The 139,932-nt window shown below is 42.7% G+C and overlaps 12 protein-coding genes across 22 annotated transcripts in view; 4 read left to right on the top strand and 8 right to left on the bottom strand.

Annotated features, from left to right (window-relative positions):
- The window catches only part of si:ch73-22o12.1 (nectin-2), a 70,316-nt gene extending 52,083 nt beyond the window's left edge, over positions 1–18,233 (bottom strand). The window contains exons 1-2 of one of the 2 annotated variants that reach the window (XM_068569846.1): positions 18,076–18,233; positions 17,820–17,947 (exon numbers count right to left, since the gene is read on the bottom strand). In XM_068569846.1, coding sequence (XP_068425947.1) covers positions 17,820–17,904 — 85 coding nt within the window. In that variant the 5' untranslated portion in view covers positions 17,905–17,947; positions 18,076–18,233. Of the gene's footprint in view, positions 1–17,819 lie in introns of both variants that reach the window. The other variant, XM_068569847.1, reaches the window with a different exon arrangement.
- Positions 18,234–20,900: 2,667 nt separating this feature from the next.
- g6fl (g6f-like) lies at positions 20,901–31,233 on the top strand. The gene is made up of 11 exons (XM_068569742.1): positions 20,901–20,973; positions 21,764–22,087; positions 22,661–22,924; positions 23,233–23,268; positions 23,584–23,919; positions 26,385–26,663; positions 29,254–29,379; positions 29,587–29,660; positions 29,917–29,943; positions 30,315–30,361; positions 30,833–31,233. The coding sequence occupies exons 1-11, from the start codon at positions 20,901–20,903 to the stop codon at positions 30,837–30,839; spliced, it is 1,593 nt and encodes a 530-aa protein (XP_068425843.1). The 3' UTR covers positions 30,840–31,233.
- Positions 31,234–31,317: 84 nt separating this feature from the next.
- abhd16a (abhydrolase domain containing 16A, phospholipase) lies at positions 31,318–39,074 on the top strand. 2 transcript variants are annotated; one of them, XM_068569392.1, is made up of 20 exons: positions 31,318–31,434; positions 31,978–32,037; positions 32,124–32,190; positions 33,451–33,537; positions 33,774–33,859; positions 34,000–34,073; positions 34,282–34,389; positions 34,606–34,720; positions 34,801–34,902; positions 34,999–35,062; positions 35,189–35,238; positions 35,533–35,656; positions 35,790–35,894; positions 35,974–36,037; positions 36,213–36,269; positions 36,893–36,955; positions 37,040–37,116; positions 37,529–37,627; positions 37,750–37,796; positions 38,386–39,074. In XM_068569392.1, the coding sequence occupies exons 1-20, from the start codon at positions 31,333–31,335 to the stop codon at positions 38,467–38,469; spliced, it is 1,635 nt and encodes a 544-aa protein (XP_068425493.1). In that variant the 5' UTR covers positions 31,318–31,332; the 3' UTR covers positions 38,470–39,074. The 2 variants fall into 2 exon arrangements, with proteins under 2 accessions (XP_068425493.1, XP_068425494.1); XM_068569393.1 differs by having other exon boundaries at positions 31,325–31,434; positions 31,981–32,037.
- Positions 39,075–39,091: 17 nt separating this feature from the next.
- On the bottom strand, positions 39,092–50,520 carry vars1 (valyl-tRNA synthetase 1). The gene is made up of 29 exons (XM_068569391.1): positions 50,337–50,520; positions 48,927–49,279; positions 48,693–48,836; positions 48,380–48,584; positions 48,180–48,295; positions 47,986–48,061; positions 47,224–47,324; positions 46,998–47,125; positions 46,663–46,827; positions 46,484–46,565; positions 46,268–46,387; positions 45,523–45,631; positions 45,244–45,423; positions 44,945–45,069; positions 44,698–44,801; positions 44,416–44,574; positions 43,959–44,049; positions 43,711–43,816; positions 43,486–43,556; positions 43,143–43,268; positions 42,935–43,039; positions 42,358–42,505; positions 42,023–42,150; positions 41,604–41,759; positions 41,247–41,471; positions 40,935–41,046; positions 40,080–40,255; positions 39,368–39,517; positions 39,092–39,274 (listed from the first exon to the last, which is right to left on the bottom strand). Exons 1-29 carry the CDS (start codon positions 50,500–50,502, stop codon positions 39,206–39,208), a joined length of 3,996 nt encoding a protein of 1,331 aa, XP_068425492.1. The 5' UTR covers positions 50,503–50,520; the 3' UTR covers positions 39,092–39,205.
- An 853-nt stretch (positions 50,521–51,373) lies between these two features.
- si:ch73-54f23.2 (uncharacterized protein LOC107988037 homolog) lies at positions 51,374–55,218 on the bottom strand. Its single transcript, XM_068569741.1, has 3 exons — positions 54,946–55,218; positions 52,980–54,014; positions 51,374–52,240 (listed from the first exon to the last, which is right to left on the bottom strand). Exons 1-3 carry the CDS (start codon positions 55,216–55,218, stop codon positions 51,725–51,727), a joined length of 1,824 nt encoding a protein of 607 aa, XP_068425842.1. The 3' UTR covers positions 51,374–51,724.
- A 1,266-nt stretch (positions 55,219–56,484) lies between these two features.
- On the bottom strand, positions 56,485–59,630 carry ino80e (INO80 complex subunit E). Of its 2 annotated transcripts, XM_068570145.1 has the most exons (8): positions 59,568–59,630; positions 59,265–59,347; positions 59,100–59,170; positions 58,969–59,021; positions 58,746–58,827; positions 58,324–58,441; positions 57,896–57,994; positions 56,485–57,399 (listed from the first exon to the last, which is right to left on the bottom strand). In XM_068570145.1, exons 1-8 carry the CDS (start codon positions 59,593–59,595, stop codon positions 57,193–57,195), a joined length of 741 nt encoding a protein of 246 aa, XP_068426246.1. In that variant the 5' UTR covers positions 59,596–59,630; the 3' UTR covers positions 56,485–57,192. The 2 variants fall into 2 exon arrangements, with proteins under 2 accessions (XP_068426246.1, XP_068426247.1); XM_068570146.1 differs by lacking the exon at positions 57,896–57,994.
- A 3,368-nt stretch (positions 59,631–62,998) lies between these two features.
- si:ch73-54f23.4 (E3 ubiquitin-protein ligase TRIM39) lies at positions 62,999–63,541 on the top strand. Its single transcript, XM_068569739.1, has one exon. It carries the CDS (start codon positions 62,999–63,001, stop codon positions 63,539–63,541), a length of 543 nt encoding a protein of 180 aa, XP_068425840.1.
- Positions 63,542–64,807: 1,266 nt separating this feature from the next.
- On the bottom strand, positions 64,808–77,791 carry si:dkeyp-77h1.4 (uncharacterized). Of its 3 annotated transcripts, XM_068569985.1 has the most exons (12): positions 77,554–77,791; positions 72,652–72,717; positions 72,323–72,343; positions 71,922–72,197; positions 70,340–70,460; positions 70,014–70,189; positions 69,611–69,753; positions 69,211–69,358; positions 68,789–68,970; positions 68,587–68,679; positions 68,438–68,498; positions 67,729–67,858 (listed from the first exon to the last, which is right to left on the bottom strand). In XM_068569985.1, the coding sequence occupies exons 2-11, from the start codon at positions 72,695–72,697 to the stop codon at positions 68,466–68,468; spliced, it is 1,239 nt and encodes a 412-aa protein (XP_068426086.1). In that variant the 5' UTR covers positions 72,698–72,717; positions 77,554–77,791; the 3' UTR covers positions 67,729–67,858; positions 68,438–68,465. The 3 variants fall into 3 exon arrangements, with proteins under 3 accessions (XP_068426084.1, XP_068426085.1, XP_068426086.1); XM_068569983.1 differs by lacking the exon at positions 68,438–68,498 and having other exon boundaries at positions 64,808–67,858; positions 77,554–77,787; XM_068569984.1 differs by lacking the exons at positions 68,438–68,498; positions 71,922–72,197; positions 72,323–72,343; positions 72,652–72,717; positions 77,554–77,791 and adding exons at positions 70,932–71,046; positions 71,123–71,822 and having other exon boundaries at positions 64,808–67,858.
- A 743-nt stretch (positions 77,792–78,534) lies between these two features.
- mdc1 (mediator of DNA damage checkpoint 1) lies at positions 78,535–89,637 on the bottom strand. Of its 2 annotated transcripts, none has more exons than XM_068569849.1 (11): positions 89,248–89,637; positions 88,540–89,142; positions 88,375–88,453; positions 86,959–88,214; positions 86,082–86,147; positions 82,301–85,968; positions 81,661–81,798; positions 80,677–80,859; positions 80,425–80,550; positions 79,728–79,838; positions 78,535–79,606 (listed from the first exon to the last, which is right to left on the bottom strand). In XM_068569849.1, the coding sequence occupies exons 1-11, from the start codon at positions 89,381–89,383 to the stop codon at positions 79,403–79,405; spliced, it is 6,570 nt and encodes a 2,189-aa protein (XP_068425950.1). In that variant the 5' UTR covers positions 89,384–89,637; the 3' UTR covers positions 78,535–79,402. The 2 variants fall into 2 exon arrangements, with proteins under 2 accessions (XP_068425950.1, XP_068425951.1); XM_068569850.1 differs by having other exon boundaries at positions 86,082–86,144.
- Positions 89,638–91,308: 1,671 nt separating this feature from the next.
- Positions 91,309–95,868, bottom strand: tubb5 (tubulin, beta 5). The gene is made up of 5 exons (XM_068569851.1): positions 95,728–95,868; positions 93,038–93,146; positions 92,726–92,836; positions 92,381–92,625; positions 91,309–92,262 (listed from the first exon to the last, which is right to left on the bottom strand). Exons 1-5 carry the CDS (start codon positions 95,782–95,784, stop codon positions 91,450–91,452), a joined length of 1,335 nt encoding a protein of 444 aa, XP_068425952.1. The 5' UTR covers positions 95,785–95,868; the 3' UTR covers positions 91,309–91,449.
- A 2,023-nt stretch (positions 95,869–97,891) lies between these two features.
- flot1b (flotillin 1b) lies at positions 97,892–103,866 on the top strand. The gene is made up of 13 exons (XM_068569852.1): positions 97,892–98,022; positions 98,773–98,823; positions 99,153–99,228; positions 99,486–99,576; positions 100,056–100,199; positions 100,329–100,448; positions 100,823–100,918; positions 101,044–101,196; positions 101,306–101,487; positions 101,664–101,709; positions 101,835–101,972; positions 102,194–102,358; positions 102,452–103,866. The coding sequence occupies exons 2-13, from the start codon at positions 98,781–98,783 to the stop codon at positions 102,479–102,481; spliced, it is 1,284 nt and encodes a 427-aa protein (XP_068425953.1). The 5' UTR covers positions 97,892–98,022; positions 98,773–98,780; the 3' UTR covers positions 102,482–103,866.
- A 1,440-nt stretch (positions 103,867–105,306) lies between these two features.
- On the bottom strand, positions 105,307–139,029 carry ddr1 (discoidin domain receptor tyrosine kinase 1). 5 transcript variants are annotated; one of them, XM_068569494.1, is made up of 20 exons: positions 138,968–139,029; positions 127,471–127,628; positions 125,338–125,440; positions 122,539–122,614; positions 121,766–121,918; positions 121,007–121,154; positions 119,799–119,910; positions 118,855–119,041; positions 116,101–116,347; positions 114,998–115,147; positions 114,299–114,352; positions 112,847–113,013; positions 111,678–111,885; positions 110,709–110,807; positions 109,109–109,410; positions 108,898–109,025; positions 107,763–107,960; positions 107,365–107,632; positions 106,667–106,816; positions 105,307–106,321 (listed from the first exon to the last, which is right to left on the bottom strand). In XM_068569494.1, the coding sequence occupies exons 2-20, from the start codon at positions 127,568–127,570 to the stop codon at positions 106,181–106,183; spliced, it is 2,991 nt and encodes a 996-aa protein (XP_068425595.1). In that variant the 5' UTR covers positions 127,571–127,628; positions 138,968–139,029; the 3' UTR covers positions 105,307–106,180. The 5 variants fall into 5 exon arrangements, with proteins under 5 accessions (XP_068425595.1, XP_068425594.1, XP_068425596.1 ...); XM_068569493.1 differs by having other exon boundaries at positions 138,642–138,998; XM_068569495.1 differs by having other exon boundaries at positions 110,709–110,786; positions 138,642–138,998.
- Positions 139,030–139,932: the final 903 nt, after the last annotated feature.

Below are 139,932 nucleotides of genomic sequence, written 5' to 3'. Positions count from 1 at the left end.
ATTATGATAAACGGATGAATGTGTCCGTCACAACAACCAGCTGGATTGAATTACTGACAGCAACTCTGTGTAGGAGCATGGAAAAGAGGTCCGCAGGGAAAGATTTGAGAGGAGAGCAGAGTTATGTTCCAAAATGACACCCACCACTTGGAAAATAATAAGTATGCAAAAGTATTGCAAACATAAGAGCAAATTATTATGCATTATGACTCATGTTCCTAGAACCCTGCAGCGTATCGCTCAAATGTCAGATGTGTGGATAGCTGATCAATCCACTTGCATTTTGAAAAGACTAAGACATACCAGTTTTTAAATACACCCGTTTTTCTTTTTTTTTTTACAAAAAAAGCCCAGCAACACTGAGGTGGGAAGATGGCAGCAATTAGTAAACATTAGGCAGGTAGGATGTGAGAAAACAGAACAAAAAGATAGGAGCGGGGGACAATAGATCACTGAAGCAATTGAAAGCAGAAAGAATCCACGCCTTGTGTGTTACAACAGCATCAGTTTCCTACCCGCAGGCTTGCAGGGAGCTGTGAGGGCAGAGGTGAACGGCCTATTGTCTTCAAGTCTCAATAGGAGGTTGGTAAGATGAAACTTTTCACTTCAGCACATACCTCCCATCAGTACTCCTACAAAGGAGGAGGGGAAAGGTGATACCGAGGAGGGAGGGGCAGACACCGGGAGGGAAAGAGAGAGGTGGTTTGGACTGCGGTTTCTATACAATGGAACAGTAACAGCAGGGACGTAGGAGGCTGTTCTCTGACCCTCCCTCCATCTGAACGTTAGGATCAACTTTGAGTCGTCTCTGAAGGACAGTCACTGTGACAACTTGCCTTGGGAACATGGTGCATTGTTTTGATGCTGGTGGGTGGATGGATGGACGGGTGAAGAACTACAGACAGACGGCTGAAGGAGACGGATCAAAAGGGGGAGCGGCGCATAGCCGGATATTTGTCTTTTCTGTTCAGTAAACTTTTTTTTTTATAGACACCGGAAATATGAAAGATGTGGCTGGCTGCATGGTCAGACTCAAGGTAAAAAATAAAGAAAACTATTTAAAATAATTTAAATAGATTATCCGTGAAAGGCTCCTGTGCATTGAATAAAACATACTTACATTAAACCCAGAAGGTTAAAGGCGTTACAATAAACAAACAAGAATTGTATCCCATTAAAAAGACAGAGATAAATGAAGGCAGTCTTTGCACACAACATTTAATCATTCCTGTGTTTACGTGCCACCTTAATTAATTGTCAAATATTGAAGTGACTAAACAAATCACCAGATCATTGCTTGTGAAGTCAATGTACATTAAGACATGTCAACTAATCCAAAGCCATCCAACAGAAACATCTGTTGTCTGATGAAAATAAATATATAGAATGCAAAAATATATATAGATATATATATATATATTGAAGATACAGGAACCAAAGTCAGTAACTTCAAGATGTTTGTATCGAGAATAAACTGCCTGCTGTCCTGAACACCTTTACCTGTCTGAGAGGCAAACGGCAATGGAAGGAATGTCCCCCTAATACCAGGATGAACCCTGGTTTTGGCCTGCAATTGCTCTGCAGCCACAGTGATGCTGCAGTTGATCCGACTGCGATTGAAGCCCCTTCCCCAAGATCATAAGGAGAAGCGCAACAACAATCGCAGGCACACGAGAAAACACACAAGTTGCTGGAGCCGTCCCCTGTCAGTCATTACATTGGGTTGGAGCCGCCTTTGTTTGCCATCTTCACCCTTAAGCCAGAGTGACAGATGGAGGATTGGGAAGAGAGGGATAGATGGATGGGGGCATGAACAGACAAGAACTGGCCCCGCCATGCTCCAGTGGCCAGCTTCAAGGACAGACGGGCCCTTCAATATCACAGCTTCTGTGTAATTAGACAGTGCTCTGTCACGCACCAAAGAATTCCTTCTATTTGTGTCATATTAAACGCAGCATGGATATCCCCTACTGTGCTTTGCCATTGAGACCTAATGCAAAAGGGGAGCAAAGGGGGATTTGTACAAATTTAATTACATTCATAATTCGCACATCTTCAGCTGTAATCACTCAGGGTTAAGTTAAGTAAATCCACTTCTAAGCTAGCCGCCCACGCCCTGTGTTGCTTAACAAGCAGTGCAACGTCTGGGTTTTTTAGGGGAATCTCATTGACGGACCGAAACTCTCAAAAGCGAAAGTGATGAGAGTTCCTGGTACGCATTAGTGGAATATTTACACTCTGCACTCTTTCGACTGAAGTGTTTTTGGTTTAGGTTTGGAGCACTGCAGCTTGTGTGTGTTGGTGTGTGATACTGTGTCCCTGAGGCCCCCTCCAGTGTCTCCGAAAGACAGGGAAAAATCTGCCGCTTTGTGCGTCTGTTTTTTAGTTATTGTGTGTTGGGTGCCCCTTGCAGCCAAATGGGGGCACAGCCATGCAGGCCGCCTATTCGACAGAGAGGGAGATGAGTGACGCAGATCAAACACAAACCAACTAATCACAGACGCCGGCTAATTAGCGCAGTCCTCAAAGGGGAACCAGGAATGAGTGATGAATCCCCCTCCTGAATTTCCCAACGACGCTGTGCCGTATGCCAACATGAGCATGCACTGGTCGCACAGGAGAGGGTAAAGTCCAAAAGGGAGCCACCAGGGATCTGGCCTTGTTGTAATCTTATCATCAGAGGGCACAAAGAGCAAAGCTGAGCTCGATATTGCTTATCGGTGTTTCAGTCACATGTTCAAAACACACATCGCCGTCACAACCTTACACACACACACACACCTATGCACACACCTATGTTTTATCTCAACATCCTCAAATTAGACTCCATGTAACGTTTTCCATTAAGGGATTTTTGGTGCGATTAAATCCAAAGCGCGGTGATATTCCAGCCTCTAGAGCGAAGCACAGGTTGACGTTACTGTGCACGGGCTCCGGGTGCTGATTAGCAGGCAGATCTGCCACGCTGATCCCAGATTTCCACAAGATCAGAGGCCGAGCTGTGAGCACGGCAGCAGCGGCTGGAGCAGCCAATTACAGATGTGACACACACACAGACACACACACACACACAGACACACACACACGTCCAGAAACAGATTCCTCCGGGCTAAAGTCATCAAAGTGACATGAACCACCCACCTCCCCACCCCACCCTTCTCCTCCAACTCCTCTCCCTCTCCTCTTCTAATCTTAGACAAGAGGGCACCTGTCAGAGGATGCTCAGTTCACCAGCCATCCAATCCTGGCAGAGATGGCGACAGAAACCACAAGAAATGAACAGAGAGCGCCAATAAAGAATCTAATAAAACGATGAAGAAGCGCAGGGCACTGATGAGAGTAAGCCTAAATAAAACCCACACCTCATCATTCTTCAAGTGTCCAAGTCCCATTTTGTTTCTATAAATCTTATCAAGCTAAACATAGATATTCTAATTCCAGCTTTGGGCCTGGCTTTGAACCACAGTGGCATTGCATGAATGAACAACAACGCAAATAGTCATCTTGCATTTCTCTCATTTAGCCAGATTTATGTTGGAACAATATTCTCCCTCTGCCCTCTGCAGTGCTGCCATCAATGGCCGGCGTTTGTTTCACATGAAGTGTGACAGTAGGCATTCATGTGGCAGACAAACACACAGAGATTCCAGACGTATTGTTATGACAAAAATCCTAATGTGCTTTGAATGTTAACAGCTGCATTTGAGAGGCTGGAGAGTGAAACAAATTGGGGAGGCTGGTCAGAGAAGACAAACAGATCTAGGGATTAAAATATAAAATGAAGCTTGGCAATTTACAGTTGAGCAACTGTGTAGAAGGGAACAAAAAGACAATGTAGATAAATAGGAACATAAGAGACAATAGAGGGGCGGCAGAGAGAGAGATAAGGGGAGGGGGGGGGATGCGGGGTGAGACTGCAGAGCAGAGCAACAGCTGCTGAGCATCACATCTGCTCCAAGTGGAGTCATCAGCGAACAGACAGACTGGAACCGACCCACTAAGGCAAGCCCCAGGGAGAGCGAGGGATGGACAGAGGAAGAGTGGAAGGGCGGGGGTGAGGCGAGGCAACGAGGGGATGAGATGAGAAGGATACAATTAAAGAGGAGGGTGGAAAAAAAAGATGAAGGGAATGGCTGAGCACAAAAGCAGAGAGAACTTTAGCAACCTGTTACACTCTGCACACTATCTCTCCCCCCCTTTTCCGTCCCTCCCCCCTAAAATGGAGGTGATGGAGTAGGTTGGGGCTTGTAGATGATTTTGCAGGGAACAGGAAACCCAAATCACTTGTTGCCCTTTTCTTTCTCCCCCTTTATCCACCCCTTCCCTGACATCCTTCCTCCATCTCTTCCCTTCTTTCTCTTCAGTGAGACTGACAGAACAAGAGAAGCCTGTGAGAGTAAAGATGAAAGGGCTGTGAGAGAAGGAAGGGTGTGTGTGTGTGTGTGTGTGTGTGTGTGTGTGTGTGTGTGTGTGTGTGTGTGTGTGTGTGTGTGTGTAATGACCCCTCTCATCCCCCACCGGAGCCGTTCTCCCCTAATACAATAGCCCAAAAAAATATGAATACAACACAACAGGGGCAGTGTGGAGGTCACACTGTGGCATATGCGTGTTTGGCGTGTACGTGTCGTTACCGTGTTTATTCTCACTCATATCATGTTCTCACAGTAGAAAATGAGACGCATCAAACACGTCTCTAACAAGGCTGCCTCAGCATGAATACCATCTTATGTGTGGCTTCGTTTCCTGGAGTGTACACCTTCGGCCTGTGGAGAAGCACCCCGAGGAGAGGTAGAGACCCTGAGAAGCACACATTGTTCATTCATGATAGCAGCCGCTGGCAGCGAGGGCAACCCCGTAGCAGAGTAAGCAATGTCATTTGGCAGCAAATGAAGGGGAAAGAGCAAAGCAGTTTATTCTAGCGTCTCTGCGAGGTCGCACAGCTAGCTCTAACATTAAGTTAGCCTGGGCGCAGGACAAAGCTCAGTTTGTGTTCACGTCTCTGCATGGTGGAATAAACATAGCTGCTGCTTCACAGTTTCCTCTAGCTCGCCGTCTCCTTCCCTCTCATCTCTCCCTCCTCTGTTGTCACCCCCGCTGCTTAAAAGAACAATCTACCAACGCAGCATGCCCTTCCAAAATATTTACTCACTCCATATTGGCTGAATACAAAGGCCATTCTCTTGCACTCTCTGATGTCTACCATTCAAACAAACCATGCGCCCACTTGCACTTGCTGACTGCACCTGCTCTGTAACGCCCGCACACACACACTTGTTTGCTGTGGTGATTCCTCCCTTCCCAAACCGTCCATCTGGTCCCTGCATTTGACTGATCCGGGGGTTGATGAAAAGAAAAAATAACAAGTATCGCAGTGAGTATACCCCCACCCGAGCCTGCGGCAGGGAGTGCTCTGCTCACATCCTTGCACACGCACCCTTCTGATTCAATACCCCTGACACTGTCTTAACACCTTTTCCTGAGCAGCTTGCACCCTTCTTTCCTTTTTACCTCTCTGCTCCTCTCTCCCCTACTATCTCAATCTGTCACCTTACATTCTCCCCTCGGTCCTCAATCTCGTTCTCATTGCAGCCTTTCTGCTAACCAATTTGAGCAGCTTTTCTTCCTAATCCAACATGTTTCTGTTTTTAGCTGGCGAACCCAAATATAAGTTAATTAACAATCAAGTGCTGAAATCAGTTGCAGTGTTGCACAGCTCCGGCTTTTCCTCATTCATTAGCATATGTTTGAAAACCAAGTCTAAATGAGATGATCAGAGATGATGATGAACTACAAACAAAGATCCAAAATTATTTCTATGATGAGACTGCATGTCATGCTTGTTTTGAATGTGTTGCACTTGTGATTTTTTAAATATGTGCTCAAAATAGATGCAAACGAATGGAGACTTAGATAAAGCCTATGCGCCCAGAGTAATGACACGTCCCCGGGGTGCTGACTGTTTTCGGGTGATTGTTCGAGAACTCCTACGGGGGTGTGCATACTTATGAGTAATAATGTTCCATCAAAGTGAAATGTTGCATCGAGTCTCCTGTCTTCTGGCGCTACAGTATTTCTGACTACTATCCTGCCTTCCCATCCTCCTCTCTGATAAGGCATGCGGTTCCACAGGCTGCACCTGTGTCTCATTACCACCGCTGATGGTTCAGTAACAGGCTTCTCTCTCCTCTCGCCATTGTGCTCTTACTCTTTCCCTCCCTTTAGCTACTGCCAACATACATTTACCTCCAACAGCATGGCCTACACTCGCCTCTCCCCCTTGGTCATCCCACTGCACACCAGTCACAGGATCTCTGCAGCTCTTGTTTCTCCCGTCGCTTCTTCCATCACAGACTCAGCACAAGTGGGCTTTGTGAACTGGCAGGTGATCTAATGATTTGGTGCTAGACTAGGCCATGCCTCCCAATTTGTCATGAAGAGCTCCAAAAAGCCTTTCACATAAAAACACATCTCTACTTTTTTAGCATGTGTGCCCCTGCTATCTTGTGGACTCCTGGTATTCAAATGCAACGCTCATACTTCCATTATCGGAACTGTAATTGTATTTCAAACAGTTTTTTTCATCAATGTATCTGCTGATTTACTCATTTAATATAAAACATTTCAAAGTACATTCAGTGTACGATCACATAAGACACAAAAGCAAAATGTGTCTATTTCAAAACCGGAGTGAGAAAAACACGCGTCTTGCCACTGCCTTTGTAAAGAATTTCAAACAGTGTTTATTGGCTCAAGTTCGGATAACCATGCATGAAAAATGCAGAAATAGAGTCAAATAGCACTTGAATAACACTGTCCACAACAATTTCTGAAATTGGTTTTGTGGGGCGACAATTTAATCATATCAGGCAATTCCTCGTTGACAATGTACATCCACTAAAAGTGCTTGTTTTGCATGGGGTCTTTACCTCTTGCTTGATCCGTTCAGTCTAACCTCATTCTGAAATCTTGCATTGCATATTGTTAAAACCAGCAAAACATTCAGCAAAGACATTGAAAATATTTTAGATAACAATAAGCTACGCTTTCTGTACTTTAACACAACAAACTGTGACAACACTGGCACTCCTCTCCAACGTTACCACTGAATTGTGGCAGTAAGTCACTTGACACTAACAAACTGACCAGATCTATTGAAACCTAAAGGAAAAACGTTTTATTTCTCTTTACGGTCCTTTCCATAATATCAGAATATGATATAAATCTAATATGTCAGATTTAACTGTCCCATTAGTTACATAACATGGGAAAATAGGGTCTGGGTTAAAAAAATACTTGCATTACCCTTTAGCCCACTTCTTCTGGCAGTTCATCATCTGAGCCAGAGAACTGCGTTAATATTTCAAGCTGTACGTTCTGTAACATCTCACGCTACAGAGTACAGCCTCACTGAGCTGACCTGTACTCAGTGTTATGATGTACGGCACAGCCAGCTGCACTCCAATTTTTTCACTGCTAGAGTAACACTGTAAGGTTTTATCCAACCATCGTGAACTTTATTGATCGTTTTATATCCAAGTTTTTTTAATCAAACCTCATTTTTCTGTTTGAGGATGGAAAAGTCTTTAAAATAACATTTGGCAATAATAAGAAATAGTAAAAAGAAAATCTATTTAAAACTATATTTATCGGGAATTCAATCAAAGTGTCACAACAAAATCTACAGATTGGAACTTCCATAGAAATCCAGTCCAATATTGAATTATGCATTAAATACGTAATCAGGCTGACATTACTATGATATCATAGCCATCTAATTCCCTTAAGGCCAATTAACCCTAGTGTCAGCATTAAATGACCAAGTAAAAACTCAAGTGCATTCATTATACTTGACAAATGAATGCAATACAGATGGAGATTACACACGCCTTAAAACATTCCACTGGATGAAAAAGAAGACATTTGAACATTAGCATTGATGGCTTCAGAGATAACTTGCTCCAGAGTGTGATGGCGTCCCGAGATGAGCGGAGGAGAGCGAGTGGCTATAAGCATTAGAAGATCGTGGACAGGCTCCCTCCTACGCTGTGCATATTAATTCTTCTAATGCAGCTAAGCTCAGCTTGTCACACGTTGACACTGCATAATTATGTCATCCACAGAGCTTTTTAAAGGGCAGACGTGCGGCGCGGCGGAGTGTCTGTCAATGGAGAGGTTCTATGTTCTAAAATGCCAGTATCAACAATGGGTTACTTTTAGCTCGTTAGTACCACATTATGGAAATAATTTTAGATCTATGGGCATAAAAAAGGACACCAGAGAGGAGTAAGCTCTTCGAGGAGAATATCTTTACATAGACAGCAAGTCTTCCACATCTTTTTATAATAAGACAATTCTTGAAGTCGTTTCCTGACTAACAGGGGCTTCCATCAAGTGCCCAGATCCCCTCACCCGTGGCCTCTCTCCATCTATCAATCCATCCCGACATTCATCCCTCTCTGTGTAAATAAACACCAGTGAGAGGAAGGGAGGAGCAAAGAGCAAGAGGGGAAGGGGGAAGAAATCAAAGTCGGACACTCAAACCTGGGAGAAGCAGGCCGAGTCAGGTTCAGAAAGGAAAAAGGAAAAGTGGCGCATGAGGTGTGGGGAGGGGGGTTTAAACAGGAAAACGATGAGGAGGGGGAGACAGGAAGGAAGTAAACTCGCAATGGGCTGAGGTGATGAAGGGAGAAATATAGTCATCTGGAAGGAATGAGGAGGAGAAATGAATTGATAGAGAGGAAGGGAACTGGCTGGCACAGAGATGACAGCCAAATGAGCAGCCACAAGAGGGGGAGTCATGTAAAGGAATGTAGAGAAGGATAGAGATGGGCAGCACAGAGGGACATGTCTATGGAGGACTTCAATAATCTGTGCCAGATAAAGCAATTCTGTGTCAAAAGTAAGGAGCAAAATGCAGAGTGAGACATCGGGGGGGAAAGCGAGACAAACAAATGTACACGGAAAAGTTGGAAGGTGGAGCCTCAGGGACTTCTATTTAAAACCAAAACAACTGAGAACACTTGTGTTAGTTTACACAAGCAGAGGAACCACCAACCCCCCTCGCCCCTCCCTCGCCCCTCCCCAAACAATATCTTCCCCAGGCTGTGTCTATTTAAATGTGTGTTTAAACGCAGAGTGCTACTTCTCTAATCAGGGCTGGCTTCACATCCCCTCCTCCCCTAAAACCCCCCAGCATGCAGCCTTTTGCTGTCGCTCAGACCCTGCGCACACTCGACACACACACACACACACACTCTCCTGCGTGCACCCGGCATGACTGTGCCGTGCCAGAGATAAATTCATGAATCACTGGTGCACAAATCAGCCGCAAGCTTGTTGCGAGAAGAGAAAAGTGGGAAGTGAGGGAAAGGACAGAAGTAAGCGGTAAAAGTGTTTCCTTTTAAAGCTTTTTTATATATATATATATATATATATATATATATATATATATATATATATATATATATATATATATATATATATATATATATATATATATATATGAATAAATAAATAAAAAAGGTGGCAAGTTCAGGAGATGGCTCCCAGCAAAGCTGAGGGAGCAAGTAGCCGCCCAGCGGGCCTCGGTGACAAGTACTAGTCAGAAGATACTGCGTCTGCTGCTCGCTCCGTCTCTTCCCCTCTCATCCCCTCCCTCCCGGCTCTTCCTAAAGAGGCCAAGATAGAAAGCCAAAACAGCAAGCAGCCAAATAACGAGCAAGTGTATGATACATGCACAGCATAAACATGCACATAGAAACTCGCAAATATTAGGACTCTCTGCACACAAACGCCCTTTGAGAAGCATATCAAGGACCTGCAAACCAAGAAAACCTTTTTGAAGAATCCACACAGAAAAAGGCCCTCCATCAGCCTGCTTTTCAAGAGAAACTACTCAATCATCTCATGTTACAAAGCCACTTTCCCTCTAGGGCCACGACTCAAAGGCAGGTCTGTCCATTGATACAGGTGTGGTGCAGGGGGAGGGAGGACAATAGACACCCTTTTCAATGGTCTCCCTCGGCTCACCTGGATTAGGGGGGTCTCTAAGTTTGGACTGAGAACAACAGTGTCTCTGTTTTCAGTAACACTAAAGTGCATCATCCTGTCTGACTGCCTGGACTAAAACTCAAGGTTGCTGCCTGTTCAATGCAGAATTCTTCTTGTGGAAATATATGCAAAATTTGTCACCAGCAATTTTAAATTGTAACTATCAGTAAGATCTGATTTATGGTGCCTTTGGTGAGTATCACTATGAATCTACATTTGGTAGTCTGACACAACTTGGTTTCTAATCATTTAACTGAGGAAACGTTGAATGAATAACCTAGATTCATAGTAATATTATGAATCTACCAATATCAAAAACATGTGCATCGTATCTCTCCAACACAATGCAGCAAAAAAAAAAGACTAAAATCACAAAGCTCTGTTGTAGTATTAGATTGTACTACATTGTACAGTGGGAAATAACTCCTCAAATGTAAGCCCCTTTAAACTTCTTGTTAGATGAGTCAAGCCACATTACTGACCTAGTAACCGCCTGCGGGGGAGAGGAGTGTGTGACAGCATGGAGCAACGGGGGAGTGGACATCGTCAGCTTGATCCCGGCACTGCACGACAGGTTAACTCTACTGAAATTAAATTAAATCCTGCATCTGTTTCCATTCCCCGTTTTACCTCTCATATGCTTAGCTCACCCACTTACTTGACTTTGTTCCGTCACTTCCCCTTTCCTGTCCTCTGTACAGTAATCAAGTGATTCAACCATCAAATCAGCCCAGAGAGTTGTGTGCATGTGTCCGCTATGTACTGCGTGTGCGCTCTGCAGTCACGTGGAAGGAGGTGGTGGTGCCGAGTGTCATTCCGCAGCCTGGGCGAAGGAGACGGGAGGGAGAGGAGGGTGAGACAATCGGAGGAGGGGTGAGGTGAAACACTGTAAAAGTGTCACAGCAACTTAACCTTCAAAAAATGCCCAGCAGGGTGGAGAGGGAGGAGTTCTTGGCCATTAGAAGAGAAAGAAAGAGCAGAGGGGAAAGTGTATGGGGTGGGAGAAAGAAAGAAAGAAGAAAAAAAGAAACAGAAGACCTCGTTAGGTACAGATGCCTGCAATACATACGTCGGTAAGATGGTGGGGGCTGTTGGGGAGGTGTGATAGGAAAGTAGAACGAGAGACAGAGGGAGCAAATGAGCGGAGGAGAGAGAAAGTAGCATAGGCAGTTTGGATAAGCTTAAAGAGAAACTCTGGAGCTGACATAGGTGGAGGAGACAAATGGGGAATTGGATGGTGGGACAGGAGGTGAGCTGCAGAAGAGAAGAAGAGAGGGATAGAGATTAAGGGAAAAGAGAGTAAGAGGACAGAGGAGAGCAACAGACATTCCAATTACAGAAACAGAAACGAGGGATTGATGAGTAAGAATAAAGGGAAGGGGAAGGAGAGCAAAGAACAGGACGAGGGAAGAAAAAGAGATACAGTAAGAGACAGCAGTTTACTGAGCAGATGGAGCAATTATGCAGACCAAATTACAGAGAGAAGGAAGTTTGGAGCATTAGGCGACGTAAACAGAACAAGACAGCGGGCAGAGGGAGAATGAATCAAGATGGAGTGGAAGTAAAGGCACAAATGTGACAGGGGGGAGAGTGACCGAGGGGAGCAAGAGGCCGACTAGAGAGCAGGCAATCAGTTAAACACATGAATGTGACAAATGGCTTTAACGAAGGAGAACCTGCTCTCCCGAAGGAGCAACACCAAGCAAACCAGGCACACACTGTTGACAAAACACAGGCTTGATAACTGAATAAACCTGCTGCCTCCATTTGACCTTAATGTGCCGTTCGCTTCAGGGGAGGATTTGAATGTTCCTGCCATTGCATGGCTCTGGGGACCAATGACGATTGTGCTGCTAGTTTATCAGCATGGCGGCACATTTTTAAACCAACAAGTGAAGCAAGGGATTGCACTGATATCAGTGGCAAGATAGAGTGGAAGGATAGCAACAACATCGCTTTTCTCTTGAAACACAAGAACACTCGCCACTGGCTTCCATGAGAATTAAACCTGTTGCGCATTATCTCTGCCTGTTCCGTTTTCTTAACTCCTATTTCTCAGATTATATCGATAACAATACCACATTTTCTTTGTATTACAGTGTGTAATTTACCCTGTTCCTCAGATAAGACTGCTGGAATTACAGGAAGAACTGACCGAATTGAAAGCGGTTGGTGTGCATAAGGTTTTTGGGGAGCATGACTCTACATCCAGCTTCCAGAGCCCTGACAAGACCCTGTCATACCAAATTCAATTTTATTCCTGTAGCCAGGCTGTCCACCGCCTCTGATAAGTGAGAATTTGACATGACCTTGTCAAAGTCAGATGTGACGAAGATGCAGCACGTCTTTACGTGTTTTAATAGAGGAGCAAAGGTGTGCAGAAGGGGAACAAAATGGCTGCAATGTTGCTGGTAACACATGATTATAAAAATAAACAAAGGCTAAACATCTGGAAATAAAAGAGATGGTTAAAAAAAGAAAAAGGTGAAGCAAAACTGCCTCGATATTTCACAAACTGGGGGCAGGGAGGACACAGGGAGGGATTACGAGAGAAGGAGGGGAGAGAGAGATGTTTCATGGTGCTGTCATGCCGACCGAGCGAGCCCTAAATGTTTTCAATATCACATAAGGGCACTGCATCATCCACCATTCAATACCAGATCAATAACGCAAACCACCTTCCACCTCGCGAACTGCATTTAGACACATTAAGGTGACTGCTAAAGAGCTGCCGTGTGCATATACATACGTGTGTGTGTGTGTGTGTGTGTGTGTGTGTGTGTGTGTGTGTGTGTGTGTGTGTGTGTGTGTGTGTGTGTGTGTGTGTGTGTGTGTGTGTGTATACACATACATATGAAGGAGGACACAGTCAAGGGTCTCAGTGCTTAGTTGCAGAGATCTGCTGAGTCTACTATGAAGAGGATTTTTTGAAATAAAAGAATGTGACAAAGACCGAAAAAAAAGGAGGAAAGATGACAGGGAGAGGCTACGGGTCAGGTAACTGTAATAAAAAGAGAAAGGTTAGCACACGCAGTCCTTTTCTGTCCACAATGGAGGGCTCTTTGGCTGTTAAATATGTGTCTCGTGCTTTAAGAGAAGGAGAAGAGAGGGGAGGTGCGACTGAATTACAAATGAGCTGATAATTCTTGGCCTCCCTGGTTCACTCCCTCACCCTGTTTTTGTGAAATCCTCCTTCATCCCCTCTGCCAAGATGCTGCGGTGTGGAATTTGAAAATGTCGACATCCTCAACCCGCCCTCCCCCTTCTCAGCCCTGCTCCTCCTCTGTGATTTTACAACAGCGGGGTCACAGAGACGCCAATCTCCCACGTCTGCTTAATTAAGGGGATTTTATTTTAAACAGTTTGGCTGCCTTTCAGTAGATCTTCAATTGGAATTACCGCTCATCCTTCCCATTGGCTGAGCTGGAATGGGTTTGACCTGCATCCCCTTAAATTCCATTTGGGGTTTGTTAGACATAAGGAAAATGCAGAATTGGCAGAAGGTATCTTGACTAATGGCGTGGAAATGTGTGTGTGACTGAAAAATAAAGTAAGCCACATTCCTTATGGCATTTTCATACAAGATAAGCTGCTGGCATGCTACCACTGCAAATAGTACTGAAAACTCTTCATTATCTATAAACATGTGGGTGGTTTGAGTCGGCTACATTATGATATGGTCTCCCGCAGTAAACTACTGTCAGCATGTGAACTAATGCACACAGTTTCGGTCTATATAGAAGTTTAACCCAACACCGCTGCCAACAAAATTCTCGACCCCAGCACAGTTGTGCTTTTTGGAAACCCCTCAGCTGCCCCATTCATATTAATGACATTTGGCATTCCTTCGACAGAAGAGGATTTCTGCTGCTCGTTTACCTTTGCAACAGATTGGAGCAACTCCTGCCGTCTGGCAACCCTGGGAGTCAAACACAAACATCCCCATGCGGGGGCTCTCAGTGTGACCTCAACATAGCCCGCTGTTTATCCAGCATGTACATGTAGGCAAAGGGAAAAGGTGTAAGGGGGGGGGGGGCTTTTAACATGGAGATATGCCAGGAAAAGCTACTATCATTACTTGCAAGTCGGAGGAAAAGCGTCCTTATCAAAAGTCAGTTAATTGAGCAGCGAACGATAAAAAAAAGGATGTCCTCAGATCTGATGTCTGTGGAAGATAACAGGGTTGCATATGACATAGACACACACACACACACACACCCAGAAAGAATACACACACACACACACACCCTGAAAGAATACACACACACACACACACCGATGTGACAGCCCATCCCTATTATTGGAATGTCATCTGACTTACAGTGGAGCCTGCAGTTACTTCCCTTTTTCATCACCAGCTGTATGTGTGCGTGTACTTAGTTGTGTATGTGGTTCAATGGCACGTCCTAGAAGGAAACAAGGTGCAGTGACTCGTGCTCATCGACCTCCCTCTCTTCTGATTCATCCATCCAGTCTAATAATATTTGCCAAGTCAACAATGAACCTGATGGATCCTTTGTGTTTCTGGTCATTGGGAATAAAAAAAGCCTACAGAGCAAAGCAATTTCACTGAAACTAATTAAAAGAATATTTGTATCTAAAACCCTGCAAGATGTTGAGGATCAACATTTTGAATCTATATAGCTTTATCTAAAAAAAGGTTTTGTAAAATTTTAATTGCCTGCTGCTAAAATTTATATTTAAAAGCTTTCCATACATCTTCCATGCAGAATCATTTAATATTGGAAAAGAGGTACTCCTATCTACTCTAAAATACATTTTTCCAATTGTGGACCTGGTAAAATAACAGGTAATAATGAAAAGTTGTCTCAGTCATTAGGGTAAGTGACAAATATTAGCTTCAGTCTTTCTACAATTTAGTTACTTAAAATTAATGGGGGCCGCATTTGCCACACATGTTTGGTATCGCTCTCACTTCTCTATTAAGCTGTAACTCCAAGCACACTTTTATGTCTGAATCAACGAACTCTTCCAAAAGGTGATTAAGCAGAGGAGGAGGTTATTGATGTGTCAAGGCCTCTTAGTAAGCGTGTGTGTGTGTGTGTGAATGCCAGGGCACAAATTTCTTACACACAAACATATAGACACACACCTGACCTTTTCAGAAACCTCCCGACATTTACAGAACCAATTCGAAGGGGCGAGGACAAGACATTTACATAATGATAGGCACTAACCGAGACAGCCATTAAAACAAAAACCAAACCAAGACCTAAGCCCCTCATTGGACCTAATGAGACAAGGGGGGGTCGGGGGGGGTCTCTCTCTCTCTCTCTCTCTCTCTCTCTCTCTCAAGAGTTTTCAGAAAGGTTGATATCGCTCTGGCTGACAAGAACTCTTACAGCCATGGTGACAGACCAGGGTGATCTCACATGTTTACTTTCCTGTCTGCATGTCGCTTCCGTCATAAACAGCATGGCCTTCAGTCAGAAGAGAGGCTGGGAGACGGATCAGGGTGCGGGGGAGGGGGGATTGAATAAACCAATGACTACCACCCCTCAAACAAAAGCACTGGAAAGCACTGAAAGATAGATGTAAATAAAAGAGAGACGAGAACAAGGCTCTTGTATGTACTCGATGGCAGGGGTGGGGGAGGGAACGAGGAATGGCGGGAGAGAGGGAGTTTAAGTGGCGGGTGGGAGAGAGGGGAGGTGGGGCGTCGCCTGTCTTAATCAGACGCTGCCCGTTGAGTTGTCCAGCCAATCCTGAAACTCAGCTGCAACCCTGAGCACTGCAGCAGTCTGCCGAAAAGCCACCCGTTTCCTCAAAACTAAGGAGAGCAATCTACAGTAGCTTTGCATCTGAATTAGCTTTGCTGGAGGACTCCAGGTATAGAAGGACAAACATTGTTATGTGAGCAGAGAAGGAAGCAGCCGCCTCCTCCCCCGGCCCTGACCCTCATGCCCACCAGTTTCTCAGGCGGCCAGCCAGCCAGCCATCACCCCCCTGCACTGCACACACGCAGCTTACTCAGCCATAAAGACAATGCTGCCCCCCCCCCCCCCCTTCTCACACACACACACACACACACACAAGCTCACCCCTCTTCAAATAAAAACATCTCCATGGTAATGGGCCAAGCGTTTGACCCCCATCCGTGGTCCCTCACAACCTTGACTGGGTTGTGGGGGTGGTATTATGATGTAATTTCTGAGCTTAAACTGGACCCCCACCAGCCAGCTTCTATTAACTTCTGTACGTACAAGTCTAACTACAGAGGCTTCCCTTAATTAAAAACCCATCAACTTCAATAAGGATTTTTTTTTTTTTTACATTAAAGCTAGGCCAAAATAAAATGGAAACTTTGCAGGGTATTAAATTAACTTCTCAGACGCAGGATGGGAGGTGAATAGAAGTGGTTGCTGTCACAGCTTGAGAGGAAGTGGGAAACAAAATGCAAAGTAGACAAGGGAAAAGTTCCAGCTTCACAGTTGCAGCTCAAGTTGCATATCTTCACTATTACCCAAAAGGGGGTCAGAGGTTCACTCTGAAAAGATGACTTAAATGAAAAGAAATCTAAAAGCTTGTACTGGTTATGCCTTGCGTTTTTTTCTCCTCTAGCTCATAAATATGTAAAACCTTTTGTTTTGTTTTCCCCCTACTTTTCTCCCTCCCCTAAGAGCACTTCATGTTCAGTAAAATGAAATTGGACAAAAAAGGTCCACTGCATGAATAAGTCAAGAGTGACTATGCTTATGAGTCGTGATTAAAGCAAACCCACAATCAACTACATTACTGTACACTACTACAAATGTAAACTGTGGCAGAGCGTTAGATCTAGTCCTACATTCTTGCCCCAATTACTGCACAAAACAAATAGCTGGGCCAGCAAGGGAGCGGGGAAAATATTGAACTGGTTTCATACCACACGCATTCATATGTTAATTCTCTTGTGTGTGGGCCTACACTCAGTGTGGCACTTGTACCTGTAGGCTACACCCACTGTAGGCTCGATTAGAGTGGAAAGGACTTGAATTATTTACCGGTTTTAAAACGGGTTGTGAGGAACGCAAGGTGAACTTTAACCTCGTCAGAAGTAAACACCTAATTTACAAAAAAAGGCCTCCACTTGGAGTAAAAAAAAAAAGAAGAGAGACAGCGTATGATAAACACGTTATCATTACAAATGACTGAGTTTCAAGTCTGTTACTCTCTGTGTACATTAAGAGCTGTTTCCAGCTCAGCTTTCTCCACTGAAGTGTAAATAATAGAAGACGATGTGAGGACAGAGGGACAAGAGGAGCAGAAGGGTGGCTTGACAGGAAAAGAGTACCAAGGACAGACTGGAACAACGACTCAGTTATTAAAGCGAGGACGCAACTCTACTAGAGAGGCCAGTGGGCACCTGGGAAAAAAACACCTTGCTGCTCTACCGAGCCACACCTTAGGAAAACCAAACATGGCGGTGAGTCACCGACCGAAACTCGGGTCAAAGATCGATACACAATGTTCATGACTGAAGAAAGAGGAAAAGAAAGCCGTAGTTGTTCTCAACTCTCAGGTCGGGTGACTTGAGTCCAAATTTAGACATTTAAGGTGTTGAAATGCTGGAAAAACTCGCCAGTACAGCGAGCGAGGAAATCACCTGCCGAATGTGCTGCTCCTGTCACCGCCTTGACAGGTATAGGTTTAACTGTATCTCCTCTTGAATTATTACGCTCCGAGAAGAAACGGAGGAAAGTATGCTGCGCACAACCAGCTGGACTCTGTATTAAGTTGTATGTTTTATACAAGTGATCATTTCTTACCGTGTTCAATAAGTATCGACGCGACCAAGAGCAGTCCGATCATTTTGGAGCAGTCGTGCCAATTTCGGGCGTCACGTCTCGCCATGGTCGATTACGGTCCCCTTAATGAAACCAGGCACGCAGTTTCTCTGGAAGAATTGCAAAAAAAAAAAAAAATCGAAACCTTCAGATGCGGGTCAGAAAAATAAACTTGTTTGTCCTCAGGACAGACCAGGAGTCCGACAGAGACTCTTGTTTCAAATGCCCCTCGCTGTACCTTTAAGACACGGAGTCTACTGAAATGAATGAAAATCCTTGTGCGTGTGCGTGTGTCTGTCTTCCAGCTCACAGGTGAATATTTCCCGCAGCTGGTGCTCTGGACGCTATGAAGTGCTGCCGCGCTCTCTCGACTCCAACAACTAGTTCCTCCGAGCGCGCGACTGTCCGACTGCGTGTGACTGACTGGGTGATGTCATCAGGCGGAGAGGCGTCACAGCTCTCCGCAGCCCGAAAACCAATTAGCACCAGAGACGGCAGGCGGGTGACTCTGGGAGCAACTTGTTGAAATCGCCAAAAGCAGTTTTCCTGTGAAAATCTTGCTTACTTCGATGGCATCGACAGTCCGTGGCGGTTTGTGCTTTGATTGCTGCCATGCAGGGACATGATCCCAAAACGTGATTTATATCGAGGAATATTTATATATGGCCATGTTTATTTTCTCAAGCTCCGAACATCTGAGAAGTATGACCTCCGTTCATTCGCACTTAATATTACCTCAAAGTAATCTTCATCGATTGCTATGAATGTATACAATTCATTCATTAATCAGCTATTAATGCAAATGGTATCTACAGAAGAGCGTCTTTCAGCATGTAAAGTTACTCCACAATGTGTCCGAGTCAGGCAGTTTCGATGTAGCGGTGAGGTAGGCCGAGGAGGAAACAGATGATTCTTACGCCCTCTGCTGTATGTTTCTGCACAAATACAATCGAGATGAGCTCATATATACTCCAGCACAGCAGATGCCAAAATCAATAAACATTCATTAATGAATGCCAAAATACAAATCCAGTGGCAGTCAGCAAAATCAAATCAAGAGGAAACAGCTTCTCGTGTATCTATTTACAGACTCTTGTTGATGAGATTTTTTTCCCCTCAACAAAATAACTTCCAATTCATTTTTGCCCTATTTTCCTCTGAGGCAGGGTGCATAGTAGCATAGCGAAGGCATTATCTGGTTTAGGTCTAATCCCTATACCCAAGTGTTTTACAGCCAATGTAATTACATCTCCATAAGTCCCACAGTTTAAATCGTGCTTCTTGGTTCCTTCTGTTCCGTTTCATTTCCAGATTCCTCTTATTTTTCAGCCTGTATTTCCGAAGATGCTGATAATGATCAATGTTCTGCACACCAGGAAAGAAAAACAAATTAACAGTTGAGATATGTTCATCTTTTGGATATTCATGTCTTCAAAGAGACAGGAGGGGTTTCATTTTCTTTTGCACTCTTCTGCCCACTGTAAATCCGCAGGACTGTAAAAGCATCTGCCTTGCAAAGAAAGCAGCTGTGGGTTTCAAATGCCAACGGTACTTTGCATAGGCATATTTTAATTTTGCAGCCGTCTTTTGGCCCTGTTGCTTTAAGTTTAAGCACCGCTCAGTCAGAGAAAGTGTGTTGGTACCACCCGTACGACTGTTGCTGCCACTATATCGTATGCATTCATAGTAGAATAAGGAGCTTTATAGAAAACGACCACCAAATGGAGGATTTCATTCCTTTTCCATCACATACTCATCCATTTTTTATACCCATATCAAATCGACCTTCACACCTTTCCAGCTACCACCTACTTTACTTACACAGTGCATCACCTCTTTTTTTTTCTTCGCCATCTTACACCTTCCCTTCGTTTAAACTTCACTTTCCTCTCCTTCCTCATCATTCCTTCTCGCTTTCTCGCCCTCCCTCTCTCCTTCCCGTGTCATTCGATTTCCTTTGTCCACTCGTCCTTCGCTCCTTGCTGCTATTCATCCTGCCCTCCATCCTTGAGCTCTCCGGGGGTCTGTGGCAGTGATAATGAAGCGCATAGTTAACAGATATTAGCTCATTGGCAGTGGATTCATTAGACAGAGCCAAGGCTTATGGTGATTATTTACCCATAGAGGAGGGGCCACAGGATCAGTGTGCTCTGTGTCAGCAGCCACAGGCTTCTTTGAAGTCACAGACTCTGTTCCTTAGCAAGTCTCTGTTCTCCCTGGGTTTTCTCATTCTGTCTGAGCATCTCTCTTTCTCTCTCTCTCTCTCTCGCTCTTTCTCTCTCTCTTTATCTCTCTCTCTCTCTGTCTCCACATGTCTCCCCACTTGCTGCACTCCCATTTTTTCGTCTTTCCTTGTCATTAGACACCCACAATACATATCTGTGCTCTCTCCATTTCCCTCTCTTTCACTATCTCTCTTCACCGCCCCCATTCACCCAATGGTAATTATGGAAAAATCTGTAATAGTGCTCAGAGGAGCTGATAATACCTTTAGCTTAATTAAAGACATTTATGGGATGTAAAGACATGTTGCCTAGAGGTTGCTGTGCACCCACACTAACCCAAACTCTTTAGTTCTCGCTTTTTCATCTCCCTTAATCCCTTGCTTTCTGCTATTCTTATCGTTTTTTTCTGTTTCATATACACATTGTGATACACCGGTACAAGCTCATTCATTTTGTCAAACTAGATGTTGAGGTCAGAAGTTCTGTAACTAATTCCTCAGGCATTCAGCTCTGAAGTGTTGTAAAACATTGTAGGCCTATTGTGGTGTACCCAGTAGTGTGGGTTCATGCTAATAGTACATGTGGTTTATCAGCCTCAAACACACACACACACACGATGGCAATAATGACAGTCTTTTCCTGTTGATCGTCACAGTGTTGGCCACATCCTGTTGGGATAAGAGATGCGCTGCCAATGTGTTAACATGTCAGTCAGGGACACCATGTAACAGCACAGGAAAGTGAACAATTCTTAAAGCATACTTAGAAAGGTCACAGTGTTGAAGAGGCAGCCGGTGTAGTGAGAGTGCTTTTTCTTCTTCCTATCTTTCAACGTGTGATGGAGTCTGGTTTTCTCACCGTTATTCTTGTTTCTACCTTTGAGATATATTTGTCTCACCCTGGCATCACAGGTATGTAATAATTAAATATGATTAGAATTGCTTGCTAAACTGATCTAGGAAGGAAGTCGACGTCACATTTCCCAGCTCATGTTGCTTTTCAAGTGCAAACATGAATGGAAGGGTTTCCACCATATGTATTAGCCTCTCTTCAAAGAATAGTTTAACATTTTCTCGGAAAACACTCACTCACTCAATCACACACACACAAGCGCGCACGCACGCACGAACACACACACACACATGTTGAAAGAGTTCATCGTTGTAAATGTAAATCCTACTAGCTGCAGATAGATCTCTTTACTAAAAGGATTTCATTGTAAGACAAAATCCACAGGACTGTCACAACAATGTTTACATTAAATGCATTTGAAGTGAATATAAATGCTTTAGTAGTCAGATAAAGTTTGTCAGTTTGATCACGTGGTTATTTTTCAATTCATTTTATGTACAAATGTATCTCTTTTTTGTTTTTATCCTTGCACTGCAGCTCTGCAAAGAAAAGCTTTCCAGGGAATTTGGTTCTAAAAAGACTAACTTTGGAAGATACTTACCTGCACACTGAATGCTAAAATCTCATATTAGCTTCAGAAAAACGCTTATCCCACTTCACTTGTACGGCTTGAAGAGTCTTTACAGACAGTTTGGACAGAAGAAAAAATGAAAAGGGTCAATAACTCTTTACAGAAAGCCCTCACATTCTGCATTTCGTTATCACTGTTTGTGAAAGTGCAGAATTTAAGGGCTTTCCTAAAAGAATTCCCCTGTAATAATGCTTGACTTTTTGTCTTCGCTCCCTCAGAGTGGGAAGATGTTATGGTGGTGAGAGAGGGTGTGCCTACCACCTTGGTCTGCACTGCAACAGTGAGGGGTGCCGTTGCCGTTAACTGGATGGTGAAGTCACTCGATGAATGGAAACTGGTTCTCTCAGCCAGTGAAAGTAACGAGTTCTCTGGTGGTGCCTCAACGGCATCCATGCGATTGACTGACCCTAACTTTCAAGATACTGGGGTTTTCTCCTTGTTCCTTGTTCCCAGAATGGAGGACAGCGGTCTCTACTCATGCTTGATAAAGCAACAAGAGAGAAAAATTACAGAGAAGATTATCCTCTTAGCCATTCTTACAGGTAAATCTCCATAACATTCTCAACACCACCTGCTGGAAATGTATGTTTTTTAGTTTGTACAGCAAACAAGTGAAAAATAATATCTCTCTGCTATCAACATTTTTTTTTTACATTCGTTTGATGTTTTTTAAAATATTTTATTGATGTAAATGCACTTTTTTATTTACTTTTTTTTGCTTTTACAATGTCTATGAGGCCTCTTGATGCATACACTTTCATGAAATGTTACATAACTCATTATTTGCTTGATTGCCATGTTAATGGGACCCTATATAAGAAATGACCTTTGCAATACTCAATCTACACTTTCCAGACTCAAGAAGTGCAGCAATACAATTTTGAGGTTACTATAGTATTTACATTTCATGCTGTTTACTTCTACTCCACTACATTTCAGAGGATAATATTGTACTTTTCATTACGGCTCAATTATTCTGCAGATTGATACTTTCCAAACAAATTTCATGAACAGATGCAACAATAAAATTCAGTTTCTGTGTTTATTATTACTGATAACAAATCCACTAACCACTCCCCCCCCCCTTGATTTCCTGTGTCCTCCCTGATCTTCAGCCACTGTTGTCCCTGCTGCACCCATCCCTCAGCTAAGCACTGTGCAGCTGACTGCCAGTGTTAATCCTGGCTATGCCGTCACCAAGATAACCTGGGCAGCACCTGGTGGCAATTACATGAAGAGCAAGAAAACAAATGCAGATACAGTGGCCAAACTGCCACAGGTCCAGAACAGGGACGGTGGGGCCTATGTTTGTCTGGTACACCCGTGGGGTAACAGCAGCAACGCTCGGTTCGCCTTCAATGTGGACGTGACTGTTGATGGTGAGCAGATTTTACAGTGAGAGAAGCAAAAGCATTGAAGAATTGAATACTTTTATTGTTGCTTTTGTTGACGTCTGAGTGGGCATCAGTGCTAAAAACTCGAGCAGCAGCATTATTTATTGAAGTATCCTGTAGCTATACAGTTCTTCAAAGATATTTACTTTAGACCAGTTTCAAGTTTCAAAAGTCTACTGTAGATCTTGACTAAAATTCAGCCAGTCCTCCTGTGAATATTATAGTTGCTACATTTATGAATTATTCATTATATGCTTTTTGCCCATCCCTTCTCGCTTCTCTTCTCTCCACAGCTTACCATGTGGCCTCATTCACCAATATAACATATGGTGAGTGACTTTGTAACACAAGCAGTCTGAAAGTCCTGTGTCAGCAGCTTGATAAGCAGGCAGAGCAGAATGCAAAACCAACTGAAGATGTAACTCTCAGCATATAATCCCTATTGTTGTAGGATTTTTTTCCCCCATTATCTCCATTGCCCTACTCTCTTACTATTCTGTTTACTCTTTCTGTCTTTATGTATTTTATTTTTTATCCTCAATTCTCTTTCTAAATGTTTTCAAGCACTCTTTTGTCTTCATATCCATCTCTACTCTGTTTCATCACTATGGTTTCTCTTGTGTTTCCACTTCCCTTGCCTGCAGAGAGGGAGATCTCCACGGCCACTCGGGCTCAGACAGTGTTTCCCCTGACCTGTCCTGGTGTCCAGGGGGACTACGTCCGGCTGCTCTGGCGACCTCCAGACAGCAGGAGGCACCGTGATATAAAAGCATTGTACCAAAACGACAGCTGGGGGGGTTCCACCTTTTTCACTAATCACAGCAAGAGACTCCAGCTCGCGGGCCCTCCCTACAACGCAGAGGCCGGCAGCTTCTCCTTTCTACTCACCCCCAAGTTGAAAGATGGCGGCCTCTACATCTGTGAAGTATTCCTCAATGGCGTCGCATTCAGCCGCAGGACCACACTCAGCGTGCTGACAGGTACAGATCGAGGTCAGGAGGGGGGGGAAGACATGAAGGAGGTGGTGTAGGAGGAATAAAACAAGAGGCAGGGATAGATTTATGAGACACGTGGTGTCACTTTTATAATAACCTTGTGTATTTGTCCTGTTTAAAATGCCATTTGTGGAGGCCGATATGCAAAGTAGCTGTCACAAAAGAGACAAGTGAAGTGATGGATGACAAATTACTATCAGGAGATCCAAAGTTTTTTAAACTCTGCTCGGGTATTAAACCTTATTCTTACAACCTTATTCTTCCAATTTTAAATTTCGTTACTCGGTGTTTATATGATGAAATATTCTATAGGTGTTCATTTCAGCCATAACACATTTATCATACTCATCAAATCACTCAGTGACCCTCCATATGTATTAGGTTTTTCCAACAATCTCCCCCCCCCCCTCCCATTTATCTGTAGTTTATCTGAATGCGTAACAGCATGCAGGTAAAACATGCACACAACTCTGTGCAGCTGCAGAAGATGAGCCAACAAATGGCACAGGGCTGGTACAAGTAGTGAGAGACTAATGAGGAAGTAGAAACAGGTGAGCAGGAGGTCCGAGTGCAAGACTTACAAGTGACATGTGAAACTAATTAGGGCAGGCTAGACAATCATAACAGACAGGAAGTGAACCTAAACTGAACTGCCATATACATGAAATTTAACCTTTGCATTTGACCTATCCTAAGCATTAAGGGCAGTGTTGTGAAGCGCCCGGGGAGCAACTATGGGTTCAGTGACTTGCTCAAGGGCACTTCGACATGCAGAGAGGGGGAGCAGGGCGTCAAACCGCTAAAGAATAATACGCTCTTACCCCTGAGCGACAGCCACCAACATGAAACAAACATAACCTTTGAGCAGAGCAGGACATGACCGGAGCAGACTGATAGCACTCTCATGGTGGAGCTGGAGCCTTGGGCCCATTAGCTTAGCATAAGTGTCAAATTATTGAAAGAAAGATATATAGATTGCCAAAAAAAAGAAAGAACCAGAGAGAAAAGTTCAAGCCCTGACACCTCTCACCTCAACACAGCAAGCAAATCACAAAATTGTCGGTTTCTGACAGAAATGCTGGTACTATGCATCTGCGCTGGTTGCCTGGCAACCTCACTGCCACGACAAGACTCGGGGATGTCACCGTCTCCTCCCATCACACATAACTGCACTTAGCCACAACTTGTATTTTTACATTGGTGTATGTGTATTAAACCAATGAGACATAATTGATTAGTGAGCTTCAGACATTGGGCCATAGTGAGCTGTTTCCCCTTGCTTCCAGTCTTCATCACCTTCTGGTTCCAGCGCCATACTTAGTGCACATGTAGACAAGAGAGTTAATGTCAAATCACTCCGCTTAACAGCTTACAAGACATTGGTAAAATAATTGCCAGAGGTTAATATAGATTTAGTCAACGGACCCATGTTTCTAGAATCCGAAGACGAAGCCGCGCTGATGTGTCCTTTAAAAAAAGTTTCTGAAATCTCACCAGCTCCCAGTGTATTGTGCTGCGGAAGGAGTGCAAAGAAAATGTCCCATAGTCATGGATATAATGTCACATAATTATATGCACACATTTACAATATTCCTCATGAAAAGTTGCAGTTGTCCGATTCATTCACTTAAAATAAGAAATTGAGAAGACCAGTTGATTTTCATGAGAGCGGCTTAGGGAGGTTTCTTTCATTCTTTTAAAAAACATGCAGGCTACATTTACCCCCCTCTTTCTCCCGCGCATGCGCGCGCATCCAAAGCCCTGTCATGGCTGCCTTGGAAGACTTTACTAATCACAGTCTCACTGGCATCCATCACAGCCGCCCAGACGTGACCAGCCGATCCGTCACTGTCATTGTCCCACTGCTTCACACATCTGCATCCCTCATATACACATACACATCCACCCACGCACCAATCATGTGACGCATATATTTTTACCCCACCTCATTATAAGTATCATTATGTATCATTATACCTGCAGCCCTCCTACCAAGGCTTCATGTGGCCCACACTGATCACACTAATCAAGGTTGAAATGTGTGTGTTTTTATGTGTGTGTGTGTGGGGGGGTCTGTGAAGCTTGATTACACCCAGATGGATCCTCATTTCAGTTTGACGAGACACTACGCATCAGTCACAGTCAACCAATGCATTAGCAGCAAATCACATTAATGAATATATATTATTTTGATCCCTCTCTGAATTGTTCTTTGTTTTTCATATCACTTTCCCTTTACCTCATTACTCTCTTTCTCTCCATGGCCTTTTCTATATTCACGCACTACCCTTTAACTCACTTTCTCATCCTGCCTTGTGCCCTTCTCTTCCCTCCTTGACTTACTTATCCTTTCTTCCATTTGTTTTCATTTCTTTCATGCCTCTGTAACATTCTCTCTCCCTTATCCTCCTACACTTTTCTCCCCTCCTCCTCGCCTTTCTGTATCACAGCTAAAGCAACAGTTAAAACCCGTCGTTCCTCCAGAATACTGGAATTGGATTGCCTGTACTCAGAGCGGTCCCAGGTCCACAAAGTCGGTTGGAAATACCAGAATGAGAGTCATCGGCTGGACTCCTCGAGCATCAGCCCTGGCAGGATCACCACCATTTTGGCCTTACCCATCACCTCAGACACAGCCGGGAACTACACCTGCACCCTACAGCTGAAAAATGGGCAGACTGTCTTGGCAATGCAAGCTGTCACACTGCCCCATGAACGTGGGAGGAATGGTATGGTATAACAAAGACTGGTCTGTTTTCAGATCAACACTATATTATTTTACTAGCACAGGAGTCCTGGCAGACTTCCTGTCAACTCAGTGGAGATAATGAACCAATGAATGTGGAAGATTCTCGGATATGTGCTCCATGAAGCGTTCTGCGGCGCATTCGAGCCAACTTCAGGTCAATCCATCTGCCAGAGAGTCCACAGTTTATGGAGGAAAAAGCTCCTGACGGATATCATATGTTATGCTTTCTTAGTGTGGTTAGAAAGGTCACAGGTCAAAACATCTGTGACATTGTGATTTGCAGATAATATCCAGCAGGAATAACTTTACGTAACCGTTTTTCATAAAAAAAAAAAAATCCACCATCATTTTAATACTCTGCTCAGCCCCTTTAGCACATAAAACTTAAGTATATTGTTTTTTCTCATCACACTCACCAGTTTATATGCGACTATAAGAAGACAGGACCTGAGGACATCTCTCCCTACAAAGAATAAATTATTCAGACTTATTGTATTGGTGGCTGTGGGGGAGCACAGGAGGATGTGACAGTTGAATAGATCCCTGAGCTGAGATGAATTCACTCGCCGTTACCCCAATACATCACTTTGGGTTGAGGGGCCCAGAGCTCATCATGATGCACGCTGATGGTACAGCTATAAGAGTAATGGCAATGGAGGAAAGAGAGAGAAGGTGATGACGTCGGAGAGAGAAAAAAGACAGCATAATTTTACCTGATTTCTTTAAGGCAGGATCAGAAAAATATATCAAATGTGGAATTTGTCCTGTATAACGAGGAATTCCACCTGAAAAAAGTGACAGGTTCAAATCAGAGTAATGTTGGATGATCTATATACACATGTGAAAAGTGACAGACTGTAATAGTGCCAGATAGCTGTAGTTCTTGGTTAATAATGAATAGTATGACAATAAGCAGTGACAGTTAAATGTTTATAAATAGTTGTTTTGATCCTCCACAAAGTTATGCACATTGTTGGCTCTCACAAGAAACTATAACAATGTTGAGGTTTACTAGGAAAAAAATACTGGGAAAAAATTACATAATCAATACTGAGATAGTATATAATTTGGGAATATCTTATGTGCTCCAAACCACATCTAAAAGGTTATTGATAGTAAGAAATACAAATTTTGCATAATACAATTTCTTTCACTGGTGGCACAGTTCAGAAAATGCAAAATTGAAGCAATCACTGTGCTCTGAAGCACATAAAATACTTCAAATGTCAGACATGTTCTGCAATCATTTGCTATCCTGAGTTGGCCCATCATTTGCAAAGCATTCAAGCAGTGCTTTGGTCTGCCTTCTATCAGCCACCCTCCTTCACAATCACATTGATATAATTTGTGGTCCTACTTCATTTGAGATGAAATAGACAAGGAAGTGCCAATAGAGGGAAGTAAAAGGTGAGATAGTGGAAGTTGGAGAAGAAAAAAAGTGTAGAGAGGGAGAGCGAAAGGAGAGATGTGCTAGTGAGAAACTGGGAGCGTTAATGCTGCACTTCACTGCACTCAATTACCATAATTCATACGTTAAAGCTGGCATGAAGAACAGAGCAGGTCAGTCTTGGGGTCAGCGCTCACTGGAGTATTCCATTAGCAACCTCTACACACACTCACCAATCAATTACACCTCACACAGCACATAAAGATTGATGCCGGCTAAAAGCTGTGACACCAAGACCAAGGTGAAGCCTGTGGGCCAATCCTATAACAAACAAAATATGATGAGATGTCTGAGAGGACTTTACTACTGCCGGGTTTCTGTCCATCATATAATCACAAATACCGCAGACAAACACTATGAATTGTTTAGAAGAAGAAAAAAGTTGTGGGTGTTCTGCTGTAACTGCCCTTATCCAAAGATGTGTCACAGATCAGGGAGCAGACCAACACATACACTAAATTACAGCAGTCTGTGGAAATGAGTGCCTCGCTCTTGCTTCTCATGTCGCCCTGTGGCTGAATTTTGCAACACTGATGTCATCCTCATCATGTGAACAAGACAAGTTGGATGGCATGCGTGAGCTCTTTCAACAGAATTGGACTGGTACTTATGTAATGTTTGTGATAATCACACCTACGCCTCCTATTCAACTGAAAGACTGTTTATATCATTTGTCAGTATGCTTGGAGGCAGTTTTTTGCAAGGATTGAGTGTCAAGAGTGTGCACAGACAAACCTCCTGGCTTTACCGATACTACATAAATGACTTCATACATGTTTAGACAATGAGATAGGAAATAGACTTGCAAAAAATGTCTAATCAAACTGCTCTGTATGGTGCTTTGAATCTGGTGCTCCTTCTACACGTTTCTGTCACTGACAGCATCATGATGACAATGTAACATGTTTGAGACATTTAAGAAAGACAACAAGCCTTTAAATCCATAGCTTGAAGTGGTCACGTAAAGGAAAAGGTGGCCTCCGCATGACAAAAGAGCAAACTGGAGAAAAAACAGCAAAAACTTCTCTCGCTGTCATTTATCCACGTACACTCTTAGCTCGACAAGTTTTATATTACTGTTCTTGGAAGCATTCATGGCTCTCACTTTTCTCCTCTCTTTTAGTTGAGGGTGTCAGTGTGACCACCCCCTCCCTGCTCTCTTCTCTCGCTGCTTTATTACTCCTGGTGCCCCTGGTTGCTGCAGCTGTCTGTGTGTTGCTATGGAGACAGAAACACACTTCTGATCGTGGTGAGTCTTCGGGCGCTTTCTTTTCTTGACAGCTTTCCATGTTCTGTCCATCTTTGGCCCCTGTCGGCTGCCACTGAGTGATGTGGGCCGTGACATCCTCTGGGGTTGTTGTAATGAATCTGCCCCCCTTTGTGCGTGTGTGTGTGTGTGTGTCTGTGTGTGTGTGTGTGTGTGGCTATATTTGTAACTATATATCTCTATACTCAGGTGTCGAGCAGTCTCTGTCTGTCCGCTCGGGTGAAGCAGAGAATGTCTACGAGAATATTGAGGATATCAGACAGGTGATGCATTCAGACATTTTCAATCACTAAATGATGAATTTCCCTCCTTATTTTCCCCTTTTGTATTAAACACTCTTTCTCTTCTCTTTTCTTGGTTTATCTCATCCTTCCCTCCTCATTTCTGTCTTGTTTCTGTTGTGTACCTTTTTGCTTTCCTCCTCAGTCTCGGTTTTTCCTCTGATTTTCATTATCCCTCCCTCTCTGTCACTTGTTGTTCATTAAACCTGTTTTCTTCACTCTCCTCCCTTCCCAACAGGCTCCTCCCCTGGGCTCAGTCTACATGGTGAGTTATTGTGTCGTCCCTTGCGCACACACGAAGGCGCGATGTGAGGAGTGTTTGTGAGGAGACGTGGCACACACATCTACCAATGCATACAGACTCTCACTCTCTGTATTGCTTCTTCCCTAAGCTGTCAGCAGATATGTCTTCCCTCACAGTTGCACTCCTTTCCTCTCTGTCAGCCCTCTCTCAGATAAACTCATTGTCTATCAACTGTCACTTTTACATTAGGAGTATTAACAAATCAATCTCATTACACAGGGCACACAGGGACATAAATCTGGCCCCAGAACGATGAGTCTCTACTCTCTCTTTCTCCTCCTGTTCACTGACACTTCCTCTTCCTCCCTTCCCCCTTTTCTTCTTCATGCCAGGATTTGAAGCCAAGAGGAGAGGATGATGTCTATAAGGAACTGGAGCGGTAAGCAAAAAGCCTTGCATCACCTGTGTGTGTGTGTGTGTGTGTGTGTGTGTGTGTGTGTGTGTGTGTGTGTGTGTGTGTGTGTGTGTGTGTGTGTGTGTGTGTGTGTGTGTGTGTGTGTGTGTGTGTGAGTGTGTGAGTGTGTGTCTATAATTGTAACTATATCTCTGTACTCAGGTGTGTGTGTGTGTGTGTGTGTGTGTGTGTGTGTGTGTGTGTGTGTGTGTGTGTGTGTCACTCTGTCACTCATGTGCCCCTCACATTCCTCTCACACTCTCCAATCATGCTGGCCTGAACATTACTCTGACACTGTGGCATATTATCACGCCAAGCGCTGACAGGCAACTCCTTTGCCCCTGTTTGTTGTTGTTGTTGTTGCGTGGGCTGTCTGTGTTTGTGTTTAAGGAAGAATAAAAGAGACTGGGGTACGAGAGATTTTTGCGCAAAATTGTCTTTGTGCTCTGTTTTCAGATACTAACAGTGTCAGAGCTGATCACCTACCCACATCTCATCCTCATCCAGCTGTCACATCCACTCAGTTCCCAGTTGCAGCAGAAGGCTTTTATAAACAAAAGTAACAACTGAGAGTCAGAGTTGGGATTTGAAGAAAAACGTCAGTGCTTTGGGGAAATGCAACTCAATTGCTTGGATGGGCTTTCTTGTAATTAAAGTATTGCTCTTTATCAGTACTTCATTAGTAAATTGCTTTGATGGCTAGCTGCAGATAGAGAAAAATATAAATTGTGTCCCAAATGTGTGGAGGTTTTCATGTTATATTCTTTCTTATTCGAGCGTTTGTTATTGAACCAGTTGCCTTGTATTTTATATAGATATCTGTATAGACATTAATAAATAAACATGTCTGTAGTGTTGCTTGTCTCCAATACTTTTTTCCTCCTAACAAATTGCTAAGCGCTTTTGGGTTTGAGATTGTGGTCAGTGCGGGCTTCCGTAGCACTCGTAGTGTAAAAATGGCCGGCTGGATGTGGCTCCGCTGTATTTTAGGGCCTCATCTTCAACGAATTCACCGTTCACCGGACCAGTCTCGACCTGAGGGCAGGGCTGGGAGGAGGGTAGGCGGACATGTCATATTATGCGATTGTTTTAGAGCAACCGACTGCGCCAACTAAGCAGTATTTCTATCTATTAGCATTGCTGTAGCTCCGGTTGCGTCCCGGAAGTGTCAAGTGTTTGTTATTGAAACCCTGCTGTCACTGAACGGCGCAGCCGAGGTGACAGTTTGTAAATGAATGAAATGACAGGCGCACATCAACACGCTTGTCTTTGCATGTTAAATTCATTCTGCGACACCAGGACAGTAACGGCCCGTCGACCTCAAGCTTCATACATACTGTTTTCCTCTGTGACTGTTAAGCTAACGCTAAGTGGGGAGCAGGGGAGATGAAACTTTGAACTCGGGAGGAGAACATGTATAGAAGCTCAAAAGAAAACAAATAACAAGAGTCGGCATACATGTGTACTTAAGCAGAGCCCCTGTAAAGACGGTATATTCATCTCCACATCTAAATGGATGCATACTAGCTGCCAGCTAACGACAGCTGTCCGACAGACAGACGTTAACACAGTGCTCATTGTATAAACATGTTGTCTCACAGCAGGGATGGAGCTACCAACCCAGGAGTCTTGAAAAACACACTGACAGCATCCTCGGTTGGGTCAGTGGGGTTGTATATTGGATAATACTCCGAGAAAAAAAGAAGATGAAGTTATTTTAAGTGATGTTTGTGTTGTCTTCCTCCAGGCTTCAGCACTGTGGTCTCTGTCCTACTATAGCTCCCCCCTACTGCTTTGCTATTTGTACAGGAAAGGTAGGTTGAAGACAACATGTTTGGTTTTATTTCTTCTCCACTATGATCTGCAGTGATGATGAGCTGCAATGCTTGGAAATGTATTTTGGTTAGTTGGCAACAATATTGATAAGTCTCTTATTAAGAAATAACATCAAACGAGCTTGTACAATGAAATACATTTCCACATTTCTTTAATTTATTTGTTTTGTCCTGTTGGTTGGACTAAAGAAAACATTTGAAAATGTCAGCTTAGGCTCTGGTGGACATTTCCACGTGTTTTTCCAATGCTTAATAGACCGTTGTAACATTGTATGTGAATGATCAATAAAATATCTGTTACAAAGAGTGACAGGGTTGGTTGTACAAGAGAAGACAATCTTGACTAGGACTGTATGATAATTCAGTATTATGATTGATTAAAGTTCACTGAAATGCCATCGGATGTTATAATGTTATCTCACAACAGATTTCTGTAGTTAAAGATTCTGAGAAAGCTGTAGTTGGAGCATTTTTATTTGTTAGATGTTATACATTTCATTAAAGTGAATGAAGAAGACATAGTTTTAAACATCAGGTGTACTCCGTGTGTGTGTGTGCGTGTGTGTGCGTGTGTGTGCGTGTGTGTGCGTGTGTGTGTGCGCATGCTGTATATAAAAAAATATCCAGATTAGTGTCAGGATAATAATGTGTTATCGCCCAGTCTGACTTGCAAACAATCCAAGTTTTGGGAAAATAGTAAATAATATTTTTCATTTCTCATGTCCCATGCCTTTTATATTATATTTGGAGTTTATATTAAAATGTGAGTGTGACATGTTTCAGTAGAAATCATTCTCAGTCAGAAGGTTTGGCAGTTGTAAATGTCAAAATATGTATTTTTTTTTCTGGATGACATTTCTCCTTTCATTAAAGCAGAAAAACTGCCACTGGGGCGATGTTCTCTGTTCTCCTGCAAGTGGGATTAATATAAAGTTAATCAACCGAATCACCAGGAGGACTGTGCCGCAATAGAAATTAATTGCTTGAGGTTGTGTGCTACTCTGTAGTGTATAATTGAGCTTCTGATATTGATTTATGCATATGGTTCTAGGGTGGTTGTCAGAGTGTGAATCTTTGTATCAGTGCTTGTTAATGAGGCTGAAGTCTAGAAGGGAAAGTGTGTGTGTGTGTGTGTGTGTGTGTGTGTGTGTGTGTGTGTGTGTGTGTGTGTGTGTGGATGGAGGGAGGGGGGGTAGGTTATGTGGATGTCTGTGTCACTGTTGCTTTGTGTATTTTTAGGTTACATCTGCAGCAGTAAGCTGGTTCCAGTGAGTCAGTATTTGGGAACAGTGCTGGTGTGTCTTCTAGGAGTAGCCTGCCTTCGAGGTAAGGCTTTTGGAAGGCGATTACTTATTCAGTACATTCATCTTATAGATATCGCATCATATGTTGTACATGCCGCATGCAAATAAGACTCCATGAACATTGAGACACAAAGCCTACTAAATGCATTACTTCAGGCTTTGCAACAAAATATTTGTGGACCGTGCATACTCAGCCCGTATTGCTCTCTGTATTTGCTTTCTTCACGCCTCCCTTCCCTCTCTTCTTTTCGCACCCAGGGTGGGGGAGATGGAAAAACTCTGAGTATCTTCAGTTTCTCTCCATTCTTGAAGAAACCAAAAAGAATCACACGCCAACAAATAAGGTGCTTTTAATGACGACCTGAAGTACTCATCAGGATTTATAATAATAACCCCTGTCTTTGTAATCCAAAGAAGTCCATTATGATACATCAGATTTTAACTCGAGTGACAGCTTATTTTTTTGTTCCTGCTTCCTTTGTAGAAAAACCTGAAGTGCTACGACTTTGACTTCTCATTCTGGCCTTCAGATTTCAGCTGGACAGAAGTCAGCAATCCGTACGTTTTTGCTCTTCTATTTCATAACCTTTTGAAACAGCATGTGTTTGAAATGTGTTTGCTGCAATTATATTACGACCAGGGTCAATTTATTATGAATACATGCAATCAAAGCACTTTAAAGTACATTCGATGAATGCAGCTACCGAATGTCAAATGCTTTTGGCTCATCTGTTTCATTGTAAGCCTTTGACACTGTGTTAAACAGAAAACTATCCAAGGCTGGTGTTTCTCTGCTCAAGCCAGAGCCCAGATTAAGAGGAGCAGCAGACAGTGTCCTTCACACTGTGCGAACTCTACCATGCCACATCATCAGGTAAATGCAGTGTATACAGCATAATCCCAAAATGAAGGCTCTGCGTGACTCCAGGACAACACTGCAGATGTGTTACTAGTATCCCAGTGAGGGCATTAATGCGGTCTGCTTTATAGTAGGTTTGCATCTCATTTCACCCCTGTTAAAGTCTTTGTTTTCCCACGACAATGGAAAGTGTTGCGACCATGTCATCATGTATATTTTCTTCCTCTGCAGTTTTCTTATTGCCCATTCATTTGGGAGGAGGATGCTGTACCCTGGCTCTGTGGGTTTACTGCAGAAAGCCATGCGGCCCATGCTCTTGCAAGGCCAGGCTAGGTTAATAGAAGAGGTAAAAGAAAAACACTCAACCTCTAACTGTCTATATTCATTTCAAATCTCGATTCAATTTCAAATCTAAATTTTTCCCAGTTTGATGGCCAAAGGAACAAGCTTGTGGCCTGCGATGGCAATGAGATCGACACAATGTTTGTGGATCGAAGGAGGGACGGGGGACAGACTGGCCAGACCCTGGTTAGTGTCTGTGATGATTTGTTGTTTCTGTGCCTTGGGCTTGTTCCACTGAAACTCGTGTCACATCAGTCTTGAAATTTATGAATTCTGCCACAGGTCATCTGCTGTGAGGGGAACGCAGGCTTCTACGAGGTGGGCTGCATGAACACGCCACTCGAGGGTGAGGAATCAACTCTATTATCAGAGTCAAGATAGTTTATTATGCAAAAGCACAGCATTCCTCTTTTTGAGAAATTGTTGTATTTCAAATATACTTTGCTAAATCTTGTCTTGATGTGCACTGTAGGTGGCTATTCCGTCCTGGGCTGGAACCACCCTGGCTTCGCAGGTAGTACGGTAAGAAGTGTTTTCAGATTTGGTTCTACATCCTTGAACTAGCATTGGTCAACAACTTTGCATAGTTAGACACACAACACAGTGGGAAAAATAACGGCATGTTTCAATTCTGGTTTCAATTTGACAGTATTTCACACGAGGATGAAGTACACTCCAATGGTCAATATTATCAGTGGGGTGAAATAAAACATTGTAAATCTGTTTAGTCTTTGGAGGGTTGTTGTTTTGTCGGTGGGTTGAGTGCTATGGTTGTCTTTAATAATGCATGGTTATTGCTTTTTTACTTTCCGCCAGGGAGTGCCATTCCCCCAAAATGAGGCCAACGCCATGGATGTAGTGATCCAGTTTGCAATGCACAAACTGGGCTTCCAGCTCACTGACGTTGTGGTGTATGCGTGGTCCATAGGAGGATTCACAGGTACTCAAAAAAACAAAAAAGTACATGCTGCGCACTACGCTGTAGATTTGAATCGTGTTATTTAGTCCTTCCTTCCTGGTTCTGCTTATCTTGACTCATTTTATCCCTCTTACCTCTTGATTTATCTTCTTAGCCAGTTGGGCAGTGATGTCGTACCCAGAGATCCAGTCATTAGTGCTGGATGCCTCCTTTGATGACCTTCTGCCTCTGGCCCTCAAGGTCATGCCCGACAGCTGGAGTGAGTCCGAGGGCTTAATCTATTATTTGTTTGCAGCATAGAGATTTGTTTTAGCAACTGAAATGTCTTTCTGTCTTAGGGCCGTTGGTACAGCACACAGTGAGACAGTACATGAACCTCAACAATGCCAAGCAGCTTCTCAAGTGAGTGGGACAGTCTATTTATAGTGATACTAATTACTAATCATAAGTCCAAGTCGGCATTATTTAACATTACGCAACATATTGGAGTGCGATAGTGAAAAACAAAGCGTTGTTGTTGTTGTTATAGCTCACAGTGATGTGGACAATTTACACTCAACTCCTTCTCCTCCTCCAGATACCAGGGACCAGTCCTGCTGATCAGGAGAACCAGAGATGAGATCATCACCACAACGTGAGTCTTAACACAATGTCTCTGTGTATAGTATTGGAGGTTTGCTTTGCAGAATGTTGGCAGGACATATTTTGGTTGAAGTAGGATGTTAAATGAGTGCATAACACCTGTTATATTAAAATAGGATCCAAAGTTAGAAAAATAGCTAACACCTGATGTCGGGGCTGGCACAAATCAGATTTCCTATAATGAAAAAAACAACCACTGGGGCACAACTGCCGTTTGTTTTGTTTTTTGAACAACAAAAGACAAAGACTATCATTAGTTGGAATATGTTGTATGTCATGAATTAATGAGTAACATTTTGTCAAGAGCTTGAATTTAAAATGCAAGAAAATTTGAAATGTATTATTGGGCATTTGCTGTTAAATGAGTACATCATGTTCTTGGCTTGTATGAATACAGTACAAGCATGCCAAATGGCATTGTAGCACTATATCTTACACCATAGTTATATAATTATTAAACATAATTAGAAACCCTTTCACACCAGAAACCGACTCAGAACTTGAGTCATCTAACAATTACTATGTTGTAAACGGCAGTTTGTTGAGTGTCTCGCTAGTTGCTGCAGAGGCAAGACCACTGACTATATACAATATGTTGTGCATGGTATATTATAGGGGTCCAGAGGACGTCATGTCGAACAGAGGCAATGATCTCCTGCTTAAACTGCTGCAATTCAGGTCGGTATTCTCAATGCCGAATACGATCAATGTTTTCTGACTTTATGGAGTGAGACATATGATATTGTCTTTTTTTCTGCCTAGATATCCAAAGATAATGACGGATGAAGGGGTGAGGGTTGTCAGGCAATGGCTGGGATCCTCCAATCCCTTGGAAGAAGGTATGTTTGACCATCATTACATTGTGTTGGACAATTTTATGACATTACATTTCATTTAACTGATGCTTTTATCCAAAGCGACTTACAATAAGTTCATTCAACCATGAGTACAAACTCAGAACAACAAGAAACAAGAAAGTACAATTTCTTCACAAAAGTTAAACTTCAAAGTGTGATAAATGCCATTTAAGTGCTACTAATGTGCTACTTTCTTTATTCAAGGTATCGTCGAAAAATAATTTTCTTTGAATTGCCTTCAACTCTGCTCAACCGTCGCAAATTATTTTGTAAATTAGAATTCATATTCTATATTAAACTGAGGAAAAATGTCTTTGTCTACATTGAGGATTTTTCCGCTTGAGCATTACGTTGTTTTTGCTGTGTGTAACGCCAGCTCCCTCTTTCTCCACAGCGTCTGTGTACAGCGGCTATGAAGTGGACGATGACTGGTGTGTGTCTGTGCTGCAGTCGTATCAGGCAGACAGAGATGTTTTGTTCCCATGGAGTGTTGGTAAGCCCCTCCAGGTTCTTTTCACATTTACAGGGCAAATAAACTGCACACATGCATGTTTTGCCTCACAGTACTTTTACATGGCTACACACACTCTCTCTCTTTTGTGTCTCTGTTCCCAGGTGAGGATATGACTCTGGAGGGAAGACGCCAGCTGGCTCTTTTCTTGGTAAGGAATAAGTCTTTTGTTATCCGTGCACTCAAACCCAGTGTGTGCCGGTGTTCCTCCTGTCTGGTTTAAAGGGCAGCAACCTGTTGCCTTTATCACGCTGCGCCGAGTCGGAGTCCAAAGTCTAATTTCCTTTTCCTCAGTAAGTCCCATTTTCCTGTTCAAGGCTTAGCTTACCCCTTCTCTCCCACTCCAAAGAAGAAAAAAACGCATCGCAGCTATTCACAGACATCATTACCACAGAGGGACACTATTCCTGTCGCCATAGTAACCAGCTCACCTGTGCTCTCAGGTTGTCTGGTGTAATATATTTCACCACGCTCAGCTTATTGAAGTCATTTAACATCAAACAAGAGCAGTGCCATCAATTACAGCTAATGCTATGCTTTTCCTCCCGCAGTAATTCCTTCTGAATTGGGCTTTATCCGCCTCCTGTGTAAATCCTTAAGAGATGGGAGATTTGTAAGGCACTGAGCCAGAAAGACTGAACCTAATATAATCAAGTTCTACACCACTTTTTGTTCATTGCCCTCCCACACCCCTCATATCTATTCCTCCTCCGTCCCCGCTGTCTTTTTCGCTCTCCCAGGCACGGAAGTACATGCGCAACTTTGAAACAACACACTGCACTCCTCTCCCCGCCTCCGAGTTCCACTCACCCTGGAGACTGTAGGGAAAGATGGCTGGACGGCAAGCGAAAACAAGCAGCAGAGGATTTGGATGGCCTGTGGTCAAGAGCGTGTTTCTAGCATGGTGTGAATGTATAACTGTAATTTTGTTCAGAGACCGAGTCGTTGTCATGTTTAATATTGCTGTAGTGGCATCTGAAAAGATCTGGTCCACTACGTCTGATCCGCAGCCACAAACCTGTAAAATATGGTACGTCTTTTTTTGTTGGTTAGATTTGATTCATCCTGTTCAGTGTTAGTCTCCTAGGATAAAAAATGTATTTTGTGTTAACGCACAGCATCTGCTCCCTCTTTGGCTGTATTTGTAAAGAAGCAATTTGAAGTAGATGCATAGCTAATGAAATAATCTGCAAATCTAGTCAAAGTTTGAATCTTTAAAATGCAGCCAAAGTTTTACAGCTTGTCAGATTTATTTCTTTTCTGCGGACACTATCTTTATGAACAAAGCTGTATCCTAAAGTAATGTTACTGTTAAATATGTTGAATAAAATGTTTGACATTAGGGGCTCATTACTTGACACGGGTGTTAAATAATAAATTGTACAGATATACAAAACAATTAGATTAATAAAATTGCCTCGGAACATTACGCTGCTGGAGACAATCATCTTTCATAAAAGCTTTATTGAAGTTCCACCGTACTACAATTACCTTTGAAAATTAATACAGGCGTGAAACATGAGGAAATAAATCCTGATTTACACAAATTCAACAAGGAAGTCACATCATGTTCCTGAAGTTGTCCACGGCTTCTTTTACGTTTTCAAGTTCAGTTTGGCTCTGCCGTAGCTGTGGAGGAAAGAAAGTAATAATTTACTTTTTTCTTTTAATCAGAAAGACTTACTCTCTGAGAAACCCTACAAGTCAATTTATTTTTCTCACCTTCTCAGCATCCTGCACCTGCACCTTCACTGGCACCTTTTCCTTGTAGTCACTCTTTGCCATTTTCTCTCTCAATTTCTCTATCTGTTTTTCCAAGTCACCTTTCTTTGTCATCAGCTTAGCCACTTCCTTCTCCACATCGATGAGACCCTTGGGGAATTAAAGGTGACATGAAGACAAGGGCTTGTTATAAATAATGATCTTGTTATTTCAGGGCAGTAAAAAAGGAACCGAGGAAACCCTAAACTCAAATTAAAGCAGAGGTTATCTAGTTTAAACAACTGTAACTAGGTGAGGTAAATACATGCTCTTCGACTATTTGGGTAGTTGTGTAACATGTCAAAACAAAACCAGTGAATTGCAACTTCACAAACAAGCGGTACATGGTTTCGTTTTAAGAAAGCTCTAAACGAGAACAGATATACACTGCCTGGCAAAAAATAAAAGTGTCCACCTGGATTTAACTACTACTGCCTGCTGTACAAGCCTGTAGGCTCGTACAGCAGGCAGTGCTGTGATCTGGGGTTGCTGTAGTTGCTCAGGTCTAGGTTCAGCGGTCAGACTCTACCGTCATCAATACAAGATCTTGGTAAGAAATTAATGCAACACTGGATGGAGTGTACTTTTTTTTGGCAAGGCAGTGTATATTCACACATCGGGTCTAGTGGAGTGATGGAGAGACAAGCAAAATTGAACAGATTGCCCTTCTCACCTTGAGCATAAGGTTGACAGTACATCTGTCAGAAGCGATAGCCACCGCGCAGCCTCCTGGGACGGGCTGGTTAGCTGTCAGAGTGATGACGGCCTGAGAATAAGTCAAGGTCTGAATCTGAAGACTGTACTTCTGCACCAGGGACACAGTTGCCGAGTCAACGCACTGGAGGTAGCCTGTGAGAGAAACGGGCAAATTGAAGTTTAGGAATTGTAACAGATAACTTGTTAGATATATTAAGGATTCAATACAAGCTACGGTTGAAACAATTACCGTTAACAGAAACAGATTGTTGTTTACGGAAAGCTTGGTTGTAAAGCTTCCTGTTAAAGTAGCAACACACTTGTGTACAAAACGGATAGTACGATGTTTGCGACTGTAACTTTGAGCACTCGTTATACAGAACAAATACATTATCATATGTTATGTTACCAGATTACTATTGCTGAAGCATGAACACAAAGACATACTGTTGTAGCTGGCCGAGGTAGAGTCAACTTTAACTACTACATATTGTTCTGTAGTTTAATGTAGTACAATACACATATCAGAGTAACAAAGTACAATATTTGCTTCTGAAAAGCAAAGGTATAAAGTAGCATTATATAGAAATAATCTAGTAAATTCCCATACCTCAAAACTGTATTGAACTACAGTAAATGAGTGAATGTACTTTTATTATCTTTAACCCTTTATTTTATTTATCAAGGCAAAAAAAAAGTGAGCCTTCTGTAGTGTGGGAATTGCACGCAGGTTGAAAAATGCTTAAATTTTATATTCTAATCAAGAAAATGAATAAATGGCATAAAAACCGAGTTATTTTAGAGTAACTAACGATTGTGTTTGTTATCTTACAGTCAGCTTTGGTCTTGTTCATGTTGTAGTCGGATCTTAGGGACCGGATCGTCTTGATCACAGTCATCACAAACTCCATGTCTCGGTCGACCTCCGCACTGTGCCAACAGAACTGAAAGTCACAGAATAAAATATTGGTCACAAAGACAGAAGGCATCATAAAACACTTACTTACTGCAGGGGCTTCCATTTAAAATGAGTTCATCCTCTCAAAAGATCTCAAACCGCAAATTTAAAACATCTTCAGTTCTAGCCTGTACAGACATTTGTACAGCTTTTAAACAACCCTCGTGCACTATCTCCTTATCTCACCTCCTCTGTATCAGGGTAGGGAGTGACACAGATGCTGGGTGGATCACTCTGAGGTCGCCGACGCGGTAACCTCTGATAGAGTTCCTCACTGACGAAGGGCATCACAGGAGACAGGAGGCGCAGACCGACTTCTAAACAGGTGTAAAGAGTCTGCCTGCACACCAGGCGCAGCCTCTGGCCGGTGCTGTCTTCCTCTGATTTACTGAACACTGGTTTCACACTTTCCTGGAGGACAAGAAGAGTGGGGAGGGAACAGCTTTGGTGCAAAGTCTTCTGCATTCACTTTTCACACACCCTCACATATATTATTTTCCAGTGAATGGACCGGGAGGAACGCACTGTCTCTAGCATTCTTACCAGGTAGACGTCGCAGAGCTCGTACAACCAGAAGTTGTAAATGGCTGTCGTGATGGTTGGGAATTCATAGGTCTTGAAGCCAGTGTCACAGACACCAACAGCTGCACTAAGTCGAGACAGAATCCACCTGTCTGATACACTCTCCTCTCCACACAGCTGAGGGGATTGAATGAAGTGCAAAAGAGGAAGAGGTTCAGTAAACAGGACCTCGTGTCGGGGTACCTCCAAGTTAGCTTGTACACATTCATCACTACAAAGCAAAACCGCATATGCGGAAACAAAACCCCCAGACAATAAATGGTAACAAAAAACTGTTTTACTAAACATTTATTTGGGCACAAGGGTTTACATGTGTTTGCACGTGCAGGGAGCAGAGCTTGTTTATGTTCCGTGTCCTTCATCTTTTCCCCTCGTCTCACCTGGGCTTTCTCTGATGGTACAAAGTCGTCTCCGAGTGTCTTCATGGCAAACTTCACAGCGTTCCACAGTTTGTTGCAGAAATGACGGTAACCCAGGATGCGGTTGACATCCAGGTTGATATCTCTGCCTGAAAGAGACACAGGAAAACAAGAAATATTTCAGTGTATAATACAATTTACTCAGCAACAACTGACCTTATACTGATGGATTTTAATGCTATTTTACAATGTTTTGATATATTTTATAGAGTCAAGGTTGAAATCTAGGCCATTGGCCAAAAGAAGTATACAACAAGAGAGTAAGCAAGTCAAAACAAAAAGACAAATGAGTTCACCTTGGCTGGTGTAGGCACATAGGGCAAAGCGGAGAGCATCTGTGCCACACTCTGGGATGCCATTTGGGTAGTCGAACGATTGGCCCTGCTTTGCCTTCTCCACCTCCAGAGGATCCAAGTTGCTGTCCGTCAACAGAGCATGAAGACCCTAAAGGGTGTGGGAAATAAAGAGGGATGTCACCACTAAAATAAACATAGGTTCAAAGGATTTTTCTTTTCATCTTGAGAATGATGATTTCATCCTTCCAACCGCTTGGTGATGTAAAAGACAGGAAAGAGCTTTAAAAGGGTTTCATTATTATGGGTAAAGTATAGTTTACTACAAGTCATTCAGTGCCCTCTAGAGGACAGATCTGCTTCCTCAGACTTAGAAGTTTCCGCCCAGCTGGTGAAAAGATTGATGGCCTCAATAAAAGCTTGTTGGAAGGAGAAAAGACTGCTGAATAAATCATACAAGAATATGTGCCTCAGGGGACCAAAGTGAGTTTTGTGACCATGTAAAAGACAACCCAAATGGGAGAGGAAAGACTCAATGTGAGTGTAACTGAACAAGCATCAAAAGCTGATTAGGCTTTACCTCTAGGGAAATTCCTGTAATGACGTCCAGAGGGTCAATGACGTTGCCCAGAGATTTGCTCATCTTCCTTCCGTGGGCATCTCTCACCACTGCATGCAGATAAACCTGTAAGAAAGCGTTATCATTACTTAGTCATGTCCAGCTAATAACACGAGCGTCCCACCCTGTTGCGTTAAGTCCCAGTTCTGGCAGTTTTGATTGGTCTCACCTCTTTGAATGGCAGCTTGCCAGTCAGTTTGAGGCCCATCATCACCATACGAGCAACCCAGAAGAACAGGATGTCATGGCCCGTCTCCAGCAAAGTGCCAGGGTAGAACACATTCAGGTCTTGGGTCTAAAGGAACATGGCAAAAAGCAAAATTAATGATGGAAACAAACAGAGAAATGTTAAAATGTGATATTTTTTGAATAAAAGAAATCAGAATTTGGGTGGCAGCATTTCTATTTTATATATACACACTTTCTCCTTATTAGTGTAGCTAATGCAGAAGATATCCTTACTATATACTGCCATTTGTGTCAGAAAAAGGTGCTTGACCTCAGTCTTTTACCTCATTAGGCCAACCGAAAATGGAGAAGGGGAAAATGCCAGACGAGAACCAAGTGTCCAGAACATCCTCATCTGAAAAACAGGGACAAGAATTATGCAACCTGTATGAATATGGAGTAGAATTAGTCACATCAGGTCGGTCTGTGGAGTAGCAAAACATTAACTGATAAGATCACCTTTACAATAGTTGTAGTAGTGAGACTGCTTCATTAAAAAGTGTCCTGACCTTGTCTGAGGGTTATTTTGTCAGCAGACACATTGAAGCGCTTTGCTGCCTTCTCTCTGGCCTCCTCCTCTGAGTTCCCACTCACCCAGTAATGACCGTCCATGTCCTGGAGAGTGAAATGAAAAGAAAAAAAGAGTAGATAAAAGAAAGACACAGGTAAAAGAATTGTGCAATAATAACGCACATAGCTTTTATTTTTTTATCTGACAGCCTCCGGACCTTGACAATAGTGACAGACATTCTTTTACCTCTCCTGGTTTTACAGAAGCATCGCTGACAGTGATGAAGTATGCAGGAATGCGGTGACCCCACCAGAGCTGCCGAGAGATACACCAGTCCCTGAGAGGAGGATAGAGGAAATCTGAAACTCACTCCATTGATTGTACAAAATCATCTCTCTATCTCTAGGGCTGGGACAATGTTGTGGTTAATCAATTCACCTATTGGAAGAAAATGTATTTTCTATTTTGATTCAAATATTTATTTAATATCATCATCATTTTTCGAGACCTACATGCTCTGGTTCCAGGTTCCTTGATTGTGATTTTCAGTTTTTCCTAATCTTTTGTCTGTATCAAAATTAGAGTCGTCACTGTGATAACATATTTAAATTATATTTATGATAAAAAGGCCATAACGGCTGAGATCTATTTTTAAGTATTAATAAGAAGTATCAAACACATTTTTAAAAAAAAGGATAATTACCTGATGTTGTCCAACCAGTTGAACCACGTTTTAAGGTGCAGATCAGGGATGATTTTGAGCTGTCCCTCTCTGACGGCGTCTGCTGCCTGCTTGCCCATATCTGTGCAGTTTACATACCACTGCGGCTTCAGCAGCGGCTCCACAATGTCCTTTGAGCGACTGAAAGAGTAGATTCATACATTATTCAATATTCACAAGGATGATCCCGGATAAGATAAAAAAAAAAAAACTAAAACACGAATAACCCGTGTTCTTCTGCTGCACACATGAACCTCACTTTACCTGCAGACAGGGACAACCATAGGGTTGTCTTTGATCTCTATAAACTGGCCTCTGTCCTTGAGCGCCTGGAGCACTGTCTTCCTGGCCTCAAAACGCTTTGTGCCCTGGGGTGGAGACAGAATACTTAAAAATGAGAAATAGAGACATAAAACTGCTACACCACGCAAACTATGAAGAAGCCTGACTTTTAGTGTCACTGCGGAAATACATAAACTGCAGGAGGAAGGGTGATAATGAGACACTATACCAGGAAGGGAGGAGGCACGTTAATGAGCAGGCCATTTTCGTCCAAAATGTTGATGAAGGCCAGATTGTGTCTCTCTCCAACCTCGTAGTCATTATGGTCATGAGCTGGGGTGATTTTGACAGCACCTGAACAGAAAATGGTGCAGAGGAACAGGAGAGCGAGAGAGAGCGCGAGAGAGGGGGAAAAGAGAACAGCCATAATAAGGAAAGTGGCCCGTCTTAACGGCTTTGTTATTGTTACTTATTCTCAGCACACTGCACACCCACAGGCAGATCGTCTCTTCCTGTAACCATGCCTACCTGTTCCAAAGCTCATGTCCACAAAGTCATCGAAGACAATTGGCATCTTGCGGTCACAGAAGGGATGCAGCACCATTTTCCCCTTCAGATGCTGATATCTGGAGTCATCAGGGTGGACAGCTACAGCAGTATCTCCCAACATCGTCTCAATACGAGTTGTCGCCACAATGACTTCCTCGTCTAAGCAACAGAAAGAGAAAGAACTGTAAATAAAGGCATTCCTGAAGAGGCGCAATGTGTCTTTGTTTGAAATATTCTGCTCTCTATTCGCTCATATACCTGATCCGTCCACCTTGTAGGCGAAAGACACCAGCACGCCAAACTCCACTTTCTCTTTGTATCCAGGGACCGGCAACAGAGTCCTTCCAGTGAGCTCCTTCTTATCCACCTGCAAACCACAGAGGATGTAATCAGAGCACAGCATGGCCATCACTAGAAATATGCTTGGATTGGTCACCGTCACAGCCTTATAACTGGGGACTGTTCGACAAAACATTTGATATCATTTCCCAAATTACCAAAATCACGCTTAAGTCAAACAAACTCTAATATTCCTTGATCATTTTTGGCATTATGTAGTTGAGAGCCAGACAAGAAAACATGGGAAGAAGAAGGAGCTGTGTTCCCAGATGGACTTGAACCACTTACATTGTGGCTTTTGTATTACTTATCTTAGCTCATAGGCCACAACATTTAATAACAACCTATGTCAAACTAACACAAGCAGCCATACAACCCTATTCATCTGGATAAGAAAACAAATATACATATTTTAAAATAGGTTTTACATCTGTAAATATCTCCTCAACTAATATAGATCAATTACGTGTTTCAGTACTCAGAGTTTTGTACGTTTTGATGTTTGATACCTAGCCCTAGAAATAAGCGTTAATATAGTTATATACAAAGATACACTTCCAAATTTCAACCAATGTATAAAACCCTAAAAGGAATTCATGAAAAGAATAGAGTGAAGAGTGACTTTTATAATTTTTCTGGAATATTGCCTAAGATGCACACTTGCCTCTATGTCCGAGATGGCAGAGTTTAGTGAGCAGGACCAGTTGACCAGACGCTTGCTCCGGTAGATCACTCCTTCATCATGCATGCGAATAAAGGCCTCCTGGACTGCATAGGAAAGTTTCTGGACAGAGAAACGGTATGGACATGAAAATTAGGAATTCTGATTGTTTTCATTCAGATTAGATTCATATTAGTTTCTGGATTTCAGAAAACTCACTGGGTCCATAGTGAAGCAGGCTCTGTCCCAGTCCAGAGAGGAGCCCAGCTTCTTCAGCTGGTGGTAGATACGGTCTCCCTTCCTAATAAGGCAAAGGGATTAAATTATTACAGTTTTATTTAGTCTAGATTCAATCAAGTTCAAATCTCTCATATATCCTCCTTCCTTCCTTCACTCACTCGTTCTTCCACTTCCAGACTTCCTGGATGAAGTTTTCCCTGCCCAGATCGTGACGGCTCATACCCCTCTCTCTCTTCAGCTTTTTTTCCACCACCACTTGTGTAGCGATACCAGCGTGATCACAGCCCGGGTTCCATAAAGTGGTTTCACCTCGCATCCTGTGCCTGGACGGAGGGAAGCACACCAATTCAAACACATGGTCTCAAAAACAACAAGATCCAATTAAATAGAAACAGAAATTTAAAAAAAAAATTAAAAAGAAATCCAGTGATGTAACAAAAACCTCACTGAAAATATGGTTTTGAATTTTGGTGAATAGTCTGATTGTAGTTACCATCTGGTCAGAGAATCCTGAATGGCGTTGGTGAGGGCGTGACCCAGGTGAAGTGAGCCAGTCACATTAGGTGGAGGGATGCACATCATGAAGACGCCACGGGGGTTCGGGTCGCTAATACTCTCCCTCTACAGAGGCAGATATGTTATTGCAGACTGAAATGATAAATAACAAATATGACATGTTCTGTTGTTTGAGTATAGCACAAGAGGAGGGACTTCTTTACCCCATACTCCGGCTTGAAAAATCCCTGCTTCTCCCACCAAGAATACCAGGCAGCCTCCACATACTGAGGACTGTAGGAGTCGGGAAGTGGGCTAATGATATCTGAGACCAGAAGAGAAAGAGAGAGAAGGTTGACATATTGAGCTGAAGATAATCACAATAAAATGTGACAAAAATATACATATGAAGGAGGGAACACAGAGATATCACTTTCTCACGTCACAAAATCCCCCTCACTTAACCTGATGCACATGATGGTTTGTTACACAGTTGTTGGAGATCAGCAGGCACTTTGAAAAAAATATGTGACAGCTGATTGGATGAACAATCTGTCAACACATTTTGACTTCATTTTTTTCACACTTCTGTCAATGAAGAAATATTCCAATTCAGGTATAACTGATGCTATTGCAGCATATACGCTAAACTTTTATGGAGCCATCACTGTGGTTTTGAATGCTTCACTTCATCACATCACACCCAATCTTCTCCTTAGCTGCAGCTAGTTCCTCGTAAATGCTGATCGGTTTGAACCACTAAGGTTCGGTCACAAACACATAAATGAAGCCTGACTAGATGGATTTGCGTGTGTGGTTCTCATGTAATCTTGTGATATTGCAAGAATCCAGCTGCCATGCAGATTAGCCCCTCACCCTTTGCTACAAATGGGGAAAGCCACAACACAACGTATGGTTATGTTACTCATGAGCACTGCTACTGTGACAAGAGAGAGAAAACACTCCCACCCGCACTGATAAATCACCTTTTTTCTCCCCAGGGGCAGTGGGAGCATTGTATGAGATCACTTCCAATTCCTTCTTTTCCGGTTTTGCCTTTTTCTAAAAGAAAAAAAAAAAGCACATGAAGTTACGTTGTTGATTAAGACCCTATATAGATACTCAAAGCTGCACTTGTGTCATATAAGACGTTCTGTTTGTAGAGGTTCAGTATCTATACCTCTGTTGATGGCTTAGTCTTTTTCTTTGCCTCCATTTCCTTCTTCTGCTGGAACTTTTCCAACTTTTCTTTCTTCTTAGCTTCCTTCTTCAGTTGGGATTCTGTCTTTGGGGGGCCTGTAGGAGGAAACATGAAGAACATATGAATGATGCTTCGACAAAAAAAAAGTATTCATGAACTGTGACACAGGACTTCCTAACCATTAGCTGTGGCATCAGTCGGTTCACCATCAGGACTGGCATTAGCTGTAGCATTGGCTGGAGGGTTTGTAGTCGGTGTAACTGGCATCATTTTCTCACAAAGAGTGATCTTCCCCAACACTTTCAGGAACTGTGGCTGATTTGTGCAGGTTGTGAACCACCTTGTAACATTGATCAGGACTTTCCTGTCTGATGGCTCCAAGGCCTAACATGAAAAATGAAAAACATATAATCAGATAAAGAGTTGACTGATTTACTAGTACTAAATTGTTCAGCATAGATGAGAGACATACGCATTGCACAACATACTTACATATTTAAAGGGGAGAAGAACAGCTGTAGCTACAGCCATATCAGCCAGGGTGATGCTCTCCCCTACCAAGAAGGTTCTTGGTTCCAGTGCTCTATCGAGAACCTTCAGAACACGGATCAACTCAGCCCGGGAACTCTGCTGGAGCTGGGAACGCACAAGTCATTTTAGAATGAAACCCTCAAATAATAAAATAAATCCCACACGTCTAATAAAGCATTCAAATGATAGTCTCACCTTCCTGTCCAGTCCCGTCACCCCCATCAGGGGGAAGACCACGGCACAGGACACCGGGGTGAGTTCATTGTCTGCAAAGCTGAGCCACTGCCACACTTGGCTCTGCTGTTTTGTATCTACACCTGCTCTTTTCCCCTGATCAGCGAGGTACCAGGACACGGCACTGGCCCCGCTCAGGACAGTGTGACCTTCCTGACCGCCCAGCACCAGGGTCGGTCTGGACCGGGCATTCAGGGACGCCGGAGGTTCCTCTGTGAGAGTCTGCGGGCGGGAGCAACAAAACTCTGCAGCCACGAGAGCCAGAAGGCTCCTGAAGTCATCAGGGTGAGGGGACACGTACAGAGCGGCCATCTCTGGTAGAGACACAGACATAAAGGACATTGTGAACTGATTTTGATTTATGCATGTTTACTTTTTGCTTTCAGGGAGTAGTTTGGCAAACACTGCCTGTTATGCTATCAAATACTTTCTTTATCTGCCTGAGATGGTGGAGTGGGTGTGTCTGACAGTCAGACCAGTTTAACAGTATGTCGTCTACGTTTAGGTGAACTAGGGACACGTACTTTCTGGTGTTAAATAAACCAGTATAAACGTATTACGACGTTTTTGTTGCATCTTATATTGGTCAACATCGTGGTTTAGAAGTATCCAACGACAGCTAACACTTTCTGTTTCACTTTTCAGGGCTCTCAAGTGTCACGCATTGAGCGTGACTGTCACGCATTTCGGTCTTAAATCACGCCCTCCCGCCACACATCGTATTTCTCACGCTGAAAAAAAACTTCAGGCTATTTAATGTGCCGCAGCGCCCAGACATGACATGGTCGCGCGCTCCCCTCACCACGGAGGAATCAAGCCCCCCCGTGAGGAGCCAATCATCAGCCAATCAAAAACAAAAAAAGAAATGGGGTACAGCCAATCAGAAAAACGTATCTTTTGTATGTGTTGTATCCGGGTAAGATGTAATGACAGGCGGAACTGGAGCCGTCCGGCGGCGCGAATTTGTCGTTGTCACCGTCGTCTCTCTCTCTCTACAGCCCCGCCCCCTCCCACCCCCCACCCCCCACCCTCCCCACCGCGCGCTCCCCCGCCCCCCGCCCCCTTCCCCTTCTCAACGGCTCCAGGGTGATATATGTCACGGTTGCCTGTCTTCAAAACTTGAGAGCCCTGCTTTCTGTACACATCTCACTTCTGCCCCCCCCTCCCCCAGTCACAGGCTGATAAAAAGTCGTGTCAAACAGGCTGGTTAGCTTTAGCTAATCAGACAAACTAAAACTCTTTCTTGTTAACGCATCTCTGGCTTTACGCCTGTTTACGTCTGTAGAGATTATCTTAAACTGTCTTTTTAAAGTTGGTGTTCATTAAACCGGTGGCGTGTTATTCCCGATTTATGTAAGAAGTTGTCCATACCTTTGAATGAATCAGAAAGAGACGTCAGCTTACGACGCTGAGACACATGAAGCCTCGTCGACTCTCTGCTGTCTGATGCAACTAGCAACGTATTCCGGTTTGATTCTCTACTTCCGCCACAAACCGGAAGTCTATGAAATGTTTTATTTTTAATCATGATAAACATAATTCCAACAACCTGTGGTGGAAGAGTGAACAAATCATTAAAGAATTAAGTTAAAGCATTAAATCCCAATTGAACAAATTTACAGTACGAGTTTAAAAAAAAATACTTTTGTATCATCATTAAATGTTTCAAAAGTAAATAATTCCTTTCAGAGTGGTATACTATAATTACCTATTTTATTAATTATGATAACTATTTAATTTGCATACAATATTAATATCGTGGCTCATAGAGCTGCAGCCAATTTGAACTACTTTATACATGCATTTAATTTGCATGTACAATCTTAATCTTTTAAGTTATGCAAAGTTTAAAAAAAAGTACAATACTTAGTAAAAATATTGTTTAAATAAATAGTGGCGAAGAAGCCGAGAGTATCAACAAATTTCTATACCCAAATTAAGTAAACCTAAATAAATACTTCAGTGGAAATTAAATTAGTGTTCGTATCATCAGTTATTTTCTTAGCAATAAAACAGTTTGTAAAAAAATAAAATAATGCTCCATTTAAAGTGTTAAAATAAGAAAAGTCCTAAGTCAGAACAATGCAGAATGGACTCTTTAAGAGAGTTAAATTAGCTTCATTACATCATAGAATTTTAAGCACTGATTCTTCAACATGCAATGCTTTGCTGCTAGAGATGGAGCTGATTGTGAGGAGCCACTTAGTATAGTAAAAGAAAATATAATTGAATGGAGTAAAGTAAATTATCTCTACATTTAACTGAGGTATATATGTATTTATGTGTACAGGTATACAGAAAGGTTTTTGATTTCATAAATAGGAATATGTTACATTATTGTGTGTTACCATAAGCATTGGAAGAAAAAAGACAGAACAAAGACAAAAACAGTATGCCAGCATCCTCTTTTATTAAAATGTATACGTAAGCAAATATTATCACATAATAATTGTTGTGAACAATTACATCCTAAAGCCTTGTGTTTTTTGAATCACAGTTGGGTCACTTATCCAAGCAGCAGATTATTTGGAAAGCGAGCCACAGTGAAGTGTTAGACCTACAGTGTAAGACATTTGTAAATTACTAAATTTGATTCAGAAACATATGGCTATCCTTAACAACTGAGGTTTGAATGACATCACACAGTAATAGTCCCCATCCCCCTCTCACACTTTTACATGCCAAAAAATTCACAAACCAAAACTTGAGAAAAATACGATTTGTCACTAATAGCTTTATCTGAACTTGTGTTCCACCTTTTACTCTGATGCCTGCCCATAAGACCATTTCACTGCCCCAAAGACTGTACCCACCATCTCCATTATTAAACCCACTCCTAGCCTTAACACATAACCCAAGGCATTTCCACTTTTCCACACCAGCCTCCCCAAACCTCCACCGACAGCTTTTGCCTCACCCCCCATCTCTGACATGACTGTTCCCATGAAACCCTCGCTCTGCTTCCACAGCCGGCCTCCGAAGAACTTGGTCACCCACCAACCATTATCCAACGCATTGCCAAATATCCCCACTGTGTCTCCAGCGAGGGTCCCCATGCCAGTGACCCCAGTGTGGCAGCTGTTCAACAGGGCCCCCAGCATGGAGGAGGAGCAGTAGTAGATGCTGCAGCAGCAGTTTTCCCCAATTCCTAGTAGCGTTTCTCCAGCTGAGCCGGTCCAAGACAAGAGGTCCGAAGTCAAGAGGTGAAATAGGGAGTAGGTTTCACCAGGAAGTGCAGACAGAACCCCAAGGTCTTCCTGAAGAACGTATGTCACCTGAGTAAAAAGACAAACATGCAATTTTTTGAGTGAGATAAAAATATGTAAATGACAAATTCCAAAATTACCTGATGGCATGTAATGAGTTAAAACTTGTTGCCGGCAAAACCTTATACCAGTCTCTGGGAGGAGGTTACTGGAATAGTGAGTTTTATTCAACAACACTGAAGCTATACATGTTAAAACAGATTTGTTTTTCTCTTCAAACTGACTACTCTAAACTTCTCTATGCTTTATTTCATAAAGTCTTGGAAGATTGGTCTCTTATAACATAAATAAGACTCAAATGCAGAAACAAGTTATGATGATCAGTAATGTTTATGTCCTTTTGTTGCTTTTGAGTTTAAGTTGTGTTTTTTATGCCCCCCCACCTTCATTCACTTAGTAATAAATGATCATCATAATTATCTAATATTTTGTATTCAAGCACTTGCAATTATCAAGTATTTGCATGTAATTGTTCAAATTATCCTTGGTTTACTAAACTTGTGACAAGGAGTCCTACTCAGTCTGTTAAAAAAACAATTGTAGAACGACTTCTGTTGCTCTGGATGAGCTGTTTAAGTCTAAAAAAAATACCCCTAAGGCTTGGCCTTGCAGTACACACATATGACGTTGTATAATGGGAAGTTCAATGTGAGCCTTCTGGTAGTGTATTACTTCATTGCTGGAATAGCCCTTTTTGTTGAATATGATTAACTTCTATACGTCTAAAGAGTTCAGTAAATTGTTTTACCTGTCCTGGTAACTTAGTGACAGTGGAGAACACCGGCTGCAGTGGAGCTTTAATGATGGACAAGGTGGTGGAGAGGACATACATCAGAGTGCTGCTGGAATTTGTGTCTGTCTCTTGTTTATCCACAGTGCCATAGTCAGCTGAGGACTCAGGAGACCCAGATCTGGCAGGTCTTGAATGTGTCACATCGCGCAGCTCGATTCCTTCAGTAGCACCTGAACCAACTTCCTCTCCTCCGGTGGCACCTGAACCAACTTCCTCTCCTTTGGTGGCACCTGAACCAACTTCCTCTCCTTCAGTGGCACCTAAACTAACTTCCTCTCCATTAGTGGCACCTAAACCAACTTCCTCACCTTCAGTGGTACCTGAACCAATTTCCTCTCCATTAGTGGCACCTGAACCAACCTCCTCTCTTTTAGTGGCACCTGAACCAACCTCCTCTCTTTTAGTGACACCTAAACTGGCTTCCTCTCCATTAGTAGCACCTGAACCAACCTCCTCTCCTTCAGTGACACGACCAGCAGTGTTTGAATCATCTTCATCTCCTGCGTTTTGGCCAGTAAGATCTGCATCCAGCTTGTCTATGTTTCCAGGGAGCCCTTCACCGTGAAGACCCACTCTGATTCCAACAATCTCCCCATCTGTTCCTCCACAGCCCTCTGAGAACAGCTCTGCCACTCCGAGAATTTTCTGCAGCTCCTTTACGCTCACTTGCCTCTCCCCTTCCCCTGTCTCTCTGATTAACCCCACACTGAAGCCCCTCTTCCCCTCTGGGACAGTGCAGCACACTGCAGACCACTGCGGCGTTGTCTGACACTCCTCAGCATCCCCGAGACCTCCAACCCCGGTCAGGATGTAGAGATCACCCCCTAAAGTGCTGCACTGGGGAGAGATGCTTGACTGGACCAGTGTTGTGACTGTTGAGTCCCAGTGTTGAAGAGGGGAGTCTGTGGGCGAGACAGGATGAGATGGATCCCCGGCTCCTCTGAGAAGCTCTGGTACTGATACTTCAATGTTTTCTTCTTCTTCCTTTGCCTGGCAATAAAAAATTAAAAAAGCAGAACCACATATTAAAGTATGACTGCATCAGGATCTATTTCATCATTACCCACTCTATTACCTTCAGATACTTTACTTTATATTTTCAAATATGAATCATTACATTTAATGTAAATGTTTAAAATGTTCAGAAGTTCTCATTAAATGTAGTATTACATTAATGTATAGAACATCTGCAACGTACACACATGCTCATCTGTTTTTATCTTCCATATATTACATTTTCAAATGCAGAGACTTGTAGTAAATTACAAAAGGTGCCTGTTTACAATGTTTAGTGCATTCGTGGAATATGTATAGACATTTTACACAACAACTATATATATATACACATATATATATATATATATATATATATATATATATATATATATATATATATATATATATATATATATATCATCATCATTTATGAGTGAAAGTATTGCATTCAAAATCATGAAGTAAAGGTATCACAAAATATACTTCAAGTATCACAAGTAAAGTACTTGTTCTGTATCAGTCACAGGACCACATTGCATACTGACAGGAGTCACAAATCTGAGGGATTACCAGATGATTAATGATAAAGAAAAGAATAAAACCCATTTTTGTTTCACAAATAATGTGTATTTATTTATGTTCTTTACGAATTTTATAATCTTGGCTTTTTGTGAAATTTCAAAGACACCATATCGTATTTAAATCTTTACTTGAAAAGTAAATAGGCACTGTCAGGTACACATAGTGGATTTTCCCTCACGAATGTCATTGAGTAGAAGTACAAAGTAATGTAAAATGGAAATACGCAAGCTAAGTATCTCAAAACTGGACTGTAATCTGCGATTTTTTACTGTACTATTAATCAAATTCCATCACTCAAAAACAGGGAGCTCCACTTTAAACAGTACAATAGATGCGTCCTTACCTCCTTCTCTGCCCATCCGTGGCTGAGATGGAAGGCAGAGAAGACGACAGTGCCACAGGCTGGTTTGGACAGAGTGGCAAAGGCCTGTCCCTCAGGCAGGCTGTGGCAGAGCAACCCTGCAAAGCCTCCCTGAGGAGGCGTCTGTCTGTAGAAGCATTGGGAGCAGCGGCTGTCGCCTGGCTCTGAGTTGTCCTCAGCTGGAAGAGACAGGCCCGGGCCCAGCACCGCCAGCAGCCAGACAGCCGCTGCACTGACGGCAACAGGACACAGCATGTTGAGGGTGAGTGCAGCCCAATCCCTCTCTCACACACAGAGCAAGACGGAGAGGCTTATAAATAATCCAGTGGTTTCCGTATATAGATGGAAACGATAAGGTGGCCAAGGTTGGCTGCTGATGCTTTGTTGTTTTCTTATTCGCTCCTCGTTCTCTCCTCCAGTTTGTGTCCAACCATGCCTGCCTTCTTTTAATGTCTGCTGTACTCTCAGGGAATCTGTGTTGCAGGCACAATCTTGCTTACTCCTGTATTTCTCTTTCCTAGACAACCTCGCCCCTCTGTCAGTTCCACCCTTTGGCTCTCCCTCTGCTGTACCTCCACTTCAGCCCTCCCTCTTAAACGCTCTATGGTTACACCTTTAACTCCCATTGCTGTTAGGTACACAAGCCGAGCTCACACCCATCAAAAGCTGTCAATTACCTGTAAGTCTGCATTCCAAAATAAGGGTTGTTCTACAAGCCAAGTCTTATGAATGGCACACTTTTGTCATCTATTATTCTTGGTAAAGCACATTCCTTCAACAGTTGAATCTGTATCAAGTCAAAACAGTGGCTTTAAAATACTTCCATATCAAGCGGGCCTTCACACTTGAAACCCCAGTTAAAATGTGGGAGACTGAGCTTGAAATTTAACGTCAGTTCATGAAATCCTCATTAAAGCTTAATCCTGACAGTGTCAAAACCACGGGTCATTGTTTCACTTAGAGTGCAGCCCTTCTTGATTTAACTCATGCCTTGCAAAATGTCTTTCCTTGATATTAGAAACATGCCTGTTAAGACACTATATTGGCACAAATTGTTCTTTACTTGTGAATTTGACAGAGTAAACAAATACACATTAAGGTTCTCTTTTTGACATTGAGAAAAAATGTGAGTCCTGCAAGGCTACCTTCATGTTGCGTAATTATGGCAAATATGAGCCAAACGTACCACTGGGCTTCTATCAAGAGAAGCAGATGCCAAGCATGCAAAGAGCATGTGCAAAAACCAAGTGCAGTAAATGTTGTCAGTACTCGTGTCCTGCATGCAACGAGTGCTCACAGACTGTAGCATACCTCAGTGACTGGCTGTGACACTGGAATGATTTTTAGGGTGTGATGCTTTGGGTAGGGCATCAAGTCATGCCTTACAACACTGCATCTAAAATGGTGCAATGGGACTTTTTATTTTTTAAACAAGCATATGACAACCTGAACAAATAGTTTTATTTAAAATAGCCTCTGTAGCATGTTGTCAGCAGAATCTGTGAATGAAACCCGACACCATTTAACTATAAACAAAACCTTTTAGTGAACTGAAATGATAACATCATACATTGTATTCTGTGACACACAATTTGATAGGAGCAAAAATAATACTTCTCAATTAACGTTACAATTAAGGTAACTTTGATTTTTGACAAGTTGTAAAAAAAAAATAAAAAACAGAAGTTAAAATGACAAAACTGCTTGTAACAAGCCCAGACAATGTAACATTTGAAAAATCTGTATCACACAAACAGCTTTAATGGATTGCTGTGTTAATGTGTTCCAAGTCTAAGATGGTGTTTGGACAATAAAAAACAGAAAAGCTATCTTTGTGCAGAACACACCTAGTTAAAGTCACAGTTTATAGACTAACTCAACTGTTTATTCAAACAATAATCAGCAGCCAGGATCAAAACTTAAAAAACAAAGTATCCTATCATTCCAGTGGCAGTAGATTTTTCTTAAAGCTTACAAACTCTTGTTTTGTCACAAATGTATTTAATAACATAATCTTACAAAACCACATTCATACGGGAGATATTTTAACAGTGATATTGCAATTAAGCAAAAGTCCACAGGGGGAGCTTGGCTCTCCTTTTGTTTTGAAAATTATCTACTGCGCTACTAAATATGGAAATTACATTCAGTCACATTCTGTCTTTCGCTCTCACACACAAAAAACTTCCATCCCTTGGTTATAAATACATCTAAAACACACACCAGCTCTCACTCATTAGGGATGTCAATGACCAGTTCAGCCTCGTCTCCCTCCCCTCTGTCTTCATCTCCCCTGTCGCTGTCTCCATCGCTCTCTCCCTCCTCCTCAGCTGCATCTCCACTAAGCATCTGCCTGGGAACCCAGCTGAAGGGGCCGCTGGCTGCCGGAGGGACCGCAGGGGCTGATGGGTAATTAGCTGCCATTGGGGCAACAACCTGAGAGAAATTTGAAATAAAGCAAACATTTTAGGAATGACAAAAGGATTGGCGACGTAATGAAGGAATATGGCGTATGGCCGGATGGCCGCATCACACGTACAATAATCAGGACAAAGTAAGCAGCATGTACATAAACTTACAGACCAGAGGGCCAAACTAAAATGTCTTAGGCATAAACATAATTATCCTGAAACGATGTCATCAGAGGTAATATTAAATAAAGTTGAGTACAATGTATATGAAAACCTGTCAGCAATAGTGCAACAAAGTCAAATTCACAAGATAGAGTATTGTGGACTATCCAAGAACATAAAAGCAGAAACAAAAATATTTCCTCTTTCTAATGTAAATATGCTGTAACCAAAATATAACCTACTGGAAATGGTATAATGTACCATCTAATGTAAATGGCACATTCATATGAAGGATGTAAAAAGTAAGCAGTATATCTGCATTATTATCTCTTAATGTCCTTTTTCCCCTTTTCTCTCACCTTCCCCGTTGTGTCTCTCTTGTTTTTAGGCGTCTTTGTTTTTCTCTCTTTCTTCATTCTTTCAGCTGGGGGAGCCAAATACTCTGGCGGGAAGGGCATCTGCCCAACACACATGCAGGCCCGAAATTGCCAAATGACCACACCAACACATGTGCACACAGGCATAAGCCATTTACAAGACAAACAGACACACGCACACACAAAAACATACAAAGAAGAATGAACAATGCAAGGACAGTGAAGCTATTATAGGCATCAAACTAAAAATGCAATAAATAAAGAGATAAAACAAACTCATGGATAAAATGACAAAATAATATAAACAATGCCAAATCAAAACAGGGATAGTGTTTGCTGATGAGGAAATGGCAGAGGCAGGAATGCAACTGTTGCTGATTCAGAGAAAAGAAAGGGAAATGGAAACTCACAGTGTTGAGGTAGGGTCCAGAGCCTGATGACTGCAGGGGATTCATACCAGGACGGGAAAGCAGGGAGAGATGAGGGGAGGATGATGAGGGAAGACATGACCCAGGACTATTTCTTCGCCTGAAAAACAAAAAAAGAGATTACCAGAGAAATTACTAGAAACTTATTCAGAGATCAGAATGTTTTCCCCACATCGGTCCATTTGGTTCAATGGGTAACAGCAAGCCGGTGTAATAAAAAAACTAACTATTTTTATGATTTATTTTGTTTTTGTTTTAGCCTTCCCTTCCATATACATTATAATCAATTGTTGTTCTCATCCCAAAAGTAAGGGTTCCGATAATGTTTTCCGGAGCAGATCAATCTGAAAGTGGCAGCCTCATGTTTTGAAAAAACAGGAAAAAAAAACAATGATGCCGATTACTTTTTTGCTCCGTCTCGTTCTCGTTCCCTGTCCCTGAGGCCTTCTCCTTCACTATTGTCTGAAGAAACTGTTGCTTCTGAATCTGCAACAGAACACAAGAAAACCTGAATCCACCAACGCTGTAGTCGATTGGTTTCAACACTTCAGAAAGAAATGACAGTTGGCCACAGCAATAAAGACTCAGTGGTTTCAGAAAGCCTTTAGATTGAGGTGTAATAACTACCTGAGGAGTCTTCATCTACTCTCTCATACTGCAGCAGTCTGTCCAGAAGGAAGCTGGAAAACAAGTGGATGACATCACGGTTAATGAACGCACATGTTGATTAACCTCCACACATCTTCATGTGACTTCACCTTTTGTCTCTGGAAACTTTGAGAAGTTTTCTCTGCGACCTCCTCAGCTCCTCCTGAAAGCATTCCTGTTCCTGGGAAAAGAAAACCAGACGCCAAGTATGTTTTAGTAAAGTGCTTAAAGATGAGGATGGACTGACTCTTCAGACTCGGAATAAATGTACTCACGTAGACAAGAAATTTTAACTTTCGTTTGAGGTTTTTATATTTCCGCTTGTAGTCGACTTCCACGTCAGCTTGACCGTTCATTTCTGAAACCAAACATGCACGATGAAACACTGAAGTCTACCGTCTGTTGTAGTTACAAGTGAAGGTACCCGTATGCTAAGCTAAACAGTAGCTTTAACAGAGCTGCTGGTCTCACGGCCCGCAAACATATACAACCAGATTTATTTAAAAATATGCACTTCAAATTAAAACATGCTGTCGGGGTATTACAAGGTTATCTTATCCTTGAACCCCATGTGGTACCTCTTGATTGAGTCTGTCTGTTCGACATGCTTTTGTTTACTTCCGTGACGTCGTTGTCTTCTTCTTCTGCTGTTGCTCTTTTTTATCCCCTCTTGTTCTTCTTCTTCCCGGGTTTTAGTGGCAGCAGCGTGCATTACCGCCCCCTCTGTTCCTCATTTGAACCGCTGATTAAATCACATTCTTACTTATCCTGTTGGGATTAGTTGTCTGATCGAATCAAATAAATGCCACTGATATTTTATTTATTAAAACATTTAATAAATTCGGGATTTATTTTTTCCGGCCTTCTTGGGATCATCTTGAATACGTTTCCTTTCTTGTTCAATACTTTGGACAAAAAAACAAAATCATAATAAGGACAAAACAAGACAGACAAAACAAAGCACATCAAGATTTTTTTGTTGTTGCTATGACTATAGAGTCTTTAAGAGTGGCAATATTGTTTGTATTGTTTTTGATACATTTATTGTATCTGCCTTTATCTGGCAGTAACACTGTAAACAGTTCATTCATTTGAAATAGCCAACATTGATTTGCAGCTGCTTTGATCCTCAGTCGGGAATTGTTGTGCATGCTTCCATGACTTCTTGCAGTGATCCTTTGTATTTTATTGAATCATCCTCTAAGTGTCCCCTCTACCTGCCGAATACTGTAATGCACTGAGTTTGCAGTTCAACCCCAGCTCAGCACAGTGACTTGCCACAACCCAGCACTATGAATTATAGATGAGGAACATTTGCAGATGAGTAATGCTGCCTCACTGCACATACCCATATCCAGACCCACCCGCCCCCCGAGTCAAGGAGGGGGGGAGTGGCACAGACTAAGTAAGAAGTAAAGGTATAAAAATATGAGATATAAGAGCAAGGCAGATAAAAAGTGAAAGGAGTCTTGGCTGGGCAGATGGATGCACACTATATACTGCTATAGAGGGGAAGAGAACAGAAGTGCTGCACATTGAGAAACAGGGCCGCCCTCTCAGACAATACGAAACCCAGGAGGGCACGGACAGCAAAACAAGCACTGAATCATCTTACACCCCTAGACATTAAAGGGAGCCAACTTGCAAAAATAAACCTGCATTGTCACCCTTCCGGGCAAAACAACTGCAGATATGAAACACAGTATCTGCCCCTTTCAACCGACAGATTCTTCTTTGATTCCAAAGAGACCGGCAGACAGAAATAGACTCTTCTGTGTCTACTGCCATAAATCGCTGTGCTGCCAGCCAAACAGCCAGCCACACGTCCTTCGGGTAGCTGGAGTCATCTGCCTCCTTTCCACCCTCCTCTCTCTCTCTCTATTCTTAATGGATCCATATATTCTCAAGTCAGGCTGTGGACACTGATCTGTACTTGTCAATACAATTTCTTCTGTTAATTTGCTGCTTGGAAGTATGTCCTTTGACTGTTGTTCTCATTGTGCTGGCATGTGTGTTTCCCCCCCCTCTCTCTCTCTTTCCCCCCGTCCTTTGCATCGTTGTGTCCTCAAATTTGTCGCTCCCTCTGACTCCGTCTATCACCTTTATTGTACTTTTCTTAAGAGTCTTCTCGATTTGTTTTGTCCAATTTGAAGAATCTGGAATGTACAAAAACCACAAAGACACCAACAAATGCAACGAAGGCCTTCTCAGCGAACAAAAGGTGAGCTCCATGTTTTATAGACACATTGTCTCTCATAATGTGACTATTTATTTGAAAGTTAATATATTTTATGGACAAAGAAAGTTTATTAAATAAGTATTGTTTCTATTCCATGTGCAATTTTTCTCCAAATATCTGTCTCCTTTGTGTGTGTTGCAGAGAAAGCTTATCCAGGCTATTAAAAGAATCAAGCACGAGGTAGATGAGTGCAGAGAAGCAGAGGGAGAGACGTACATAGAGTCATTGCAAGTAGAGGTACTGTTGCTGCATTATTAATCCTTGTATTTTTCTTAAAAAATACACCCTTTTCATAGTGATTCTAGTTTAACACAAACTAAATGAGTATATGAGTAAATATATTTTTAATCGACTATCCATCTGGTCACACTGGCTTTGTAGTCAAACGTAGGCTGAATTGATAGTCATTCATCTTTTCTCTCCTTTCAGAACCGTTTTGAAGATCTGGAACGAGAAATCAGAGCAGAGTTTCAGAACCTCCATCAATTCTTGGATGAGGAGGAGTGGAAGGACCTGGAGCGACTGAGGAGGGAGAGACAGAAACAAGTGAAGCAGCTGAAGGAAAGAGAGAAGAAAATAGCAACGCAGGGGAGAGACTTGGAGAGAGCAATCACAGTGCTAAACAACAAGTTGGCTGAAGAGAACAGTCCTAAACTGCTCACAGTGAGAAAGCACTTTTTCATGAGAAAAAAATTATCAACATGAAGAGATGACATCTGACTAGCACTTCAGTTTGGCTTGCACTAACTATACAAAGTGTTGATGGGGTGATTTAAATGTAGAGTGAGCTAATGTGTGAACAGGGACAGAATGGGGAGGTGGAAAATAGTTTGGACTCCCTCCATGAAACTTTGTGAAAACTTTTTTGCACAACAGCAGAGCCACATGTGGATTTTCCAAGGTCACTGTAAGCATTCCCCTTGGCCTGGGTCGATACTTTACTTACTTGTGACTTGTCAAAATAAACTGTCTATAATTGCTCCTCATGTTTGGCCTCCTTTGAGCTTAGCGCTGCTGGGAAACGATGTGACTGTGCAGGTTCACATCAAAGGGACCAAATCCCAGCGATGCAGTGCAGCCCTGTGAGCTATTCTGCCCTCTGCGTCGGCACTCATTTGATCAATTAAAGACATTGATTGGCTAAACTGTTGACTTTCCTAGTTTTAAAAGTCAGAATCAATTTCTCATTTAAAAGTGAAAGACAAAAGGAAGTCTGCACATTAGTCAGCAATGAGGGATTGGCTGCAAAAGGCAGTCAGGCTGATGTCAGTTTGCTTTTGGAGTCCAAACTGTTATTGATTTAAATTGCTGTCCACTAGTATTTCAACCAAATTTGCTGAAATGTTTCTCTCATTGCAGGAAATTCAAGATCTCATAAAAAGGCAGGTTTTCTTAACCTAACATTTTTTTCTCCACTGTTTTCCCCACATCTCATTAGCATGTTTGACATTTCCTCCCATAGCTGTTCACCAATCTGTCTCCATAATCCTCACCCTGCTGTGTCTACCATGTTATAATTCCGCCATACATCATTCAGTCCTCTCCTCTTCCCATCTTGTCCAAGCAGGTCTCAGGTCAGCTTTGTTCCTCCAGCAGAGGTGAACATCGAGGTGCGCTCTGGCCAGTTTGTGGGGCCTATACAGTACAGGATATGGAAGCACATGAAAAGCTGCCTTTACCCAAGTATGTTCACACGTCGTTTTATATATCACATGCAACACAACCAAACTCACCATACTTAATCTCCATTTACCCACAGATATTACATCAATGACCATTGATTCAGAGACAGCCCACCCAAATCTGTCGCTGTCCCAGTCTTGCACATCAGTATGGTTTGAGGAGGACAAGGACACCAAGGATTGCCAGGCCAACCCACAACGGTTCCACTATTATTACTGTGTGTTTGGCCATCAGAGATTCACAACAGGCCGACACTACTGGGAGGTGGAGGTTAGACTAAAGACAGCGTGGAGGTTGGGTGTTGCGCGAGAAGATGTCCCAAGAGGGAAGATGGATAGTTCTGGCACCTCAAGTGGTTTCTGGACTCTGGCCCTGTATGGCGGATCTGTCCAAGCCTCCACAGAGCCAAAACCCACGAAGGTCAACGTATCGGTCCGTCTTGTCCGCATCGGCGTGTTCTTGGACTGTGAAAAGGAGGAAGTGTCTTTCTATAATGCTGTTACCATGGCCCCAATCTATACCTTCTCTATGGGAATGGTTGAGGTTCCTCTGTTCCCATTCTACAATCCATGTGACGCAGATGACGGGAAGAACACGGCAGCCATTAAAATCTTTAACCCTTCACTATGATGAGGAGCTGCAGGGATTTCCAACACAAATTGCTCACTTTATATTAATATAACTATGATACAATTTAGAGCTGAAGCAATGAGAAACATACTTGGTAAATATTTTAAATATCAATTAATGATGAGTATGACAAATTATCAAACAAAGATATATGCTTTAATTTGATTTATGTGAATCGTCTAGCCTAATTGGAAGCGATGTTTTCTAGATCAGAATCACAATCAGAACAGTTTAATTGCCAAGTAAGTTTGTACAAACAAGGAATTTGTCATGGCAGAAGGTGCATCATCATCCCTGCAGTAAACACATTTTAGAGGGAACTAACTAACTAACACTTGTGTAACCCCTTGTCTTTATGGAGTGCTCGCAATTTAAATGTGTTGAGCCAATATGTGTGCTAACAGTTTCTGTCAGTCACCTGCAGCCAAAGATCCTTCATAGAGACAGCTGCAGCACACCTGCCTAAATAGACTGGCCTCAGTAATTGGACCATGCCATTGTACCTCAGCCCGAGGGGTGTCCTCAGCAGCCGGCTATTCTGCACCATTAGGGAGAAAGGTCTCCTCTCCCCTTTCAATTAACATGGACTCACCAATTGATATACTCTGCAGTGGGAGAAGTCCTGCTGCTTTCATAGTGACCTTATTATGTCTGTCTGGAATTCTAGTTTGTCGTATTTCTCACTTTGTTAAGATTTTGTTCACCATCCTAAACCTGTACATATTATTGGGGCAATAAAATCCTTATATTTCCCACGTTACCCTACCTTCCTAGTCTTTGTTTACGCTGGCCCTTCACAAGCCTTATAATGTATTTGCTAAAACCTGCTGAAAAACTGTTGCAAATAAAGTACACAAGAAAATATATAAAACATGGCAGTTACTATAACCACAATCAGTTGTATCTGCTGTGAAAATAAAGGTGATGTGAATCAATTTTGAGCAGATGTATTTGTAGAAAGAGTCAAACAAAGCACTGGTTGTAATCAGCTGCCGGCCTGGAGACAAGCAGGCGTTAACAGCATTATGATTGGTTATGACTGGTTATAAATATCTCTGTTGTGGCTGTGGTATGAAGTGTCCTGGTTATGGAAGCTGGTATTATTGGGACGTGAGGCCTGAGGGGTGAGAATGTGACACGTCACATAGATATGGCTGACAACAAGTGAGAAGGCTCACTGACATAAAATAGACCGCTCCGAGACGGAACTGTCCTTCAGCGAGTTGGTTGCTCAGAGAATAGGAAATCAAAGACAACAGGATAGCAAATGTCTTAATCGTTTGTTTATTCTTAGTATTCCTTTAGACATGAAATAAAGAAAAATCTATTTTCTTTACAAAACATCTGTGTGAAGTATTGTGCAAAAAGGGAGTACAGAGAGAACATGTGGGATGTCACACCACACCCAGGCCAGAACAGCAGAAGTAAACAGAGAAGATTGGGGCAGAGACAACTCACACAGTGCAAGAAGTGCCAGTGGTATTAAAAGTAGTGGTGTATTTATTAGTGGGTTATCAGGAGTGGGTACAGCACCAGAATCCCTCTGGCACCAGTTTGATGTAATAACTCCAATCCCACTAGACTGAGCCTTCTTAAAGATGCTGGTACGTGTAAACCAAAGGCTTGTCCTGCCCACCACACACTGTCTGCCTCTCTCTTATCCCTACTCTCGCTGGAGTGCTATAACAACCACTGACAATATATAGTGTAGATGGTGCATGAAAATGCTGTTTTACCAGCCTCTCAATTGCTTACCACAACATAACCATCACAAAGCTTTTTCATTCATCAGCTGCTGTCATGAATTCACGCGTGCACTCCTAACTGTGACACCGACTCGATTAATGTAATGGTTAAACACCCTCACACTCGGCACTCCTTATGTTACCCAACGTCGTCTACAAAACCTGGAAGTCAGACTTTTATTATCCCTTTCAATACAATCTGTAACATATACCCTATTTATTAGCATATCATAGGCCAGTCATCGGTGCAAACAGCCTTCTTGAATATCCTTCCTATTCAGAAAAAGGTGCCGTTAGGAGTGTCTTCAAATGTAGGAATACAGGCCAACTATCCAGTATACGTTTTAGGCACTAAACAAAGACAAGTCACTCAAATATCTCAAAGTTACAATATCTTTTACAATATGTTGTGGCTTTAAACATTCATACTCATGACTTAAACACAGCACACGTTGCAAGACGACTTAAGCAGGCACATGTATACCTCACGACAGACGGATGAGCACACAGGACGTATAGCTGCATCATTCTGTACAAACTGCCTATGCATAGATCCAACACGCACAAACACACTCATACAAAGTGCACAAATGCTGAAAGAGAAAAAGTCCAAACACACAATGATGGCAACAGTAAAACATCCCTCATCTGTCACGCACACAGACACAACTTTAGGACAATAAAAGCCTGTTTTAATGTTGTGGGCATGCTGCAGTCAGTGCTTTAAGTGGCATAGGTTAAACATTTTAATACAATATGTAAATACTGTGAGAGGTGCTGTATGCTGTGAGTATAGTCAGGTTGAAATGCAATGAATGCAGATTATTGATCTAAAAAGATCTAATAAAATCTTGATGGATTTTTACAATATTTGGTTCTTAAATTAGTTTAAGACGTTTGTGAATATTAGTGTATATATTACTGTATGTGTATATATTTTATATTCTGGATTTAGGGTTGGTGAGGGATTTTAATTAGTTTTCTTCTTCATCATCAAGTATAATACAATAACCATTCTATACACTAGAAACATTCAGTCTTAAGAGGGTTAAACCGGCATACGCATGCAATATTTACAAGGCTGAATGTGTGTCTGTGTGTATATGTATGTATGAAGGAAATTCTGAATTGGATTGTGTGTTTTTTTCAGAGATCCAAGCTACAAATGAGGCATATCCAGTCTTTTCATATTAGAATGCTTTTGTTCATGTGTAATACATCACACCATCTGATACTGTTTGTCCATTCAACATCAAAGCCTTTAAATTTGTTTTTTTTTTTGGAGGGGAATGGGTGGGGTAGGGAGGTATATATAATATTCATTGATCTTAGTATCTAAGCTGACATCTAAACATATCTTCATGGCATGTGATAATGTGTTGCAGCTGTTACTGAAGCTCAAACTTCAACAGCTATGTACAGCGTGTGATCAAGAGGGCTTTCATTTCCATATTGATGTCCAATCAAGTGTTTTGAGATGACATTGGCTAAAAATTGCATGCATTTTGTCTGTTCTATCCACATGCTGATAGAGAGACAAGCAATTTATATGGAATACGATTCGTAATTAATATCAAATGTCAAATAAAAACAGCAAGTTGTACACAACTACGTTTAACAATCAACAAGCTGCATTTGTTATGTGAAGTTTTTAGAATCAGAGTCTCAAAGGTTATTTGTTAGTTGGTGAGTGTGATATTGTTATCAAAGAAAAATTGTGTTCAGGCATTAGCCATGTTAAATCAAAGTCTTTGCCCCAGGTTTAGTGGTTTCTTCATTATTTGGTGAGGTTGGAGGGGGAGGGGGGGTTCAATTGTCTACAGAAGTGGTAGACGGAGAAGATCTCAGGGCCTTTCCTCGGTTATTGCAGGGACAGTTCTCAAGTGGTGGTAGTTGCATCCTCAGCCACGGTGTCTTCTTTGCTCGCCTCCAGCGCAGCACCACTAGATTTCTGCTCCACTTCAGGGGTTTTAGGGGGAGCAGCTTTTGGAGCTCCGTTAATATCGACGTGATCTGGGCTTGATTTGGAATCCAGGCCTGGCTCAGGTGTACCGTTGGTAATAGGCTCCGGTGTGGTTGGTTTGGGGCGCTCAGCTTTGGGCGTCAGAGCACTCTTGCTCTCCGGTGTGGGAGTGGTGGTTTTAGGAGTAGCTGGTTTAGGCTCTGGACTTGGGCTAGGTGCAGGATTTGGATCAGCTGGACTCAGCCTAGCCTTGGGCTCAGGGCTCGAGGCAGGGCTGAGCTTAACATCCGCTGGTTTGGGCACGTCCAACTGTGCTTCCACTGGTTGATCAGGGGCTTTCTTGGTCTCGGGTGCAGGGCAGGCTTTAGTTTTAGCTACTGGACTGGAATTAATTTCCAGAGCTGGAGGAGTGCTTGGCTTGGACTCAGCAGCGGCAGACGGCGGACTTGGTTTGGTTTCAGAGTCAACAGAGATGCTTACGGCCACAGAGTCAAGGTTTTCAGGGGCATCAGTGTCAGTGTCTAGTGGGAGGGCGGTGTTGAAGCCAACGCCAGAGTCACTGGTGTCTAGGTTACCGACCCCAACCTCTTTAGAGGAAACCTCCAGACCCTGAGTTTAACAAACAATAAGATATGGCATGAATAGTTTTATAGAAAACAAGGAGTGCTTTCCAGGAGAAATAAAAATATGTTTAGACAAGATAAAACAGACACACAAAGCAATAGAAAGGGAGCATATATATAAATATATATATAGGATGTAAAGAGAGTAAACAAAACTGAAGCTAATAATAAACTGAAATTTCATTAAACAGGAGAATAAACGTCACAGCTCAGTTACAGTGCAGTGCAAGGATAAATAGTTCCAAATCAAATTGAATAAGAGGCAGTGGAAAACAGAAAGGTTTTAGGTCTTGTTTTAAAAGAACTGAGATTTGGAGCAGATCTCAGGTCTTCTGGGAGTTTGTTCAAGGTATGCGGGGCACAAAAACTGCGTCCCTATTATAGTTTTGAATCAAAGTACAGTAAGGGGGCCAGTCCCAGAAGACCTGAGAGGTCTGAAGGGATCATCACATAGCAGCAGATCAAAAATGTAGGTTTGGACCGAAACCATTCAGAGCTTTATAAACCAAGAGTATTATGAACGTAATTATTTGTTACACAGGAGGCTACTGCAAAGATCTGAGACCTGGACTGATGCGATCCCCTTTCTTGATCTAGCAGCAGCGTTCTGAATAAGCTGCAGCTGTCTGAACGCAGAAAACAGTATAACAGGGACACATTATTAAAAAATTCTGACAGATTCAGTTTTAAGAAAGAATTATCACAAATCCTTACTTTAATATCCACCTCAGTGCTCTGAGATTTCTCTGTATTGTCTGCCTGGGAGTGCTTAGATTCCTCACTGAGTTTAGTGATGTTCTTGACCACCTGTGTAGATTGCACACAGACAAAAAAAATGTCATTCATAATATCCTGACACACATCCTCATCATCAACATCATCTTCACATTGTCATTTGAATATTTGTCCCTCTGACCTGTCTGAATGCCTCTCCTTCATCCTCTTTGCCAGAATTCTGGGCAATGTTCTTCAAGTCAGCAGCCCTCTTGGTCCTTTTCTTCACTTTGATCAGACAAGACAGCAGACAAGCCAGCAGGAGGAAGACCAGCAGACCCAACAGGGCAATGATGGTCACATACAGTGACTCCAGCTTGTAGGCTGCATGGAGGCATGCCGGGAAAGGGGAGAGAAAGATGTGAGTGGGAAGGTAAATAATTCAACTGACCTTTTATCGGCGTTCTAAAATTCCAATGCATTAATACAGGAGACAAAATAAAGGGATATTCTTTCTTATTTAGCCACAAAACAATTATTATGGTTTGAATACCATCCTTTAGCAGCTGCCATAACAATATAAACCTATTGTTTAGTGCATTTTTCAACCTTTCCCATTCTTACGTTGCATTTCCAGGTAGACGGTGGACACAGTAAACCCCAGTATGTCAGTAATTTTGAACTGGCCCGCATCTGCACTCTTGATCTGATCCAGATAAACCCACGAACCCTCCATAGAGAGACGGTCCTCAAGACCCAGCTCTGTTTGCGCCTAGAAAAGACAGACATCATACACTTAACTTTAAAAAATGAACCGCAAAGATACATGCAACATTAATGAATGATGCAATATAAAAAATGAGGTAAACACCAACTACAATTGTTAAAATTTAAAGTTAAATTAAAGGCACTAGTCAAACTAAATTTGTCGGATATTTAATAGGTCTGGCCTTCAGCACCTTTATATATATATTGTGCATAATTCTTAATCACAAGAGTGGTGAGGCTAAAGAGCGACAGTTACACTCGTAAATTCCCCTTTGTCCAGCAGCAGACGAGGTGTGGGGTCATTATTCGGGGTGTAATAGAGATGGACCAAGGAGCTGTTGAGTATCAGGTTGATCTTCAGTCTTTTACCGTATGGCAAGGTCACAAAGTTTTGATGGTCTGCAAAAGAGACAGACAAAGAAAGGAGGACATACAATAAATACATCACAGCAGTGTTTACAGGCCCAAGGATCATCTAAAATGCATTAGCCTGCTTGGGCCCATTAACATTTGCATCTTTAAAAAGCTATTATGTCGATAAAGAGCAGCGTAACAACACGAAAGGAAAAAACAGCAGCATCCTGATAGAAGGTGCTGACCATTAAAAACATGACAAGCACGGAAGAAGAAAAGATATCCGTCTTCATTTGGTCTCTCACCTCTGACATTGAGACACTCCTTTCTTTGGATATTGCCTTCAGCATCCCTGACAGTGTAGCTACCTTCGTCTGCACCCGTGACAGCCCTGAGAGTTACGTGGCGCTCATTGACGCTGATTCGACCCTGGTAGCCGTCCCTGGACATCCCTGTACTGGTCAGCAGCACCAGAGCAGGTCTGTAGCAGGAGAAAGTCAGAGAGGATGAACTCTCCTTAATCTTTGTCTGTAAGTCTGAGACTTGCTGTCGCAGTGCATGCACATCATAGTTGGAAAATGCCATCACAGATTCTGTTGGTTTAAAATGTCAGTGCCATTTGACCGACTACCTAGATGTCTGGTTGGCCTCCACAGCACTGGGCCTGTACTCCAGGGTGATGGGAGGAGTCACCCTTAACAGCGGGACATGGTAGTTGTCTCCATATTTAATGCTCTGCTCGTTGGAACAATCTAGAAGGTAAAAACAGGGTGGTGAACAGTTTGTTCTTAAGTAAATGAAAGCAACAAGGTTAATTCAAGAGAAAAGGAAATTGCATTTAAGTTGAAAGGATGAAGAAAAAGAGAGTGTTTATTTGCTTCAAGTGAAGGAAAACATGAAGAGCGAGAAAGGACATATAGGAGTGAAGAAGAGGGAGGAAGAGGGAATGGCTTGACACCAAGGGGGACAGAGTGTCAAGAAAAGAGCACTGATCCAAAAATATCAGGGCAGCTGAAATGACAGGGTGTACAAACCAAACAGAGGAAAAAGGCAGCAAAGACAAGATAAAGACAGGAACACAGCAGGGAGGGAAAGAGAGAGGAGTGGGTTGGTGGTTAAAGAGCTGCATAATTACTGCCTGGCATCTCCGGCATGCTCTAACACTCTTAGGACACACACACACAAACACACACAGTACTCCCTCCATATGGCACATCTCTCACATATTGCTACGCTACAGTCGCCTTTATCCACGCTGGGTTTGATCCCACCGCCTCCTCCTCTCATGTTTGTGTGTCCAATCTCTTCAGAGGCAACGCTGCTGCAACTTGTAACACTCTGAGAACAAACAGGATGTGTAACTGAGAGGTTTATTTGGCTGCTGACTGCATGATTAAAACAGGACAACACCTACACTTCAACAACTCTGACTCTTGATCATATAAGAGGCTTATTCTTCATCCTGGGGTTGAGTAGCACTGACACCTGTCTGCTCTCACATTCACGCACATTTTAGCTTCTGTCTTGCGGGAACCAATCTTTATTTGCTCATACTCCATCCTAGCTGCAAATTGGGGGCGGGACACAATACATATATCTCTGGCAGTGTGGTTCCTGATCACAACTGATTACAGTGGCCAAAAGATCCTCTGCTCAGAGGGCCTTGCAAATGATTTTGATGATGATGTTGTAGAAGAAGAGGTTTTTGAATGCGATGATCTGATCTCATGGTTCTATGCTCTGACCTTAAGGTTCTATGCTCTGACCTCAATGTTCTATACTCTGATCTCAGGGTTCTATGCTCTGATCTCAGGCTCTGAACTCAGGGTTCTATGCTTTGATCTCAAGGTTCTCTGACCTGAAGGTTCTATGCTCTGCCCTCAGAGTTCTATGCTATGACATCAGGGTTCTATACTCTGATCTCAGGGTTCTCTGACCTGAAGGTTCTATGGCATGGGTCTTCTTAAATGGACTGCCTGTGATGTCACTTCCTCATATGGTTGGAACTTACACGTTTGCACAGAGAAGCCTGATGGACGAGCCACTCAAATAATCAAGGAATGAGAGTTGTCACATGACTCAGAGACTTAATGGACACAACGTCACATGCAACAATGTCTTGTTCCAGTTCTGCCTGTGAGAGTGAAACATGTCAGTAGAGGCTGTGCTTCAATACCATTCCTCATGTAACATATACTTATTCTATCCCGTACCTCGGACAACAAGTGTAATGCGTTTGATGTCCTCTGGCTTCTCTAGATTCTTCACGGTGTACACGCCCTCATCTGTCTCACCCACAGCGTCTATAATGAGGTGGCTGAGGCGGCGGTTGAGTTTGGCCCGACTGTTGACCACAATGCCACCCCGCATCAGGAACACATCAGCCGACCGCTGAGCAGACCTGTTCCAAAACATGACGTCCAACGCGAGCGAGGGCAGCATGATGTGGAAATCCTCCCCGTAGAGCAAGGTCATGGAGTCGCCATTAGCTGGATGATATGAAGGACAAGGAACGGAGGAGTTGACAAACGCATCAGAGGGCAAGGAAAGTTCATCATTTATAATTGATGAGTGACACACTTAAAAATGTATGCACTGGTACACAGAGTCTTACCGTTCAGAGGCGCAGAAAGAGCTGTAAAAGAGGGTGAGAGAAAATACGTACAAGTAAAAACAGATATTGTGATTTTTTTATCATCAGTCTCTGAGTCCTTTTTCTTTCTATTAAAATAAAACAATACTTTTGTTTTCTACACTTTTTCTCACATGCTCTTCTGGATTACTTCACTAGTGTCTCTAATCCAGCCCATTCAAACTGAAATTACATTTTAATACAACAGTGCTTCCTGAGCAATTCATTTTATTATCAGAAATTAGTGGAAAAAGACACTATTTCCAGATCACTACTAGAGGGAACAGCATCACACCTGTTTCTGAACATACCTGTGGTGAGCAGCAAGCTGAATGCGATCACACCGACTGTCGCCATCCTGACGGATTGTTTTGTGCCTAGAAAGAGAAAAGGAAGATGTGTGAGGGTGTGTGTTAAGATAAAGTTGCTTATTCGCAGTGAAATTGGTGTCTGACATCGTTCCTGGATCAACCGACGATGAAGCATCCACTGAGGCAGAAACAGTGCACATCAGACTCGTGTAGGAAATTGTAGAAGTGTGCTTCTCGGTTTATTTTTGTTGCTTTGCATTCTTCAGAAGCAAGCGGTTGCTTTTAAATGGAACGTTCAGTTTGTCTTTATACTAGCTATAGAATATTGTGACTTTTGAAGTAAATATTGTCTGAAAATACAATTACAACCTTCTGGCTCAAATCAACTGTTTTTTGGATCTAGGATGCTCCGTGCACCAACTATATTGGGAATCGGTTCATTGGTTACACACATTCACACACACCATCCAAAATAGAGGTACAACAAAAAAACATTATCTTTGGTTTACTGCCAAGAGAAAAACTGTAAAATAATGAATAAAAAAGTAACTGCAGCCAGAAAAAGAATACATTGACACGATATTCTGACATGCTTCCTCGCTCAGTGGCATCACTGGCAGTATTCTAAGGTGTACAATATTCCTCTCAGTTTGAATCTCTTTGCTACAGAGACTTAAAAACCTTTTTTGCAGCATAAAATACACAGCAGGAGTTGCTGAAAAATGTTTCCAGGAGACATCCAGATCAGAAAGGGGGAACGACATAACTTCAACCAGCAGGTTTCTGCCGAATCTTGATTAATTGCAGCACGGAGTTGGAAATACAGGATGTGAACGGATCTCTTCTACGGTCACACATCACAGGAAACACATCAAGGGGTTGAAGCAAAAGAAACTATCCTGTGGTTGTCATTTACAACAGGAGGGAACACCTGCAATGCTCACAGTCAGGCAGTGCAGCAGCCAAATAGCATGCAGTCAAGGTTATATGCCACAAATTTGTCCTTACTATGTGAAAGTATACCCAGCCTCATAATAATGAAATGTATATGACTTATTATTCATACTTTGCAGCTGTCCTTCTGTAGTCTTCTATGTTCTTTCAAGTGGATTAGATTAAGAAAGACATTAGGCTATCAAATCGCGCTAAAAATAAAAAATGTAACTCCCTGAAGGGAATCTTGCAGTCCCTGTAAATTCAATTTAGAGCATTGCCTGGAGGTCATTATTGGACTATTGGACAGTGTCATTATAATGTGACTGAATTCAATTTAAGACCTGAACATGGGTCATTTTATGAGTCAAAGTTAGTGTTTTTAAAAGGCCATAGCAACAGGCATTTATGTCTTAGAGAGGCTCTTTCCTTTAAGTGTATGTGCATGTTTACCAAGGCCACCTGGCAGCGGATCACTGGAAAGGCTTGTCTATTGATTATGTGCCTGATTTTAAACACAGAATAATTCATGAATCTTGAGATAATTAAAATCATGAGGGTTTGCGTGACGACTCGGCTGAGTTCCCAACAGGAAATGTCCAGAACAAGAAGCTCTGCGGCGAGAACACATTTCCTACACCACATTAAGACTGACTTGGAGAAGAAGCGTGATTAAGTGCAACACTGAGGGGGTTACGATGATGCGAACTGAGGAAACACATCGAGTTTGTGCACACAAAAAAAGATGTTGCTGCGTTTTCGTTTACTACGCCGAGGAGGGGACTAGGAGGGAACACCTGCAGTGCTCACAGTCACACTTTGCAGCAGCTAATAAGCATGCAGTACAGATAAAAGTGTCTCATTGTAACACAGGAGACATCATGAGACATCCCACTCCTACTGGATATGACGAGGCATTTAGCCATCTTCACACTGTGAAGCAGCTTCTGTTTGCACTTTCTGTTTGATTGACACCTGCCTGTCTTTGAGCATGTGTAATCTGAACATATTTCTTAAAGAGCAGCAGCAGAGAGGATACTTCCTCTTATTGTTTAATGGAAATATTGTAATATTCCACTGCATGCTAATCTGACAAACAAAGTTGCAGAGAAGGCCTCACACATCCATTTTCACTATGTCTGCGACATCAGCACACCACACCCCACACAAGGTCCAAAAGCCCAGTGATTTTATTGAATTTGAAACAGAATATGGAACAAAGCTGCGTCGCACAGAAAAGTGTCTCTTGGCGAAAAAGCATTTGGTGTCTTTTGCTACAGTCATCTGTAAAACTCAAATTACACTGCAGTTGTACTACTTCAGTCCCCACCTTTATTTTTCAGGGACGGTTTTGATTTCTTCCCTGTGTTTGAAAACTCATGTGAGGCCACAGTGTTATGGACTGAACATTACTTTCAACTAGAAAACTGACTGTTGACCCCCGTAGCCATCCGCATTTAATTAATGCAGCAATCTGAGATGTAGGTTGGCTCAGAAGAAGGGGAGAAGTGAACCATGTCCATCTGTTTGTCACAGCAGTAGGCACCGCAGCCAATCTGGTGTTTCTACACAAGATCCGTGAAGCAAAAAACATAAAAGCCTCTCCTTCATTATTTTATGGTTTTGTGTACATTTGAGGCCAGCGCTAAGGCTACGAGGGCCGCCTCACCGAGCACAAACATGCAAGAACATGAAAACACGTGCAATAAGCTATATTATAACTGGCTTATTCACACACTGCCCTCTGGGCTATATACCATAGACACAGACGCGTATGCCATCTGCTATCTTTCCATGGCTTTCCCTCCCTTCACTCAGTCCTAATTTTACCTCCCTTGACTTTCTTCCCTCATTTCTTCCATTTTATCACTTCAGTCACCATTCTCACATCTCAAAGTGTTACTTTCTGCCACCATTACGACCTTGTCCAAGCCTCGCCTTGTCCAAGCCTCCCTATCCTCTACTGCTGCCTCCCATAACTTTCTATACCTCTGTTGGACAGCTCCGTATCATCTCTCGCTTTCTTTCCACCACATTGTGTCTTCTCATTATGGATCCCCGCAACCCAAACCCCAAGCTGAAGATCTCTGGACATCTCTCTCATTTCCTCTTTTTATCTCTCTCTCTCTCTCTCTCTCTCTCTCTCTCTCTCTCTCTCTCTCTCTCTCTCTCTCTCTCTCTCTCTCTCTCTCTCTCTCTCTCTCATTTCATCATGTCTCTTACATCCTTTCCTCCTCCTTGTATTATATAATCCAGCCAGTACATCCCACTCTGAAATCAAAGCCTGTGTCTGTGTTCCTTCTAACTCCAACCTCCCTACTTACTGGAAGGACAGACAGGTCTTTGTACTCATAGTTTAAAGAGGCGGAAATGCCTTCAATGACTGCAGATGTGGGGACCCTACAAAGCCACCTCTGTGTCTTTACCCTTCATCATTTCTCTCTCCTTTTCACTTTACTTTTCTCTCCTTTTTTACTTCTTTGCATAAGGGATGAGGAGAAGTGGCTCTATGTGATGATGAGGAGGCATGCTAGAAGTGAACTCAAACACAATTCACAGGCACACTGGTGCACACACTGCACCCTCTTTGAACAGCACTTAATATTTTTAAATTATGAGGCATCAAAAAAGTGAGGGAGGGGGTTGCTGCACCAAGAGACAAATGTGAAAATGGCAAGAAGTTTTAAAAAGTTAAAATAATTAGTTTCCCTTTGCTGACATGAGATGCATTCACAATTCAAATTATTCCACTCTGACTATCCCAAATGTCCAAAATGGTGCCCTCTGCATCACAATAACACATATCACATGTTTGATCAGCACAGCAGAAAGACATGATGCAGGTAAAAGCGGCTCAAACCAGCAGAATATCTCGTCTAGACAAAATCAAAACATGTCATTTCTGAAGTTTCTCTGGGTGAGAGCCTGTAGCGGCTGACAACCTATTTTCCTCTGAAGCTGGCTGCCGTGAACTAAAGGAAAAGACAGGTTTCCACCATATTGCTTGCACCTGTCAGATTTATTAAACTCTGTGGACATGAGGGAGGAGAGGGCTGGTGGAGCTGTGGACAGTATTGACAAAGACAAGAACACACAGAAGATATAGACTGTGGTCATGGTAAAAGATGAGATTATCATCGAGCCATTGCTCTCAGTGCTTTTGCCTCCTTGTCGCTCTGGTCACATCCTGAGCAGTACACTGCAGGCGGAGGCAGCACGGCCCTTCAGGCCGGCGCATCCTCTCAGATAATGGATGCTATTAAGCTTTTAAGTGTTGACAGTACAGGACATATCGACTACTGACATGAGCTCCTTAAATGAAGAGACTGCAGCCTTAGGAGAAGATGACGAGACTATAAATTATAATAATTAAGCTTTTTTTCTCCCCCCCTCTGATAAAAATAATGGTGGTCGTGATAATAAAAGTTATTTTTTTCTTCTTCCATGTTTAAGGTGGACTGATGACCGGTATATAGACCTAACCTACCTGTGTTTTAATGTAAGCGGTTTACATAGACGGCAGCCTAATAAGACACATCTGACAACATCATCCTGCCTCATACAAAATGAATATGCAATATATTGACTCTCACTTGGAGAATGGAATAAACCTCAAATATCAAATGATGGCGAAGCCGGCTCCATCCCGGGACCGTTCAGCCAGTTTACACGGTGCCGGGATGAACATATAATTGTGTGTGTGTGTGTGTGTGTGTGTATAGATATATATTATATCCATCCATCTATATAGCTGCATATATAACCCTTTCCTCATCGACAATATAATGTGCAGTTGGTGAAAACCCTTACAGATTTAGGTCTGACCATGCACCTCAGGGCCGGGATAGCCGATAAGCGCATCAACCAAAAAACCTGCAGAATTTAACCCGTCGCGCACTCGTCAGATTTAGGACGCGCATCCGCACATGCATGTGCGGGAGGAGAAGCGCCGCGGTGCGGCTCACCTACCGTTAACTGGCCGGTCGGAGCAGCGGTGCGGTCAGCGGAGTCGTCGGGGTGATTTCAGAGGAGGAAATATGTGTGGACGTGGACCGTTTTCTCCCTCGTCGTCTCCCTCCCTTCCAACCTCGCCCCCCTGAAGAGCTGCACTTCACGACTCGGGCTCAACATTTGGAAGGTGTTCAGAATATTCCGGGCTCTGCTCTCTCTCGGAGCCACTCGACTAGTGTCGGGAAACACCGGCCACCCTTCGCCCTCTGAAAGACACCTACGGTCATCTGACAGCGAGGAGGGGGGTTTATTCCACGAGGCGATCCACAGGCAAGCTCCAGATGAAGATGCCGACTCAGCAGAAAGTTATTAAGAGTCAATAAACAAGTTAAACAAGGACAGTTAAGCCAAAGAGGCTGAGTGTTCGGATTAGATCTGCATTTAAACTTCATGGATGCCTGGATGCATCCCATCCCATCACATATATTGTCCAAATTATTTACAAAACAAGAGCATTTCATGTTGGTCCATTGGCTTGAACAACAAATGGAATTCAGCCTTGGAGATATTAGAATAAAATAACTAAAATCTGTACGTTTAAACCAAAAGTCATAACTTTTTTCACTGTTCAGTTATAAAATACAATTCAGATACTTTGTCAGATACTCAGTACAACCCACTCATCAAGAAACAACAAAAAGGTTTTAACTTGACCCTCAAGCTATCGACTTCAGACGAGGATATCTGGCATGCGTTTTAAATTCTGCGGATTAGAGAGATCCTCTTCTTGGTTGGTGCAGACTGTGAAACTCTTAAGTCATGGAAGTCATGAGGTAAATTTTGATACAAGGAATATAATTTGGCCACACAAGGCTCACTTGATGTGTCCGAGTGACACATCAAAGCCTAAACAACACAGATAACAAGGCTGCATAATAACATACAAAATATGCAGATTAAGTACAAAGTTGCAAAAATAAACACACATATAGTTAAACATAATATTGACAAGATTTAATGTTTTCATTGGTAATATCAACAGATGTCATAGTTTGATATAAATATAAACTTGCACTTGAGATATTAGCTATTAAATAGTCGAAAAAGCACGTTGCAAGCTAGTCAGTCCAATGATACAGCGATGTTTCAGGTGGATCAGGAAAGAAACCAAATGTGAGTTCATGATTACCTCGACGTAAAAAAGGCACTAGGCACTTATCAGGAGGGGGAAAGAAGCTTATTTGTTCTTCCACTGGCCAACGTAGCTAATGTATTTAAAAACAGACCTCTCATCGATTCTACTAATCCACCACCCAAACATGATTATACAACTCTCACTTCATGGCTGGTTACCTGCCAAACTGGCTGATTGAGCTGAAGCACTCCGCACGCACAGAGAGCAGCAGCAGTTCACTGTCGCAGTGTTAATTCCTGCCCTGCTTGTTATCGTACAAGGAGAGGGGAGGATGAGAGGTGAAAAGTGACAAGGGACGGTTGATGGGTAATTATGTCCCATCCTGCATAGCAGCAACATCGCTTTAGCTTTTATAACTTTAAAACCTACATTTCTTCGCATGTGCAAGTCTGAAGGGATAACTGTAAGAACAACTTACCGACACAGACGTGGTCAGTTGTGTTTCTTCCATTGGGGTCTTGCAAACCCTCTTAAATTACACCCAACGCTACATCCACAGTATGTTTCAATACGTTCTTTGAGTCTTTCATAACGAGGAACATCTGGCTCCCTAGTGTCTCTACCTCACTGACTTAAAAAGGAATCTATGTGTCATGGAAAAACTCCACTGTTGCAGACTTCCTACAAGCAAACAATGTTTTCTTTTTTTTCATACAGTGTACCCTAGCGGTGCTATGTCTTCTTTTTGCTCCTTCCCATTCCTCCTGAAAGATGTAGAGTATTTGCAGGGGCAGACAATTTGTGGGCCTGAAGGTCAAGTTTCTGCCGAAGGATCCCTGTGAGAATGAACTCCGCTGTGACCACTGGGAGGGATGCAGAGAGAGCCGGGCCGCAGAGCAGCCAGTCCTCCTCACAGGAAATCACGACAGTCCGAGGCTGAGAGGAGAGGAGTAGAGGGAATGATCACAGATGTGTCAGATGATAAAATAAACAGACTATTGTAAAAATGAAGGTCATTTACTGTATGTGAGGCCTAGGGGAGGAAGTTTAAAGGTACCTTATGAGAAGAGGGCATTTTAGGAAGGAAGGTAGCTCCACTGGAGGAGATTATGTCTTTCATGTGAACTGGCTCTGGTTTCACTGACTTTGTAACATGGATCTCATAGTCCTGACAGAAAGAAAAAGCAGACAAGAGAACGCCTCCATAAATCAATATACAGTAAGGTTCAGGAATGAAATTTGGCATTTTATGTGTATACCTGATCCAATTTAAGCTAGTATCAGCATGGTATGTGGTATCAACGTATCTAAGATAGTGATCTGAACGCTGCAAGGTAGAAAGGGAAACAGAAATGGAAGCATTGCTGCCCGCATCCATCCGTAAAGTGCCCATAAACATAATTGGTACTTTAACAATTAATGTTAAATTACTGCCCACAAGCCAAAGTGTTGTGGCAAACAATCTTCATCTGCTCATGAAAATCTGAATGAATGAAACATCTGGGCATGTTCAACAAAGAGCCTGAGAGGTTTAAAATGTATCAAAATGTCAAGGTTTTTAGGGCTTTTGTTGCACTGAAGATGATTCTGACTCGAGCGTGTCTGGATGATGCTATACCTCATACCTCACTGTGTCTTATTATCCACCAACCGTGTGCCATCTGCCAAGGGAACCACCACGATGACACTCTGTCAACCTCTCACTCAGAGAAGCAATACAAGCACAGAAATAGATATGGCTGTTTTAAGTGTACCTGTAAAAGAGACTGACTGCTGGCAATCCTCAGAGACTCCTGCAAGCAGAAATTGAACTTCTTCTCCTGCTCTGGATCCTTCACAACAAACGCATTAGGAGACAGGAAGCTCCCAGCCTTACCACTCTGAAACACAGGGGGAGTGGAGAGAGACAACAAGGATGCTGTCTATGTGACTCTACCTTCACATGTATTTATCAGAGAAAGAAAACTGGCCCCAGACTAGTTTTAACGGCTAATATAGCAACTAACCTCATCCAGCCAGTGTGTGTTGACAATGGGGACTCCTTTCGCCACCGCACACAGGAACTTGACGGTCCTGCGCACCTTATCAGTCACCAGGAAGTTCATGTCTGCCACTCCTTTAGCCATGCTGCCTCCCAAACAAGCCAATACTCTCTCCCCTTCTTCATCCATCACACCTGTGAACAGCACCTGAGAGAGACAGACGCATCTGATGTTCAGAGGTCACAACCACGTCAACTCACATGAATATTACTGAACAGGTTTCTGGTTATCTGTCGTCCTGTGAGGTTTGAAGTGGAAGAAACGGGGCGTTGAAACAAATCCTTTAAAGTTAACAAAGTACAGCGTGATGCATTTTGTATCATTTTGGTTACATTATCACTCCTAATGAATAATAGAACAGTGTGCTTAGAGGGAACTTAAGCACAAAAGAAACAATTGATTTGCACAAACAAAGCCAAACTAACTTAAATTGTTAAGTTTGACTGAATCGCTATGAATCCTGACACAAAGAGTGAATGTGTGACATCTTTATTGCCCCAAGGAGAAACTGTTTTGCTTAAAAAAAAACATATAGGACATCATCATGTTATATTAACAGTATCAAAAAGAAAACAAGCGTAATTTGGGAAATGAACAGCTTTTTAAGCAGCTGCAGTGAAGTGATACCTCTTTGTCCACATGTGGAATACTACACCCACATCCTGAAGAATAAAGTAAAGATTCAGGCCTGAGAGGGTGCAGTGAACCGGCTGTGAGTTACATGCATGCCGCTATCTTGCCACCCAGTTGAACAACCCTGTCCCGTCTGTTTTTGTTGTGTTCAAACAATACACTCCCCCCTGCATACAACGATCAACATATTCTGAATGAAGCTCTTTTAAAACAATATCAGCATAATGTGATCGTCATTACGGTCAAATTGGCCTTTTCTGGATAATTTTGTCAATCTGACAAATTTGACCAGATGTGTACAAAGACATATAAAACCTTGTAGGCCTGTCTGGCAGCTCGTGATTGACCGCCGGCTGCCGGGGAAGCAGAGGAGGCGCGGCGGGTCTTGGCCACAGGTGAGGAGTCCACAAGAGCTTGTCGCTTCCGGGATACACTGCTGGTCTCTGTCTGGGGCTGTAAAAAGGAAGAGAGATGGGGGAGGGGAGACAAGGACAAACAATGGACAAGGACAAGCAAGAAAAATAGGAGAAGGATCAGAATTAAATCATGTAGAAATATGTGCAGCGAAGAAAGCAAAGAACATAAAGCGTATGAGTAGGTAGTGACTGTGAAACCACTAAACCACTTATTTCATTAGTGTATTAATGGCGATGTATAGCGGCTCAGGCTACTCTTGTTGCTGAGAGAGTTGAAGATGCAGGCCGCACCGAATGTGATTGCAGTATATTATGAAGGCCGGAAAGGCTGACTCAGAGAAAAATGCACCAGGGCCTTTAGCCGAGGTAAAAGCCTTCCTCCTCAAGGATAGACGTTCTTGGTCACTAATTGTATACTACTCAGTGTTCCATTTGGTCTGATTTATTCTTCAGCCCTACTGTATTTTTCTCACTCAAACAACAACTTCTGATACCTTAAAATGTCCAATGCATGTTTAAAATGTAAGTCATTAAGTCACCTCTGATTCCTCCAAATGTGTATTCTGGTCAATGGATGCTGCACTTTGTTCCTGCTTCTCTTTCTTCAGTTTCTGGACCACTGATGGCCGACCTCTGCCTCTCTTCTCAACTGTCACCTCCATTTTCTCACTTTCTTCCATCACCTCCGATCCAGCGGAGGAATCTTTTGCATTCTTCTTAGCTCGAGTGCTGGATGCCCGACCTTTTCTCATAACTTGGACTCGACTCTCATCTTTTGTTTCCTCTTTTGCTGCCTCTGCTGTTTGGGCTTTCTCCTTCGCTTTGGATACTTTGGAGCTACAACTGGCCTCCTCATCCGTATTCACCTCCAACTCTCTTTTTCTTCCGTCTCTTTTCCCTTTAGCCTCCGCTCCGTCACTCACCGCAGGAGCCACTCGTGTCTCCACGGTCTCACTCTTTACCACCTTTGGGACTCTGCCCCTGACATTCCTTTTAAGCATAGGTGAATCTTCACTGGCACACTCCGGACTTGAAGGGGCTTTCTTATCTCCAGCAGAAGCTTTAGAAGCATTTGCATTAGCTCGCTGTCGCCCTCTGGTGGTACTAGCCTGCTGAGAATCTGTCTTCTCAATGTCTTTGGTCACCTCATTATAAGATTCTTCTGCTCTTGTGCCTTTTCTGCCTCTGGCTGCAAGTTTGGGAGCTAAATTCTGTCCACTCTGACTATTGATAGGACGGAAAGAGTCTGACTCTGTTTTCCTCCTTCTTCCTCGCTGCCTGCCTCCTCTTCCTCCGCTCAAGCTGCAGCTGGAAATCTCAGAGCTGGTGGAGTTGGACCTGGAAAGGACTCCCTGAGGAGAACTATCATAGCTGTCCTGATGTGTTGGCTCTGCAGCGATAGTCCTCCTGTTGCTGCTTCTGGCGGCGGCAGCCTGCGGCGGCCCACTGGTCCTCTTGGCTCCTCGGCCTCTCCCCCGGCTCCCCCGAGGGGTCACACTGGAAGCAGACCTCTCCGAGCTGACGGAGTTGGAAGAGCTGGAGCGAGATCGGGTTCTCCTTGCCGGGACGTCGTCAATGTCTAATCTGGCGGAGTCTTCGTGTGGCTCTGTTGTACGCGGGGCAGCCCTTCGACCTTTTGCGGGTGTTTTGGGGTTGTTTTCTTTTTTCTTGTTTTCTTGTTGCTCTTTTGTTTGTTTTTCTTTTGCCTCTTTTTCTTGTTTTTCTTCTGGTTCCTTCCTCTCCCTCTCAAGTCTTTCTTCTCGTTCCCTCTCTGCTGTCTTCACTCTCTCTTTTTCCTCCTCCTCCTCTCTTTCCTTTTCGGTTCTCTCTTTCTCTTCTCTTTCCAACTTTTCTATTTCTGCCTTTTCACGCTCTAATCTCAGTTTTTCTTCCTTCTTTCTTTCCTTTTCTATTCTCTCCTTTTCTTTTCTTTCTTCTTTTTCACGCTCTAATCTCAGTTTTTCTTCTTTCTTTCTTTCCTTTTCTATTCTCACCTTCTCTTCCCTTTCTGCCTTTTCACACTCTAATCTCAGTTTTTCTTCCTTCTTCCTTTCCTTTTCTATTCTCTCCTTCTCTTCCCTTTCTGCCTTTTCATGCTCTAATCTCAGTTTTTCTTCCTTCTTTCTTTCCTTTTCTATTCTCTCCTTCTCTTCCCTTTCTGCCTTTTCACGCTCTAATCTCTCTTTCTCTTCCTTCTGTTTTCTTTCCTTCTCTAATTGTTTTTCTTTTTGTGCCTTATCAGCTCTTTCCTTTTTATCTTCTTCCTTTCTTTCCCTCTCTATTCTTTCTTTTTCTGCTCTCTCTTGCTCAAGTCTGAACCTTTCTGCATTTTCAGCCTGCATGCTTTCTTGCTCTTCTCTATCTTTTCTTTCCCTTTCTAATTTGTCTTGTTCTTCCCTCCCTTTTTCCTGTACTTTTATTAGGTTGATATTTTCAGCGTTTTGTCTTTCCGTTTCAAGCATTTCCTCCTCCTCTTCGCTATCTTTCTGATGCCTTGTATATTTTTTCCCTCTAGCGTGTTTAGCCTGTTCTACCTCCTCCTCCTCCTCCTTCTCTTCCTTCTCCTCCTCATCTTCAGGCCTTGATTTTCCTCTCCTTCCTCGAGTAGTTGGCAAGGCCTTCATTTTCCCTCTTGTCGGTCTCTTGGAAGGTTCAGAACACTCTGCCTGCTCCTTCTCTTCTCTCAATCTTGTCTGTGTCCTTCTTCTACCTCCAACAGTCGCGCCACTGGTTTCAGTTTGACTCCCTTTTCCTCTCCGATACTGTTGGACAGTTTTAATTTCTACAGTGGAGGCCTCAGGATTTGTGAGCGGTTGTGTGTCCTCTTCTTGAATTGGCTTTGCTCTACTTTTTCTGCTTTCACCCACGATCATGGGCTGGGATTCAACAGCAGAGACTGATGAAATAGTAAGGGGCTGTGTCTCCTCCTCTTCAAGTTGCCGTGCCTTTGCTTTTCTTTTTCTAGGACCTGGAATTGAGAGCTCTTCATCACTTTGATCACGTATACATGTATCCAACGGCTGAGTTTCAACAACAGAAACTCCCGAACTAGTGAGGGGCTGCGATTCCTCTTCAAGTTGCAATGGTTTTGCTCTCCTTTTCCGTGGACCTGGAATTGAGTCCTCTTCATCACTTTCTCCATCTTCACCTGTATCCATTGGCTGAGTTCCAACAGTGGAGAGCTCAGAGTTTGTGAGTGTTTGTGTCTGCTCGTCTTCGAGCCCCAGCTGCTTTGTGTTTCTTTTTTGTGGACCTGGAATTGAATCCTCAACATCACTTTCCTCATTTCCACTTGTAGCCATGGGCTGAGTTTCAGGGACACCAATGTGCATTGGCTGCGTTTCAACAAGTAAAGCGTGAGAGTTTGTGAGAGTTTGTGTCTGCTCTTCTTTAAGCTGGTGTGGCTTTGCACTTCTTTGTGGAATCAAGTCCTCATCATCACTTTCCTCATTCTCACTTACATGCATGGGCTGAGTTTCAGCCACAGAAGGAGCACCATGGAGGTGCCTCTTCTGAGGTTGCGCTGCCTCCACGTGTTCTTCTCTCTCTGCTGTTACATGCTGTGGGCTGGGCTGAACTTGTAGTACAGAGGAAATAGGATTTTCTTCATCCAAACTTTCCTCGTCCTCCTCCTCCAAGGCAAACATAGGTTGGGTTGCAGCCATGGCGAGAGTAGATGAGGTGGGAAGGTGGAAAGGCTGAGTCTCAGCAGTAGCTGTGTTTTTTCTCTCATCTTCATCGGTTTCACTGTTGGGCTCGGAAATATATGCCTGTGTTTCTTCCAGGGCTAAATCTTCCCGGCCTTCTTTTTCAGACATTACTGGACATCTGGCAGGTTCCTGATCCTCTCCATTTACTTGCAGATTTGAATTATTCTCCAAGGAAGTTCTGTCTACATATGCTTGGGTATCTTCCAGATTTGCACCCTCCACCACAGAGACAAAAGCTTGGGTGCTCTCCATGGCGAGAGCTTGGGCCTGACCCTCCAGGTGGCTGCTTTCAGACAATCCTAGCTGGAAAGACCCTCCTTGAATGCACTGTTCGCCTTTTTCGCCAACAGAGGACCTGGTGGACTCGTTGTTGTGGTCCTTTGGAGGGTCGCCCTGGCAGTCTCTGGTCTGAAGAATGAAGGACTGAGTCTCAGCCACAACACACAAGTCATCCTCCAGGCTGTCGGTGCAGGGATACAATTCTATAGGTCTTGCACCTGGAAGACGACAAAACACAAAAGTGTGAGCAAGGTTCAAATTAATGCTTCACCTCTGATATACCCATATATTTATAAACTGAAACAAAGTTATGTGTCAAAAGTTTACTCACGTCTAAAAGGACCTGATGAAGGAATCAGGAAAGCCTGCGTCTCCACATCTTCCAGTTCTCCTTCTTCTGAAACCATCCCAAAGGAAAAAAAAACAAAAACAAATTACATTATATTAAAAAGGCATTTTAAACTTAGGCTTATATTTTGTATTAAAATGCCAAATACAGTGGATCAACGAGGGCATGATGCGTCTTGAATTTGAGAAAAGGAGGTCCACTTTAAAGGGATCATTTAAAAATATAAATAAACCTAAGTTCCTGTCATTGATTCCTTTGATTATTCAACTAGTTGTTCTGACCCCTTTCTATTTGGATCGCCGATTATCTTTTTTTTCTTGTATTATATATTTGTTCATGATCAGTTTTTAAGTTATTTAAGAAAGTTTTGCACACATGGGAAGTTATTCTAGAAAGAGCCACTGCAAAATGCTTGTTCTCTCAATCTAATGTAGCAAAAGGCAAATCTTTACTTATGATGGGGAGTTTAATTGTGTAACTGTATTTTCTTTTCTTTGTCATTGTTTGTACTGTTGATACTGTTTTGTGGTATTGCGTTGAATTAAGTGTATTAAAAAAGCTATACAAGAATGAAAGTTTTTGTCTAAAGACCAAACAAAAATAAACTGGAAAAAAATGAATATGTAATATCTTCTAGAGCTGCAACAATTAGTTGATTAAGAGAAAATCAAGAGGCAACCAATTTGATCATTGCTTAAATGTTTCAGTCATTTTTCAAGTAATAAAACGCCCGGTTGTAGCTTTTTTAATTTTTTGGAAAATTAATATATATGATATACAAATGAGGCAATACTGAACACCATCTATCTGCAGCCTAGATGCATTTCATTAAGTTAATATTTGAAAATGGACGGATTACCTGACGCCTGTACCGGAGTAGAGCAGTTTTGCTGAAGGGGAACCAGCAACCCAGGTGTAATTTCTCTGCGCAGGCTGGGAATCTGGTTCTCACCTGCCTCTCCAAAATCTACTTCCTTATCTTCCACATCTGTGTCACTGTCCACTGTGAGGGAGGCTGGATTGACTCCGCCCGCACCGGGTGGCACACTGGATTCATCAACATCTGTGTCTGCATCTGAATCTGACTGAAGAGCTTCTGACGTGGTACCAAGATCGACAGACAAGGTTGAGACAATGACAGGTATGAGCAGAGAAGAGTTGTCTTCCTTTTCTGTGTCACTGTCAGACAGAACATCTAAAACAGCTCCTGAACTCGCAGTGGTGACGGACTCGGTGACAGCAGACACCACCGGGAGTTCACTGATGGCGACGACAGGAAAAGATTCATCATCTGTGTCACTGTCTAGATTCAGGCTGTGAGGCACAGCAGGGGCAGATTCAATTGGCTTGATATCTAATCTAGAAGGAGTTTCGTCTATTTTAGAGCATGAATTATTTGTTCCACATTGCTTTTCTTCCTCTTCCTCAATATCTGTATCACTGTCTAGGTGAAAATCGTTGCGCTGCGTAGAAGAGGAAGAGTCAGCCGCGTGTGAGCTTTGAAGTGATGCTGGGTTTGCTTTAATAGCAGTGTCTGACACGTCGTCATCATCCACATCAGTATCACTGTCCATAGTGATGCCTTCTGTCTGAATAACTGAAATAACATGAGGAGGTTTAGTGTGGTGAGCAGAGGAAGGCACAGATTTGGGAACTTCGTGTAAGGCATTCTCATCGACATCTGAATCGCTGTCCATGTGAAACTGGGCTGTGTTTGGTGGCTGATCAGCTTGTTGGTTTGTATTTAAGGTTACTGGGCCTGCAGGTGCCACCATCGCTTCCTCTCCCTCCATATCAGTGTCACTGTCCATGTCAAATACAGGGATTGCATCTGTTAAGACTGCTGGGGGAAATACGGGCATTTCATCTTCTCCAGTAAGACTGACATTGCTTTCCTGTTTCCCTGTCACATGTTGTTCACTTTCCTCAGACTTCCTCCCTTCCAGTGTTGCTCTTTCTTCCTCCTCGTCACTGTCGGCCACAATTGCAAGTGTCTTTTTGTTCTTTAGCTGACGTTGCCCCATCTCTACGTCTGGCTCCTCCTTACTGAAGCTTACATGTCTGGAAGGCCTATTTTTAGTGGAGGAGGACGGCGTGATTGGACTTTCATCCTCACTGTAAAACAGTGAAAAAAGGGTGATCAGCGTTACAATTCAGAAATGAATTAACTGTTTCAATGCCCTTACTTACAGAGATTTATAATGTCTGTGTTACATTTTATTATGTTATGAATGTACATATTTTAAAAGCCCAAAGTAAGATGCTACTAATATACCTTTCAGGGACGATTTTGTTTGTGGGACTCAGGAATGTTGAGCAGTTGGGACCTGATATATGGGAGTCAGAATCGGACACTGCAAAAAATAAAAAATAAAGATGTAAAACCTAAGATAGAAAAAAAGGGCTTAATTTCCAGAAGTACTTGCATGATTTAACATACCTGGAGTCTTGTGCCTTCTTTCTCCTTTTTCTTTGTCTGAGGCAGAGTCCGAGTCAGATTCTGGGACCAGGGTCCCCTCTGGCTGGGTTGGAGTTTGCTCAAAGAATAGGCAACTGGTTCTGACAGGAGTCTTCCTTGTGTCCTCGTGACCAGGTAATGACACACCAGACTTTGAAGCCCTATTAACATATTGCTGGCTCCCTGTGCTCATGTCACCTCTCATATCTCCCGAGTCATCTGGCCACCTAGCATTTACCCCTGAATTTCTGCTCACAGGAGTCATCGTATGGCCTTTAGAGGAGACTGTGTCTATAGTGCAGTTGACATATTGACATGGGATGTCTGCCACCACCAAATTGTCACGTTCACTGAGGGCATAGCGTACATGAGGAGTCAGCTTGAAGTGGCCCTTGCTGGTCCCATTCATGCTCCCTAGGTCCCAAATCAATGCCTCTGTGTCCACTTTATTGCGAGGACCTTTTCCCCTGTAGACAGAGAGGCTGATGGTGGCATGCTTCTTGGATATTGAGGGTGCTGACAAGGGCAGGCTGCAGGTGTTGGGGTCACGGCCCACCACATTATCTCCCAAAAAGAGGGGCAACTCTGGGTGACAGAGAACATCCATTAGTAAATGCAGGGACGCGACCTGTTTATGCAAGTTAAATCAACAAAGTATTGGTGTAATAACAGCAGTAGTAAGCCACTCACCTGTCTCAGGGATGTGTTCATTTTTTAAGATGCACAGTTTTGCCAATGGTCGTCCCTTCTCGTTTTCATTCTCCTCTGTATTTTCTTCCTCATCTGACTCCAAGATTGAGTCACTGATCACTTGAGTGGCGTCCATTCCTCACACAGGGTTAGGCAGGACGACTGCTGGGCCTGTATTTAAAGACGGACAAATGGCTACTACGTCCGTCTCCAGCAACGGTACTTCAACTGGCCCTGAAAACATCAGTTCACATGATGATCAGGCAACTGCATGCGGCTAACGTCGGCCTTAAAAGCTGATTGGTGATCTCTTTAGCGATATGTTCCCGTTGTATTCTAGCTAACTTCCACTTTGAAGAATAAAGTAAAGCTGACTTAATTTATATTGAACGTGTGCGAAAGCCTGCTTCCGGTCAGCATAAGAACTAAAGTAAAAAAAAGGAAGACGTTATCCGTAACTCAGACGTCAACATCGCAACCCCATGTTATAAGAAACCCAAGAACCCATTGTGAGATTAACGCTGCGTCTTTATTATTAATGAAACACATTGCAAAACCAACGTACTACCAGGACGATTAAATCTAACTGTACCTTTAAACTTGCAGGAAGTTTAACGTTAAAACATTATTCGAGGTGCTTGACCGTTAAACACCCAACTGCATGGCAACATTTTCCAATGAGCTCGAATATGCAATGTTGATGCATTTTAAGTTTGTCTTTACATTTTATTAAAAAGGTTGTACACTAACCTCATGCCTCCCTTCACACGCTTTTCTCGGTGACGATATAATAAATAAATAAACATGCACATCCGGGAAGTAATAAACCACGCCCACAAAAGGCGTTCCAACCGCATGGTATTGGTCAATATATCAGTCACTCAAACTTGAATCTGTTGCCATTGGTCAATGAACCCCAGTCTAATTTTAAAAGATTCTGATTGGACCACCATTTCCCGCACAAGCGTATCTTAAAGGGGCCACCACACAATCTGGCCGAAAGGAACAAATCTTCCTGCCTGGATAAGTTACACAGGTTTGGGGAAAATGTTCTGATAGATAGTTAGAAAGATGTATGTTATCCAGTAGCTTAGGCCTACTTCTTTGTTTTTGTTACCATATCCTTTTAAGTTTGCTTTCAGTTACAGTTTATAAGATGTCCAAATATATTATATTTTTAATACAGTTCAGAAGTAGCCTCATCATCGATATTTAAATACTTTGTACGGATACAACTATTTTTTAGATAGATGCAATACTAAAGCATAGCACCCTTGAGAAGGGCCTTGAAGTAGGTGCTGCTTTATTACTGAAACATTAAGGACCTGTCTTGAGTCACTTTGTCAAAGGTACTTGAGTTTAAGACCATTAATATTTCAATTTGGTGATTATATTTTGCATACTTTGTCACACAGTACATTTTGGGCCTGTGTGGGAGGAGTATGGGGACTGCAGCTAATTTTGCCCTGGTGCCTTGTTGCAGGTTAAGCTAGGCATTCTTTGGGCCCCAGCAACAGTTTGAAGTCTTACATTTATCTAAATAAATAGTAATGCATAGTTGATGCACCTTTATCTCCACCTCCACTCTCTCTCAAGAAATTTGAATGCAAAGCCTTACAAGAAACTATATACACATACAATTGTTAATATTTGTTGAGTTGTAAAAATATTGAAGTATTCCAAAATAATTATACGACATTGTTGCTTGGTCTAAGTATGTGGAACTGCATCTTGGCACAGAGAAAGATATTGGTCTGACTATCATCTTGCTAACTGTTTTATAGTTGAATGAACAGACATTAAACCGTCTTATCCATGGATAACCAAACTGAATGGCACAGCTTCTTTTTTTGTAGCTGCATGAAACAGCACATATTAAATGCACATTAGAATCCACTACTACGGAAACTGCTGATTCATCCATCTCTGGAAATCCCCCTCAATATTCAATTTTTTGTGTTTAAACTGTTTTAAAATGTGATTGAGATGTGACGGTTGAGTTGTAGTTGATGTTTTATCAGACACATAAGAAAAATGTAACTCATTAATTAAAGGCAAACACATTTTCATTTGAGTTTATTTGCAATAAATCACAATGGATATCTATGCTAAATTGTAATTCTAGCAATCCTTCAGACACTATGTTTGTTCTGGGTCACTAAGTGGTTGGCATTGATGTCTTGACTTTCTCAATTTTTTTCTTCAAGCATCATCTTCAGCCTCCTCCTCAAATTCCCCCTCTTCCTCAGCAGTGGCATCCTGGTACTGCTGATACTCAGACACCAGGTCATTCATGTTGCTCTCTGCTTCAGTGAACTCCATCTCATCCATACCTTCACCTGTGTACCAATGCAAGAAGGCCTTACGGCGGAACATGGCTGTGAACTGCTCTGAGATACGCTTGAACAGCTCCTGGATGGCTGTGCTGTTGCCAATGAAAGTGACAGCCATCTTGAGGCCACGGGGTGGAATGTCACAGACGGCGGTCTTCACGTTGTTGGGGATCCATTCGACGAAGTAACTACTGTTCTTGTTCTGGACATTCAGCATCTGCTCGTCAACTTCCTTCATGGACATGCGCCCACGGAACACCGCGGCAACGGTCAGATAACGGCCGTGACGTGGGTCGCATGCAGCCATCATGTTCTTGGCGTCGAACACCTGCTGGGTGAGCTCGGGAACTGTGAGGGCTCTGTACTGCTGGCTGCCTCTGCTGGTCAGGGGTGCGAAGCCAGGCATGAAGAAGTGCAAACGGGGGAATGGCACCATGTTGACAGCCAGTTTGCGAAGATCAGCATTGAGCTGACCGGGAAAGCGCAGGCAAGTGGTGACCCCACTCATGGTGGCCGACACCAGGTGGTTGAGGTCTCCGTAGGTGGGTGTGGTCAGTTTCAGAGTACGGAAGCAAATGTCGTACAGGGCCTCATTGTCAATACAGTAGGTTTCATCTGTGTTCTCTACAAGCTGGTGCACTGAGAGGGTGGCATTGTAGGGCTCAACCACTGTGTCCGACACCTGAGGACAGAAAACACACAGACTCATTCTTCAGTCTCATGATCTTAGAGGAGAAAAAAAGTAAGGCAAGATAAACTCAAATTAAAACCCAAACTGTGTATGTCTAAGTGTATGTTACCTTGGGGGAGGGCACCACACTAAAGGTGTTCATGATACGGTCTGGGTACTCCTCGCGGATCTTGCTAATGAGCAGGGTTCCCATACCGGACCCAGTTCCTCCACCAAGAGAGTGGGTGAGCTGGAAACCCTGCAGGCAGTCACAGCTTTCCGACTCTTTGCGGACCACATCTAGGACTGAGTCCACTAACTCAGCTCCCTCTGTGTAGTGACCCTTGGCCCAGTTGTTTCCAGCACCGCTCTGACCTAGAGGAGAAGAAGCAACATACAGGTGAGCCATTCTTGCCTGCTCATAAAAAGGCCCAAGTCATTCAGTATCATGAGAATATGGCTTTATTTCACCCACCAAACACAAAATTGTCAGGTCTGAAGATCTGCCCAAAGGGTCCAGACCTCACAGAGTCCATGGTGCCAGGCTCCAAGTCCACCAAGATGGCTCGAGGCACATATTTGCCTCCTTCATGAATAAGAGAAAAGGCAGGGAGAGAGGGAGAAAACATACCAATTCATAACACAATAAACCACTTTTTAAAGTGATACACAGGCTATTTAATGTGAGAAACATGAATATGTAACAACATGTCTTAAATTATAACTCAGAATGAAATGGCAAAGTTGAGGATGTGTTTCCATAATATAACTCTAGATATTAACTTACCAGTGGCCTCATTGTAGTAAACACTGATCCTGTCCAGCTGCAGGTCACTGTCTCCGTGATAAGTCCCAGTGGGATCGATGCCATGCTCATCGCTGATGACTTCCCAGAACTGCCAACAAAAAATTGAAGGTATCACTTGACAGTTGCTTCCAAAGAAAGTACACATGTAACCAGTTGCAATGCAGTTTATGAGGCCAGAGACTTTAATTGACTTTTTTTTTGTTGCATTTTTGGATTCTTATGAAAATAACAGATTTTGATATTTCTTTCACCAAGCCATTTATATTAACTCATTTAATACAATGCAGCTGTTGTTATTGCCTGCCTTTTGCTGAAAAGTTATCAAGTGATGATGAAGCAAAACGCAGTTCTTTTAAATCTAAATGCAGAGGAGGGAGTACAAAGGGGCGACAGATCACTCCAGGGGAAACACTGAAAAGAAAATTGCATTTGTGAGCAGTCACACTACACTGGAGACACTGCTCGTCTTCAGATCTGTATTCATGTCTTGTTCACTCTTTAAAGACCACACTCACACGGTGTATGTATTAAATCTCATCAGTAGGCGGGACTGCTGCATAAACCGCCAGACATTGCTTGCACATATTTTTGTGATATCTTCCAACTGAGGCTTTTTTCCGTCATTTTCCGCAAACAGCAGCAGTAGGAGGATTTTGAGTAATCTGGATAAGCAGGCTGTATTGCTGCTCAATACTTAAGAGATTAGGAGTCAGCGGTAGTCTGAGTATCATGACATTTACATAAGACCATGTAAAACCAAAATGACCAAGTGACCTTAATATGAAGGAGATCACAGCAGGATAAAGAGAAACGAGAGTTGAGAAAGAACGCCCAAAAGGTTAAGAAACTGTCAGACGTGAAAGTGACACAGTAGATGGCTATCAGTAAAGACTGCAAGTATTCGTAGTGAAAGAATGGGGACAATAAGCAGGAAGGCAAAACCACACCCTGACCTCATTCGCCACATAGCTCTTCAGCAATTCTGTCAATCATATTCACTGGACATCTGAGTCAATGAGTGCTGAGGGACTCAACAAATTTGGATCCTCATTGCCAGTAGGAATTTTAACACCATACTGGACAATACAAAGGCACAAATTATGCTCCATGCTTTAGAAGGAGAGATTCACTGCAATAACTCCAATTGCATAAACCTATACACTATTTACTGCAGTTTACATTATCTGGTGCAACTGCTATACAAATTCAATAAAAAGTAGTTATGGTGGTTATATGTTGCATTTATTTCTGGGAGCCCTTCTTAAGGCATTGTCTGCAATCGCATATTAGTTGTGAACCCAATGACTTCACCCACTGTGCATCAGCTGTTTGCTCCATTCCTCCCCCACCCTTTCCCTAATATGGTTAAGAGAGGAAATACACTGCTTCCACAGACAGGCTCTGCTTTACTGGACATTCAAATCTCTGTCAGCATAGCACAATAATAATGATGTATCCCGTAATACATTGGCCATTGATAGATCTCTAAACCAGTATTCAATAGGGAAAGAGTTACGTGTGCGTGTGTGTGTGTGTGTGTGTGTGTGTGTGTGTGTGTGTGTGTGTGTGTGTGTGTGTGTGTGTGTGTGTGTGTGTGTGTGTGTTTGAAAGGTTCCATTTAAATATCTGCTTTCTGTAGTAAATGATCAGCTGTAAAACAAAAGGAGGTAATAACCCAGGGACAATAAGGGGCTGTGAAGACCTGGACTGTAGCAGACTGCAATTGTTCCTGTGAGGGTGATGTGAGGCAGACTATAGGGTGTAAGTACACTATAGTATCAAAGGCATTCAAATTAAATGCATAGTTGACAAAAGCAAGTATATAAGAGTATTTCAATGCTCAAAGCACTAATGATGTCTCTCAGAAAATGCACTTTATCAGTCTATTTTAAAAGGAACAATTCTTTCTTCTCCAATTTTCTATGCCACACCCTTTCCACCGCCCCCTGCTTTCTCATCAGCTGAAACAGCTGTCTGCATCTACAGCCTGCAGGAATAAAATCGAATCAATATGCGCTATTGATCCATCAGCCATTTGGGGGTAAAGAACCTAGCCTGCCACCTCAGCTCCCACTCATTGTCTTTGAAATACCAACGAAATGTGTGCATGCAAGACAAAGAATCAAGTGTGGAGTGCGTAATACTGACTGAGGGGGTCTGACAAGTGAAGAATAGACTCGTTTTTTTTCTTTCTTTTCCCCAGACAATATCTTGAGGTCAGCTGAATCCTCAACTGTTCAGACGCAGACTCGCCCGGTGTTGCGTGAACAAAACCAGTGGAGACACAAGAGCCCCTTTATTCCGTTTTTTCAATGTAAGTAAGCAGTCCGCTGCTCCACACCCACCTGCCGGCTACCGCAGTGCTCAAGACACAGACAGAAAGGTTTTGTTGTTTTTTTAAAATCAACATGCATGAGTGATAGTTTATGATTTGTGATGTGCTTGAATACACAAAGCTATATGAGTATGAACGGAATGATGTTTTATTCATGCACAATGAGACAAAAGGAGTCCTTTGTCTTCTGAGAGCCAAACGATCAGCATCATAAAGACTTTTTAAAACTAGATGGGTGTGTCTTACATAATGAGCCGATGTTTTTCTTCTTTTTTTTTACTGTGAGAGTAAACGTTATCAAATAAGTACTTTATCAAAAATGATATTTTCTTACCTTGGCACCAATCTGGTTCCCGCACTGGCCGGCCTGGATGTGAACGATTTCCCTCATAGTGGATGCAAAAGTTTTAACACGACGTGCAGACAAGTCACTTCGAGGCGCCGAGGAGCGGACCCAAGACTAATGTAGAAGTTGAAGACAATGCATTTATATTGTTGGAGCGTTTCCAGAGGGAGGCTGCGGCTAAGAAGTGGGCGTGGCGAGACACAGACACAGCTGCTGCGGACGCGGATTGGCTGAGAAGGCTGAGCCTGAGCCGCGATGAGGAGGGGCGCTGCTGCAGATCAGGCTGTGTAGAGAAGATATAGAGATTGAACAGCATATTACCAGCTGCTGTTCAGTAACAGCCAGTGAATGTCGTCATGCATTGCAGTTTTTTTTACACAGATTAGATTTTAGATTTAAAAGCTGAACAACCAATCAGCATTTCAAATTCAGTCTTGTTACTGTAACACTGCAGAGGAGACAGATGGCAGACATTTCAGTTTTAAACCAGGGACAAGATAGGGTCAGCCAGCTCAAGCCCCTCTTCTTGGGGTCCTTTGTCTCGCCGTAAGGCCCATTTAGTAGCTGTTCTGGAGTTGTTGTTGTTATTGTTGTTGTTGTTGTTGTTGTTGTTGTTGTTGTTTATTATCATATTCAATTATCTTGCTGATTATGTTAGGAACCCATTTGTCTCATGAAACGTTTTTTATTGTAGCTGCTTAATCGTCATGTCTGATGTGTATGTTGGTATAAATATTGTCTTTTGTGAAACAGAGTAGGCTACATCTTGTGATGCAGGACACATTTCAGTAAGCAATGAAGTTAAATCAAATCAAATCTTCATCTGCAGTTGTAATTTGACCAGGAGCTATGGACATACGATTAATTTAATATATTTTTCTGGGCACGTCAAGGATTTCTCCTTTATTATGGCCTAAAAGCTCAAGGTAATGTTTAGCTGTGTAAAAATCAATTGAAAAAAACAAAACAATTTAAGCCAGGCTGTTCCGTATCCACTTTGGGGTTTTGTGATTTTCCTGTTTGTGTGACATCACAACAAGTGAGCTGACGCGGCCTTAGAATGAAGTTTGTTGGACATACATGTATGCAAGTGTATATTTATTAAGCAGCATAAAAGTTTCCCTTTACTCTCCCAGACCTTCCAGTGAAACACCAGAGTTGGATTATTTACCAATTAGCTACAATCCTCTGTTCATCAGACTATTTGATGAAATTAAACTAAATATGCAATAAATTTGTTGTAAGATATGAAACTTCATTGTCATTGTATCGTTGCACAGGAAAACAATACAACTTAATTATGATGGCGGTCTCTGATATTAAAAACAATATAAAACACATTTCAAAATAAGAACAGTATTCAAAGTGCTATCCATGTGCAAATATAGAAACCAGCATCAACACATGGTTGAGGTGCACCTACTTCAGACATTATTTCAGTGCATACATCAACCATGCAGAGGAGTACTGTGGAGATAACAGGTTGACTAACAACCTGTTTTGAGTTTTTTTCAGTAAACATTTATGGCGATTAGTTAAATGTAATCTCAGAGAGTTGATGTATGGGCAACTACTTTTAAAATCATGACATAAACCTAATAATCTATGTTTCGAACATTGTGTTCTGTTTGGTCTAATCTCTGTCTGCTAAAGCGTCAATTTTAAATTGGACCTCCATTGCACAATTGAGCAGTTAAATGTATTATTACGTAGGTCCAGGCAACCCTAAAGACTTTACTGTGATAGCTGACCATGAAAATCAACATTTTTAAACCAAAATTAAATTATATGTTTATAACTGAGGTGAAAGTTTAAGGTGACTACTCCGTAGGTAACTACATGAGGTGTTTCATGATTTGTTCTTCTTTATCATTCACATGCAAGAGGGACAGAATATAATAACACTTTTTTTATACAGAGCAGTGCAAAACCGTTCCTAACTAGGACATCAATGCAAACATATAACATATTTATATGTATTTTTTTTGGATAGATAGATAGATAGATAGATAGATAGATAGATAGATAGATAGATTGATTGATTGATTGATTGATTGATTGATTGAGTGCACTTATTATGATCAACCACTAGATGGCGACTAACAGCGGACTGGAGCGTCCTGAATATGGGCGTGGTCACTGCACACTTCCCCCTCTTCCGACCGACATTTTTCTCATTCCAGTTGACGGGAAACGGCTGAGTGACTTGACCGTTGCAACGTTGAACTGACTTCAATTTATTATTAACAAAAATATATATATTTCTGTATTGACCGGATATCGGTAAGTTAAACGGAGCGATCCACTCGATTTGTCCCGCTATTCGGTTTGTTGTGAATAGACGCGGGGTAACGAGCTACGTTAAACGCTGTTTTTTCACGGGTTGGTGACGTTATGGACCCAGCCCCGAGTCCGCTGTCTCTTTATCGTCGAGCTAACGTGGGGGCGCGTTAACCGGCCTCCTCTGCAAGACGTTATTCGGCTCTACACTCCTTATGCTTTATGTCCGACATTTATTTCTCGAGCTGCGAGGCGTTTTCGCTGTTCGAGCTAACGCTGCTACTCGTAAACACGTTGCTCGTTAAAGGGACCCGTTTGTGTGAAGGAGGGGTTTCTTCATCGAGGGGAGTGTTGCTACCAAACTGCTCCCCCGTTTTACACCTCAACAATCCGGCAATTAAAAAACAAGCTTTTAAGATTACGATACTACATTAATAACAAGTGTATGGATGTTAATATCAGTCAATCTTGTATCGCAGTGCCATCAATTTAAATATATGTTATGGTGTCATAACACCAGAACGGTGTTTATGACCATTGAGCAGTGGTGCATCTTCTCTGCAATATATAAATACAAATATACTTTGACATTTATCTTTCTAGTTTCATATATCCAATATACTAGTGTTCCATTTTCACCAAATGATTTTACAAACCATAAGTGATATCCAAGAAAATATTGTGCGGTCTCTTTAACTCACTGTATGTCCATATATTTACAGTCTTGCTTTATTATTTTGTCCCTCAAAATAGAAATCAAGATGTTTTACACGTGTGGACCAAATGAGGCCATGGTGGTGTCTGGTAAGATATGTTACCTATCTTTTGCCTACTTTTCATGATTATTTCTTCCAATAATGCAGGATGTATTTCAGAAGGCCACTGCACTTTGTAATGTGTCATAACAATCCTGTGACACAATGAGTTGTGTTTACAGTGGACCAGTAATCTTGTGTCTTGTGATTTAATCATCACATTTATTGTTTGGAGTAAAAGTGTACTCTCAAGTGTAATAAATACATAGCATTATATTTGTCGTAATACTGGGTTGTGTCCTGGATCCAGTTACTCTATGAGTAACTAGCTTGTTACTGAATGCTAGTGGACTATGTTCTCGCCTCCTTTCTTTCCAGGCTTTGGCCGTTCTCCTCCTCTAATGATTGCTGGAGGAAGAGTGTTTGTCCTCCCATGTGTTCAGAAGATCCAGAGGTGATGCTTTTTTCAGTCTCTATTTCTCATTGCGGCTTGGTTTCATGTCAGTTAACAAGGGAAATAAATGTTGGAAGGAGAGATGTGTCTGCCGATATCTCTTCTGACTGCTTGTACCCATTACCGGGCTGCTTTGTTGTTTTTCTGGCTGGTTAATTGACTAGATTTCCTTCGTCTCTCTTCTGTTGTGCCTATTCATTCTTGCTTTTTGTTATTATATCGTACTCATCCTTTTATTTTATGCCTTTTCTTCTCAGAATTGCACTCAACACCCTGACTCTAAATGTGAAGAGTGACAAAGTCTATACCCGTCATGGGGTCCCTATCTCTGTCACTGGCATTGCACAGGTATGTTTTGAAAATTAAAATACCCAGCCCCGAGTCCGAGAAATAGGCTTCTGCACATACAGGTTTGATGCTCTCTGTACAACTGTATAATTTACTTTGAGTGGACAGGAACAAGTAACTAAAGTGTGATTACATTACAAAATACAGAAACACAAGAAAATTAAGGAGGATAAGACTCATCAGTTCTGCATATAAACCCACAGCATACATATTCAGTTTAGTTTGAGGGTAGGAAACAAGGGTAAGGATTATGACACTTGCCAGATGGAGAGGGTCTCCACCTGAGAGAAATAATTTAATTCTTGACTATTTTTTATAGGAAGTTGATTGTTTTGTCATGTCCAAAATAGAAAGAAAAAACATCTAACTACATTTTTGTGAAAACGTGTAAATTAAAATGTTGTAACTGCAAGATTCATTTTTTTCATTTTTGACGTGCTGCTTGCTTTTTCACATTTTCTTTTCCTGTCTCTATCCAGGTGAAGATCCAGGGCCAGAACAAAGAGATGTTGGCCACTGCCTGCCAAATGTTTATGGGCAAGTCTGAGGCTGAGATTTCTACGATTGCTCTAGAAACACTGGAGGGACACCAGAGAGCCATCATTGCCCATTTGACTGTGGAGGTTAGTGTACTGACCGTGTCAAATGCTTGACATTTTCGATCAAAGAAGATTGTTGTCTTTATGACTCATCACTTATCCAATACACTAATGCCCACCGACAACTATGGATATATCTTTTCTTGTGTACAGGAGATCTATCAGGACCGTAAGAAGTTCTCTGAGCAGGTCTTCAAAGTGGCCTCCTCTGACCTGGTCAACATGGGAATTGGTGTCGTCAGCTACACGCTCAAAGATGTTCATGATGATCAGGTATTTCATGTCTGTTTGGTTCATTATCTGCCAATGCTAATGGATTACACTTTTATGTTAAAAATACCACACACTAATTACTGAAGCAGCAGAAACCTTAAGTGTCGCTTTGAGCCTGAGAGGTTTTTATATAAGAAAGCTTTTAGTGTCACATGATTTCCTCTGTTACAGTAATGGACTTAACTGATGATATTGACTCACTGTCTCTGAGACTGCCAACTGCTCTTTACATTAGTGATGAATTAGGTCTTCGGTGGTAACCACACCAGCTCTTATTTTGGTTTGCTGAATGGACTGCCACCCTTTTTACTGCTCGAGATGTGTCGTCTCAGAGTTAACTGCCACTGTTTCCCTCATCTCCGTCTCTTTCACAGGACTACCTTCACTCTCTGGGTAAAGCTAGAACAGCCCAGGTGCAGAAGGATGCCAGGATTGGAGAGGCTCAGTACAAACGTGATTCTGTCATGAGGGTAAAATCTGCGTCTTTTTTCGTCCCCTACATGATCATATAGACAATCTGAAAATGAGAGTAATAGTACGTTTGAAAAGAATATGAAAATTCCTCAGTTTCTGTCCTACTTCATGCTCTACACAGGAGGCCAATGCAATGCAGGAGAAGGTATCAGCTCAGTACAAGAATGAGATTGAGATGGCTAAAGCCCAGAGAGATTACGAGCTGAAAAAGGCCGACTATGATGTTGAGGTCAACACTAAGAAGGCTGAGTCAGAAATGGCCTATCAGCTTCAGGTACAGTTCATAATCAAAACTTTGCTTTAAGTTTGATGTGTTTTGTTGCGCTGGTGACATTTTGTCTGTTTAGCCCCACACATTGTATTTCCTCTTCTTCCTTCATCAGGTGGCCAAGACCAAGCAGCGCATTGAGGACGAGAAGATGCAGATTCAGGTGGTGGAGCGTACCCAGCAGATTACACTGCAGGAGCAGGAGATCATCCGCAAGGAAAGGGAGCTTGAGGCCAAAGTTAAGAAGCCGGCAGAAGCAGAGAAATACCGAATGGAGAGACTTGCTGAGGCGCACCGGTGAGCCCTACAGTACTAGTATACGAACACAATACTGTTGTCTTGTGTTCTGATGAGATTTATAAAATCACATATAAATCAAGTGATGTGCATCCAACATCTGAACAGCAGTAAGGACAAAATTCAATAAGAAATCACTTAAGACAATTAAACAAGTCTCCTCTCCTCACTGGCAGCCTGCAGCTCATCATGGAGGCTGAGGCCGAGGCCGAGTGCATCAAAGTGAGTCCTGACTCATGGTTCCTATTTTTCTGAAATATTCCATGTAATTTCCATTTTTCCCTGTCTTTTGCCCTGTACACTTCTATTGTAATATTAACTATGCATTTACGTGTGTGTCTGTACAGATGAAGGGCGAGGCAGAGGCTTTTGCTGTGGAGGCTAAGGGCCGCGCTGAGGCGGAGCAGATGTCCAAGAAAGCAGAAGCCTTCCAGCAGTACAAAGATGGCGCCATGGTGGACATGCTGCTGGAGAAACTGCCACTGGTCAGTCTGACCCTCATGAAAGAATGAATAGATTAAGATATGAGAAGCTATAAGAATGAGCTGCGTGACGAAATTCTGTGTAATCATCAAACCATGCTTACCATAAATGGCCATTTGTACGGCTTTGCTTTCACAAAAGTCGCCATAATGTTGGCTTGATTATAATTCCTTAAAATGCTGTCATAGTTTTTTAATTTCTCGGTTCTTTCCCCGTCCTGCAGATGGCAGAGGAGATCAGCAAGCCACTGTCTCAGGCTCAGAAGATCACTATGGTGTCCAGTGGAGGCTCTGAGGTGGGAGCAGCCAAACTCACTGGGGAGGTGCTCGATATCATGGTCAGGCTGCCTGCTGCTGTGGAGAAACTCACCGGAGTCAGCATCTCCCAGGTAAACTGGGAAATATGTGTGAAAGTCCGATGTGAGACTGGACATACGGCTGCAGGTGGTAATCGTCTCATGTTTCTCTCGTCCACTCTGCAGGTTGTAGGAACGGCCGGCCTTGCGCACTAAGAAGAGATAAAGAGTAGAAGTAATCAGGATGTGTCACCAATTTTCAGGCGAGGAGCTTCACGTCTCCTCCTTGTGCCTATAACCACTGCAGCGCCGTAGTCTTGTCTGATCGTGTCTGTGCATGCATGTTTCACTTGTGTGTCTCTCTTTCTGGTTCCTCCGAGATCCAAACAGGACTTTTAGTTCTCCGTGATGTGGTTTCTTTTCATGTCTCTGCTCTGAGCCGTTGTGCTTCCTGCTGTAGTTGACAGCAAAAGTAGCTGCAAGGGATATCATTATGAATGAAGCTATTTATTTTTTACCAGGATACAAAAAAGTATGACTTTCTGTCCTTATTGTTCTATACTTATTATTTTTTCCCCAAATCTAAACTAACCAGCCTAATTTTCTCTGCATAGGGACTTATTTACTAACTCTAATTATGTTTTTACACTTTTAATGTAGAAAATGTAAGCTGTAGGTTTTTGGGGGGCTTTCAATTAATCAAATGTATCACAGCATCACCTCATAGTTTTTTGTGGTGGCGAACTGTTGCTGTCGTTAACCCAGCTCCACATTACGAAGAGACAAAGTTTGAGTATTGCTTGTTTAACTCCACGTCTCTTTTGTAGCAACTGACTAAGTTACTGGGCCCAAAGTCATATCAGTGGAAAGATTTTATTGATGTTTCAGAATGAAGGGGAAGGAAGTGGTTGATGGGAACGAGCTGTAGGGGTTTCCTTTTGAAAGAAATGAAAGTCTGTTGAGGTGGAAAACAATTTTTCCACCAAAAGTTTTAACTTTGTTGCAGCGTCTCCAGGAGTTTTGGGTCTTTTATATGACGATTAAAGGAGGACCATGCGTGTCTGTCTGCTGCTTTAATGTGCTTGCTGTCTGGAGTTTAAACTTACATATGTGAGATAGTATTTTTGTTGTTCTTTTATATGGTGTTTTCTATAAAGTGTGAGTATTATAGATTTTAGCTCTTGCCTATTAGGTGTTGAGTAAAGTTCAGCATCTCTGGTTAGGAGATCTTTTTTTCAGACTAACTGCTTTGCAGCTGCCAAGCCATATGCATTTTGTTATCGCCAAGTGCCTGGTCAAACCACAACTGTCAAGTCAAGTTTACTTCCTTACTTATTAAAGCCTATTACACCTTTTCTGTCAGGGAACTGTTCCTCATATCCAACTGATCCTTAGCCATTGGACGTCACAAGCGGCGGCCATAGATTAAAGCCAAATCAGTCTCTACTTGCATTTCTTCTTGCGACTAATCCTTTACTATCCCCAAAATGTGTTGTTGCATGTCTGTACTTTTAAGTTGACAAAATTATATAGCTTTAAAGTAGTGTACAATATCTATTGTGAAATGTTCCAACAATAAAGTGATTGTTTAAACACGGTCACCTGTTGATGTTGATTTATTTATTACTTTATTCAAGTTTCATTTAAGTCCACATGGAGCAGACTAGAGATCAAGAGCAACAGGCTATGAAATGTATGAATATCCTAATAATCAGTCTATAAAAAGTTAATCAAATGTAGATTTGCTGATTTTCTATTAAATATTCTGAATTAAATATTTGTGTATTAGAATATTGGTCAAAACAATCCATTTGAAGACCACCTTTGGGCTCTCAGAAAACATGAATGGCAATTTTCTACTTTGTTTTATTAAACAGTCGACAAATCAATATAGTCACAGCAGCCCTCTTGAATATTTTGAAAAGGTTAACTTTATTAAAACATCTACAAAAATAGACAACGATGAATTACCATGGCATCAAGGTAGCAAGCGTTCTACAGCGATATAGAAGACCCCAAATGTTACAAAGAGTTTTCCATATATTAGTAAAGGAAATTACAATTCTGTCCTTAAAATATGTACATACTATTATGCCCAACCTCAAAAGACACAAAGGACAAAATCAGACATCAAGGAGTGTCTAAGTACATGAAGTATATATAAAAATATGGGTTTAGTTGACCTACAGTGTATCAAAAATGACTTAAATGGCACAACCATTGACAATCAGTAAACACGTATTACTTGATACTCTTATTCACCTCAGGACTGATTTACAGTGCGATACAATCAGTAAGGCAGGAAGCATTGATTCTACCGCTGTCAGCTGAATGTACCGACATAAGAAAATGCAGAAGTTGATGTTGACATTCACACTAAACTCACAACTCCCAGAATTCAGTTTGAGTAACACAATAACATTGTGTTTGTGGAGTATGGTAACGCACGTGGATGAGTGACTCTTGATTATCCGATGAATAAACTCATCTCAACACACCGAACAAAAAGATCGTCATACATTTAAAATGAGATGAATTCATGGTGCCGTTCCATTTTTAAAAAAAATAATATTTTACATCTCATGGTTTGGCAATGCCTTGTAGGGAAAGGATTTAACAAGGAAGACGGCCTATCCTGAATTTGGATCTTCATTGGTAAAAAACTAAACTCACTGCAGGTGAAATGCATTAGAATATCCACATTGACAGGAATCATATCAGGCCCCTCGCAGAGAAGAGCGCTATGCATGTAGGATTTAAAGTGCAGCTGGTTGTGGAATTTTTCCTCTACCGTTTGTGTCTGGGTCGCTGCCAGATACAAAAAACAAAATGCCAAAACACCTGAGCAGGCGCTTCTGAAGATGTGCCGGCTTCTGCACCAGATGTCAGTATTGTCTCTGCATGGAAAAAGACTTTCCAGTTTGTGAGCCGCGTCTCATCGGCAGCGGCAGACCCTCCTCTTCTGTGCCCGTTTCCTCAGGTTTTAGTCCATTTGGCATCAGAGATACTGTTCTTCTCTCTGTGGCTTCAAGATGGGCTTCAAAAATGGCTTGGACTTTTTGACGACAATGGGGGTTTTGATACTTGATGCAATTGCGTTGCAGAAATGCTGCTGTTGTCTGGTCCACATCATTTCACATTAGTCCACAATAACTTGGAGTTACAGCTGTTGATGAGGGTCACCGTGTACGTTTTTTTGGGTTGAGATAGAGGATTGGAGAAAGTTATCACTTTTGGTCAAATTATCACTTTTTGTGCCTCAGCGTGAAATAATCTTACTGATTTCATCTAAAATGTGTGCATTAGGTTATACATACTATAAATACTAAGACAATCCCTGCACATGCGCTTTCATGTCTAAACAATAGGTGTGCTGTTTAGACAAGTTTGTGTGTCACGTGCACCTTCACCCGTTACCCTGCATGTAGCATTTATGATGGATACGTAAAGGTCATGAAACATATTAAGTGTTCATGTCCTAGCTAGGCTATGGTCGTAGTTTGGAGCCTTTTCTGTCACTCAGCATCAGCAGCTTCCTGTGTCCTTAACTCTACAGCACTTAGTCACCAGTAACACAAAGCCCCCTAATAATAAAGTATCTGAGAGGAGAGAAAGCTCCTATGCAGACTGCACCCATCACCCGTGAAATGAAGCTCGGACTCCTTCCGGTCTAAAGCTGGGGTTAGTTTTGCCTTTGGGCTTGGGGGTCTGATGTGGAAATAAACCGAACCAGCGGTGTCTCAGCCCCATCCACCCAAAAAAGTACAAATATAAAAGCGAGCAACCCAGGCTCCCCGCTCATCTGCCTCTGCCGTGAAGCACCTCCACCACCTTCCCCACTGGAGCAAGGAAGCAGAAACGTACGGGGCGTCTCCCCTCTTTAGCGTTGCCTTTCTCTTCCTTCCATTTCTTTATTTACACCATGTTCATGGCGTCCTCGGTAAGAAAGGAGTGGATGTCGATGAAGGACGGGCGGAGCTTGCAGTCTCTGTTCCAGCAGCTCAACATGAGCTCGTAGAGACCCTGAGGACACACAGCCGGCCTGCTCAGATACACCTGCAAGAGAGAGGGAGAAGGTGTTAGGAGGTAGGGACCATTTGATTGAAACATGTTACAAATAATAAGATAACAGGTTATAAAGTCCACCACTTTATCATATACCTCAATTATCTTTATTGCATCATATTTATTATCACTAATTTCCCTTCTTGCTGGTCCAACACAGTTTATCTGCTGCAAAAAAACTGAATATCAGAACATCATGAACCTCCACAGAAATGGAGTTTGAAGTCAGTTGTATTTATTACATCACACTGTGTGAAAACATCCAAGGAAATGAACAGCTGTGTTATTATGGGAATGAAACAGTTGAGCAGTTGTAGTCCAGACCCTCTGCTGTACCTGTCTGCCCTGGTCTCTGAAGAACTCGCCAGCGTTGTCGATGACTTGTTCATCTGTGAGGTTGGAGTACGGCTGCTCCTGACAAACGCTCAGCATCTCCCACAGAGTGACCCCGAACGCCCACACGTCGCTGGCCGTGGTGAACTTGCCCTGAGAACATACAACCACACAGATATAATCTCCGCCACTATCAAAACTATTATCCAAATCATTATCATAGGATGATACATTTACTTGATTTCTTTTACACTACATCATTATTGAACTTTCCATATTTTCTCATTTATTTTTCTTTCTTTTACTGTTTGGAGTATTTTAAAAACAAAACAGAAGGGTTTTAACACATTTACCCTTGAGTCATGCCTCTGTGGATCCAAAGGTTGTATTTCTTGCTCCACAAAGACAAAGACTACCACGGTTTACAGTAAACAAGCTCTTGTTTGCTGCACATACAAACCAGAACATCTCCTCGTGGAGCAAACTGTTTAACAAATCAACTTAATTTTTTCATTCAGATTCCCTCTTAAGTAGTTTGTATTTTCCATAATGCAAATATTATAATAAAAATGATCATAGGAATTTTGGGAGAATTGTTTTTTCTTACTCAAACCTCCAGGAATGAAAAGAAATGTTGCACGCACGCACACACAAAACAGTGTGACATTATGCAACCATCGCACACATTCCTGTCCTCTCACCATGAGTATACACTCCCAGGCCATCCAGCGTATGGGCAGCACAGCTCTGCCCTGGATCCTGTAGTAGTCTCCTGCATACAGGTTCCTGCTCATGCCAAAGTCAGCTATCTTGATGTGACGCTCGCCTCCCTGATCCTCTCCGTTCTCCCCCTTCTCTCCCCCGACCAGACAGTTTCGCGTGGCCAGATCCCGGTGCACAAAGTTGAGGGAGGCGAGGAACTTCATACCTGATGCAATCTGGCTGGCCATAGAGATGAGGGCCGGGTAACTGCGGGAGGGGGGGGGGGGATCAGTTAACAGATAGAGGGAGTAATTCATAAATCAAAACTTTGAACATGTGTTTATCTCAATCTGAGGATTTGTGCATGTATGCGTGCGTGCGCATAGTTCTGGTTTACCTGATGGTCGGGGTGTTATGTGAAATCCCTGTTTTGTCCAGAAGCACTCGATGGGACAGATACTGGTTCAAGTCTCCACATTCCATGTACTCAGTGACCATACAGAGTGGATCGCTGCTCACACACACTCCCAGCAGACGGATGATGTTTGGATCCTTTAGGCGAGACAGGATCTTCACCTCTTTCAGGAAGTCGTTCCTACCAGGACGAGTAGGAACAAGATGAAGGGACATCGCACAGGAGCGATAAAAGAGTGAAACATGCTGATTTTAGGCCTTATGTAAAACATATATTGTTTGAATCAACACCCCCGCCTGCAGCTGTGCACGGCTGTCCACCTCATCGATTTGTTTTGCGGGTCAATATGTTTGTGTCGCTCTGGCTCTCACTAACCACATAAGCTCACATGAGATAGGAGCTTTATCTGCCCAGTGCGAAAAAGGGCAGAGAGCTAAAGTAAGCAGCAGCTGGTGACGAGTCAGACATCTAAAAACCACTGAGGCCCAGGTATTTTTCTTCCCACGGAAGACCAAATCAGGTCTAAAATGTGAGAAACATTAGAATCTTATCTGTCAGATGAAAAGAATGTCAGCCCTGCTCCTCTGAGCATCTCAGTAATGTCATGCAGGTGATAACCAACATTATCTATGAGGAATTGAAAAGATGACATGGTATGTGAAGGCCGTGTTCTCTGAAAGTTTCGAAATCAACATTCTTCTATTTACTACCTCGAAAGTTATAATTTAGCAGGAAGATTTTAAAGTTATAACTAAAAACAACATTTTTACTGAACGGTACATTCTTAATTAAAAGCTATATTTTATATCCCTGAAACTACGTGAGCTCTTAAGGACTGTCTAGCTTCCATTTGGAGGAAGTTCTTGGTATTAGTTGGCTGTTTGAAAAACATCCAATGCCCTCTGATGCAAATAAAAAATCCTTTACTAAATAATGGCTGTTGACGCATTTCAACTTAACAAGTCTTCCTCAGGGAATGTGACGAGGCAGGACATTTAAAAACTCAATGGGTCATGTGACACTGCAGTTTAGTAAATTTGAAGATGAGCCATAAAAGTGGAAAGAAGAAGAGTGAACCACAATGAAGCCGGGCTCGGCTGTGTTTAATGTTACACACCTGGCATTCTTGGAGGCGTCCGGGCGCAGGATCTTCACTGCGACCAGAAGGGGGCGACCTTTCCTCACATTGAAGGGGAACTCCAAGTTGGGAAGGTCCTGAGGGTTCTCGATTTCACACAGGTGAACCTTTAACCAAATGAATACAGACATTGTTAAAAAAGCACAACCACCTCTCCCTCCAGACACTCACCTTTCAGGTCAACACTCACTTCTCCAAACTGTCCCTCTCCCAGCTTCTCCTTGAAGATGAGATATTGGCGCGGCAGCTCGGGCAGCGGGGCGCCGTCGGCTCCGGGGCTCGAGGAAGCCAAGGCGGGCACGGCGTAAGTGTTGTTGCCGCTGACACCCTGCAGGCTCACGATGTCTGCCTCAGCGTAATGAGGAACGCTGGGAGGCAGTGGGGGAGAAACGGGCGGAGACAGGGAGGGGTACGGAGGAGAGCCGGGGTACGGAGGAGGCTCCTCCTGAGTGGGGGGGAAACCCTTCTCCATGTCCATGTCCAAACCACAGGCTGGAGGGAGGAGGAAGGGACAGACAGAGGGATTAAATGGAGCGATTAGAAGAACTGTGATTACAGATTACTACTAAACAGAAGAGTATTGTTAGTTAGTGAGAGGATCGCATGCTATCACAAACTGGTTAGAAAAAGAGATAGTTTGGATTTGAGAGAATTTTATGACCAAAAAAAACATCTGATCACAGCAGGTATCCAAATCATGAAAAACACATAACTTGTGATAAATGAATCGTTCTGGGACATTGTATTGATCCGTTTTACTTTCTTTAAACTAAATAAGAATATACTGGTGTACTTGCACATAGGAGTTCAAGATTTAAAATTTCACAAAAGCCGTAACAACTTAACAAAATCAGCTTCACTGAGGCTCTGACAGGTTCATAAGTCAAAGACTTGCGAGGACTGTGGCTGAATACCAAGTTGTTACAACCTTGTTAAAATGATAATGCAGACGCCCACAAATGGGAAAACTGCATCGTAAAAATGATATGATTGATGCTGTATTCATGAAAATATTATACAAAGATTGTTGACACCAGGCCAACACGTACCCCACCAAGTACACAACCCTTAAAATGTACAGCAATGCACTTTTACTTTTAGTGCCTTTTTTTATTCCACAGATTCACACAGCGGTGCTCTGGGGCAAATGCTGATGTCGGCATGCCAACATCCTCACATCCCAAAAATGTCTGTATGTTTTTGTTAAGCAGGTATAATGTTTACCATGTTAACACTTAAGTTTACCGCGTCAGCATGTTAACATTTGCAGATTAGAGCTAAACATGGTAGAAAGCTTCCATTAGTTTTGCAGGTATTCAACAAATTAAAACCTAAACCTAGAAGTCATCAGATTCAGGAGGTTCATCCACTGGGCACATGTCCAACATTCATGTTGACTCATTCAACAGTTGTCGAGTCAGTCAAGAACAAACTGATGAACAAGCAGTCAGACATCAACAGAGCCATGCCGGCTCGACAAAAGAGTCTGTGAGTTTGCACTTCTCTGGGGAAGTTTTACTTTAAATTACTACAGTTCCCCAAATACCAAACTATCCCTTCAAACAAAGTTATTTGGAGTGGTGAGGGAAAGAGTGACTAATTATGCAAGTAACTAGGGATGACGAAGGTCAGACGCATGCAAAAGAGACTTTGTCATCAACATCATATCCCAGAAGCGTTGGTTTGTGTGGCGGCTTTGAGAGCACTTCTAAAGCCCCGCCCCAAAAGGTAGGTAGGTAGAGAGGAAGGGCCGCCTTCTGACCGCGTCGGCCCAGTCGGAGGTGTCTTACCCTGGGGCACATTGAGGCTCTTTTCCTGAACCTGAGAGGTGCTGGGGACGACTCGGGGTCTCGAGCCTTTTCTGTGATCTGACAGGAGCAGGTGATAGGCTGGGTTGTTTAACAGCACACACACATATCCACACACAAACACACAAGTACGGGACGAGGTGCGGTGCACGCAGGAGCCATGATATGAATTGTACAAAGTGGGACATGACACAAAACACACACATCCAACGAAACAAAACAACAAAAACCATTAGCATGATAGTGTTAGCATGTCCATTATAATACAGAAGGAGGGGTTGCACTGACACGTGCAGAAGAGCAAAGCAAGAACAGGGAAAGTTAACACAACTCTCACAAACATAACAAGAAACCGTGGATTCAATAATGTTTCTGTTTCTCGTGTTATTTCAAACTCACACAGGCGCCTCATAAAGACGGCATGCAGACCTCCAGTCGTGCAATGCAAGCGAAGGAATGCCTTTTCTCTCTTTACTCCTCTTTTCTTTTTCCTCTCTTCTCTTAGAACAATAGCCCTTTTGTGCTCCCCTCTGCGCTGTGCATCTTTATGGAGGCACTCTTCCTCTCGGGGTGTTTGGTTTACTTTTGTTTTGTGTGGCAAAATACACTGCGTGGCCAATGTTTCTTGATATGCCGGCCACATTTTCTCTACTGTTGCTTTCCGTTTGCGCTTTTCATTTGTTGAGCTTATCAATGAGCAAAGACGTCTTCACAAACAAGCTGCCTTGTTTCCCAGTTTACGCCGAGTCCTTGCTAATTGTGTGTGGCTGACTATAGATCAACACTGTCCACATGTATTTAGCATGTGGACGGTTTTACTGCATGTCGGCATGTTCACAGCACGCTGCTAAACAAACCTGACTGAAATAAACAGACAGAAACAACAGAGCCTGTCATATCTAGAAATTGACTCCATAACGCTGAGCTCAAATATGCCTGTTTAAAACTAACCTGTGCTGTCTCTGGGGTCCCTTGGCCGTAGCAGAGCGCTGGGCTCTTGATACTCTCCTTCTCCCTCCCTGTCATGGTCGCGCTCGTCTGGGAAAGTGTGGATGCGCTGGTAGCGACTGGAGTAGCTGTGTGTGTTGTTGATGACCACGTTGTCCGAGGGGACTGACAGGTGAACTCGCAGCTCATCGCTGGATAGACTTCCTTGGGCCTGGGAGAGGGCAGAGGATTCATAGGTAATGCAGAAAATACAAGATGCGGTCCTGCAATAAATCCTGTCCATATTCAGAGAGTGTTGAGTCCACTTCATCTACCATCGTGTCCAAGCCATATATACACACACACACACACACACACACACACTACATTAGCACGTACACCTCTCAGTATAACACAAAACTATCTCTCTAACGCTAACTGAACATTATAAAAGGCTGTTGTTTTAGACTTGGATCTGTTCGACCTACCTGCATCTCATAAACTAGGCACTGAGTGTCAATGTATCATTTGAATTCCTAAAACAGATGTTGATCAAACTGTGGAAACAGCCTCTAATCTTAAAAAATTCACATCCAGATGGAAATCCAGTGGTGCTCTGCCAAAAGACTGGCAGTTGTTATCTCAGGCTGTTTTCAATCATTTGAATCTGGTTAAAAAGGAAACGGCTCAGCCTAATCACACAAGTATACATTTTCTCATTTAGGCTCATTAATTCTGTAGAAAGTAGTTACAATGAGAGCCGTTAACAGAAAGATCTGTGGATTATCCAGAATAACCATCACATTGTTTCTAGAACAGCAGATTTGAATCTTTGAGCAACACAAACAACATATATTTTTATTTCTATTGCACTTGGGTGGCATCAGAAAGAGATATGGTCCAAAAGTGTGCCTACTAAAACCTTCAAAAAAAAAAAAAAAGACTTCCCTATAAACTATCTGTAACTACTTATCCTTCATTGGAGCTGATCCCAGCTGACATTGGGCGAGAGGCGGGGTTCGCCAGGTAATCACAAGGCTGACACATACAGACAACCATTCATGCTCACATTTGCACCTCACGAGTCCAGTTAGCCTCTTGCTGTGAAGAGGATACTAACAGTTACAGCCAAATTACCAACTGCAAAAAAAGTGGCTGCTTAAATAATTATCAAACATTGCATGTTGAATCACCTTGCCCAGTATCTTTTTCCAGTACTGCCTCCACAGAATGACAGCTATCACAGCCAGCAGCAGGAGGATGATGCCCACCAGGCAGCCAATCAGAATAGCTGTATTACTGCGGTCGTCCTTGGCTACAGGAAGCCCCGCCCTTGGAGTGTTGGCACCAAATTCTGCATCTTGGAGGAGGAAAATGTTACAGAAATGTTACGTTTTTGTATGTGTATGAGCTTGATTGTCTGCAAACTGATGTTATTTGTAGCTCTGTATAGATCACTGAGCAACACTGTCCATTTCACTGTGAGTCTGTGAGCATTAGCTCTTTCAGTGAAGGTTACAGAGTTTGCATTAGTTTATCAGTGAAAAATAAGTCAAATGAAAGTAATTGGTGGAGTTACACACACACACACACACACACAAACAAATATAGTTAATAAGGTTTATTAAACATCTGATCGTGATTGTCTGCTTCTCATCGCTTGGAGAACTGAATGTGAACTTTGTTTTGCTTCAGCTTTGTAGTTAAATATTAATCAGAATGATCCAGTTTTCTCTCTTGAAGGTCAAACGTGGCATAGTATTTGAATGAAGGATGGAACTGAACTCTTTAAACAATTAACAGAATAAGTGAAAGTTTGTAATGGATTACTCAGTGAAGGTCGAACGACCATGTCATGAAAAGTGCTGGCAGAGCGCAGGGCCTTCATTCACAGTGCCTTTCTGAAAAGTTTAGAGATTTTCAACTATAAGCAGTTGCAAAAAAGAAAAGAAACAGGGTGCAAGGGTGCACTCTGAAAAACAGATGCTTGGTGTAGCATTTCTCTCGGCAACAATATGTGGCCGCACATTGCCTTCTCGTCATTGGGGAAATTATTTGTAGAAAAGACGCTGGCACGCCGAAAAAATGCTTTTATGGACACTCCAAACCAAAAAACTGGCACACACGCACAACATGATGCTTTGTGTGACACACAACATGATGCTTTGTGTGACACACACACACACACACACACAGGTAATAAATAAACCCAAACAAAGCCGTTCAACCAAAGCCAGTAACAAGGACAAAGCAGCGTACGCGACACAGAAAACCCATTTCCAGTTGAAAAGCCTGCTATTGTTTAGCTGCGTAGAGCAGGACCAGCTTCCCGAAGAAAAAAAAACATGCAGTTTGTGAGACCACAGAAAGCCATGTTGTATTGTACATAAATATGATGTCCTATAGCTGTATTATGTGTTGTGTTAGTGTTTTTTCTCTACAGCTGTGGGTCTTCAAACTCCGGGGACAGAGCCCAGTGCCAAAGCCTGCCCCTGCAAACCCTCCTCCGTTATACTTCCTCCCTTCTGCTGAACAGTGGGACAGTTATAAGACGCTGGAGGAGGGCCAGAGCGGATAGAGTTAGCTCTCGTCCCTCGGTTCATCTGCTCGATCCATTTCATTGTTGTTGTTTTTTGCTCTCTCACCTGACAGCGTCCAGTTACCAGTGGTGTCCATCATGAAGGAGGAGGTGGGGGGTTCTAGAGAAGCGAGGGATGGACAAAGGAGGAATGTGTGAGAGGAGGAGGTGAAGACTCAGAAAGAGTGATGAGGAGAGGAAGTGAGGAGTCTGTTTTGGCTTTTCATCCACGTAAAAATCACTCAAAGTTCACACCATTTTTTTTAAAAAGCCAGACTGAGATGATAAAATAACTCAAGAATTTAAAATTTTAACAATTGATCTTTAATACTAAGCCAGATTTCACCTGCCCTTTAAGTACAATGAAATCTATAAGATAAGCATCTGGCGTTGACTCAGGACCAGCAAATGTTTGGCTCAAAGCCAAAGAATTGCACAGAGCCTGTGATAAAGAGGGCGGCTCGTCAGACATGGGCCTCCTTTGGCACTGCCTGCCTTTGGCTCTGCTTTTGACACACGGTTTAGACACACTGCCGACATGCTCACACTCATCACAACTGCAGAGAAAGAGATGGGCACAGAGGGGAGGTGATGAGGGAGAGATCAGGGGAATTAGAGAGGAGGGAGAGAGCAGAAATGTAAAATAAGGAGGACAGTGGGTGACGAAAGAAGGAATGGTTGGTGGAAAGGAAGATAGCAAATACAAGGAGATGTGGAGGTGGAGCGCAGGGAGATAAAGAGGAAGAGGAGGAACAGCAGGACTCACCAGATGGGCCGGCAGTGGTGTTGGAGGAGCTGTGGTTTGACGTGGGAGAGGAGGAAGTGAGGTTGACAGGAGAAGGAGAGGAACTGGTGGTAGAAATCTTGGGAAGATTTGTAAGAAATGAATCCTTCTGTGTTGCCTCCTCAAATGACTCTGTGTAAAGATAAAAAGGAGAAAGAGCGGAGGAGACAATTTAATAAAAATGAATCATGTTTTATAGCATATATCTAATCTGAATGATTTTGTGTTGGCAAACTGTTACAGTACCAACCCTAAATTAACTAGCAAACCAACCATGGCTATTTGGTCTTAATAGCAACATCAGTTGTCCCATATAAAAAGATTAGGCTGCAAGATTTAGTGACGGTAGCTGACATGCCAGATCATTGCTGGGTCAATTCATGTTGCTACCAGAGTACAGGGTGATTAAGGAGCACTTTGCTCATTCTTATCACGCTCAAACTGACTGATTTATCACAGCAATCTCAGTCAGAGAGGAGTAGGAGAGTCCTCTATCCGACTTCCAATCAGATATGCACAAATCCTGTCTTTACAGAAGATATCAAATCCCCCTTTGTGTTTGCTGTGTGGGTCTGTTCCAGTCCGTGAACAGGACAAAAGGGAAGATAACAGACTGAAAGGGGAAAAAACTTTCTGTATCTCTTTTTTTATTCAGGAGGGTAAAAAGAATTGATACAACGCTTCATCCTTTAAATGTTTTTTGTCGAGGACATCAGCCTTATTTCTTCTGTTGAAGCCATGTCTTTATATATTCAATCAATACAAAGGCAAACGGCAAAGACAAAAACTTGTGATTCTGAGTCTCATGACTTTTACTTTGAACATTGGAAAAATGCTGATTGGAGTTACACCCCTCTGTTTCAGGTATCCTCTGTACTGTTGCAGCCGTCTATATTTAGACATTATGTGGGCACAGACAAATCTCTACTGGACCTCCAGGACCGTGCCGGACATAGTTGATCAAATATGTGTGGCATAAAGTGCAACAGTTTTATAGAGGAACAACTCCCTGTCAGAGCCCCAGAAACGCATATCTCCCATGTAAAAAAAAAACAAAAACAGACTGCTTCAATTCTGCTTCCTACCGGAGAGGAAGGATATCTCGCTGATGAGGAGCCAGCGGTCAGCAAAGTAGAATTTGCAGCGGAGGATCTGAGCCGGCCGGCCGCCCAGTGGGAGGGAGATGGGTCGTGAGGAGGGGTCTTTTAGATCCTCGAGGGGCACGGGCAGAGTGAGCCCATGGGACCAGGGCTGGAGGATATCAGGCTTGAACAGACACTCTACCTTGCTAAAGACTCGCACACCTTGAGTGTGGCGGTTGTTACTGTGCACCTAGAGGAGGGAGACAAAAGAGGGCCATAGAAAGACAGATTAAGAGATACAAGATGTTGGGCTTTACCTATCCAAACACCTGATTATGCCCTCATGAATTGTTCATTTATTATTTGTGGAGAGGCACATAAAGATTCAGTAAACACACAAAATGAATGACACATTCTCATCCTGTTCAAACGTAATTGCTTTGGCACAACTTAAGAGCTGCGCAAGACTACAAATTTACAAAATTAGAACACAGGAGGGGTAAAGAAAGGGTGCAGGAAAAGAAAGTGTGTGACAGAAGACCGATGGAGGAGAGCAGATGATATATCTTTCCTGCAGGGAAAGGCCAAAGAGAGGAGAATCTGAGATCTAATCTACAGGTTGACATTGTGGCTTGAAGGAGGAATAGGAGCTTGAGGAGAAGAGAGAGAGAGAGAGACATGGAGGATGGAGGGTGAGTAAATGAGCGAACGAGAGGTCAAAACTATAGATCTGGGCGATAGAAAAGTAAATCGATGGAGGGAGGTTCTGTTCCTCTAAGAGAGAAGGGGTGGTGCAAAGGCTGCTCTGACAGGTTAGCTATTAACCTCACACTTACTGCGAAGCCGCCACTCTAACCTAATCTAATCCACATGTTCTCTCTCTCTCTCACACACACACACACACACACACACACACACACACACGGTCAAAATGGGACAAAATAGGGCGTGGGGGTATATATTGTATGTTAATGTTAGTGATGGGGGACTAATAAACCAACAGAACCAAAGTAATTCACTTCTACTTTTGTGAAAACAGCTACAGTGACCTGGGCAAAGCTTAATTTGAGAGCAAAACTTTTGAGAGCATAAAATTTACCATCAAAGAGTTCCCTTTGATCTTTTTGTTTTGTTTTTCTCCATCTTTCACATGAGCTTACAAAGAAAAGCTTTGCATAAATTCCCAGAGGACAGAACTGGATCTTTACATAGATTTGGGGTCCTGTTAAGGTCCTGTAGGAAGTGCAGGTTACGACTAACAAAAAAGGTCAAAAGAGCAGATTTCCCTTTGGGAGAGTGATTAGGTGCAGGTTAAGGAACGCCAGAGACAATACAAGCCAGAGTGAGGTTCAGGTTCCCACTCTTTATTTATTTGACCTGTGTGTCTGACATATCCGCTATGCCAGCCTAGCATAACGGTGTATGTCAGCTGAGGTTAGTGAGGGAAAACCACAGGGGAAAAGGCAGGAAAAACAGGATAAGCCTTGGAAAAACACTAGGAATGCCTCTGGGAAAGATTAAAAAAGGTAACAGAGAAACACTAAAAAATAACGACAATGTGAAGGGAAAAAAAAGAGCTGAGAGAGAACGTTCCAAAATCACAGTCAAAACCAAACTTCTAAAACATAACTTTTCACTTTATAACTGACTGGGGATTCATGCTGTTCAATATGCACATATATATCGGGCGACTTTGACCCAAACCAACATTCCAACCCCTGTCCAACGAGACAAAACAGTTATAACTCAAACTGGGTTGCTTCATATTATCCTTCCCCCCAGTTGGTCCACAAACTAACCCCAAAAGCCACACAGACGCACAAACAAACTGTGACGCAACTTGGTTGCACCCAGACAGCCAAGCCATGATAAACAATAGCACATTAAAACTAATTAAATGGCTGCAGATGGCTGACACATAACTATGCTTCTTAGAGAGTTTCATCAGATGTTCAAAGAAACACTTAGCCTAATGTCCTGCTATAATCAGTATGACATGCATGTCTTGTGGTAATGAGGTAATTAATTAACCAAATATGGGTAATAATTAACAAATGCTCAGAATACTTGTCTTCACGAAACACACAGAAAGCAGGATCTCATTTTAAAACATCAAGGAGTTATACAAGTCAAACATTTTCAGTTTTACTTTGATATGCAGATTTATGCATCAATGTGCTTTGAAATCAAACCATCTCCTCGAAAGGGGGAACAAGTGGTGTATAAAGAAAGATTGCATCGTGAACTGATTTTTATCTTTGAAATTAGTGTTTGGCATTTCTGCCTTTACTGGACATTTGCCGTTCATATGTAGACAATAAAAAGCAGAGAGCGGGGAATGAAATACACCTCAAGTCCTCAGCCGTTGTTACAAAGACTGAGAACAATATCCCACTTAACACTGACATTAATTTACTCGCAAAACAATAGAAAGACACCGTCATCAGATCTGACAAGCGGTGAGATAAAAGACTGAATGTGCATTAAACTTGACCTTCTATAGATTCTGCATATGTTCTGGCTTCAGTGACTTGTGGACGAACTGAGCTGCAGTGCCTCCTAATCCCCATCAGAGCATGTTTTATAAAGACCCTTGAGGACAGACCGGAAATCTGGGCTTTTAGCCTCAATGACGTCTCTGAGTTACAGGCAGCTTCATGCTGTCTCAGATTCCAGGGGGATAGTAATGTCCTGCATAACCCTCTCACATTCAGCCACAGACAACAACACATGCACCATTAAACTTTCACTGCCTACCTGCATGTTGTGGAAGACACGTAGCTTCTCAAAGTGGAACTCAATATCCACGCTGCCTTGCCCAAGGGCTTCCCGGCTCCAGCCCAGGTAGTCATACCCCGGCCACACCCTCAGCTCTTTAGTTTGTATGAAGTCGTCTCCTCCCAGGACGCCGTCACACAGCTGACCCAGGCCTCCAAACTGCATCCTGCACAAACACTGGACGGGTTAAAATGCAGCTCTGTGCAGAAATAGTTCTGGGCCGTCTGTCACATCCCATTTACAAATGTGTTCATGTACCGGCATGCAAAGATGCATGAATAAGCATATAGACATAGACGCACATGCAAACAAGATTGCACACTTATATTCTCACACACACACACACACACACACACACACACACACACACACACACACACACACACACACACACACACGTCTGGATTACATCAAACGTGTTAACTCACCCGCTAGCAAAACATTTCAGCCCCATTACCCACACAGCCCATGCAAGTGAGGACCCCCACTAATTCCTAATTCAGCCCTTCTTTGCTGCATGCCAAAACATTACGGCCAGGAAACGCGCCTCAAATCCCAGAGCAACTAAACCAAAAAAATATAAATAATTCCCTCATGATTAGGCCAGACTTTCTTTCAAGAACAGATTTGCCTGAGACCCCACTTCAGTGTGAACAGATGTGATGAGCACTGCAGAGAAGATTTTGGTATTCCACGGATCACTCTAGGTTGCCAACCGTAAAACTTGTGAATGTTTATTGTGATCATATTTGCAAAAGCAGGGGTTCAATTTACATGGTTTGATCATCCATTTCCATGAAAACAAAATCCAAAAGGGAGCAGTTTAAGGAAATGTTTGGAGATGAGATACTTACTCACACATTGAAGTTAAAATGGTAATGAAAAGAAGAAAAGAAAAGCCGAAGGCATTCTGAATATCTTACCCCTGCTCGGTGCTCCCGTCGTAGGTGGTGTCATTTAGATAGACAGGCATGCCAGATGTGCCAGACAGATGCATGACGTGACCCACTGGAGCTGTGTAAGCCTTCAACCCATCTGAGTAACACAGAAATATGAAAAAATATTCAACACCTGTCGTGTTATTGTTAAACATATATTTTTTTGAATGTTTTATATTCAGGAGAAACCTGAACCTGAACAATCTGCATGTGAAACTTAATATATTCATCATGAGTGAGCTACACATTTTCCTGAGCCAACATTAAACAGTAATCACCGTCACGGGGAAACAGCCATAGCCGTTTTTAAAGTAGTAAAACAAACGAAGAACAGGTCTGGACAGCCCAGACAACATTTACCGGAGAAATTCAAGCCTCTCTGCCCCAATATACATCTAATCAGCCCGCTCCCCGAGAACAGAGGTGACGTCAGCAGCAGCTCGCTGCTCTGCTACTCACAATAAACAACGCTTCACATAGCATTTACAGTATGCGTGCAGTATTCTCTGTTTGCACATAAATGAGTGTCTGTGGATGTGATTATGCACTTAGATGTGTGTTTCATGTGTGAGGGAGTGCAGGACACTGAATGTAGAACAATAAACCCAAACAAGACTCTGCACCGCCATCAATTCAGATGAGGCAAATGTCTGTAAAACTTGACATTCTGAATCCTCTATAGTCTCTGGATTGGAGGTGAACGGAGCTGTACTGAACGCACATTAGAGCTCATTTTAGAAAGATGGTCTCCTTTAAGACAGATCAGGACCTTGGGCTTTTTGGCCTCTGTGACAGTTACAATTTACAGGCAGCCTGATGCGGTCTGAGGGAGGTGGATGAGGCAGGAGAGGAGGTGAGACCGCCATAAATACGCAGCTTGTCAGTGTATTACTGTGTGGCTTCTTTTAAATGGAAAAATCTCAGCGGGGCTGTTAATGTGATGCAATGCCTCAAGTCAATGCATGGGATGTATTGCAAAAAGACACTCTTAATCATTACCATCTTACAAATCCCCTTTGTACCATTTGAAGGAATTTAAAATGATAGGGACCTCAGTCCCCTTCTCCGTATTAAATGTGATCTGATAAATCAAGGTCTTGGGGAGCATGTTCCAGAATACACAGACCATATGAATAAAAATAACTAACAAAAGGAGGAACATTGTCTCTCTTACCTCCACACAAAACACTTACCGTTCCAAAGACAACCATAGAGCTCCACCCGAAGACAAACACTCATAACTCGGTCAGCCAGGGGGTAGAAGCGCACCATGCGGGCCACTATGGGAGGGCCCAGGTCTTTCAGCACCACATCATAGGTGTTCTCATTCCCTGACACTGCCTAGGGGCGAGAGAGGTACACATATCAAATCACACAGTCCATTGCTCGTCTCCTCAGATATCTGAGGGATTGAGTGAATCTCGCCTCACAGCTCTGACCTTTTATTCAGTGCGTCTTCACATTCTTTTAAGATAAGGGGAACTCATATGCACTATTTCTTAAAAACACAAAAGTGTAAAGAAGACTGGTCTTCGAGCATGAGCCTCTGGTAGTTTTTGTTGGCGCAGTCCGTACTAAAAGATTTACATTGGCTGGAAAGGTCTGAATATTTGTTGCTTGGCAATGTTCTAAAATAATAACTGGAAGGGAAAAACAAACAGTGTGATTCCATCCCTGAAACATTGGCTGTTGGAGGTCTGAATTCCCAAAGCTATCTAGTCGTTGTGCAAAACACAGTGCAGAACTTATAGTCACCAAAGAAAATATTGGGGATTTACCAAAACACAGTACGATGCCTTTATCTGCACGAGGTAAGCCCTCATTGCAATGTTGAAAGCTCAGGCAGTGAAGGCAGCTTTCGTCCAAACAGAAAAGCTACTGGACAGAGTTTAGCTGGTGCATTGCCAATAAATGATACATAAATCAAAACGCAGATGAATAATCCAGCCTACTTCCTTGCCCCAGCGGTCCTTCCAGGTGATCCATTTCACTCCGTCTCGGGAATAGCGGAGCCGATATTTGCGGGCAAACTCCTGGCCGTGCCCGTCGGCGTGACGACCCTGAGTACCAACCAGAGCCAGGAAGTGGAGTTTGTGCAGATCCACCTGCAGGAGACGGGGGAATATTAAAACACTCGTCACTCATTAAAATACAGACAAACAGGTTGAGATACAAGTAAAAGATTGATATTGGGAAAATCATTCAAAAAGAAAAAAGTTGAATGTGTCACGTTTCAAAATCAGAAGGTAGTTTTAAAAGAGTAGGTTGTAATTTTGGGAAACAGGGTTGTGCAGTAGAGGCTTGTTGCCCAATATGGGCCTTAACAAACTTTTATTTTTAGGACTGAAAGATCTCCTTCTGCACCATCCTCTCCCGTCTTTGTGCTAAGCTAAGCGCCTTTTGGCTCGAGCTTCATCTTCAGTGGGCAGAGAGACAGTGGTATCAATCTAACTCTCACCAAGAACTAAATGTGTGCAATTCTTAACTCATCATAGCTGATGAGTCACTCTGAAGCACAACGTTGAGTGAATAAAACTATGAAAGAATCTTTATTAAGACTATTATAATTTTCCCAACAACAACAACTTATATCAGTTTCGTAATCACAAAACAACAATGGAAGTAGAGCTCAGTACAATACGACTGTACGGAGCAATACGACTGTACGAAGCTCTACTTCCAAAATGTAACTGTGAATCAGAGAAGAGTAAACCGAGTATCTGACCTGAAGGTATTCTGATCCACTGGGGAACACGGCTCCTGCTGGACACCACGCTCCATCCCCCTCTCCAGTGCTCAACCTGCGACAAACAAAGGCTTATTAATAACAAAATTGATAAAAGGAAAAAAATACCTAAGAAATGTTGAAAGGACAATTTAAAAAAGTTCACCAAAGCCAAGTTCCACAGCCAAACATTCCCATTCAGAGATACAAACAAACCCACAAAAAACAGTGCCACAAACAGGCAGGGATATCGCTGAGAATTCAATAAAAACCCTCCTCCACCACCACACTTATTGATTGCACAGCAGCCAAACGTTCACATATAAATGGGGCAATGGTGTCTGAAAGAGAGAAAAACCTGGCTATGGCTAAAGGCGCACAGCAGGCAGTAGAGAGAGAGCGAGAGAAAGAGCCTGCCCCTTTCATCTCTCATGCTGTCTGTATTTTCGTGCATAGTGAAAATTACTCTCTTCAAACCCCACAACAAGATGTAGAACATCAGGACCGACGTCCTCGGGGCGGCCATGACCACACACGCGCACTGCTAAAAAGATTGTCACTCGGTGTGACCTTCCTCAATCCGCCTGAGAAGAAAAGTCCATACTGCCACCACATACAGACCACACGCTTGGCTTGGTGCGTCCGTGACGTTGGACAAACTCGTATGAGGAGCTTTGGAACCGTCGCCAGGCCACAACCACACTCTGACCACTCTGAGGCTTCTCTCAAAATGAAAGCCGCCGCTCAGACCGCCAAAACAAATAACTATATCCACTAGCGCCACTGTCACACTGACAGTATTTCAACAAGTCCCCTCATGGGTGGGATCATGCAGCCGGAAACCGCAAGATGATATCAACACATTAGTGCTGCACATAGTGTCCTGTGATGGGAGAAGAGGATGAGGAGGGAGGAGGAGGAATTTGGCCGGTCAGAGTTCAGTGCACCGTTCACCAGCCAGCAGGGTTAAGATTACGGCACGCTGTTCTGCCAAGTACCTCATTATCCTCCTATTCCTCTTTTGCTTCCTACCGAAATACCAGCCAACAATTCATCCTTTTCACCTTGTTCTTAATTCTGCTTTTCCCTCCAACTTTTCGCCACTCCCTCACACTATGCTGATATTTCACTGCCTCAGAGTAATAACAGCCATTTAATACCTACCAGCTCTGCAACCCTCCCTTAACCCTGCACCTTCCCTCAAACCCCGTTTTCAGATTAATTTCTCTTCAGCTTTCAGCACACCATCGCAGTGATCCACCTTTCATTCGTTTCCTCTGTCTGTCTCCCCCCAATGTCTCTTAAAAAAGGCTCAGCCGTATAATCATTTCCACATGGTTGGACACCCAGCCAAGAGACCCAGCCCTTACAGACTAAAGGAGACAAATTAAAACACACACACAGTGTCATGTTTTCATGACTATTGGGGATATTACATTGACTTGCATACATTCCCTGGAGACTTACCGTAACAATAACTATAAGCCTAATCTTTAGCCTTTACCCTAAAGTTGAGATAGTCTTTTCCCTGAAATGTAATTAGTTATATTGTGGGGACGTGTAATTGTCGTGGTCACATACGTTACAAAACGCCCGGTTTAAGTATGTAGCAGTCATGACTTGGCTCTCATTAATATGACACAGCCAGGCAGACAGTGGGAATGTAATAACAGTGGGTTTTAAAAAAGACATACCATCTTTTATCATGATCCATTAGACCTTGGACAAATTACTTAATCGTGGTGCAAACAGACTAAAGATAAAGCATGCAGACAAACCCATTAGTCCACAGTGGTATGGTATCATGGTGGTATGTTCCTGTACTGGGATGTGTAATTTATCCTGTTACTCCACTTAACATTTACTCCAGTAGAAGAGGATCAGTTGCCACAAAGAACAGTTCAGTAGCTCATTTGAATAAAAGTGTCCAATGTACCATTCTAACCCTTAATGTTTTAATGTCAACACTAATAATACAAATAAAATCAGACCAAATACATATAACATTCCATTGACTATGAAGTGCTGAACAAATGTGACCAGTGATTCAAAGATATGGGACCAAGCAATGAAATAAACCCATCCAGAACCTTCCAATAACTACGTAGTGAATAAGCTTTGTGAACTGACTGAAAGGTTGCAAGGCTTTCTGTGGGTTTGCTTGTTTCAGTCTATTTAACTTTATAACACAGCTAATTGTTTTACAAACCATGTTAAGCTTTAGAAGTCTGGATGTATTTCTGTTGCACATATTTCCTTTGATCTCTGTATAGTATGAACACCAATTAGCACACTCTTGAAACTTACTTGAGTTGTGTAAACCATCACAGTGAACATCCAGTCTGCATTAATGGTACATTCATGGTCATGCAGTTTAATTGCAAACTGATTTGAAAAGTCTACACTGCATTAGCCCAAAACCAATGAATGCCAAAACGGTAGTCATTTAAATGAAACTTTATCTTATTAAAACAAAATCCAGCACGTTAACACCAGCTTTAAGTGCTGTTGGCGGACTGTTGTAGGTTAACTTCACTGCAGTGATCTAGACGTGTACACAGTACGATGTGACATCACTTTTGGGTGTGGTTACAGGTGCAGCGGGGCAGCAGCGACATTGGGCGTGATCAGTCTGATGATACGTTACTTTTAAAGCAGAATTACAGTTTTCAGACTCTAAACACGCAAAGGACAGTAAGAAAATTACACTTGATTACTGTGGTGGGAGTAATGTACTTAGTAACTTTCTACCTTGCATGAATGCATGCATACACGCACGCACGCACGCACATACCCTACCTTCCATGTTTGGCCTCAGTCGAGTCTGACCAAGCACTGGAGGCAGTGATGTCAGAGTCTGGGATAGTGCCATCCTCCATCCCGAGGGCGTAACGACACTGAGCTGCAAGGGAAAGAGGATATGGAGAGAGAGAGAGCGGGAAGGAGAAAGTGGGAGAGAGACACATGAGCAACATTCTCATGCGTATGAAGAACATGTCCAAGGGAAACTTAATATTTCCATTTGAGCGTCAGCAGCCATTATTGGTCACGGGGCATAAAGTTATGTCATCTCTGGGAAAACTTCCGGACTTCATGCTTTATAAACCACACAGACAGCAAGGAGGAAGAAAAAATACTGAACTCCACAATAAATGTTCCTGTCCGGTTATTTTATTATTCAGTCCTGATGAGTTCATGTGAAACGCAATGGCAGTGTTTTGCATCACTTATTCCTGTGAATCCCCTTTGTCCTATCAAAAGTGACAACAGTGAGAATAATCATTACAATTCATCTGAAGACATAGTGTATCCAGTGTCTGTGAGATAACGTGACCTCTGAGACTACACCTTTCCTGTTTTTTTTCTCCCCCCCCACACACACACACACACACACACACACACAAAGCCACCTCCTCAGGGCTCCAGCGATCCTGCACAGCTCCTGTTACGATTACCACTGCTTGGGGAACATGCCGGAACAGAACAAAAGAGAGAAAGAAACCAAGGGCAAATGAACGAACACAGACTAGTCTCACATATCTGCTCCGACTCGGGTCCAGCAGCAGCATTATGAAATGATCTAGATAGCATGGTCCCAGGCAGGGATTACCCAACAACCCAGATATCCACTCTGAAGTCAGCCATGAGGAGGAGATGGTGGAGGGGGAGGATGAGTGGCTGAGGAGGGTTTGGGTAGTGATAAAGTGGAAAGTGGTACTGAGTGACAGTGATATGGAGGGGAGTCTGAGGGCGACAGAAAGAGGCGGGTGTGGGTGGGCGTCTAACTCAGTTTCTGTCATTGAGTCAGCGAACAGGAATGTTGGGCTGAATGACAAACCCCTAAAAACTCCCAACGGGTGTAGCAGACACACACACACACACACACACACACACACACACACACACACACACACACACACACACACACACACACACACACACACACACACACAGAGTTCATCCACACCCTGCGGACAGGTGCCTATTTTATTACATCATCATCACGACCACCACACATCACCAGTCAACACCCCACCATCTGCAATCTTCTCACCTTTCCGTCTCTCGCTCCGTGTGTCTTCTGCTTTTACATTCTCGTCTTGTCATTTTTCATGAAACTTTTGGCCCACACGCCTAACCTTCCTGTTCACACTGTCAAGATTGATTTAATTGTTTTAATTTCTTTTCTATCCATCAATAGTCAGATATGTTTTTGTTGATTGCCTAATTAATTAATCGAGTGATCGCTTTAGTTCCTATTAGGATAATCTATTAATCACACGAGTTATAAATCCAAACATTTGATTGATGGATCCAGTTTTTCAAATATTATCAACAAAGCGATGAATAGTTTAAAAAGCTACAACATTGAAATAATGATCAATATTTGCAGGCTTGTCACATTTACAGTCCGGCTGCTGCAGGCAGAAGGTCGACCGCGCTGCAAACAGTCTTCTGGTTACACCTGGTTGGCTTTCATTCACGATCCACTCATGCACTCCCTTCCCCGACATTTTGACTGACACTTTCATGAGCTGCCTGTGCATTAGTGGTCTTGGCAAGCAGAGAGGGAGGGAGGAGAGGGGGGGGGGGGCTAGCTTTCTCATTCTCCCATTACACACGACACAACTGGCTGGCAGACAGTGAGCGGACACAGGATAGCCTGTTGATAGCGGACAGAGAATGAGCCTTACTGATCTGAGAATGTCGGAGCAGCAGGACGGACGGTGGCTGTGCCCCGTGGACGCGAGGGGTAAGACGAGGGGAAGGGCTTTGTAAGAGTTTGTGGTGATAAAATCTTTTAATGTGTCAATTGCCAAGCTGTTTTTGATGTGGCAATATTTTTTAGGAAGAACAACAGTAAAAGACAAACAGAATTAGTGTTTATCCATTACCAATATATGTCCTCTCTGTGTGTATATGACATATTACCTGGGTTAAAGTCCCACTCATGGTCCCCAGAAGACGACACCAGTGCCACAAGGACTGTGACCATGATGGCAGGAAACAGCCGCAGGGTTGGCAAGTCCATGACAGCAGCAACACACCTGGTTACCTGTCCGGAGACGCACCGGTGTCCACAGGCATACCTGTTGCAGAAAGATAGACATTTAAATTGACATCCACTTAAGGATTCTTCACTGTATGTGTCGAAAATGGACCATTAAACAAATGCTTTTATTTTCATGTCTGTATATTCATTATGCACACACACACACACACACACACACACACACACACACGTCTGTTGAGCTCCTGGCGCACGTTCTCCATCGTTAACCCAACTCCCTAAATCAAATTATCTTAGTCTAAAGCACATTGCATATCTCAGTCATTTGTTTCTCTACACTTTGCATGCTGAGCTCAGTGGATCAAACCCCAGTGGCGCAGGCACAGACCCATATAACAAAGTTATTAAACTTTCACAGACTAATGTGTTTTCCTCTCTTGCAGCAGAATGCGGTGAAACAATACTACTTTGCTGCCTTTAGAAAGGGTACAAACAGTAATTGAAGATGGTATAATTAGCCGACTCCATTTACTCCAAAAAGAATTTCTTATCCCTTTTGTATGGCACAAAGTATAATTTGGAGCTTCCGGTCGGGGGGACTTGTTTGGAATAAATAAACGGATGAAGCTGCGAAGATTTGATAAATGAAAGCCAATGAGTGAGACAGCGGGATTGATAAAGTATTTTGAGTTAATGGAGATGTGGACATAGTCAGTGCGAGGTTAGAGCAAAGTAAAAGGACTTGCTCATACCCATGTCAGACATTTGAGGTGATGTTGAGTGAATTTGAAGATCTTAGAAGCTTAAAACACCTACACTAAGGTACATTAAGACATATGCAGTCTGATGCAGCAGTCCTGTGATGCACTCCTACCTTCATGAAGGTTACAATTCGAGAGGGCCGATTCAACTAATGATTATTACAAAGGCTGTAGTTTGTGTTGTTGAATTGTAATACACAAAGAGGTGTTTCCAAAATGTAGGTCATCCTCATTAATATAAATTGGATGCAAAAATTAATAGCAACATTTCTCAGTATAACGCAACACACTGCAATGAAGCAACTAACTACAGACTCTAAAAAGGATCAAAAGTTGAATCAACACCTCTCAACCATTTCAACAAAAGAACATTATAACAGTCATGAAGGTAGGATTTTATTACAAGGCTGTTATATTAAACTGAATTAGTTTAATCTAGATGTACCTACGGTGACAAACTCTTCTTTTCAAAATAACATGGTAGGCGTGATATGTGATGCAGAATATGTGAAAGAAAAAAAAGCACATTTCACTGCTTTATCCCTCGTGCATATTTTACTTTTAAGACTTGTTCAAGGAAGACTACTCGTGGTGAAGCAAGAGGGAAGGAAAGAAACCTCATGATAAGTGGAAGGCTGAAGTGGGAATGACAGCTGGAAAATACAGAGAGGCCAGGCTGTCTTCCCTGTAGACCCTCTGTGTTTCGGCTTCATCTCTCTGACTAGACTGGGACAGGCCGACAGCTGACACACAGCTGTAGTGACAGAAGATGGGAGGGAGGGCAGGGGGGAGTTGTCGAGGGAGAATGTATGGAAACAGAGTGAATAGTAGAGTTAGCTTAGGCAACAGGGCGGAGTCAGTGGAACAAGAGCAGCGATGTCATGGGTGCATGTGCGTGCGTGTGCGTACGGAGGTGGTGTGGAGACGATGACTTATGGCCTTGCGCCGTGTGTGGGCGTGTCTGTGTGCGCATGGGTCCGTGGGTCGCGTATGTGGGCACAGAGGAGATCTCAGGGATATCCAGCCAGTGCAGCTGTCCTGAACGGGAGACAAGGCGCAACCCATACATAGTTCATGTTCAAGTGTGGAAAGGAAAGAGGCTGGAATACATTTTTTCTTTACAGGAAAACACTAAAGCTCTCCAAATGAGAAAGTATGTGTGCGAGTATGCCAGATGACAAAATGCTGAAATACGGCGCTAGGACTAAGCTGCGTGGACAAAATCAGAGCCGAAAATCCGATGACGGGGGCCACAAATTTAAGCTATTCACCATAACAACCACTGTGATATCAACAAACATTATCCTCGACAGCGTCTCGTCACCATTTTGTCAATGAAAGGGGAAACAACCTTTTATCTAGCACGCCAAAGAGAGACAAAGAAAACCAGCCAGACAAATGCTTATGGAGAGCAGGAACAAAAGTGTCCGCAGCCATCAGAGAACGTTGTTGTTGGAGAAGTCAAGTGGTGTCGAACAGCTGTGGTTAGTGCTCAGAGAGAGGCAAGAGGACCTGCTGTGTTCTGGAGGAGGCAGCCGAGTGTGGAGCCCAATCCACACTTTAACATTTTGTCTCAGCTAATCCATACGCAGGACTAATGAATACTTATGAGCAGCTGCTGTTTCGGTCCCGCACGACAAAACACAACTGACAAGAGAGTCAAGAGCAGAGAAACACAGGAAAAACGCTTTAAGTTAGCAGTCATTGCATCATTAAAAACAGTTCGCCAGAGTCTCTATAATTAGATTGCTTCAGTAAAAAACTGGCAGGACTGCATTGGCACTGGTTAGTGTCTTTTCTAGAAAGCCCCTCGCGTTGGAACCAAATGCTTGCATTCGTTATTCTTTCCAGTTGTATAATGAAGCCGATCCAAAGTGACCTAAAGGATTGTATTCATGTTGGTTCGCATAGCCAATTAAAAAGCAAAACAGTATATGCTTTACATCACTGCAGAGAATGTCATAACTATAGGCTTTTATATTCCATATAGCCATTAGTTTAAGACTGTCACTATAATATTGCAGTGATTTGAAACCTAAGAGAGGTAATCAATCTCATTCATTATTTAGTGCACTTTTATTATTTTTATTACGAGAACAAGATTAACGTCTGAGACTCAAGAGAGCTGCTGAACAGCAATCTTTCAAAAATCAGAAACGAGCAAACTTACAATATGCTTTTAACAACGATTGGTTTTGGAACAACAAATCATTTGAATGACATGATTTTTTGCAACTTGAGTTGCTGGAGGAATGTCCACCCCTTGTCTTGACTGAAATATTGAAACAACTAATTTACAAAAGATGGAGTGGCGTGAAATTTGGTTCATACATTCATATCCCCCACCGAATGAAATGTAATCACTTCAGTGGTCCCGGAACCTTCCCACTAGCCAGTAAACCAATGACATTCCCATCAGCCTCAGCTGTACTTTGTCTACAAGTTACAGTACAGATAAGGAAACGTTTGCAAACAATGTGAGCGCCTCTGTGCCGAAGTACTGTCCAGCCCTACAAAACACACTCAACAGCATGTGTGAGGATCACTTAATGCTGACAACAAATACTGATACCTCATGCTTACTCTGATGAATCATAAGTAAGTTTTATGTGGATGGTGAAACAGCTGCTGCCTAAGTAGTACAAAGATGCATCTAGACTATATAGCATCTTTTGGAAAATGGTCAGCATTGTTACAAGGCATGTGTCCATATACACAGACCTGTGTGAAGTCTCCTATCAGTCATATAAGAGTGACTCACTGGCTTAGTTACACATGACTAAACCGGGCTGAGGTCTTTGTTTTGGATTTCCACCAATGTGTGAGGACTCTGGTGAGATCGTACGCACCGCTACCCTCCGAGTCCTGGAGAGCAGGAAGCATTGCTTAATCCTCAAACTCTACAACAGTTTGAAACAAGGTCATTTGATGGATTTCCTGTAAACAGTTTTGTTGCTGTGTGCTGATGCCTGAGGGGCCCCCGTTTCCTTTGTATTACTAGAGCTAAATCATGCAATGTTGAAATGACATCTATTGCCCAGTGGAAAAAAGGCAGGCATAAGTTGTTAGCTGCACCACTCGGTCGATAGGGTTACTTTTTTCATCTTGAATGACACCACACACTACTCTCACTTAATCAGTGAGGACGGAAACTAAGGACTTCCGAGAGATAAGCTCTTAAAACTGAAAATGAATTCAGTGCACTTCAAATAATTACTTACACTGACATCAACAAATGATCCATGATATGTCAGGAAGCTGCAGGGAAGTTGCTATTCGTCATAGTGTTGATCAATGTTAGTCATCAAAGTGTACAGCTGTGTGTCACAATATTCATCTATACAAGGAAGTGCCAGTCACGACAGTGGAATCTGTTCTTCCTGAGTTGTACCAGAGGTTGAGGAAGCTGGAGGGAAGAATGGATGAGTCACTTAAACTGAACAATGGGAGATGGAGAAGACAGCAACAGGAGGAGAAAGTGCGGCATGTGACTAAAGGTTGACTGAAAGAGGTGGTGAATCACGATGAAACGGCAAAGGAAGCACGGAAAAGGGATCGTAAAACAAAACCTGTTAATAGTCATGTTGTGCTGAACATCATGCGACTCATTAAGACAGCTCAGCTTCCACCCCCCAAATACCCAGTTCAGAGCACACAGACAAAGCAGTAGTGCTGTGCAACAACACAGGTCATAACTAATCTAATTAGCAAGCTAACACCGGATTACTCCAGCATGTGAGACGAGGTGCAAAAAAACGGGTAAAAATTGGCATCCTGCTATACAAAGCTAAAATCGATCATAACTTAGAGTGAAACTTCCAACTCCTCCCTTTTTCTCTGCCTGCTTTAAAACTTGGAAGCAGGTCCACTTGGCCGCTCAGTTGCAGCAGTGCTCAGCATATCTGCATGTTGGACAGAGACAAACGATGACTGATTACCCTCGGCTGGTCTGGCAAGCGAAGAATGCCTTCATCAACAACGGCCCACAACCCTTGTTGTAAGTGTGGAGACAAAGTAATATGCCCAACTTGAAGCCAGAAACACTTCTTTGGGGCGTTGGGCCGGTAAAGACACACTATGGTAGGAACTGGATTTGTGTATGTGGCCTACACACATATAAACATGTTGATAATACATGTAAAATGTATATAATTCACAGTATATTCACATTTGTTCAAGATCACAGAGGCCACACCAAAGACAGTTCAAACCCTTGATTATATGGAGCCTGATGGAGGCTGTATGGGTCACATTGTTCATGTTTGTTGTAGATACTGTTCAGAGCTAGAACAATAGATCAGTTCATATAGCTTAATGCTGATATATAAGTCGTAATAAGTATGAAAGAGTTTACTTTTCAAGATCTGAGAAGTACAAATAAAGGACACAGATCTTGAATAAATATAGTCAAGACAATGTTTTGAAAGAGGTGCGTGTGATTTTAAAAAAAAATGTTCCTGGTCTTTCCTGAGTGTTAGCTTTAAACAGACGTAATTTTTAAAGTAATAAATGCACAAAGCATTTGGGTCTTACCTTCATAAACCAAGTGTCTAAATGGTTTCTGAAGTTTACCCAGAACGTCTTTCACATCCTGCACACAATGTCCAATGCTGCATATTTGTTCTGGTAATGTTGATTTTTGGCTGCCAATTTGTCCAACCTATGTGCCAACTGGGAGCTTGAAAAAAAAAAAAGGTGACCTTTGTAGGTTTGTCTACAAATCAAAAAGCTTCACCCAGGTAGATCCAAAATGTATTTATAGCTACAATATCCTGCAGTAAAAACACAATATTGTATCTGGATTCCTTCATTGTACTCCAATATCTTGGCATCGAAGTCAGATTGCATGTAAAAAATGTACAAGAGTGCTCAACAAAATATGTTCAGTGCCACCTGAAATGCAACAGTAATCACAAGACCAAAAGAAAAAAGACCGCGAAGCAAAAGCCTTGTGAGCCCCTCCGGCAATCAGTGGGCTCTCCACCAAGTGGGCACTTCATTAGCTGCATCATCTGAATCAAAGAGTGGCGTCCTCTCTCTCTCTCTGTGCACACAAAGGACAAAGGAGCAGAGGATAGTGTAATATAGGTTCTTTTGGGAAACTGCTTTTGACTGGCAGCAACTGGAAAAGTTTTGGTTCCCAGGGCTTGAAGCTTCATATGCATGTCAGTGCATGTAGTTTAACCGTTCCAGGCTCTTTTTGTCTCTGTATAATGCATTTGGAATGAAAGGAGTGGCATTTAACTTTCTAGTGAAAGTGAGTTAAAGACTTTTCTCACCTACTATGCAAAAAAAAATGTAGAAGTTAGAGTTTCACAAAGCTGCATGAAAACGAGCCTTCGCCACCACAGAAGTGATTAGTACCGAGTTTGACCCGAGTTGAAGAAAAATTATAATGAGAATCTAGCAGATACGTGGCAGCATTAGCATCTTAATATGACAGCAGAGAGTATGCGTTTGGTTCTGGTTTGACACTGAGGTCGTCTTAGGGCTGTAGTGTGACGACAAGCCGCAGCCCAATTCCCTGAATTCAATTTGCAAAGTCTCACATCCACCTGTCAGAGAACAAGTGAGAAGCAGAGGGGAGTGAAAGGAGAAAGGGGAGGCATGTGACAGCATAGTGCTACTCTCACAATGGGCACAGAGCAAACGACCCGCGAACGAGATACAGGAAGACAGGCAGAAGTATGCCGAGCTGGAGAAAAATTCCTTCCAGTAACTGAACAAAAAGACTCAGAATGACAGAGCGAGCGTGGGACAAAAGCTACTCTTTGCCCACAGGAGGGTGAGAATTATCAATCCAGCGAGCAGCTATTGAAAGGGAAGAGGGAATGAAGTAGGGATGGGATGGCCTGAAGTGGAACAGAGCAGAGCAGAAAGAGAAACCAGGGAGACCAGGTCAAACAGGAATGAGTTCAGTGAGACTCAGCATTTAGAGTCAAAGTGAGAAAAACAACCATGCTGAACCCAGCCCTCTCATACACGACTCCACTGTAATAATGAATCACTGTTGAGCAGAGAGAAAAGATTTTAAGAAGTCTTTAAGCTGTTCAATGTTTAGCTACTGCGGCGGGGAAACGGAAAAATACACAACCACATAAAAGAAAAAAGTAGTGACCTGATTAATATGGAGTCTGGGCTTTGCACAAGCACACGCACAGTGTGGGTTTCATTACAATTCAAATTCATCATACGAAGAGAAGACATATAAAAAAAGAGAAGTTCACCTTTGATGTTGAACACAACTTCTGTCCATGTTCCAACAAGGTATCAAACCTACTTTGCCAGAAGCCATTAGTAATTATTAGTTATAAACTGAGCCACAAGAGGCATGGTTCGATCGCGGTTCACAACAAAAACACCACCCGAGTGTGAGGAGTTGAACAGAGACAAAAAAAAAAAAAATTATAAGAAAGAGACTCGGGAGAAAACAGAGCATGCACACCAGCTTTTAAGTTTGACTGAGTTTCCATCTTTCATGAGGCTTGTCTAGTTTTTCCAGAAGCGATAACTTCAACTGCCAGTTGTTGGAGAGACGTGAGAAAAAACTCCACGTGATTCACGGTTGGTTTGAGCTCACAGGGTTCAGCGCTGGCACCCTTCACTTATTAGATCATTAACTCAACATCATATGATTCAAAGAGGGGATTTCACCAATGTTCCCAAATCAAAGTGTGTTTACAGGTACGGGGAGATCTGCTGCATATGTGAAAAAACTTTTATGAAGACATTTGAAGCTTCAGAGGGACTTATCAGACCTCGGAAGCTCGCTTCTTATCAATGCTCAAAGCTTCATCAGCTGCCATCTGGATAACACAGTAACACACCAACATCAAGAACAATAAATGGAAAGAAAAGATAATATCTAATAGTTTAACTTTTTTTAAAAGTCAAAGTCATACAGTGCGACAGGACTGCGATGCTAATGCAGCGTTGGAACTTTTTTTTGAGAGGATTAAAATTAATTTAGGAGTCATAAACATGTAATGTAGTTGCGAAATTGGACCATAACAAAAAGTGTTACTTCCCAACTTCTATATTTTTGTACTTTTCATCATCATGAGTTATATCATACATTCATATTAGCAGCTCTGTTTAGGCCACAGTTTGGGCATATTTGCGAAGGCATTTCAGCAGGTTCCTGTGCCAACATGAAGCATCAAGCAAAGGTCTTAAGATACTTTGATATGATAGTGTGACAAATTCTTTGAAGACCTCAGCAGCCAAAATATAACCCCAGTTTGCTTACATCCAAGCAGCAACATTGTTATCTAACCACGGCACCCCCGACAGGAAGCACAGACAGATAAATGAGCAGACCCACAGGGAGAAGTGAGGCTGAGGGGGGAGATGGATGAGCAGAGGAAGGAAGATAAATGAAACATCTAGTGCTGCTTCAAAGGGAATGAGGAGATATATGATGAAGAGTGTGATGAATATGTGCTCCATGTAGAGAGAGAGAGACAGATTGTCAGAGTGATCAATTAGGGATCAAAGGTATGCTGGAGGTCAGGGAGGGATTGAGGCCTGATCTGAAAGAAGGTAAGACTTCAGTGACGGAGGTTCACGAAGCGCAAATCAAATAGAGATTTGAGACAACTAAAGGCCAAGAACTCCATAGGTCTCACTTTGAAGTGTCACGACCCATTACTGCACAGGTCCGTTTCTCCGGCAGTCTCGTCAAGCTCGCTCTGCATGTGACCGACCACACATGCAACAAATGCAATTGAAAAGTTCAGCTGTCTAGACTTGAGGGGAAATTAGTTTAGGAAAGCAGGGTGGACAGTGCTTGCCATCAATTGGTTTCATTTCCCATTTGCTGGGAACTTCAGAGATGTAACCGTGTAGTGTGTCTGGACTTAAATGAATTCTTCCAATGGCCTCGATCGGTCTGTCGGGAGCCAATTACGGTCAAGAACTTAGCAGAGTTGCCGCCTAACACATGATCGTTGTGAGAGAAGTCACATAAAAGGCCGGTCATCTGGATGGAAAGCCCCATTATCATCATTGTGCTCCTTGCTGTGGTTAACCAGCCCCATCACCATAAAGATCAGGCAACTGTGGAAAACATTCACTTCAGTTATTGCACGGGATTCGTCTTTGGGTTTGGGTTTGGAATTCCTATCCACCTGCTAAAAAAGTCTTTTCAGAAAGGTCAATAACCAGAAACACAAAGACAAAGTCACAAAGCTTGGCTGCTGCCCAAACAATGACGCAGAGGTCAATGATCAACCAGACGCCACAAACCAGTGTTCGCTTCTCATTGTGGAGACCAAATCATTCATTGGCCCGTCTTTGTGCGTACACAGGCCTGCATCTGGTGTTCTTTGGGGGGGAATAAACCACCAGCAATAATGCAAAACTGCAAAGAAAACTCGTTAATTATTGCTTGTGCAGAAAAAAACATCTCTTCAAGACTTTTGTTGTCTAAGGACCGAACAACACAAACAACAAACTGCCATTTCACAGACACTGTCAGACAAATTACTTTGTGCTGTACATATACCTCTAAATCATAGGACGCAATTAATGTCATTTTCTCCTAAGCCTGCCAAGACACATATAATTCAATAGAAAGAACTCTTCCCCAAGTGGGTGCATGCGCCATTATACTCACATAACTGGTCTATCCAGCTATGTGATATATACTGAGTCTCCTCAGCTGGTGCTGGACTGCACAGCTGATAAAAAGCAGCTATGCCGGGCCAACGGTTCTCATGGGATGCTGTGGGAGACTTAGCGGCCAGATGCCCATTAGACAGGGATCCGGCAGTTTGCTGTGAGGGGCTGTGTATCCACACCGAGGGCTCCTCCTCACTTCATGCCCCTGCCTTTGCTATAGAGGCAGAGGGAGGGATGGGGGGGGGAGAGAAAATTGCCTTTTATTGCCTCTATCTATTGGCAAATAACACAGGCACTCCCACGTCCTCCTCCCAACACACTAACAATGCTACACCTCCTCTGGACTGTCTGCTCAGACCCCCAACCAACAAACTATCCACATCTAGTTTTCATGGGTAGGAAAGGTGACTGCCCGCTGCACTGCACACCCAGTAAAGCCCATTGTTTTCTCCTCCATCAGGCCCCCTCCACATGGACAAACACACCACAGGAACAAGTTGGCAACAGCAACACACAATCTCACCCACATTTTTCACCACTCTCCTTCTGTCTCCTACTTCCGTACTCAAAGTGAGGCAGAAAGCTAAAAAAATATGCAGTTTCCGAGCAGGTCTTTTTCTTGATTTTGGCAGCATCTCGTTCGGAAAAGAAAAGATGAGAATCATATACTGAGCAACATGTTTAATTCACTCTCACCGCTCCTTTCTTCTTGCTCATAATTTTTTTTTTAAAACACAAAATGTGTATTCAGTTCAAAGTCCAAACCCCCTGGCTACTCCTCCACAGAATTTAAAAATGTTTTTCCTGTATCAACACAGTTTCTCCTCTTCAGCATCGGCCGCTCTGCAATTATTTCAAGTTTGCTTCTGATGACCGATTAACTCCAAAAAGGAGGAAGCACCACATTTAAGGCCAGAGGTGAAGGAAACTAGAGCGGATGGCCTTATTGGAGGTCACCTGTGAGGTCACAGGGTTAATGGTGGGTTTGATGATCACCACCTGGGTGTGTTGAGGTCTTAACATTAAACACTTCACCGACCCCATTCATCAAGGCTGCTGCTGCAGTTTTTTTTAGCGTAGTATGTCAAGAATGAATACTTTTGTTTAACTTGTGAGGTTTTAGTGTGTTTGAATAAAAAAAAGGTGCAATGTGAAGCTTAACGAGTTCAACAGTGACGAAAGACTTGGCTGACGACACCTTAACCAAACCATCATCTCGGTTTGGGATTCATTAGACTGGGTGACGGGCAGGAATCAGGATGGAATAAAGAAAAGTCTATTTTGAAGATCAATGTGTAAAAACAATCGCCTGAACACAAAGCAGGACTCTGAATAAGGTTGTCTCTGCTGCATCCACATTGAGCAATGTTGCACAGTCCAAAGTAAGTGTACACCATAGTACACACCGGCAGATTATTTCAGCTACGCAGAAAGGCAAATGCCACAATGTATCTACCACACAAATGTGCGCAACGTTACACCGCTTATATGCGCTTCGTGGCCAGCGTCCAGAGCCGCGTGCCCGCCTCACACCGAGACTTGTAGACGCCACGCCAGAGTCAGACACACACACACACACACACACAACACAGACAGACAGACAGACAGCTGGAAATATCCCCTGCAATATTATTATAGACGCTTCTTGTGGAGTAAAGTGCGCGGAGAAGAAACGCGCTAAACGTCTGAAGGAGTTTGTCGGTACTTACCTAAAAAGACACGGAGAGGTGTGCGTTGACAGCAGTCCGAACTTTTAGAAGAAGTCTGTTTGACGAAATAAAGCTGTGTTTCGCGCTGAACAACACGCAAGCCCACTGAATAATCCAAGTCGTGCCCCGGGTAGTTGTTGCGCTCAGTGAACGACCTCTGGCCAAACTCGGAAAACAAGAAATTATCCGAAAACTGCTGAGCGCGCCGGCTGATACCGTTAAACCCGCAGCCTGACCTCCACTGGACACTCGTATGGGAGATTGTTTTAAAGCTCTTCGACAATGAAGTCTAATGTGTTGTTGTTGTTGTTTTTAAAGCGAGTTACCGTCCAGGGTGTCTGCGCCTCGGCCCCTCTCTGGTTCTGAGCCCCGTCAGCTTCAGCCTCGTTGCGGGCGCAGCTCGGGCCAGCAGGCGCCACCAGGTGCTCATTTACATAACTGCACCGGCTGTGTCCAATCACGTCTCCGAGCAAGGTGCCTGATTGAATATTCCAGCGGGCACGCCGTCCAATCAGATCTCCCCGTGGGCGGGAGTTGTGACCTTAACGACACTGGAGAGTGAAATTCAATGAGGAGCCTTTGAGGGGCGAAGGGAGTTTCTTTGTTGCAGCAACACAGAGATTTGGGGAATATGACATGTGATACAGCAGCACGCGGACTGCTTTCACCTTGTTAACCATTCGCGTGTCAGACAATGTTGCTCTGCTGTTTGAAAGAGGATTACTTGATAATGTAAACTTGAATTATCTGTTCTGCCTCTCAGCATCTGGCCTGGGCCATTAAATGTGGTCCCACAACCCCTCTGCCTTGGTATTTACCTCTAAAGGAAACTTTATTACAGAGTATTGCTGGTGTAACTGTATGCCATTACTGCCTCTGGGCTATAATGACTCAGATTGAAGGGTTTGCAGTAAAACACAGCAATGGAGCTGGAACCAGGAGAGTCGGTGATATGGGACCCCGAGGCAAAGCAGGAGTGAAATGGGAATTCATGTTTTAAAAGAGCCACATGTGTGTATGTTTATGCTGAATTACATCAAAAACCATTGAACCACTCAGACACACAAAGGCAGAAAAAAAACTATGTGTAGGAGTTACAGTATGTGTTGGTACTTGTTTGACCGAGAGGAGGGAAACTTTAGCTGGCACTCAATCAGCAGCGAGGGCCCATAAAGGTAATTTACCTCAATCTGAGCTCCACCTTGGATAAAGAGGCACGAGGAACACAGATACTTTCTCTGCTGCCTAATGTCTACTGATACAAATGTACTGTGTTTTCACTGAGTAAATA

Source organism: Clinocottus analis, unplaced genomic scaffold, assembly GCF_023055335.1.
Source record: "Clinocottus analis isolate CAN_PGR_092001 unplaced genomic scaffold, fCliAna1.0.p SCAF_9, whole genome shotgun sequence".
NCBI lineage: Eukaryota > Metazoa > Chordata > Actinopteri > Perciformes > Cottidae > Clinocottus > Clinocottus analis.
This window is presented reverse-complemented; position numbering and strand designations above follow the sequence as displayed.

Coding starts and splice junctions, on each gene's coding strand:
- g6fl (XM_068569742.1), top strand. CDS start 20,901: ATGGAGTCTGGTTTTCTCACCGTTATTCTTGTTTCTACCTTTGAGATA. Junction 22,925..23,232: donor TGTGGACGTGACTGTTGATG/GTGAGCAGATTT, acceptor TTCTCTCCACAG/CTTACCATGTGGCCTCATTC. Junction 26,664..29,253: donor CCATGAACGTGGGAGGAATG/GTATGGTATAAC, acceptor CCTCTCTTTTAG/TTGAGGGTGTCAGTGTGACC.
- abhd16a (XM_068569392.1), top strand. CDS start 31,333: ATGGCCGGCTGGATGTGGCTCCGCTGTATTTTAGGGCCTCATCTTCAA. Junction 31,435..31,977: donor AGGGCAGGGCTGGGAGGAGG/GTAGGCGGACAT, acceptor GTTGTCTCACAG/CAGGGATGGAGCTACCAACC. Junction 36,270..36,892: donor GATGAGATCATCACCACAAC/GTGAGTCTTAAC, acceptor GGTATATTATAG/GGGTCCAGAGGACGTCATGT.
- vars1 (XM_068569391.1), bottom strand. CDS start 50,502: ATGTTTATCATGATTAAAAATAAAACATTTCATAGACTTCCGGTTTGT. Junction 43,557..43,710: donor CAAAATAACCCTCAGACAAG/GTCAGGACACTT, acceptor CCTGTTTTTCAG/ATGAGGATGTTCTGGACACT. Junction 39,518..40,079: donor CTGTCAACCTTATGCTCAAG/GTGAGAAGGGCA, acceptor TAATTCCCCAAG/GGTCTCATCGATGTGGAGAA.
- si:ch73-54f23.2 (XM_068569741.1), bottom strand. CDS start 55,218: ATGCTGTGTCCTGTTGCCGTCAGTGCAGCGGCTGTCTGGCTGCTGGCG. Junction 54,015..54,945: donor ACGGATGGGCAGAGAAGGAG/GTAAGGACGCAT, acceptor TTTTATTGCCAG/GCAAAGGAAGAAGAAGAAAA. Junction 52,241..52,979: donor TCACTAAGTTACCAGGACAG/GTAAAACAATTT, acceptor CTTTTTACTCAG/GTGACATACGTTCTTCAGGA.
- ino80e (XM_068570145.1), bottom strand. CDS start 59,595: ATGTCGAACAGACAGACTCAATCAAGAG. Junction 59,348..59,567: donor CAGACAGACTCAATCAAGAG/GTACCACATGGG, acceptor GTTTGGTTTCAG/AAATGAACGGTCAAGCTGAC. Junction 57,995..58,323: donor CTGGACCCTACCTCAACACT/GTGAGTTTCCAT, acceptor TGTGTTGGGCAG/ATGCCCTTCCCGCCAGAGTA.
- si:ch73-54f23.4 (XM_068569739.1), top strand. CDS start 62,999: ATGACCATTGATTCAGAGACAGCCCACCCAAATCTGTCGCTGTCCCAG.
- si:dkeyp-77h1.4 (XM_068569983.1), bottom strand. CDS start 72,697: ATGGCGACAGTCGGTGTGATCGCATTCAGCTTGCTGCTCACCACAG. Junction 72,198..72,322: donor TCTTTCTGCGCCTCTGAACG/GTAAGACTCTGT, acceptor CATATCATCCAG/CTAATGGCGACTCCATGACC. Junction 70,461..71,921: donor CATTACACTTGTTGTCCGAG/GTACGGGATAGA, acceptor TTTACCTTCTAG/ATTGTTCCAACGAGCAGAGC.
- mdc1 (XM_068569849.1), bottom strand. CDS start 89,383: ATGGACGCCACTCAAGTGATCAGTGACTCAATCTTGGAGTCAGATGAG. Junction 89,143..89,247: donor TGAACACATCCCTGAGACAG/GTGAGTGGCTTA, acceptor TCTGTCACCCAG/AGTTGCCCCTCTTTTTGGGA. Junction 86,148..86,958: donor TACTCCGGTACAGGCGTCAG/GTAATCCGTCCA, acceptor GGATGGTTTCAG/AAGAAGGAGAACTGGAAGAT.
- tubb5 (XM_068569851.1), bottom strand. CDS start 95,784: ATGAGGGAAATCGTTCACATCCAGGCCGGCCAGTGCGGGAACCAGATT. Junction 93,147..95,727: donor GGAACCAGATTGGTGCCAAG/GTAAGAAAATAT, acceptor TTTTGTTGGCAG/TTCTGGGAAGTCATCAGCGA. Junction 92,837..93,037: donor TTACTACAATGAGGCCACTG/GTAAGTTAATAT, acceptor TTATTCATGAAG/GAGGCAAATATGTGCCTCGA.
- flot1b (XM_068569852.1), top strand. CDS start 98,781: ATGTTTTACACGTGTGGACCAAATGAGGCCATGGTGGTGTCTG. Junction 99,229..99,485: donor TGTGTTCAGAAGATCCAGAG/GTGATGCTTTTT, acceptor TTTTCTTCTCAG/AATTGCACTCAACACCCTGA. Junction 101,973..102,193: donor TGCTGGAGAAACTGCCACTG/GTCAGTCTGACC, acceptor CCCGTCCTGCAG/ATGGCAGAGGAGATCAGCAA.
- ddr1 (XM_068569494.1), bottom strand. CDS start 127,570: ATGGACTTGCCAACCCTGCGGCTGTTTCCTGCCATCATGGTCACAGTC. Junction 125,441..127,470: donor TGAGTGGGACTTTAACCCAG/GTAATATGTCAT, acceptor TTTCCCTTGCAG/CTCAGTGTCGTTACGCCCTC. Junction 115,148..116,100: donor CGAGATATCCTTCCTCTCCG/GTAGGAAGCAGA, acceptor ATCTTTACACAG/AGTCATTTGAGGAGGCAACA.